Here is a 143,441-nt window from a genome sequence, read left to right as displayed (position 1 = left end):
CTATCCAAAAGCCTTTGCTGGGAGCCCTTTGGTTAATGGACTGTCTGCTGTCCCTGCTTCTCCCATGCCAGCCCCTCCGACCCCCTCCCTCCCAGAGGTGGAAGTCATCCTGTCTCTCCCAGCCACTCTCACCTACTTTCTTCTCATCATCCGTAATCTGGGCTCCACTCTCCTGGATAATAAATGCACAGGACTGGGAAGACATCCACTCTCCTGCTCCCGCATCCAGTCTGTGACCACGACTCGTGTAGGTTTCTTCTCCATCTCATGCAGAGACCAAGGTGGTGTGAATTACTGTGTCTCTCCACTTTGGTTGCACAGAGGAAACAAGAACCCAGACAGCAGAAGTGACTTGACCCAGATGACATCGGCCCCACCCCTCCTTCCCTCCCCGGCAGCTCTCAGGTGGAGACCCACTGCCTGCTGACTGGGCTCCCTCCTGTATCACCCCCTCCTCCCACCTGCCCCGCCACAGCCTCGACAGTCATGGTTCACCCTCCTGCCTGAACTCTTCAAACTCTGCCCAGGCCAGATCAAGTCCCTAGCCTTTCACTTGGCGTTCAGGGACCTGAGGATTCACACTCAATCTATCCTTCTCACTACTTGGATCACCAACTTCCAAATGGGTGACCACCCACTCTGCTCTTGGTTGCCCCGAGTCCCATCTCCTTGCAACTCTGACAACCAGTCAGCATCTTCCTGCCCTCTGTGGCCCCTCCCTGGCTGAGTTGCCCAGATATCTCAGTGCGGGCACCCCCCACCCCCAACACTTGTGGCTCCCTGACCTGGCAGGGCCCTCTGGGAATGGGCCTCCTCTCCCCTGGGCTGTGGGCTCTGCCAGGGTGGGAGCCATGTCCTATTTGGGGGCCCAAAGCTTAGCACAAATCAGATATTGAACAATCAGGCACTGTAGTGAATGAAGTGCCAGGCCTTTTTAAGAGGGATAGTTCTCCACATATTAAGTAATTTCCTCCAAATTGACACTAGAATTATTGTCTATATTGTGAAGGATTTCCAACTGAGTTGCTGAAATAAACTCTTTACCTTCTGGAGGCGTTGAGTAGGAAAATACTTGTACTTCGATTGTAGGTAAGACCCAAGCTGAGGGCCTTTTGCAGAGAGTCACCAAGGAGTCCCCCATGAAAAGGGGTGCACCTTGAGTCAAGAGAACCATCCTTGCCCCTCAGGACCCCCCACCACCTCTTCCTCCAAGTAGAGACTGGACTGAGGGGGACAGGGAGAGAGACACATGTCCAGGACTGGGGCTCACAGCCCAGCAGAACTGGAAGGGCACGTCTGAATAGAGCTCAGCTGCAGAGCAAGAGGCCATAGGCACAGTCAAAGGGGGCCCAGCCGATGCTATCAGATGGCAGGGGCCAGGCTCCTAGAAGAGGAGGCTTCTCATAGCTGGACCAAGGGCTTTCCACTCAGCCATCCCCAGCAAGCACCTCCTCATGGCTATCAAGTAGGCTCCAGCCCACGCAAAGGGATGCTAGGCATAGAGGAGGAACATTTCCTCTTGGTAATGTCTTTTCTTAGAAACATCATTTCCAGAAATAACCTGCTGACTTAGCCCACCACTGGCCGAGAGTGAGTCTCAGCCACATTTAAACAATCACTATCAAGGGAAACAGAATTATCATCACAACCAATCAACCTTAACTTCTTAGGAGATGCCAGGAAGCATGGAGCTCCCACAAGGGAACAAAACTGGGGTTCTGTTGATGAGGAAGAAGGAGGGTAGTGGTTGGACCAACTACGAAACTAGAATCTCAGCCCAGCACACTCAGAGCTTCCCAGCTGACTTGATCCCTCACACACCTATCCTGTAGGGTGACATGACCTCAGCTGGGAGAGGCAGTATCTGGATGGAGGACAAGTTCTCATCAGTGGCGTTAGAAAACCTGGATTTTCCAATCTGTTCTGATCCTTGAGAGTCATCTGGCATTGGACAAGTCACTAAACCTCTCCAAGCCTGTTTGGTCAGCTGAAAATGGGATTATAATTCTTCGCCCAGCTGAAGAATGGTGTGCGTGCTCTGTAAAACCTTATTCCATGTAATGTGGCCACCTTGTCTTCTCTTCAAAGCAGTGTAAAGATGATGGTGATATTAATATAAGATGCAGTTGGCTGGCTGGCACCAATGATGGCTATTTTAAGAGGAGTGGTTACCAAGAAACACGAGGCTCTGGTAACCTTGACAACCATAGGTAAGACAGAAAGATGGAGCATTGACTTTCTGGATTCCATTCTTATCTCCTCCTCGTGAAGCTTGGTATCATGATTTGTTTGTTAGATGAGGCATCTGCCGGGGCCAGGCAGGGCAGAGCATTGGCCTGGCTAGACTACTCTTAGAATGGTCCAGAGGAGCTCTGGAAGGACACAGACAATTCCCTGTTTCCGAGGTCCCTGGGGAAAGTGCCCGCTTTCTGCCTGGCTCCTTATGGTCCTTGGCACCCTAGAAGTCTAGACTACACTAAACACTGTGTGTGTGGGGGGGGGAGGAGCCGGATGGCACAGGGCAGATCCTGGTGAGCAGCTACAAACTCAGACAGCAGCTATATATAGGTGCAGGCAGGGCTGCCCAAGAGGCAACTTTGTAAACTCAAAGTGTTTGAGGGCTTCCCTGGTGCCTCCTGAACTCAGGAGACCCTGGTTCAATCCCTGGGTCAGGAAGATCCCCTGGAGGAGGAAATGGCAACCCACTCCAGTATTCTTGCCTGGAGAATCCCATAGACAGATGAGCCTGGCGGGCAACAATCCATGGGGTCGCAAAGAGTCGGACACGACTGAATGACTAACACATACGAAAGGCACATAACATAAAAAAAGTTACCGACTTGTAAACTCAAAGTGTTTGAACCATTTTTTTCATCAAGTAGGTATCGAAAATATTAGATATAGAAGTCTATTTATAACCAATGTGTAGGGTGTGAAGACTACCAAGGCTACAAATGCCCACATACCCACAATGTAGCTTAAGAACCAGAATGTGGCTGGCCACATGTACCCTTCCCCATCACATCCAGGTACCTCTGGCATGAACTGTCTGTTTACATTTCCTCCTGTGCCTCATAGTTATACAGTATTTGTAGCTCATGTTTCCACTTACAGTTGTACAATTTTTGAACTTTACATAAGTAGGATGACATCATTCTTCTCCTACTTCCTTTTTTAAATTTTTTTGGATCCACCGTAAATTCCTGAGATCCATCCCTCTTGATGCTCTTATTTGTAGGGTATTTGTTGTCATTGCTCTATGGTGTTCCATTGTCACTACACCAGGAACTCATTTCCTCCCTCTCCTGTCAATGAACACTTGGGTTGCTTCCAATTTTACGCCAAAAGGAACAGTGCTGTCATGAGGATTCTCAAGATTTCCTCAAGGACGTGCACCTGGGCCTGCAACTCCAGTATGTCCTAAGGTACGGGCATCTTTAGCTTTGCTGCTGCTGCTGCTGCGGCTAAGTCACTTCAGTCGTGTCCAACTCTGTGATGCCAAATTGTTTTCCAAAGGACTTGTCCCAGTTTACATTCCCATCAGAAATGGACAGATTCATAAATTCTCTTCAAATCTCTTTAATTTAAAATATCTTAATTTTAATGCATTCCGATTTATCCATCTTTACCTTTATGACCTATGTTTTTTGTATCTTGTAACATCATTTCAAGTCATAAAAATAAATATCATATTATCTTCTTAAAATATTATATTTTTTACTTTTATAGATAGGTCTTCAATCTGCCTGAAATTGATTTTTGTAAATACTATGAGGAATGATCTTTTTTTTTTTTTTTTCCTATATGGCTGTTAATATTTCTATCTCAGCACCATTAATGAAAAGTACATTTCTGGCGTTCCCTGGAGGCCCAGTGGTTAGGACATTGCACTTTCATTGCAGAGGACGTGAATTCCATTTCTGATCGGGAAACTAAGATCCCACAAGCAGCATGGTATGTGCCCTGCCCCCCTTCAAAAAAAGGAAAGAAAAAGAAAGGTACATTTCACCCACTAATCCACTCTGTTTTGCCATACATTAAGTTGCAATTTACTCCTCCTGGTCCATTTCCCAGTCTACATTTTGCTCCATTGGTTATTTCTATGCGCCTGTCACATCGTCTTAACCACTACACCTTTACCGAGTACTGTTATCTCATGAGGCTACTTCCCATTTTGGTTCTTCTGGAGTATTTTGGTTTTACTTGGCCAGTTGTTTTTCTGTGTATGTTTTGGGATCACACACACACACACGCACAAACACAAAACGTCTGGGGCTTTGAGGAGCATAGAACTGAATGTTTAGTTCAGAAAACAATAACATCTACATGATTTTGACTATTTTGTATCAAAAAACATGATATAGGTTTCCATTTTTTTTAGTGTTTCATAGTAAAAATTGTATCATTTTTCTCAACCTTGTACATACTTTGAAATTCATTTATATGCACTTATTATTATTTAGACTCCAAGTGCTATTTTTAACATTCTTTTTAATAGACAGAGTATTGAAGTGCATTTGATTGTCCTTTTCATACACAAACTGTATGTCTGGGTGACCCATGAATTGATGATGACAAGGTTATTTTTTTAAATTATTGATTTTAATTGGAGGCTAATTAATTTACAATATTGTAGTGTTTTTTTGCCAAACATCTACATGCATCAGCCACAGGCACACATGTAAGTTTATTTTTATATCTATATTCTAGCTGATAGTTGAGGGAATTTGTTGTTCCATCACTCAGTTGTGTCTGACTCTTTGCCACCCAATGGACTGCAGCACGCCAAGCTTCCCTGTCCTTTACTATCTCCTAGAGTTTGCTCAAACTCATTTCCATTGAGTCGGTGATGCCATCCAACCATCTCATCCTCTGAGGGAATTATAGAATTAGATTATCACCATTTCACAATGCCTGTTGGATTAATGGATACAAGTAATGATTGTCAATAGCTGCTAATATCTCTCCAAAATAAAGAACCGGTTATTATGCACTTCTTAACTGAAGAACACAAGCGTACCCTATGAACTAGCCTTGCCTAAAAAAATTCAATCTAAAATTGATCAGGTCTTTAGACCCAATTGGTAATTTATAGGAGAACAAGTATAGCAGAACCTGTTAAATGACACTGTGGGTATGCAATAAGCAAAATCCACAACAAACAACCCAGGTTCCTTCTCAAGTAAATTGCAAGGGAAAATAACAAACCACGGAGAAGTATCTATAGATGCCAAGAGATCCAAGAGACCTGTCAACAAACCACAACATAGGATTTGAACAAACTATGTATCTGAGCACTGGAGAAACTTGAACTCTGACCACGAAATAAAGAGTCACTGTTACCATTTGTTTTTAGGTATGATAGTGGTATTGTGATTTTATTTGTAGAATGTCAGTATGTATTTCAACAATATATACTGAAGTACTTAGGCATAAAATTGTAAGCTGTCTGGGACTTGCTTAAAAAATAACCCAAAATAGGGACTTCCCTAGCAGTCCCGAGGTTAAGACTCCACACTTTCAATGTAGGGGACATGGGTTCAATCCCTGATCAGGGAAACATCCCTCATGGCCAGTTCAGTTCAGTTCAGTTCAGTCACTCAGTTGTGTCCAACTCTTTGAGACCCCATGGACTGTAGTACACCAGGCTTCCCTGTCCATCACCAACTCCTGGAGCTTACTTAAACTCATGTCCATAGAGTCGGTGATGCCATCCAACCATCTCATCCTTTGTTGTCCCCTTCTCCTCCTGCCTTCAATCTTTCCCAGTATCAAAAGAAAAGAAAGAAAGTGAAGTCACTCAGTCATGTCTGACTCTTTGCAACCCCACGGACTGTAGCCCACCAGGCTTCTCCATCCATGGAATTTTCCAGGCAAGAGTACTGGAGTGGGCTGCCATTTCCTTCTCCAGGGGATCTTCCCAACCCAGGGATTGAACCTGGGTCTCCTACATTGCAGGCAGACACTTTACCATCTGAGCCACCAGGGAATCAGCTCTTTGAATCAGGTGGCCAAAAGATTGGAGTTTCAGCTTCAGCATCAGTCCTTCCAATGAATACTCAGGACTGATTTCCTTTAGGACGGACTGGTTGGATCTCCTTGCAGTCCAAGGGACTCTCAAGAGTCTTCTCCAACACCACAGTTCAAAAGCATCTCTTCAGCACTCAGCTTTCTTTATAGTTCAACTCTTACACCCGTACATGACTACTGGAAATACCATAGCTTTGACTAGATGGACCTTTGTTGGCAAGGTAATGTCTCTGCTTTTTAATATGCTGTGTAGGTTGGTTGTAACTTTTCTTCCAAGGAGCAAGCGTCTTTTAATTTCATGGTTGCAGTCACCATCTGCAGTGATTTGGGAGCCCCCCAAAATAAAGTCTGTCACTGTTTCCATTGGTTCCCCATCTATTCCAGAGATGTGGCCAAAAGATTTAAAAAGGTTTTTTAATAATCCAAAGTAGGGGAGTGGGTGGGGATGGATGCAACAGGCTTGGCCATGAGTAGGTAAGTTGCTGAAGCTGGTGATATGCGCGTGAGAGCTTGTTAAGGCATTCTTTCCAGTTCTGTACATTTTAGAAGCTTTCCATAGTATAAAGCTTTTTAAAGAGGCTAAAAGAATGTAATACCGTCTATTCATTGGGTGCAGCTTTCTATATCTTGATATATATGTTACTTCAAATTTTCTAAACGCACTTTTCAAACTTTCTACATTCAAACTGAATTTTTTATATGCTTTCCCTATTAATTATAGGGAAAGGATCAAGAAGTGGCGAAGTTAGGTCTGGGTGCTGCCAGAACTAGAACCAGAGACCCGAAATAACATTGGAAATCTCGCTGAGGGAGTCAGGCTGGTCAGGAGAGCCATGCATTTGTGTAGGAAAGTGGACCAGCTTTCACCTCCTCAGACTCAGAAGCTCCACCTCCTGATTGCCCAACTGCTGACACCCATGCCCTTGAAGGGCTGATTGGATGATAAGAAAGGATTTCTGAGAATTAATTTGCAACTCAAAATAGGATGACCAGAGGGATCAGACAGTCCAGAGCAATGATTGCCCATAATGTGTGGTCCATCAGTAAAATATTTAGAGTATGCATCCTCAATAAATGCACATTTATCTTTTATGGTAAGTAGTGAAGATTAAACTACAACATTATGTGGAGCTTCCCTGCCAGCATGAGTGGTAAAGAACCAGCCTGCCAATGCAGGAGACATAAAAGAGTCGGGTTTGATCCCTGGGCCACAAAGATTCCCAGGGTCGGGAGGATCCCTTGGAGGAGGACATGGCAACCCACTCCAATATTCTTGCCTGGAGAATCCCCGTGGACAGAGGAACCTGGGGGGCTACAGTAGATAGAGTCACAAAGAGTTGGGCACGACTGAAGAGACTTAGCATGCATGCACCACATTATGCACACTGTAACCAGTAAACTGAAAATAGAATGTTCGGAAAAGTAAATATAAATGGAAGTGCTAATATTTGTCCCCACTCTCCAGTGAATCATCTCATCTCCCAAAGCAGCAATAGCCAAACAATAATAGCAAAGTTCCTGCTGAAAACCCTATGAGATACAGATAATTTTATCACATTCGAGGAAACCAGGGATCAGGAAGGTCACACCCTTGATTTGCATCAAACCTACTGGGGGACACAGCCAGGACGTGAACTTGGGTGGGCCTGACTTCAGATACCGAGGGCGACCTTTTCATCTGCTGTCTTTTCTCCAGTGTCAGGGGCAAGTGAGCTAAGACTGAGCCTGAGCGGAGTGGACTTGCCGGGGCTGTCATGTGCTGGTGGGTTAGTCACTAAGCCAGGTCTGACTCTCGTGACCCCACAAACTGTAGCCAGCCAGGCTCCTCTGTCCATGGCATTCTCCAGGCAAGAATACTGGAGTGGGTTGCCATGCCTTCCTCCCGGAGATCTTCCTGACTCAGGAATTGAACCTGGGTCTCCTGCATTGCAGGCAGATTCTTTACCAACTGAGCTATGAGGGAAGCCCCAGTGCTATCATAGTCAGTAACTATAAGCTGAAACAGCCATGACTTCAATACCATATTTAATTTTTGTAAATACTTGCTTTCTAACTGCATAGGAATAAAAATGCCCATTACACTAACCAGATACCTAAAATTAGAAAATAAGGCACTTTTAAACCTCTGAAACATCTACTGATATATAATTATTCACTGCCTACAGACTTCATATTTTTAAAATAGTCACAAAGAGCAGGAATAATTAAGCTGGCATTAGTTCAGTTCAGTCGCTCAGTCGTGTCCGACTCTTTGCAACCCCATGGACTGCAGCACCCCAGGCCTCCCTGTCCATCTCCAATACCAGGAGTTTAGCCACACTCATGTCCATTGAGTCAGTGATGCCATCCAATCATCTCATCCTCTGTTGTCCCCTTGTCCTCCTGCCTTCAATCTTTCCCAGCATCAGGGTCTTTTCCAATGAGTCAGCTCTTTGAATCAGGTAGCCAAAGTATTGGAGTTTCAGCTTCAGCATCAGTCCTTCCAATGAATATTCAGGACTGATCTCCTTTAGGATGGACTGGTTGGATCTCCTTGCAGTCCAAGGGACTCTCAAGAGTCTTCTCCAACAACACAGTTCAAAAGCATCAATTCTTTGGCGCTCAGCTTTCTTTATGGTCCAGCTCTCACATCCATAAGCTGGCATTATCAACCCATTATTGGATCAGCATCATGTTTTAGTCACGTGATTCACAAATTTCTCTCCAGATTGAAACTGAAATTCAAATCAGGATCAGTTAGATTTGGGGGTCAGACAGAAGTGGGGGTTTTGATTTTAAAAACCCAGAAACTGTCAGGGTACAAGGTCAGACACTGGACACTGTCCTGGACGAATCTACCAGTAACAACATGAATTCCCTTTGACGCAAGCAATTTGATGCAGGAAGGAAAGTCATGTCAGGATGGCAAACTGTCACTGCCTGGCACTCCCTCCCCTAAAATTACCTGGAGAAACTACAGAGCTAGAGAAAGATCAGAGGAACAAGCAACAAGAAGAGTGAGATAAAAAAGATTTAGAGAATAAAAGATCAACTTAAGTGATGCCCAAAGTCAAAACTTCTTCTCAAACATCCTCCACACAAAACATGCTGAGATGATGCCCATGATTTTTCTGACCACTACAGCAAAGGGAACATCACCTTCCAATGGTCGGCAGTGTCTCAAGAGGCGGGAGCACATTATCAAACCTTACAGAGCATTGGAAGCTTATTTAAAGCAAGCCTTCCGAATGGGGAAAACTTGACTAGGATGAGGCAGGGACCATGACTCAACAGTCCAGAGGTGGTGGAAATGAGATGAAGATTCTGGGGCAAAGAATTCAAAGGATTTTAGGGCACAAGCTGGCTCCTGATGTTTTCCATTGAAAAGCTGATAGTCTTTCTGGAAATTTCTATAAGAACAATCAAGCAATTGTGTGGGCTGGAGACCCCTGGAAAAATAAAGTAAATGAAGACAGGGACTTCCCTGGTGGTCCAGTGGCTAAGACTCCACACTCCCAATGCAGGGGGCCCCCAGGTTGGGTCCCTGGTCAGGGAACTAGATCCCACATGCTGCTACTAAGAGTTTGCATGCTGTACCTAAAAGATCCCACATGCCAAAACTAAGACCTAGTGCAGCCAAATAAATATTAAAAGATAAAAAATAAAGTTAATGAAGGCAGAGAAGTAGCAGAGTCATACTAGGGTAGGCAGCAGATGTCCAGGCCTGGTATGGGGCAGATTTTCTATTCTTACTGATGGGAGAGGGGCTGGCACTGGGGTGCTGGAAGTCCCCAGAGCTGGCAATGAGAGGTACTTGGTTGCACTTGGTACAATAGCTGGGGCACTTTTACCTTCTGCTTTGGCTGCCGTTCTGTGACCCTTGGAATAATCACTGAGGGCCCATCAGGCCAGGCCCTGCTCCTGGTCTCTGAGAAAGAAGCAGAACGCTGCATGACATTTGTTGGGGTGAAGACGGGAGAAAATCAGGAGAGGACAGATCCCCAGCCTCAGGCATCACCCCCAAGCACTCCCAACTCAGGAATCTGGGGAGACAGGCTCTTCTCAAAGCTGCTGAGAGTCAGAGATACAACCCTGACCAGGGCATCAGGGAGAGAAGCTCATGGGACCCGGGCCTCAACACCCCAGGCTCTGTAGGAGAGGGAGAATTCCGTCTCCCTCTCTGCTCCTAGGTGCTCTGGCTGGGCCTTTGAACCGGGCAGATTGACAAAGAGGAAAATCAATGGAAGGGTATTACCTTGTGTGTTAATATCATGCATACACATGGGAGTACCCGGAAGTGAGTAATTCAAAGTTGAGTTAGACTTTTGAGGTCTATATATCTGACTTAGCTGGGGAAAGAGATGGGGCAAAAGGACATATTAGGAGAAGGAAATAACTTTTCAGAAAGATAAATGGGCCTGCAGGGGATTAGATGGATATACGATGGTTTGCGACAACGTCTGGCTGCGGGTAGTCTCTAAGAAAAAAAATTCCAGTTGCTCTCAGGAAGGGATTTATGACAATTAAGTTCTTTCAGGCAGATAAGGAACTTCAGGAACTCAAATGCTTTCAGCTCAAAATAATTCTTACGTCAACATGGCAACTTTGGGGTGGCAAACCCTGATCCCTCCAGTTCTAACCCTCCCCTGCCCTTAGACTATGTGATTGACACAGACTTGGCCTTGACATTGCTATGGGGTCTTGAACCCACAGGCCACAGAAGCCAGACTCCTGAGAAGGACTAAACAGTCCATGGAATTCTCCAGGCAAGAATACTGGAGTGGGTAGCCATTCCCTTCTCCAGGGGATCTTCCCAACCCAGGGATCGAGCCCAGGTCTCTGGCACTGCAGGCGGATCCTTTACCAACTGAGCTATTAGGGAAGCCCTGAGAAGGGCAACCATCCTGAAATAAAAAATGGTCAAATAAGCATCATGTACCCCCAAAGGAAAATGACTGAAAGAGGAGGACAAAAAGTTAAAGCACATAATAATAAAAAGACTTAAGATAAAGGAAGAACTGGTAAAAAGCACCTGTAAGAATAAGAAAACATTTTTTGAAGAAGAGGAAGGGAAAAGAACTTGGGCAAAGACATTTCTCCATAGAAGATACACAAATGGCCAATAAGCTCATGAGAAGAGGCTCAACACTATTAGTCATCAAGGAAATGTGAATTAAAACCACAAGGAGGGCCACTTCACACTTATTATGATGGCTATTATGAAGGGGGGAAAGCCAGAAAATAACAAAAGTTGAGGAGGTTGTGGATTAATTGAACCCTTGCCGACAGAAATATAAAATGGGGCAGCTGCTGTGAAAAGTGGTATAGCGATCCCTCAAAAAGTTAATCATAGAATCACCAACTGATTCAGCAAACGAGATTAAACTCCAAAGAACTGAAATCCAAGACTTGAACAGATATTTGTACATTCACATTCATAGCAACGTTGTTCACAGCAGCAGCCAAAAGGCAAAAGCAATCACAGTGTCCATTGACAGATGAATGGACAAACAAAACGTGGTATATACATTCCATGGAAAATTATTCAGACTTAAAAAGGAAGGAAAGGAGGGAAAATTAGGAATATGGAACTAACAAAGATGACTGAGCGACTTTCACTTTCTTTCAATGCTCCTTAGGGCTTCCCAAGTGGTGCTAGTGGCAAAGAACGCATTTGCCAATGAAGGAGATGTAAGAGACCAGGGTTCAATCCTTGGGTCAAGAAGATCCCCTGGAGAAGGAATGGCAACCCACTCCAGTATTCTTGTCTGGAGAACCCATGGACAGAGGAGCCTGGTGGGCTACAGTCCATGGAGGGGGTCACAAAGAGTTGTACACGACTAAAGTGACTTAGCATGCATGCAATGCTCCTGAACCATACATCTAAAATGATTATAATGGTGAGACGTCCCAGGTGGTCCAGTGCTTAAGAATCTGCCTTGCAATGTCAGGGGACGCAGGTTTGATATCTGGTCAGGAAGCTAAGATCCCACAAGACTCTCGGTCAAAAAAGCAAAACATAAAACCAATGCAATATTGTAACAAACTCAATAAAGTCCTTAAAAATGGTCCCTGTCAAAAAAGAATCTTTTTTAAAAAGTAAGGGCAATGACTCCTGACACTTACACGTTATTTACAAAATAAGCTGCACAAACTTTAACTCATGATTCTCATGAGAATCCAGGGCAGCCATTAATTGTCATCCCACTTCCACGTTGGAGCTCAGATGAACTGGTGGAGAGTGAATTTCCCCAGATCACACAGGTCAGACGTGGGGCTGGGACTGGTGCCCAGGGCTCCTGACCAGAGCAGTTGTTTCTCCCACTGTACTTGCTTACTGGCCAGGACCTGGGCACAGACTCTGTGCAATGACTTCCGCCTCGCTCAGGCTCTAATAGAAAAGTGCAAAAGGAGCTTCCAGCAGGGCAATTTTAACCCAGATCAGCAAGTGGGGCTGGAGTTAATTGCCTGTTAGTTTCCATGGTTATGTCTTACTCTGTTCCCCTAAAGTCCCAAACAAGAGACTAATACAGCGAGAGGAAATTCTCCCAGCGGGGTCAGAAACGCTCCCTGACTGCGTGCAGAACATGCCAATTGTCTCCACCTTCTGAGAAAGACTCTGCTTGGAAATAGTCACCGCTGTGCAAAAGGAACACCATTTCCTAGCATCCTGAGCCCCAGCCACGTGTGCGAAGGCATCGTTCTTTAAGGAAGGAACCCACAACACTCCGGTCCTCTCTCCACACCTGTCTCATAAAGTAATTTTGAGGATTAAATCAGTAAGGGCTATAATGTACCTAAAATGACAGCTGGCTCACAGTGATCCCCGATATTTTAATTAATCTTACAATTTTGAACATCTTCACAGAACTTAATAAAAGTAGCTTTTAGTTCCTTGCTTAAAGCGGAATTGCAGATCTCTTGTGTTGGTTCTCCAGATTTGGCTTCATCCAGAGCATGAATGATAACGAAGCTAAGGGAAAGGCCAGAGCATCCTAAGAAACGACCATGAAGTTGTTCTTGGCCTCTGGTGCTTATGCTTCCCTGGTCATCAGAAGCCTTAGCTCACGTCCAAGGTGCACACCGTTGATGGCGTGACCCCAGTTGAGCAAGGGGGTGAGCCCACTGAGGCCTCCATTTGCCCACTTGATGAGCTAGGCCCAGCAGCAGAGCACTGGGCTTGGACATGTCGTGGGTGGTGGGAGGGCATGGCGGTGCCCTAGATCAGGGCGCCTGGGCTTGCTCAGTTTAGCATGTATACGTGCGCCCTGGCAAAGGCAGGCTGCCTCGAGCCTCACGAGAGGTAATCAGAAGGATCCAGCCTGGCTTCACACCCCTAGAGCAGCTCTGGGGGACAAGGCTTGAAGACCAGGTAGAGGGGCTGGGGCAGCAGAGGCACCTGGCCAGACACAAGACCCCTCACCCGGGCCTGCACTGGGCAAGCCACTGCCCACTCACTGCCTCTCCATTCCTGGGCAACTTCCTGAGACCAGCATCAGGCTCCGAGGGCCCATCTCCAAGGGTCCATCTCCAACACTTCTGGCCACCAGCTCTGACCACCAGGCCTCTCTCATCCTCCTTCACTCCTCCACACCAGCCTTACCACACCACCACTGCCGCCCACCCCCTTTAAGAAAATCTTGCTTTTTCACTGTCTTTTAAGACCTCAGCAACTGAAATATTGGCTCCTCTTCCTTCCAAGACAGAGAGAGCTTAACTTCCTGATTATGTTATAAGGCATGGGATAATTACATACCACCCTTCTAGCACAGAAAAGATCATTTTGTTTTGTTTTCTACTAAAGCAGGCTGAATATTTCTATTCTGCCATAATTTCAATGCATCAGTTTCTCTTTTTTCTTTTTGTAGTTTTTTAAAATGTTTTGTTTTTCATTGGAGGATAACTGTTTTACAATGCTGTGTTGGTTTCCGCTGTACAAGGTGAACCAGCCTTAAGGGTCCAGGTATTGCGTCCCTCCTGAACCTCCCTCCTATCCCCCCATCCCACCCCTCTAGGTCATCACAGAGCAGCAGGCTGTGCTTCTTGTGCCATATAGCAACTTCCCACCAGCTCTCTGCTTCACATTGTAATACACATGCATCTACGCTACTCTCTTAATTCATCCCACCCTCTTCTTCCCCTTGCTGTGTCCACAGTCCATTCTCTGTGTCTGCATCTCAGTTCCTGCCCTGCACATTGGTTCATCGGTACCATTTTTCTAGATTAACGCATCAACTTCTAACGAGACAGCTATGGCCTCTGCCTTGAGATGCTGGTCAACTAGCATTGAGATGTCCAGGAGAGTGTCCTCTGGTGAGGGGATAAGTGAACAGTTAGGTGGCAGCAAGCAACGAAAAAGAATATCCGGATAGCAGCCTGGGGGGGTGTGGAACACGACTACGTCCTAGGATAGTCATTTCAGAATAACGCTTTGGGCAAAGAGAGAGATGGGACTCAAGCAAGAGTAGGGTGTTGGGAGAACAAGCTGCCGGGAGAGAAGACATCCGGGTGGCCTGGAACCAGCGGATGCTTCAAGGCTACTTTCTGGGAGCCCTTTGACTTGTCCCAGGGGGCTGACTTGCAGGGCTTGGAAAGCGGCACAGACAAAAGGGCTGGGATAGTCCTAGGGAGCAGAATTCCCCTCAACTGAAGGAGTCAGCCAGTGCCCTTGAGGCTTTGAGTTCAAGCAATGATATCCAAAATTGGGACAAACCCAGGGTGTCCTTACTAGGAACATGTAAGGCAAGGCACCCTCCTGGCCAGCAGGCTGCCGCCTGAGTCTGCTGATGGTATAAGTGGAGGCTGGGATTTGGAGGCTCAAAGCAGCTGAGGGATGATGGATGGAACACTCCTGTCTACAGAGGGTAACTCAGAGCATGCTTGCTTCTCTGTATCCTCAGGGCGCAGGTAGACACCCTAGGAGACCGCTCACGGGAGCCAGTTTCTGTCCGTGATGCACACTCACCTTCTCTTTAGTTCCCCTCTCTCGGCAGTCTGGCTGTCTGGGGAGGCCTTACGAATAGCTGTGAAAAGAAGAGAAGCAAAAAGCAAAGGAGAAAAGGAAAGATATAAGCATCTGAATGCAGAATTCCAAAGAATAGCAAGAAGAGATAAGAAAGCCTTCTTCAACAATCAATGCAAAGAAATAGAGGAAAACAACAGAATGGGAAAGACTAGAGATCTCTTCAAGAAAATCAGAGATATCAAGGGAATATTTCACGCAAAGATGGGCTCGATAAAGGACAGAAATGGTATGGACCTAACAGAAGCAGAAGATATTAAGAAAGGTAGCAAGTATACACAGAAGAACTGTACAAATAGGATCTTCACGACCCGGATAATCACGATGGTATGATCACTCATCTAGAATCAGATATCTTGGAATGTGAAGTCAAGTGGGCCTTAGGAAGCATCACTACGAACAAAGCTAGTGGAGGTGATGGAATTCCAGTAGAGCTATTTCAAATCCTAAAAGATGATGCTATGAAAGCTGCACTCAATATGCCAGCAAATTTGGAAAACTCAGCAGTGGCCACAGGACTGGAAAAGATCAGTTTTCATTCCAATCCCAAAGAAAGGCAATACCAAAGAATGCTCAAACTATCGCACAATTGCACTCATCTCACATGCTAGTAAAGTAATGCTCAAAATTCTCCAAGCTAGGCTTCAACAATATGTGAACCATGAACTTCCTGATATTCAAGCTGGTTTTAGAAAAGGCAGAGGAACCAGAGATCAAACTGCCAACATCTGCTGGATCATGGTAAAAGCAAGAGAGTTCCAGAAAAATATCTATTTCTGCTTTATTGACTATGCCAAAGCCTTTGACTGTGTGGATCACAAGAAACTGTGGAAAATTCTGAAAGAGATGGGAATACCAGACCACCTGACCTGCCTCTTGAGGAATCTGTATGCAGGCCAGGAAGCAACAGTTAGAACTGGACATGGAACAACAGACTGGTTCCAAATAGGAAAAGGAGTACGTCAAGGCTGTATATTGTCACCCTGCTTATTTACCTTCTATGCAGAGTACATCATGAGAAACGCTGGACTGGAAGAAACACAAGCTGGACTCAAGATTGCCAGGAGAAATATCAATCACCTCAGATATGCAGATGACACCACCCTTATGGCAGAAAGTGAAGAGGAACTAACAAGCCTCTTGATGAAAGTGAAAGAGGAGAGTGAAAAAGTTGTCTTAAAGCTCAACATTCAGAAAACGAAGATCATGGCATCCGGTCCCATCACTTCATGGGAAATAGCTGGGGAAACAGTGGAAACAGTGTCAGACTTTATTGTGGGGGGCTCCCAAATCACTGCAGATGGTGACTGCAGCCATGAAATTAAAAGACACTTACTCCTTGGAAGAAAAGTTATGATCCACCTAGACAGCATATTCAAAAGCAGAGACATTACTTTGCCAACTAAGGTCCGTCTAGTCAAGGCTATGGTTTTTCCTATGGTCATGTATGGATGTGAGAGTTGGACTGTGAAGAAGGCTGAGCGCCGAAGAATTGATGCTTTTGAACTGTGGTGTTGGAGAAGACTCTTGAGAGTCCCTTGCACTGCAAGGAGATCCAACCAGTCCATTCTGAAGGAGATCAACCCTGGGATTTCTTTGGAAGGAATGATGCTAAAGCTGAAACTCCAGTACTTTGGCCACCTCATGCGAAGAGTTGACTCATTGGAAAAGACCCTGATGCTGGGAGGGATTGGGGGCAGAAGAAAGGGACGACAGAGGATGAGATGGCTGGATGGCATCACTGACTCGATGGACGCGAGTCTGAGTGAACTCTGGGAGTTGGTGATGGAGATGGAGGCCTGGCGTGCTGCGATTCATGGGGTCGCAAAGAGTCGGACACAACTGAGCGACTGAACTGAACTGAACTCTCGGCAGTGTGACTGAGTCCCCACCTGTCAAGCCCAGACAGGAACTAGTCGTGTGTTTAGGTGCTTGCCTGCTTGTGTTTCTTCCTTGAAAGTGAAAGTGGAAATGAAGTTGCTCAGTAGTGTTCGACTCTTTGCGACCCCATAGGTTGTACCTGCCAGGCTCCTCCATCCATGGGATTTTCCAGGGAAGATTACTGGAGTGGGTTGCCATTTCCTTCTACAGCTTCTTCCTTGCCTCCTTCCAAAAACAATCTGAGATAACTTTCCACAATATAAACCACAGGAAAAGTGGATATGTTTAAAAATCAGAGCATTGGATGACAGTTTGGCAATTTCTTACAAACTAAATATATTCTTATCATATAATCCAGCCATCACGATCCTTGGTATTTATCCAAATGAGTTGGAAACATCTTCGCACTAAAACCTGCACACGGATGTTTATAGCAGCTTTACTCATCATCACCAAAAGTTGAAAGCAGCTGATACCCTTCAGTGAGTTAACGGTCAAGCTGGGCTACATCCAGGCGATGGAATACTATTCAGTACGAAAGAGAAAGAAGCTGTCAAGCCGTAAATAGACCCGGCAGAAAGTTAAACGTGTGTTACTAAGTGAGAGAAGCCACTCTGAAAAGGCCGTGTATTGTATGATTCCAGCTACATATAAGACATCCTGAAAAAGGCAAAACTATGGAGACAGTAAAAAGATAAGTGGTTGCCAGGGGTTGGGGGGAGGGAAGGATGAATAGGAGGAGCGCAGAGCATTTTAGGGTAGTAAAATCTATGCTGTGTGATGCTAACATGTTGGATACATGTCATTATACACTGTTGAAATTCATAGAACCCATAACAGCAAGAATAAAGTGTACGACTATGGACTGCGGGTGATGACGTATGTTAAAGTACGCTCGTCATCTGTAACACACGCACCTTCTGCCGTGGGTTGTGATAACGCGGGTAGACGTGCATGTGTGGGGGCAGGGAGTATAAAAGAGATCTGTGTGCCTTCCTCTCAGTTTTGCTTTGAACCTAAAACTGCTCTAGAAACAAAAATCTTTAAAAAAAAAAAAAAAAGAAACAGGGCAGTGAAAAAGAAAGATAACGCCTGAAGGAGAGTTAACAGGTACATATTCAGTGACATATCCCGGTATATAGTCTGCTTCGCTTCCTGTCCCCTTCTGGCACGAAATCAGGGCAAAGATTTCTAAAAGCAGAAATAGAGACACCCAATCAGTTAACATATTTACTCTACCAGGTAAAATAAAATACAACCAGGCCTACGTGCATCTGCATTTACAGATCTCAGAAGTACAGAAGGTTGAGCAGAAAAGCAAGTTCAAAACATTGTCAACAGTAGAATTGTAGGATTTCTGCACACATTCTGTGATGCTGCCTGTTGCTCAGGGAAGCACACAGGATACGTTATGAAGTCACGGCACCGATGCGTCTAAATCTGTGACAACAGTCACCTCTCAGGGGAGCTGAAAGGGACAGCACTGGGAAGGGAAACAAGGGGCTTCCAATTTTACCTGCAGGGTTTTATTGCCATAAAATAAGCAAATGAGAGACTTCCTTGGCGGTCTGGTGGTTAAGAATCTGCCTTGCATTGCCGCGGATGTGGGTTCCATCCCCAGTTGGGAAGCTAAGATCCCACATGCCTTGTAGCAACTAACCTCATGTGCTGCAACTTTTGGGCCACAACTAGAGAGTCTGTGAACCACAACGAAAGATCCTGCAGGACACAACTAGGACCCAACACAGCCAAATAAATAAATAAATGTTTTTTAAAAGAATAAAATTTAAAAAAGAAAAGAAAAGCAAATGAAAATGTCTGAAGTTAAATATCTGTTCCTTTGGGGTGTCAGGAAGGCAAGAGTTACTATCCTTTGCATTTTGTACTTTAAGAGTTCAAAATAACTATTTCTAACTTTATAAGCAAAAAAAAAATGACCATGGTCAAAATGGTAAAATCGAGCCGGTTGGTCAGAAGGTGGCTTTTCCTGGGGAAAAATGTGTCCCCAGGTGCTCACCACTGATGCGGGTGGATCCACGGGGGGGAGGGAAAGGAGGGCAGCACCAGTGTCTCAGGGGAGCTCATGAGCCCACAGTGAGGTCTTAAAGGCACTTTGTAATGTTTGACTCCCAAAGAGGTGGCCGAGGACAGCTCCAGCCCATCTCCTTGCTGGGATCCCCACTCTTATCCTGCCCTCACTCAGGTTCACTTTGCATTCAGGGAGCTGACCCTGAGCTTAACAGCGCTTAAGTCCTGTTAGCATAATAAATGCCTGTCATCTGCTACCCGGAAATTTAGAGGAAAGTTGGGGTAATTTTTACCCATCTCCTGAGCACCTCTAAGTAAGTAGGAAATTGGCTGCCAAACCCAGCCAGACACTCTAGAACACCGTGTTCTTGGGTAATTCGGTCTCACTTTCTAGAACATTTACCCCATTTAAGAACACACTGTTGCTAGGTTACAACCAATGAGTAAACACCCTGACTTTCTATTATTGTTCCATAGACTCCCAGCCTCTATCCTTTTATTGAAACGGCTCTGCTAAGGGCGCCCGTGATCTCCTAATCTTTCTCTCTAACGGGCACTTTCTAGTCCTTCCCTTGTCAGACCTGTCGCCCACAGACTTGGGCGTTGGTCTCAATGGCTTCCGGAAAATTCCTTGCACCTCTCTGCTCCTTTCCCCCTTCCCTGCCCCACAGCCTGCCTCTTAAAGATGGCTGGTCCCCAGGCTCCTCCACCAGGGCCGGGATGGGGTGAGGCGAGGGGACCCAGGCGTGCCACCCAGGCGGCACGTCTCACGGGTGCCTGTCCGGTGCCCGGGATGGAGGTCCTCCAGCAGTTTGCAACCCAGGCCCTCACCTAGCCTCTTCCTTCTGATGCTGATGCCTCCCCAGGGGCCCTGGTCCAGGCTGCCCCATGGAGCACAGGCCTCCCCTCCATGTCTACTGGGGCTTCATCCAGGGCTCCTTCCCTAGCCTCAGGCCCACGTGTCCACCTTCCTTCCGATGTCTCGACTTTCACCTCCCTCACCTTCTCAAGAGATGGTGTCCACCACCCCAGTAAACAAGCTCACCTTTCTCCCTCAGCCTCCCAAGATACAGAAGTGAAAGTCATCCCCTCGTCCACATACACACACACACACATAAAACCCCACTTCTCTGGGGCTTTCCCAGTGGTCCAGTGGTTAAGAAGCCGCCTTGCAATGCAAGGGACACCAGTTTGATCCCTGGTCTGGGAATATCCCACAAGCTGCAGAGCAACTAAAGCCCATGTGCCACAATTACTAAACCCCAGCTCTCGAGCCTGGGGCTGCAATTCCTGCAGCCCATGTGCCTAGACTCTGTGCTCCAACGCAAGTGGAGCCACTGTGGGGAGAAGCCCTCACACTGTGACAGAGTAGCCCCTGCTTCCTGCAACTAGAGAAAGCCCTCGTGCAGCAGTGCAGACCCAATGCAGTCAAAAAAAAAACAACAACAAAAACACATAGCTCTGTCACCTGTCACCTTGGCAGGCTGACTTCATGTATTTCTCCAAATCTTTGCTTCCTCAGCACTCCACCGGGACTGTCTTCTATCAGACCCTCACGTCTCTCTCCAGGACTGCTGCAAAATTCACCTCGTCACTGTCCTTACTCCAACTGGATAACCCACCTCGCCCAGTCCTCTGAGACTCAGTGTATTCCTGCTGTGATCAGTCTCCTCACACACAAGACTTTGTGTGGCGAATGATTCCCCTCTGACGGAGGACAATTTGGCAAAATATTTATCAAGAGCGTAAATGCAAATGGCCTTTGACTTCGCAATCCCACTTCAGGGAATTCATTCTCCGTGCACATCTCCTATGTATGAGCATATTAACTGCAGTCTGTTTGTAATAGCAGGACATTGGAAACAACTGCAGTGCCCTTCCATTCACAGGGGAAGTCTGGAATATAACGTGCCGGGTCCATAAAACACGTTAACAGCTGACAGAAAGACTCCAGCAGCGCCATATGTCCTAATGCAGGATAACTCACAAGGCATAGAAATAAAATGCAAGGAGTAAAACAGTGGTGCCTCATGTGTTACTGCAGAGCTAAAAGGGGAAATATAGTCAGGTACATACTCAGATTCTGTCTGGAATAAACACTGAAAAGGGCCAGTGATTGCTTTTGAGATGAGAACTCAGGGATAAAGGCCAGGGGAGAGTTGTCCCCATAAGCTTTTTGCACCGTTAAAAATTCTTCAAGCTGACCATGTTTCTACCTTTCCAAATAAAAATATGCTCAACCCGTCTTGCATGCTACAGCTAGCAACCTTTGCGAAGTACAAATCTAATGACGTCACACTCCCACTTCAAACTCTGCAGGGCTCCCTACGACACTGTGCCTGCGACAGCCACGGTCCACTCTTGTCTAGAGCAGTTCACACCTGTAAGGGATTTTTAGTGCCTGTTCACTCTCAAAGTGTCCTGGATGGGTGAAAAATTACACTCTGACTCCACCGGTGGCACTAAAAATGTTGTCCGGCCTCCGTCCGTAACCGGAACTGCACGCCTTCCTCACCTGGCCCATCTCCCCAGCCCCACCTGACCTGGCCCCTGGTGGCTTTTTAAGCTCCAGAAAATACTGAACTACCTATGGCTCCCTCCACCCACCCACATACAGGCTATTTTTAGCCCCCTTTGTTCAGGCTGCACCCTCCACTGGAAAAGCCTCTGATACCCCGAGCCCCAGGGACAGGCAGCCACTCGGCCCCAGATTGCCCTCCCATCACTGCACCGCCCTGAAAACCTCTCAGAGCCTGGAGCCTCAGCACCACAAAGCTTTTATGTTCCTGCTTTCTCTCCTATTCTTGACGGCGAGAGCTGCGTCCTATTTAAAATAAAAGGAAAAAGCAACGCACCAAATTCAAGCCCAGCTCCCTGGTTAGGGGAACTAAGATCCCATAGGCTGCATGGTGCAGCCAAAAATAAAAGCAGAAAGAATTCATGAAAGGCCTTACCACAGTGCCTGGCACTTAGTTGGGTCAATACAAGTTGGTAACACATGAACTGATACTGGATCTGGAGGGATTCTCAAAGCTCACCTAAAGAGATCCAGGCCCCTTGACTCAAGGTTCAGAGAGAAGTTCCTGGAGCTGGCCACCCATGCTAGCAGGCTTTCCCCCTGGAACTCTGATCCCCTCTGAGAATTCATCTTCCTGCCTAGAAGACAGCTCAGCTGACCCCCCAGCTGGCACATGGCTGGGTCCTATCCACGTCAGGCAAGCTTGTCTCTACTTGTGCCAGACATTCCCCCCAGCCTGCTTCTCCAGGGGCCAAAGGAGAAGGTTCTGGGCAGGAATAAGTACTCAGGGACGTCAGAGGTTTTCTCTTCCAAAGAGAAAACCCGCTGTCTTCAGAAGGCAGAAAGATTTTTAAGCGGTGGTTGAGTTTATTGAGAATGGGGTTGTAATCTCTTAGAGATGAGCTCTGCTCTTACGTAGCCCATGTGCACAGGGTCAAGGGCATTCCCAGACTTGATGAGAGCTGGGTTCTACTACTTGTGGCTGCAAGGGACATCGGAGGCCAGTGCATACACAGGGCCTGGGAGTACAGAAGGTAGGGTTTCCATGGCCAGGACCCACACGGTCAGAAGAGGGCCAAGTGGTCGAAAACCCAGGGCCTGGGAGTACAGAAGGCATGGTTTCCACGGCCCAGACCCATGTGGTCAACAGAGGGCCAAGCAGTCAAAGAAGGAAACAGTGAGGGCAGCACAGAGCTCTGGAAGCCCAACCGAGCAGGGACTCCGGATTCCATGCGGCAAACAGCAGGATACGTGGAAGAAAGGCAAGAGGCAAATGAATCCCTCTTATCTGCAGGGATGACTTCAACCTCTCTGAGACTCTGCTTACTTCCTTGTGCAGCAGGGGTGATGATAACTCTGTGGATTAAGAAGACGGATGACAGTGGGGTGGGGGTGGGGGCACAGATTACATCCCTACCATGATACTTATTAAATGTAGTCTTGCAACATCACAGAACTTAGAAGAACTGTGCGGGAGGCATACTCTTACCTGCCCCCCACCCCTGCCCCCGCCATCTTTCTGGCTCCTAACTGTACCCGTCATCAGTTTATTATCTCTCAGCTCCAAATCCACCCTGTCTGCCTCTGGGATGCCAGAGCTGGACCCTGGGAACTTTTGCCCTTGCCAGCAAGTGCGAGCTGAAGCGCTGCTCCTAGAAGAGGCTGGAGGGACACAGCAAAGCCACACAGAGCAAAGGGCTTCTCGTCCTGCTCCCAGGCATGGTTTTTCCCTTCCCAGGCGCAGCTTTTCCCTTCCCAGGCGCAGCCACCGACAGGACTGGTGTGCAGGAGTCCTGGTGGCACTGATATCTCCAGCAAACCTCACCGCTACCCAGCGCACCACTTTCCCTTCCGGGGACTAGCTCCAGCCTGCTCTCACAGCCCAACAGCCTGGCCCTGGAGACCACTCTGGCCCCCAGGCCAGCAGACTTTGTGTTTCTGCAGGGGCCACGGCCTCTCCTAAAGGTCTGAGTCCCATCTCAGGGACTCCAGGTCTGTAGTCCCTTCCTTGTTTACCGCCATCAGCCCCGGGATGGGGGTGGTGGGGCAGCTGCTCTCTGCACCTGCTAATGCTGTGTGTGTCTTAGAGGGAGCTTGTGCCCTACTAGTGTTTCAGTTCAGTTCAGTTGCTCAGTCATGTCTGACTCTTTGCAACCTCATGGACTGCAGCACGCCAGGCCTCGCTGTTCATCACCAGCTCCCTGGGCTTGCTCACACTCATGTCCATCACGTCGGTGATGCCATCCAACCATCTCATCCTCTGTTATCCCCTTCTCCTCCTGCCTTCAATCTTTCCCAGCATTAGGATCTTTTCAAATGAGTCGGTTCTGTGCATCAGGTGGCCAAACTATTGAAGCTTCAGCTTCAGCATCAGTCCTTCCAATGAATATTCAGGACTGATTTCCTTTAGAATGGACTGGTTGGATCTTCTTGCAGTCCAAGGGATTCTTAAGAGTCTTGTCCAACACCACAGTTCAAAAGCATCAATTCTTCAGCACTCAGCTTTCTTTATAGTACAGTTCTCACATCTATACATGACTTCTTGAAAAACCATAGCTCTGACTAGACAGACCTTTGTTGGTAAAGTAATGTCTCTGCTTTTTAATATGCTATCTAGGTTGGTCATAGCTTTTCTTCCAAGGAGTAAGCGTCTTAATTTCAGGGCTGCAATCATCATCTACAGTGATTTTGTAGCCCCCCAAGTTAAAGTCTGTCACTGTTTCCATTGTTTCCTCATCTATTTGCCATGAAGAGATAGGACTGGACGCCATGATCTTAGTTTTCTGAATGTTGAGTTTTAAGCCAACTTTTTCACTCTCCTCTTTCATCAAGAGGCTCTGTAGTTCTTCTTTGCTTTCTGCCATAAGGGTGGTGTCATCTGTGTATCTGAGGTTATTGATAGTTCTCCCAGCAATCGTGACTCAGCTTGTGCTTCATCCAGCCTAGCATTTCGCATGATGTACTCTGCATATAAGTTAAATAAGCAGGGTGACAATATACAGCCTTGACGTACTCCTTTCCTGATTTGGAACCAGTCTGTTGTTCCATGTCCAGTTTTAATTGTTGCTTCTTGACCTGAGTACAGATTTCTCAGGAGGCAGGTAAGGTGGTCTGGTATTCTCACCTCTTGAAGTATTTTCCACAGTTTGTTGTGATCCACACAGTCAAAGGTTTTGACATAGTCAATAAAGCAGAAGCAGATGTTTTTATGGAACTCTCTTGCTTTTTTGATGATCCAACAGATGTTGGCAATTTGATCTCTGGTTTCTCTGCCTTTTCTAAATCCAGCTTGAATATTTGGAAGTTCACGGTTCACATGCTGTTGAAGCCTGGCTTGGAGAATTTTAGCATTACTTTGCTAGTGTGTGAGATGAGTGCGTTTGTGCAGTAGTTTGAACATTCTTTGGTACTGCCTTTCTTTGGGATTGGAATTTCCAGTCCTGCGGCCACTGCTGAGTTTTCCAGATTTGCTGGCATATTGAGTGCAGCACTTTCACAGCACCATCTTTTATGATTTGAAATAGCTCAACTGGAATTCCATCACCTCCACTAGTTTTGTTCGTAATGAAACTTCCTAAGGCCCACTTGACTTTGCATTCCAGGATGCCTGGCTCTAAGTGAGTGATCACACCATTGTGGTTATCTGGGTCATGAAAATCTTTCTGGTCTAGTTCTTCTGTGTATTCTTGCCACCTCTTCTTAATATCTTCTGCTTCTGTTAAGACCATACCATTTCTGTCCTTTATTGTGCCTGTCTTTGCAGTCAGGCTTCCCTGTCCTTCACTATCTGCTGGAGTTCACTCACATTCATGCCCATTTAGTCAATGATGCTATCTAACCATCACATCCTCTGCCTCTTTCTTCTCCCTTTGCCTTCAATCTTCCCTAGCATCAGGCCCTTTTTTCAATGATACACAGTAGGTGCTCAGTAAATATCTGATGACTATTTCGACATTTTAGAGTTTATTAGAATCAGAGTCTGAAGGATATTGCTATTACTCTTCCAGTATTTTTTTTAAATCAGATTTTAATAAATAGCAAGAACCTGAAAGAAGCCTTGTATCTGGTGAGTTTTCTTCTTAAAATTCATCATCTTTGTTCTCCTTCACTTTTGTGCTGGAAAATGCCATATGGTCAGTCTTGAAGCTGACTGAGGTCATATTCTGGTTTAGTGAACTTCAGTGACCCTGTGTGACTTCCAGCATGGATAATCCCCATCCTGCCAAGCCAGACCTCCACACAGGCCTGTCCAGAAGCAGGACTGGAAACTGGAAGTTTCTCTGAGCGCTGAGGCTGGTTTCTGAGCAGCTGCAGAAGATGACACAGAAGACGGACAGTGGGTTGTGGCTATGGCTTTGTTTCCCAACTCATCACCTCTGTGTCCCTGGGCCACACCCTTCCCCTTGGTCAGTCAGAGGTGTCCTCCTGGAAATAGTCCATGTTCTCCATCTGGTTTGGGTCAGCAGACCCTGCTTAGAGGGGAATGCACCCTGTAAAGAGATCACCTACAATCTTGCAGGGTTCCAACTGGGATATGTTTACTGCTAATTAAGCTGTTTTCTAATACAAACCAACATAATCATTAAGAGAACAATCTTGATGGAATTAGCATTTGCTTAAACTCCTGGGAACCGTTGACAAGGTAAAAATCTACAAATGATTAAAGCAAATTGCTCAGAACCTGCTTCCTGCGGTGGGGTGGGGGTCCATCCAGATCAGACTGCTCTGCGAGGTTTCTCCAGGGAGCTTTCTTGTGGGAGCCCTGGCCTGTGTGTCAGATCCCAGCAGAGACGTATCCCAAGGGAAGTCCACTCCTGCCTTCTCCAAACTGGGAGCTCAAAAGAAGCACATCCAAGTGCGGGGAGAGTGGCCAGCTTCGGCCAAAAGAGCTTCCATGTGGACCTCAGTACTCACCTTCCTGTAATCTTTCTGGGCCTCTATTTTTCCTCTGTGAAATGGGTCTACTAATCCCTACCTTCCTCAAGCACAAGGGTGAGCAGTCCAGTATACAAAGTGCCTGGCCCGGAGTGGGCCTCCATCAGTGCTGCTCTCAGTTCATCATCCTTAGGGGCCTGCGAAGGGGAGGGCTCTTGGCCACAGCCCAGTGACCACCCAGCTGTCCGATCAGAAACCCCTCAGCCTTTTGCTTCTCCACAGCCCCGTACTGGAATGTAAGGTCATCAGGGCACTCTGTCTTGTTCTCAGCTGCCTTCCTGGCACCCAAAACTCAGATGCGCACCCAGGGACCTCCATAAACATTTGTGGAGTGAACCTGTGAGTGAAAGAGGTGCAGCTCTCAACACTAACCACCATCTTAGCTAACACGCCTTTCACCTTGAGAATTTTCTAGAGGGACTCAGACGACGGCCCTGGGCCCCTCCATTCCTGAAATCCATGCCAGCCTATCCACGTGGTCACCTTAACCTCTCCAGAGAAGCCCCTGTACAGCCTCTGCCGCTCCAGTGCCCTGGAGGTGATGACACCCATGCCAGCAGAGCAGGTCTGAGCTCCCTGCAGAGACCATCCCCGGACCTCTTGTCCTTCATTCAGTATCCTTCAGGGCCTCAGTGGAAACTCAGACAGAAGTCTAATTTTATACATCCCATCGCACAGACAGAGAAATGTAAAATAAAACAATGCACGTGATTTCTGAGACATTTTCAAAGATATCAAAGTTTTTTCCAGTAGTCATGTACAGATGTGAGAGTTGGACTATAAAGAAAGCTGAGCGAGGAAGAATTGATGCTTTTGAACTGTGGTGTTGGAGAAGACTTTTAAGAGACCTTGGACTGCAAGGAGATCCAACCAGTCCATCCTAAAGGAGATCAGTCCTGAATATTCATTGGAAGGACTGATGCTGAAGCTGAAGCTCCAAACCTTTGGCCACCTGATGCAAAGAGCTGACTCATTTGAAAGGACCCTGATTCTGGCAAAGATTGAAGGCAAGAGGAGAAGGGGACGACAGAGGATGAGATGGTTGGATGGCATCGCCAACTCAATGGACATGAGTTTGAGTAAGCTCCAGGAGTTGGTTACGGACAGGGAGGCCTGGCGTGCTGCAGTCCGTGGGGTCACAACGAGTCGGACATGACTGAGCAACTGAACTGAACTGAACTGAACTGAAAGATACTCCTTGTTTGTCCTGCTCCAGCTAGGGGAGGGGCTCTGCCCACATCTGTGTGTGCAGGGACTCAGGAAGCAGCAAGGACTGCAGGAACTTGCCCACCTGGGCCTCCCAGGCTTCAAATCCCCTGTCCGGTCCACAGTAGCTGGGAGTCCTTGGGCAAGTTACATAACCTCCCTGGGCCTGGGCTTCCTCGCTTGTAAAATGGGATAATAATAGAACCTCCTCACCAGGCTGCCGTGAGGATTACATGAATCTATATTTGAAAGCGTTCCTTAAATCATGTGGGCTTTCTGTCCCAACCTCCCCACGGCTTCATCTTATTTTTTCCTCCCCCCATTTTTATTTCTCTCTGATAACCCACTTTTTTTCTGATCTTGTCATATTGAATTATCTTTACACACTGCCTCAAACACTTTGGGGAGGTAAGCAGGTTGTAAATACAGAATATATGCTCTGTCCTCCTTTTCCTGTCTCTCTCCTTGGGTATTTAGTTAAGTCTTTATGAGAATGTCCCCCCGCCCAGAGGAAGGGGGTTATACCCACCACAGGGGGAGGGGGCAGCATGCTCGTGGCAGAGCTCATGAAAATGGGAGAAGGGTGACAGAAGGGAGGCAAAGGACAGAGCCAGGTCCTAAACCAGGCAGGCTGCCTCCAGAGGTTCTCCTTCTCAGCCCCAAACTCAGGTAGAGTCCTGTATCTACTGTTTAAGAGAGGCAGGATTTTCTTGTTGTAAGAGGGACATATCATTATTAACCATCAATCATGTTTAAAGATGGGGAAAGGGAGCCTCAGAGAGATGTTATCCTTTCTCTGTGCTCACAGCTTGCTAGTATGGGGGTGGAGGGGTGTGGCCTGCTGGATGAGTCTTGGGTGGGTTTGCTGGGCCCTACCTGCTACACTGAGGGCTTCCTTGTTATATGGAGTAAGCCATTTCTTTCTTTCTTTTCTAATCCCCATAGAACTATATGAGAATAAAAAAGGCACAATATTAAGAAAACATTCTGGAGTTAGAGAGTGGTGATGGTTATACAACCTTGTGAAGATAAGAAAAGCTACTGACTTGGACACTTTTAAAAGGTGGATGGTATGTCGTGTGAACTATATTTTCATTTTTTAAAAAACCTAAAAAATTTTTTTTCTAAAACCTTGGAACCCCAAAGCCCCAGTTCTAGTCTAGACAAGGAAGCTGCAGCCTGATGTAGAGACAGTGTCCACAGCTGCAGTCACAGGACAAAGAGAGCCTTAAAGCAGTGTGACCATCTGTGATTGAATTTCAGGAGCCTCCGCTTAGCTCTGCTCCCTGGGAGGTACCCTCAGAAAAAGAGGGCTGGCTCCCCACTTCCATTTCATTAGCGATCAAAGTAATTTTGGTTTAGCAAAGAGATGTATCAGTGAATGTAATGATTTGATGAGTTTTGGTGCTGGGGAAGAGCTCAGTATTTGGGTACCAAAAAAGATGCAGCTCTACCGCCCCGAAGGCAGGAGATGGAGGTGTGTCTTCAGCTGAGCTGGCAAATGTGCCTTCTTTTCAGGCTCTAATTTGGGTCCCTGGGATTTAGGATGACCAAACTCTGGTGAGAGTAGAGGCCCCACAGTGCCTGCCCCCGTCCCTCTGCAGGGATTCGGGTTTGTGGGACAGAAAGCTGACCCTTGGGCCAGAGTCTCCATTCCCCAGGGCAGAGCCACTCGCCCTGTTCAGAGTGATCCCTGAATTCAGTGTGGTTGATTTTGCTGACATAAACACCCAGCAGGGAGGGGAACTGGGGTTGGCCCCAGCTGATGCTGAGGTGTAGGTAAGCGGTAGGGGGAGGAGGGGAGGTGGATTCAGGGCTCACCCTGAACATCCTTTACTTGACTTCTAAGATGAGAGTTTGGGTTTTAGAGGGCTAAAGTTCCTTCTGGGGCTTCCTTGGTGGCTCAGCAGTAAAGAATCCACCTGCAATGCAGAAGACGCGGGTTTGATCCCTGGGTGGGGAAGATTCCCTGGAGGAGGGCGTGGCAACCCACTTCGGTATTCCTACCTAGAGAATCCCACGGACAGAGGAGGCTGGCGGGCTATAGGCCATAGGGTTGCAAAGAGTCAGACACAACTGAAGCAACTAAGTACGCATGCACACACAAGTTACTTCTACAGTAAAAGAAGACAATTTCTCCATCCTCTGACACAAGAAGGATTGGGGTCAAGAATCTGGGGAGACCCTTCTAGTCTAGGCTAAGTTCCCATCCAGGTGCCTCAGTCAGATTGGAAGTTTCTTTTTTTTTTTTTTTAATTTTTATTTTTACTTTATTTTACTTTACAATACTGTATTGGTTTTGCCATACATTGACATGAATCCACCACGGGTGTACATGCGTTCCCAAACATGAACCCCCCTCCCACTTCCCTCCCCACAACATCCCTCTGGGTCATCCCTGTGCACCAGCCCCAAGCATCCTATATCCTGCATCAGATATAGACTGGCGATTTGATTCTTACATGATAGTATACATGTTTCAATGCCATTCTCCCAAATCATCCCACCCTCTCCCTCTCCCTCTGAGTCCAAAAGTCTGCTATACACATCTGTGTCTTTTTTGCTGTCTTGCATACAGGGTCGTCATTGCCATCTTTCTAAATTCCGTATATATGTGTTAGTATACCGTATTGGTGTTTTTCTTTCTGGCTTACTTCACTCTGTATAATCGGCTCCAGTTTCATCCATCTCATCAGAACTGATTCAAACGTATTCTTTTTAACAGCTGAGTAATACTCCATTGTGTATATGTACCACAGCTTTCTTATCCATTCATCTGCTGATGGACATCTAGGTTGTTTCCATGTCCTGGCTATTATAAACAGTGCTGTGATGCACACTGGGGTACATGTGTCTCTTTCAATTCTGGTTTCCTCGGTGTGTATACCCAGCAGTGGGATTGCTGTGTCATAAGGCAGTTCTATTTGCAATTTTTTAAGGAACCTCCACACTGTTCTCCATAGTGGCTGTACTAGTTTGCATTCCCACCAACAGTGTAGGAGGGTTCCCTTTTCTCCACACCCTCTCCAGCATTTATTGCTTGCAGATTTTTGGATCGCAGCCATTCTGACTGGTGTGAAGTGGTACCTCATTGTGGTTTTGATTTGCATTTCTCTAATAATGAGTGATGTTGAGCATCTTTTCATGTGTTTGTTAGCCATGCGTATGTCTTCTTTGGAGAAATGTCTGTTTAGTTCTTTGGCCCATTTTTTGATTGGGTCATTTATTTTTCTGGAATTGAGCTGCATAAGTTGCTTGTATAATTTTGAGATTAGTTGTTTGTCAGTTGCTTCATTTGCTATTATTTTCTCCCATTCAGAAGGCTGTCTTTTCACCTTACTTATATTTTCCTTTGTTGTGTAGAAGCTTTTAATTTTAATTAGATCACATTTGTTTACTTTTGCTTTTATTTCCAGAATTCTGGGAGGTGGATCATAGAGGATCCTGCGGTGATTTATGTCGGAGAGTGTTTTCCTATGTTCTCCTCTAGGAGTTTTATAGTTTCTGGTCTTACATTTAGATTTTTAATCCATTTTGAGTTTATTTTTGTGTATGGTGTTAGAAAGTGATCTAGTTTCATTCTTTTACAAGTGGTTGACCAGTTTTCCCAGCACCACTTGTTAAAGAGATTGTCTTTACTCCATTGTATATTCTTGCCTCCTTTGTCAAAGATAAGGTGTCCATATGTGTGTGGATTTATCTCTGGGCTTTCTGTTTTGTTCCATTGATCTATATTTCTGTCTTTGTGCCAGTACCATACTGTCTTGATGACTGTGGCTTTGTAGTAGAGCCTGAAGTCAGGCAAGTTGATTCCTCCAGTTCCATTCTTCTTTCTCCAGATTGATTGGAAGTTTCTTAAACAGACAGGTCTTTCTCCTCCAGCCCTGCGGGCAAAATGAGGCCGACAGAAATGGGCGTCTCCTCGTGTCCAGGGTGGACACATCCCAGCAGATGGCTCTCCCAGGGTGCTAGTTCCTGAGGTCCCTGTAACAAAGTACCCCAGACCGAGGGGCTTAAACAGCGCATGGTGATGGTCTCACACTTCTGGAACTAGAAGTCCAAGGTCAAAGTGTTAGCAAGGTTGGTTCCTTCTGAGGGTCCCCCTTGCTAAGCACACCAGTCACACTGACTTAGGGGCTCACCTCCTCTTGTACAACCTCATCTTCAGTTCAGTTCAGTTCAGTCGCTCAGTCGTGTCCGACTCTTTGCGACCCCATGAATCGCAGCACGCCAGGCCTCCCTCTCCATCACCAACTCCCAGAGTTCACTCAGACTCGCGTCCATCGAGTCAGTGATGCCATCCAGCCATCTCATCCTCTGTCGTCCCCTTCTCCTCCTGCCCCCAATCCCTCCCAGCATCAAAGTCTTTTCCAATGAGTCAACACTTCGCATGAGGTGGCCAAAGTACTGGAGTTTCAGCTTTAGCATCATTCCTTCCAAAGAAATTCCAGGGTTGATCTCCTTCAGAATGGACTGGTTGGATCTCCTTGCAGTCCAAGGGACTCTCAAGAGTCTTCTCCAACACCACACTTCAAAAGCATCAATTCTTTGGCGCTCAGATTTCTTCACAGTCCAACTCTCACATCCATACATGACTACTGGAAAAACCATAGCCTTGACTAGACGGACCTTAGTTGGCAAAGTAATGTCTCTGCTTTTGAATATGCTATCTAGGTGGATCATAACTTTTCTTCCAAGGAGTAAGCGTCTTTTAATTTCATGGCTGCAGTCACCATCTGTAGTGATTTTGGAGCCCAAAAAAATAAAGTCTGACACTGTTTCCACTTTTCCCCGTCTATTTGCCATGAAGTGATGGGACCAGATGCCATGATCTTCATTTTCTGAATGTTGAGCTTTAAGCCAAATTTTTCACTCTCCTCTTTCACTTTCATCAAGAGGCTTTTTAGTTCCTCTTCACTTTCTGCCACAAGGATGGTGTCATCTGCATATCTGAGGTTATTGATATTTCTCCCGGCAATCTTGATTCCAGCTTGTGTTTCTTCCAGTCCAGCGTTTCTCATGATGTACTCTGCATAGAAGGTAAATAAGCAGGGTGACAACATACAGCCTTGACGTACTCCTTTCCTGATTTGGAACCAGTCTGTTGTTCCATGTCCAGTTCTAACTGTTGCTTCCTGACCTGCATATAGGTTTCTCAAGAGGCAGGTCAGGTGGTCTGGTATTCCCATCTCTTTCAGAATTTTCCACAGTTTCTTGTGATCCACACAGTCAAAGGCTTTGGCATAGTCAATAAAGCAGAAATAGATATTTTTCTGGAACTCTCTTGCTTTTTCCATGGTCCAGCAGATGTTGGCAATTTGATCTCTGGTTCCTCTGCCTTTTCTAAAACCAGCTTGAACATTTGCAAGTTCACGGTTCACATATTGCTGAAGCCTGGCTTGGAGAATTTTGAGCATTACTTTACTAGCATGTGCGATGAGTGCAATTGTGCGGTAGTTGGAGCATTCTTTGGCATTTCCTTTCTTTGGGATTGGAATGAAAACTGATCTTTTCCAGTCCTGTGGCCACTGCTGAGTTTTCCAAATTTGCTGGCATATTGAGTGCAGCACTTTCACAGCATCATCTTTCAGGATTTGAAATAGCTCTACTGGAATTCCATCACCTCCACTAGCTTTGTTGGTAGTGATGCTTTCTAAGGCCCACTTGACTTCACATTCCAAGATGTCCGGCTCTAGGTGAGTGATCACACCATCATCATTATCCGGGTAGTGAAGATCTTTTTTGTACAGTTCTTCTGTGTATTCTTGCCACCTCTTCTTAATATCTTCTGCTTCTGTTAGGTCCATACCATTTCTGTCCTTTATCGAGCCCATCTTTGCATGAAATGTTCCATTGGTATCTCTAATTTTCTTGAAGAGATCTCTAGTCTTTCCCATTCTGTTCTTTTCCTCTATTTCTTTGCATTGATCGCTGAAGAAGGCTTTCTTGTCTCTTCTTGCTATTCTTTAGAATTCTGCATTCAGATGTTTATATCTTTCCTTTTCTCCTTTGCTTTTCACTTCTCTTCTTTTCACAGCTATTTGTAAGGCCTCCCCAGACAGCCATATTGGTTTTTTGCATTTCTTTTCCATGGGGATGGTCTTGAGCCCTGTCTCCTGTACAATGTCACAAACCTCATTCCATAGTTCATCAGGCACTCTATCTACCAGATCTAGGCCCTTCAATCTATTTCTCACTTCCACTGTATAATCATAAGGGATTTGATTTAGGTGATAATTACATCTACGACAACTCTGTTTCTTAACAAAGTCACATTCTAAGGCGCTGGGGATTAGGACTTCAGTGTATTAATTGGGGGTGGGGGACACAGTTCAATTTGCTTGTCAGTTCCTGTTCTCAGGTCCCAAATGTGCGGGATGGCGGGGCTGGCCTCTGAACAAGTGTTGCTGGCTGATAAGCTGGAAAGCCGTCTGTGCAAAGACCAGATTTCAGATGCAGCTTCCTGATGTTGCCCTGGCTCATTGTGAGACCCAGGCCAGGTAATGCAGGAAGCCAGAGTTTGTTTCAGCTACTGTCGTCATGGTCCATACTGACAAGGCCACCGTCTCCTCGTGCAAAACTCCAATCAATTCTGTCTCACAGAAAACGGTGGGGGCGCGGGGGGTGGAGGGGGAGTGGGGGTGGAGGTGAGGGGGTTGGGGGGGATGGGGGGCAGGGAGCAGGCCAAGGATCAAGTAACACACTTCCCTCACCTGGGTTCACAGGATCATCTCCGGCTGGAACCACACTTCACAGTTTGCAGGCGTGGCTGAAGCCCTTACTGGACTTGAGGGCTGAGACTGCAGTCCCCACGAAAGGCGACACTCAGGCTCTGCACCAATGCCCTCGTGAAGTGAAGTGAAGTGTTAGTCGCTCAGTCGTGCCTGACTCTTTGTGACCCCACGAACTGTAGCCTCCCAGGCTTCTCTGTCCATGGGATTTCCCAGGCAAGAATACTGGAGTGGATTGCCATTCCCTTCTCCAGGGGATCTTCCCAACCCAGGGATGGAACCCCAGTCTCCTGCACTACAGGAAGATTCTTTACCATATGAGCTACAGGGAAGTCCATGTCCTCATGGATCTGAGTCAAATTTTGTTTAGTCCAAAGCAAAATGTTTGGTTCATGAAAACATTAGCTCGATTTCGCGTCACACAGAAAGGAATTCAAATGCACTGAGAGTCCTACCTTGGGCTCCCCCGCTGGCCTCCCGGCTTCTGAGGCCCCCAGTGCAGACTCCAGGGCGTCCGCAGTGCCACCTGCTGGACAATACCAGCCTCCGGCTCCCCTCCCGCTGCCGGCATCCGGCCTGAGGCTCAGGCATTCAGAGAGCCGAGGGCACAGGGCTGCAAGAAACGGCCCCAGGGATGGAGCCCAGACAGCGATGGTGGGCATTTGGAATCATGTGGATTCCCTGCAGTCCTGGGAGGTCAGGAACCCAGGCTCTGGAGACTGACGGGCTCGGGTGTGCCGCCCTCACCGTCCCGCCCTGTGACCCTGAACCTCTGCTGCCACCTCACGTCTAAAGGCAAGATGATGTTTGGTTCACAGACTGGTTGGGAGGCCTGCAGGACATAATCCAGGTACAGTGTGAGATGGCCACTGGCCCAGCACACGTGCTCAGTAAACACAAAAGTGACAGCAAAAGCGTGAGTCCCTAAGTCGTGTCTGAGTCTTTGGGACCTGACTGACTGTAGCCCACCAGGCTCCTCTGTCCACAGCATTCTCCAGGCAAGAATACTTGAGAGGGTTGCCATTTCCTTCTCCAGGGGATCTTCCCAACCCAGGCATGAAACATGGGTTTCATGGGTCTCCCACTTTGCAGGCAAATTCTATACTGTCTGAGCCACCAGGGAAGCCCCAGTAAACACAGAAGTATAACTAATTTCATAAAAATAAAATAAAGTTGCTCAGTTGTGTCTGACTCTTTGCGACTCCATAGACTATACAGTTCATGGAATTCCCCAGGCCAGAACACTGGCGTGAGAAGCCTTTCCCTTCTCCAGGGGATCTTCTTAACCTGGGGATCAAACCCAGGTGTCCTGCACTGCAGGCAGATTCTTTACCAGCTGAGCCACCAGAGAAGCCGTTTCATAAACACACACTCTAAAATTCATTCACTCAACAAACGTTTTCCAAGTGGCCACTGTGGCCCCGGGTGCTCAGTGTCCAAGGGAAAGGAAGTGCCCACCTCTCTGTGTTTATAACGGAAGGACCCAGCAGACTCCCTGAGGCCACAGAGCCCCAGTCCTTCATCCCATCAACACGTGGTCACTGAGCACCTGGGCGGTTCAGGCTCAATGAGACCCCACCCCTCAGAGCCCCATTCTGGAGGGGCCAGTGTGTGCCCAGGGCAGTACCCCAGGCTGTTACCTGCCAGGGGTGGAGAGCTGTGCCCAGGTCCCCCAGGAAACAGCAGAGACTTTGAGCAGGAAGAACACAAGTCTAGAAGGTTCCAGAATGTTCTGTTTCCACTGAGGGTCGTTTCCTCTCAAAGCACACTGCTGCAGGCAGCATCTGCGGCCCACGTAGAAACAGCTTCCCCTTGATCCAGCTCAAGATTTCTACGTTTTTAATCTCTGCTCAGAAGTGGAGCCCGAATGGAAATGGAATTGCTGCCTCCTTTTGAGATCTCGCAGCTGCTGCTGCCAGAAAAAAAGATAAAAATGCATTGCAGATTTTTCTTCAGACCTGCCTTTTGCTTACTGTACAAGCTCTTGGGCTTTCATAACAATATTGAGAAAATTCATAATACCGGGCTTAAATCTTCTTCAGAAGTTTGGGGGTTGGGAGAGGGAAGAGGAATTAATTTTAGAATTTCGTGTCTATACAGCATCATCAAAAGATAAGTGGAATACAGAGAAGCACTGGTGAGGGGTGGGAGAAAGGAGAATTCTCTACAAGTGCCCAAGGCTTCTGATAACCATTCTCCGCCCTACTCCAGGATTCTGGTACCCAGAGTTCCACTCCCAGACACTTTGTAGCTTCTAGCCCTGAAGATTCTCTGGTGGCTCAGATGGTAAAGAATCTGTTTGCAATGCAGGAGACCCAAGTTCGATCTCTGGGTTAGGAAGATCCCCTGGAGAAGGGAATGGCGACCCACTCCAGTATTCTGGCCTGGAGAACTCTATGGACAGAGGAGCCTGGTGGGTTACAGTCCGTGGGGTCCAAAGAGCTGGACACAACTAAGCAAATTTCACTACCCTGAGGACATGGTTTAACCTTTCCAGCCTCGATTTCTTTATCTACTTCTAATCGTGAAGAGCCGGCTATGCATGGGCACTTTGCCCAGGGGATGCTCGTGGCCCCGAGTCCCTGCCCTACTCTGCAGCAGCTCCAAACTCATGTACTGGGAGGAAGATGGGTCTGTGCCAAGGACATGAGCATTTGGGAAACATCTGAGAAGGGGCTCAGGAAAGTCCCCAGCAGACTGCAGTCACCGCTTACTTGGCAGAAGTCAGGAGGTGAATCTTCCAAGGGTTCGTTGAGTCCTGGGGCCACTGTCCTTTTCTGTGACATTTACTACCCAACTGTAGCACTGATTGCAAACCCCCAGTGTGGTGGGGCCTGTGCAAACTGAGAGAAATAACAGCAAAGCTGCCCTAAGAACCCACTGGACATCCCACTCCCAGGAATCACAAAGAAGGACAAGGTGGTGGCAGCTGTATGGAGCAGGGGAAAGGAGGGGGGAGACAGTAAGCGGCAGAAGGAAGGAGACCCCGAAACTCCTCAGGCAGGATCCAGCCTGGACCAGACTGGGTCTGATGTCCACCCCTCCAGCAAAGCTGGCCTGCCCACTGGGCTGGGCGAGGTGGGCTGCAGCCTTGGGTGTGATCTGAAGGCTGCCTACTGCACCTGGATCAGCACCGGTGACACATCCTATTTATGGGCTATGGGGCTATAGGGAGGGCTGACAGGGATTCATCTCCATCCTGGGTACAGAACTGTCACATAAAGCATCGTATTTGCAGCTGGAAGGTGAGAGGCTGTAGCCACACTGCCAGAAGAGGCTTTCAGCCAGAAAGGAAGTGTCACCTTCTCCCTGGGCAGCGAGGCTGGTTTCAGTGTATTCTCAGCACACCAAGTGATTTTGCAGAGGCGGGAGAGTCCTGGCAGAAAAGCCAGGCCAGGGGTTTCCACAGGTCGAGAGGGTGCCCTTCACATTGATGTTGTTATTGTTCAGTTGCTCAGTTATGTTTGACTCTTTGCGACTCCAGGGACTGCGGCAATCCAGGCTTCCCTGTCCTTCACCATCTCTTAGAATTTGCTTAAACTCATGTCCATTGAGTCGGTGATGCCATCCAACCATCTCATCCTCTGTCGCCCCATTCCCCTCCTCCCCTCAATCTTTCCCAGCATCAGGGTCTTTCCCAACAAGTCGGCTCTTCACATCAGGTGGCCAAAGGATTGGAGCTTCAGCATCAGTCCTTTCAATGACTATTCAGGGTTGATTTCCTTTAGGATTGATTGGTTTGATCTTGGTGTCCACCAAGGAACTCTCAAGAGTCTTCTCCAATACCAGTTTGAAAACGTCAATTTTTCAGTGCTTAGTCGCCTTTATGATCCAACTGTCACATCTGTGCATGACTACTGGAAAAAACCATAGTTTTGACTAGACAGACCTTTGTTGGCCAAGTAACGTCTCTGCTTTTTAATATGCTGTCTAGGTTGGTCATAGCTTTTCTTCCAAGGAGCAAACGTCTTCTAATTTTGTGGCTGCAGTCGCTGTCTGCAGTGATTTTGGTGCCTGAGAAAATAAAATCTGTCACTGCTTCCATTTTTCCCCATCTATTGGCCATGAAGTGATGGGACTGGATGCCATGATCTTAGTTTTTTAAATGTTAAATTTTAAGCCAGCTTTTTCACTCTTTTCTTTCACCTCATTAAGAGGCTCTTTAGTTCCTCTTTGCCTTCTGCCATAAGAGTGGTGTCATCTGCATATCTGAGGTTGTTGATATTTCTCCGGGGAATCTTGATTCCAGCTTGTGGGCCCTTTACATAGACTACAATATAAACAGGGCCCCTAGGATTGGGCAGGGCTGTGGCCCAGCCACACGGGTCAAGGGAAGGCTTGTGGGGGGTGAGGGAGAGTGGTCACAGGGGCAATCATCTCAAAGCCTCTCTGTCCAGCTCACCATACTCTTCCTATTGCAGTAAATTCATCTCTGGCTCCAAGTATTAAGCTGAAATTAACCCAAGTGAACTGGAAATGAAAGGAATCCAGAAAGAAAGAGGTTGGTGGCGTGGGATTGTTTCAGCAGGGACCTGAAGCAGAGCGGAGGTCCCCGCACTTCCCCAGGGGCCCTCGGAGTTAACAAGTGGGAAAGACCACGGCTCAGGGAAGGGCAGAGGCTGGTTGGCACCGATGTAGGACAGAGTCCTCAGTGACAAGAAGAGGCCGAGAGGTTCACTGGGGGAGGAATGAATATTCTCCTGAAGAGCTGCTCTGAGTGGCTCGTGTCTGGAGGAGGCCGCAGCAGCCGGTCCATTTGCCCCTTGAAGAGTCAGCCGACGGAGTCACCTTGGGGAGTGGACTCGAGCTCTCGTCTGTGCTGTGGAGTCTGTTGCTTCAGCTCAGCCTACATCCTGCATATTCACTTGGACTCTTTTCCTCCTTTTAACTGAATTTAGATATCTTTCACGACATTTCTTGGCCTCCATGGGCTGGATTTTGGATTTCAGAGTGAGCTCATGGATACTCCTTCCAGAAAGCAATCTGGAATGACCTACAGCCCCTTTGGAATATGCTCTCTGGGCCTGTTGTTGTTCAGTCACTCAGTCGTGTCCGACTTTGCAACCCCATGGACTGCAGCACGCCAGGCTTCCCTGTGCATCACCACCTCCCGGAGCTTGCTCAGACTCCTGTGCGTTGAGTCAGTGATGCCATCCTACCATCTCGTCCTGTGTTTCCCCTTCTCCTCCTGCCTTCAATCTTGCCCAGCATTAGGGTCTTTTGTGGGCCTGCGAAGGAGGAAATGAACTGCGCTCTCCAGCACGGGGGCCTAGCGCCACCTGGTGGTCTTTCTAATTATACCCAGGCCTTTGAACTTGACAGTGTAGCCACCCCGCCAATGACATTTGATTTGTGCCACCATTTCACCCGGCCACTAATTAAACAAATCCACAGTTAGACTTTCGAGGTTGTCTGCAAATGACATTCAATATTTAGCTCCAAGGACTTACCGGCAGGGTAGAAAAAAATGAGAAGTTCGTGAAACTTTCGACTTGTATCCTATTATTAATACCAGTTCACACCACTTGGGATGTGCTATATAGTATCAATTTTTTTTTTTTTAAATTCTACAACCATCTTGTGACTAACACAACCAGATAGCATTATATTTTAAGAATTTAAAGCATTAATTCTGTTAAAAGTAAACATGTAAAATTTTATCATAATCTTATAACCCTGCTTTAACATATCTCTGGGTTTAATGGCTCCAAAAATGAAATAAAGCAGGGTCCTGGGCCTCTCTCAACCTCTGGAACTCTCTGAAAAGCTCTGGAAAGTTCTGGGGAAGGATGGAATGGAAGAGAACCAGAAGAAGGTGAAGCAAGGAGGTACAGGTAATAATTCAGGCCTGAGAACCTGGGCTGAGCCTGGATCTGTGTGGATGGAAAGGAGAAATGCTGCTTAGTTTCCAAATTTGGCAGGATTTGGTGACTGATTCTGTGCTTTCCTGGTGGCTCAGATGGTAGAGAATCTATCTGCCTGCAAGGTAAGAGACCCAGGTTTGATCCCTGGGTGGGGAAGATCCCCCTGGAGGAGCAAATGACAAACCACTCCAGTATTCTTGCCTAGAGAATTCCATGGACAGAAGAACTTATCAGGCTACAGTCCATGGGGTTATAAAGAGTCGGACACATCTGAGGGATTAATGCTTTCTGTGAAAGAGGGGAAAAAAAGTGCAGTCCCCAGTGCCTGCTAATGAGGGCAGATCTTGGCAATCACAAGACCTTTTGTTTGGAAAGCAGAAAGTCAACATCCTTGGTGTTACAGCTCTTGGCAGAGTTATGAGTAGTATCAGGCAGGGGAGGTGCAGGGGTGAGAAAGTGAAGAAGCAGGACACTGCCAAACTGCTCAACCAGGAAAGGGAGTGGGGATGTGAAACGTGGACATTCCAGCGGTCCTAGGGGCTGCCCAGGGAGGGTCTCTGCAGGACAGTCCCTGGGTACCAGGGGACCCAGAAGTCACCTGTATAGTTAGCTACAGGGAATTCTGAGGCCTGCTGAGGTCAGTACAGCAATGGAAGTGGCCTGGGGACCCAGGCCCAGGAGAGGAGAGGAAGGCATCCAGGGTGAACCCTCAGTTTCTGCCTCCGATGACCTGAATTCTTGCAGAGGAGCCAGGTTGCTGGGAGGTGATACAATCAAATGTCCCCAGGCCACACCAACCTGTGAATCTGAACGCAGTTGTCCTGTTCACAAGCACAGAGGAGGGAGTCCCACTTCACTGATCTTGGGACCTGGGCTCAGCAGTGTGCAGGGAATTCTCCCTGCAAATTTCCCCCGGGAGCCGCCTATGCTGGGGGGACCACTGCCAGGCCCCACAGAGCCAGGGCAGAAGGTCATTTTGCCTTTGTGCTCCTCCCGGAAGGAGAGGTTTCCTAGGAGCATGCTTGGGCCCCCTAGTTCTCAGAGGTCCTCGTAGGAATCAGATTAGGGGGAGAAACAGAGCAAGTCTGGGTCAGGCTCAACATCAACCTCCCTGGCAGCGATCAAGTATAACCGTGGCTTTCTGCCAGCCCCCTTTCCTCCCAAGTGCCGTCTAGGTGCACAGGGAGCCTCCTATGTCCTGTGCACGTGAGAAGGTGACAGACAGCCTCAGTGATATCAGCCAGGAGTGGGGAGAGGGGACAGTGCCTGCTAGTTCCAGCCCAGATTAGCACAAGCTAACCTGAGACCCTGGAGTGTTCTTACATCAGCCCCAGACAAGCCCCAAGGGGACACAAAACATAAAAACAGTCCATGGCTGATACTCAAGTTCCAGCGAGAGACTACTCAGGGAGGAGATTCAGAAAGAGAAGCCCTTGTCTCTGTCCTCAGGAAGCTCTCCTGAGTCTTGCTAGAACAGCAAAATCTGTGACTAAGGCTCACCCTCTGAAGTAGCCTCCCTATTTTTTGGTTTCAGCTTTGCCTAGAAGCCAGGCCAGATCACGAACCAAATGCCACTGGGTCCATATCTGAGCCTCCTGTTTGACGTGTTATAGGCGTAGAGGGTGGAGCTATCTGCTGGTCTATGACAGGCCTCCTTAGCAAAGACACCCAGATAAGGGGCCTGTGCCCAGTTGCCTCTGTTTGCTGAACCACACTGAAAACCGTTCATTTTCACCCTTGGCTATGATCTTCAAAACCACAGAAACACCCACAGTGGTGCAGAGGGAATATGCTCGCTGATTCCTTGAGCCAGGCTTCCGCTTCCTGGATGTTTTCTTAAGGTCAGTTCAGATATGCTGAGCAGGAGGTAACACCCAAGTGCACAGCCAGAGCCCTCCCCGCAGGGGCACTGGGACCGGGCCTTCACTGACCTCTCTTTCTCTTCTCGCTGCCCCTTTGGCTTCCTGGTTATCATTCATTTATTCAACACTCATTTATTGGGGCTTGCCTTGCAGTGGGTACCCTGTCCAGCTCCATGACAAGTGACAGTTGATTGACTAAATCTTGCCCTCCACTTCTTACTTCTCAAGGGGTGATGAGAGAGATGGATGGAGGAAGCGAGATGAAGTGAGTTGGGGGTAGAAGAGGGGTGGGCACCGATTCTTCTAACTGAGAGAAAGCAGGGGAAAGTTGGCAGATTTCAGCAAGGCTGTAAAGGATGGACAGCATTATGTTAAGTGAAATAAGCCAGACACAAAAGATCAAACATTTTTACGATTCCACTTATCTGAGGTACCTAGACTAATCAGGGAGAAGGCAATGGCACCCCACTCCAGTACTCTTGCCTGGAAAACCCCATGGACGGAGGAACCTCGTGGGCTGCAGCCCATGGGGTTGCTAAGAGTCAGACATGACTGAAGTGGCTTAGCAGCAGCAGCAGCAGACTAATCAGATTCATAAGACAGAAAGTAGAAGGGTGTGTGCCAGGGGCTGGAGGAGAGCAGAATGGGGTTTATTATTTAATGAGTATAGAGTTTCAGTTTGGGAAGATGGAAGATGTTCCAGACATGATGGTGGGGATGGCACAACAATGTGAACGCCATTGAATTCTTAATGCCACTGAATCATGTATCTAAAACTGGTTAAAATGGTAAATTTATATTGTGTATATTTTACTACAATTAAAAAAAATCTTCTCCTCACTTATTCTAACTGAGAACAAGACCCTGCTCTGCTGTGTTCTGAGCCTCAGAATGAATGAGAAACTCAGAGGACCATCCCTAGGAAGACCTTTGTGCCCCCTGGAGCAGTCTGCCCCAGTCCTCTCATTCATACATCAGCCAAAATCTCCACCATGACAATGTTAAGCCCTGTGTTAGTCAAAGCAAAGCTAAGCTGTTGTGGCAACTCAATTTCAAAAAGTAACAGCTTAGAGCTATAGGATCTTTTTGGTCCCTGGTGGCTCAGAGGGTAAAGCGTCTGCTTGCAATGTGGGAGACCTGGGTTTGATCCCTGGGTCGGGAAGATCCCCTGGAGAAGAAAATGGCAACGCACTCTAATACTCTTGCCTGGAAAATCCCATGGAAGGAGAAGCCTGGTAGGCTACAGTCCATGGGGTCACAAAGGGTCAGACATGTCTGAGCAACCTCACTTTGTCACTTTCACAGTAGCATCAGCGGCACTGAGCCCCACGGTCATTCTGAACTCAGATTCCTTCCAATCACTGTCCCACACTCCCAAGGGTACTGAGGTGGTCCGCATGGTGGAAGTGGGGGTGCCCCACATCTAAGTAGCAGGTAAGAAGAGAGAAGGGAGTCCCAGGCTAAGTCACTGAGGCGTCACCTGCTCTCTCACTACATTGGCAAGGACTTGGTCAAGTACAAGGCAGCTGGGCAGGGCAGGGAGGCTGGGCAGCCACGTGTTAGTGTTAGTTGCTCAGTTGTGTCGGACTCTATGCAATCCCATGGACTGTAGCCCACCAGGTTCCTCTGTCCATGGAATTCTCCAGGCAAGAATACTGGAGTGGTTGCATTCTTCTCCAAGGGATCTTCTGGACTCAAGGATCAAACCCAGATCTCCTGCATTGCAGGCAGATTCTTTACCATCTGAGCTATGAGGGAAGCCCCGGTGCCCTCCTGGGCAGCCATGCACCTGGCTACAATTCTATGTGGATGAATGGAGAATGGTACAGATTTTGGCACTGTGCTCAATAGCAGTGTTTATCAAGAGTAACTCTAAAACAAGAGTCACTGCACTGGTACATTTTTTTTTTTTTTAAGATTTATTTCAGCTGTGATGGGTCTTTGTTGCTGTGCACAGGTTTTCTTTAGTTGCCGACAGCGGGGTCTATTCTCTGTGTAGTGAGTGGGCTTCTCATTGGTGTGGCTTCTCTTGTTGTGGTCTTCCCTGTTGCTCAAACGGCAAAGAATCTGCCTGTAATGCAGGAGACTTGGGTTTGATCCCTGGGTCGGGAAGATTCTCTGGAGAAGGGAGTGGCAATCCACTCCAGTATTCTTACCTGGAGAATCCCATGGACAGAGGAGCCAGGCAGGCTACAGTCTGTAGAGCCACAAAGAGTCAGGCACAACTGAACTACTAACACTACTATTGTTGCTGAGCACAGGCTCTGAGGCACTCAGGCTTCAGTAGTTTGGTTCATGGGCTTAGTTGCTCCATGGCATGTGCGATGTTCCTGGACCAGGGATCAAACCAGTGTCCCTTGCATTGCAAGGTGGATTCTTAACCCCTGGACCACCAGGGAAGCCCCACACTGGTACTTGAGGAGAGTTCTTTGCTCTGATCCAGAAGGACAACTAGGATGTCAGAATTAGTATCTGGAGACCCTTGGGCCTAGATGGACCCAGACGGAGGTATACAGCCATGACTCTATCCACTATGTCACGACAGTGTTACCATCAATGCTAAGGGTGCGGAAAGCAACTTGTTGCTAATAATACTCACATCTGCAAATCGTTTACTTTGCTGTAGAAAGTAAAAGGTTAGCCTTCCAACAGCATCACTATCACCCAAGAGAAAACCCATGGGCTTCCTGAGTGGGAGGGAAAGGCTAGATTCCATAAGTGAGGGTGGGGGAATTTTTTTTTTTCAAGAAACATTAATGGGCCAACAAAGGGCATGCCCTTCTTTGTCCCTCTGGGAGCACCTGCGGCCATCAGAGCTTCCACAGGGAGAGGATGATGGTGTTTGTCACCTTCCAGGTGCAGGCTGGCACCAGCCCCTCTTGGCCCAATGTGTCTTGGCAGAAGTTGTGCTGAGTCTGGCCCTTTTAAGAAAGATGGCCCTCCATGACCCACGTGCTCTCTGTTCCTGAAGCATATACATCAGGACTGCATGAGAATTCTGGGGGCTCTATGTAGAGTAGACAACTGGGGTGACCACGGATGAGGCTGGGGCCTCCACAGAGAAAGGCCTGGAGGGCCACGGGGGCCAGGCCTGAGCAATGAAACGCTCCTGAGAGCATCCAGAGCCCCAGGACAGCATGGAGCGGAGTGCGTGGCCTGGAGGCAGACCAGCTTGGCAGGATCTCCTGCTCCTCTCATCACCTGTGGGCCCTCAGGCACAGTACTCCACCTCCCAACTTCAGTCTGCTCCAAGGAACACAGGGACACAGCTGTGACTTCATCCCAGGATGACTGCCAGTCCAGCACGAGACAGTCCAAGTAAAGCGGTCACACAGCATCTGACGCAGGGCGTACGCTCCCTGAATGATAGCCCTATTATCAAGGAATGTGAATTATCTTAATAGTGAAATGAAAATGGTGCATACATTTGAGGAAGACACTGGGCATGATGTGCAGTCAGCCAGCAGCTGGGCCACATGAGGATCAGAGAGGACTAGGCAAATCTCCCTCCTCAGTGAGCTTGTGACCAGAGCAGAAGGCTCTGAGCCAGGGCTCCTTACTGGATGTTGGAACTGCAGAAGCTGGGTGAGAATCTATGTGGACTGCCCGGAGCCAGCGTGGAGAATCCCGCCCATGGCAAAGGTCATGAGGAAGAGGCCTGACGGGCAAAGGTGAGATCAGGCCTCGAGGGGCCCCCCTTCTCAGGCATCTACCCCAAAACCAGAATCTGTCTGTTTTTTCATGACTTTCACCAACTCCTCTGACATTAACAGGGGGCTATCCCCAACCACCTTTCTCTGGAGAAAATCAACTTAGGGCTGTAGCTAATAAATCTCATGGGCATGAAAAGAGTGCTTCAATTCAAACCCCCAGTTAGCATTCTAGCTTACTTGGCAGGTTTATCCAGACTCTTGCAACACTGTTGAGCCAATGCTTGTTGCCAAGTTCTCACATCCCTTATCCATTGTGTTCCTGGGAGTGCATATAGTCAGGATGTAGAAAAAACAAGCAGCAGCTTTAGCATTAGCAACATTAGACTTTGAGTTAATAAGTTCTTTCTTTGCTGTAAGCCGCTGAATCTTTGCTCCATAAAAATGTAACTCTATACTTTAAGGGTGATGCAGGCTAGGAATTTAAGAAGAAACATTTTAAGGGAAAATTATCATTCTGGCTGACCAACCCTTATCAAAAAGGGGTCATAAAATATCAACAGGCCTCTGGGCCAGAAGATAATGTACAAAAAATAAGAATCTTGCAGGAAAGAACCTGGTATCAATAAAAGTTAATACTGGTGGAATGTTGAGTTGAGTCTACATTTTTCACCTTGCAGTATGTACAACTCAGGGTATAAAAGCCCTCTCTGAAAATAAAGTGATGGGCCTAGCTCACCGAAGAAGCTTGGTCTCCCTGTATCTTTCTTCCTTTCTCTTTCTTACTCTTCTTTCAGGCTAGTTCCCATCTGGAACACAGAGGTCTGCCATGTCTACTTATTTGCCTGGGCTTCTAAGACCTGAACGGGAAGGCGCCCTGCATCTTCACTCCCTCGGGAGACCGGGAGGGCGCCTGCGGCCTACATAGACAGTGCAAGTCTCTTGTCTCGAGACGTTATTGATTTTCTGTGTAAACCAAGGAACATCAGCCTCTTTTCTCCTGTATTTTCTCCACCACACTATTCATTCCTATTCTTTCCTCTCTCATTCATTCCTTTCTTTCTTCACTCACCAACGTCACCCATCCTGAGGATATCCCTGGACTCTGCCGAGGCTGGACCCTGGCAGTGGACTTTATATAAATTTTCTGCCACAAGTTTCCTTACCCTCCCCGGGATGTTCTTCCCTATGGGAAAATGACCCATCACTGTTACCAACTGAATTGTGTCCCCTCAAATTCATAGGTGGAAGCCCTGTGCTCCAATGGGACTGTATTTGGAGACGGAGCCTTTAAGGAGGTAATTAAGATTAAATGAAGTCATAAGGGTGAGGTCCTAAGCCAATAGGACTGGTTGCCTAATGAGAGGGAGAGACACACAGAGGAAAGGCTCCTGGAGGACATGGAGAGGAGGTGGCTGTCTACAAGCCAAGGAGAGAAACCAATCCTACCGCACCTTGATCTTGACCTTCCAGCCTCCAGAAATGTAAGAAAATCAATTCCTGTTATTTAAACCACTCAGCCTATGGTACTTTGTTAGCAGGGCCCTAGAAAACTAATTCAGGCCCCACTAGTTAAACTCCTGGGTCCTGCTTTGGTTCTACAAATGTGAGGACTTACAGACAGAAGATTTAGGAGCCTGTGTGTGGCTGAGCCAGAGATCAAATTGCCAGCATCTGTTGGATTATAGAAAAAGCAGAGAATTCCAGAACATCTACTTCTGCTTTATTGATTATGCTAAAGCCTTTGACTGTGTGGATCACAACAAACTGTGGAAAATTCTTAAAGCAATGGGAATACTAAACCACGTTACCTGCTCCTGAGAAATCTGTATGCAGGTCAAGAAGCAACAGTTAGAACCAGACATGGAACAACACTTGCTCCTTTGAAGAAAAGCTATGACAAACCTAGACAGCATATTAAAAAACAGAGACTCTACTTTGCTGACAAAGTTCTGTCTAGTCAAAGCTATGGTTTTTCCAGTAGTTATGTACATATGTGAGAGTTGGACCATAAAGATGGATGAGCACCAAAGAATTGATGCTTTCGAACTGTGGTCTTGGAGAAGACTCTTGAGAGTCCCTTGGACTGCAAGGTGATCAAACCAGTCAGTCCTAAAAGAAATCAGTCCTGAATATTCATTGGAAGGGCTGACACTGAAGCTGAAGCTCCAATCCTTTGCCCACCTGATGTGAAGAACCAACACATTAGAAAAGACCCTGATGCTGGGAACGATTGTAGGTAGGAGGTGAAGGGGACAGAAGAGAATGAGATGATTGGATGGCGTTACCGACTCAGTGGACATGAGTCTGAGCAAACTCTGGGAGATGGTGAAGGAGGGAAGCCTGGCATGCTGTAATCCATGGGGTCACAAAGAGTCAGACACAACTGAGCAACTGAACAACAAGTAGGGTCACAAAGAGTCAGACATGACTGAGCAACTGAACAATAACATCAGAGGCCCCTGGAGAAGGGCATGGCAACCCACTCCAGTATTCTTGCCTGGAGAATCCCATGGACAGAAGAGCCTGGTGGACTACAGTCCATTGGGTCTCAAAGAGTTAAACATGACTGAGGGACTAACACACAGACGAGTGTCAAACAAGGAGAGGTGAGATGATATTCCAGTTTCTTCCTCGGGGCTTTCATATCACTTACTTCTGAGCAAATGTAACCCACGTGAGAGGTACATAGTCTCATCTAGCCCCACAGCCTTCCTCTCTTTTCTTTCCAGGGTAGAAAGATTGCTGCAGAAACTTGGGGTTGATGGAAAAGGGCAGACAAGCTGCAATCACGGTAGCTAAGCATCAGGGGCTGGAAATCATAGAAAATGAAATGAAAAAAAAGTGTCCAGTTTGTTCATCAATATCACCACACCCACTTTAAAAAGTTCTGAAGCAAGAACATACAAAGTTATCATCTATTATTTATTATTATAGTTATTATTAACCATATGAAGCATGATGGGAATTTGAGTCACTAACATTGCTCATTGTTCTATTAAAAAATATGAGGATTTCTGGATAGTCCTCTCTTGCTGCTTAAATCATCTGTTTTATTCTTTTCTGGTTGGAGATGAAGCCTTTGAGGACAGAACAAGAAGAGGAACCTGCGGTACTTCAGAAGATATGATGGCTGCCTTTTTTGTCTTTTCTGGGAACAATGGCCCAGAGCTGGTGTTTGATCAGCTTGGCTTCCAGCCAAGGTCAGCAAGAGTTTTTGAAACTGTCTCCAGTCTCAGCCACCCAATGCTGGAAAGCTCCATCCTTAACTGCTGAGCACCTAAAGGGCCCTACAGAATGTCGGCCCAAAGTTCTAGAATTCAAGAAATTTAGTTATGTAAAATGGTTTAATCTTTTGTTCTTAAAACTCATAGTTTTGATAAAAGTGTCGACCTGCTATGGAGGGCTGGTCAGGTTTCTCTATGGACCACGTATTTCTCCACTTCTGTGTCGTGAATCTGCCCGTGCCTGGAACATCTCCTTGCCATGCCAGGAACCCTCTTCCAATCAGACTCTTTCAAGCAGAGCAGATTAATGGCTCATTTCATGACCCCAGAGAACTCTCTGTATGTACGTACCTTCACTGTAACTTTTTATTGACCTGCCTTCCACTTTGGACTGTGAGCTCCTTTGGGCAAGGAACAGCTCTTCATTACATTGGTACCCCCAGGACCTACCAATGTGCTGAAAATAAGGGGATATTCAGGAAATATCTGTTGAGTGAATGAGTGAGTGAACTTTTCCTTTGTTTGCACCTGTAACCAAAGCCTTCTTCGCACCTGTAACCAAAGCCTTCTTCCAGTGTCCACCCATCAGAATGATTCCACCCATTTCAGAACGTCCACCCATTTCAAAATGGCCCTAAGCCAGGGACCTCTGTGTATCTCCTACCACTTTCCTTTCTGAAAGGGACCATTTATTATGATTCTCCTGTCCTGTCCTGTCCCAACATTGTACACTGGGAGTTTGGGGGTAGAGAGGATAGTTCTAATTCCCGAGCTCTACACCATGAGGACTCACCTCCTGACATGGGATTAAGACATCATCCAGACACCCTAACTTTAGACTTGCTTTAAGCATAAAATACAGGGTTCCCAGGTTGCTCGGGGGGTAAAGAATCTACCTGCAATGCAGGAGACACAGGAAATGCCAGTTCAGTCCCTGAGTGGGGAAGATCCCCTGGAGGAGGACATGGTAACCCACTCCAATATTCTTCCCTGGAGAATCCCATGGATGAAGGAGCTTGGTGGACTACAGTCCATGGGATTGCAAAGAGTCGGACACAACTGAAGCGAATGAGCACGCACACACAAGCATAAAATATACACTGGGTTTCAAATATTTAGTATGAAAACAAATGTCAATAGCTTATCAACCATTTTTTCTTGATTACATGTTAAAATGATAAAATTTGGAATATTTAGAGTCAAACTGTATTATTAAAATTATCTCTTCTTTTTACCTTAACATGGCTCCTAAATTTTTTAAAATTTCATGTATGATCGTGGTTGACATTATATTTCTGTTGGACAGCCCTGTTCTAAAGCACTGTTTCTCTACTTGGTTTTTCATCATCACCCCTTCTGGCATGCTGCAGTTCATGGGGTCACAAAGAGTCGCACACGACTTAGCAAGGAACAACAATAACCCCTAAGGAGAACTTTTAAATGTCTCTTCTCCTAATTTCTTCTCTCCCATGAAATTTCTGTTTCTGTACTGTGGCCCTGGTAATATCTAAGATTTTCTTATTATTCTGTGCGAAAATCCAATTTTGTCCCCTTGGGGCAGTATTTCCCATGTTGAAAGCACTTGTTTTAGAGGATGGTGTCTTTGTAGGGTGTGAGGACCCAGAGTCCCTGAATCACCACAGGAAAAGCTGCTCTCCAATGAGAGTAAGAAACAAACCATTATGGTAGAAGCCACTGGGATTTCAGAGTTTTCCCTAAAACTTACCCCAACACACCAAATCCTAGATTTTACAAAAGTATCAATAAACTCAAAGAGATCTTACAGAATCAAAATTCAGGAATCTACATGGCTCTACATGATCTTAAAGTCTCTCAAACAGCCCCTAGCACCACCCCTTCATCTGGCTTTTGCTGCCAGCTTCCTCTTCCTGGTGTCAGTTCACCCCTCTGTGCCCTCATCACTCCCTTTCCTTTCTGTGCTTTGACAGACTTTCTCCTTCTTCCAGACTCAGCTCCAGTGCCACTTCCTCCAAGGAGCCCTACCAGCCTCCACTACTCCCAGATCTCATAAATGCTTTGGCCAAAATCAGAGCTGTTTCATGCAGTAAGCATTACGAAGAAATAAACCATGGTGATAATACACTAGTAATACAAAACCAAAATGCTCGAGTCTGCTCTAAACGTAAGAAAGGGAATCAGAGTGGAAAGATGCAGAGATCTTAGCCCGTAATGCTGAAAATATTTCACTTTTGCAAGTGCTACAAAACACATGACCATGTAAACTCATTGCTAGGGTCCCTCCCGGGAGGAGGAAGTAAACCCTGCAAATGAGGAGTCGTGAAGCTTCATCCCCGCAGGGTTTCCACAGAGAACGGAGGGCCTGTCTGTGAAAAACTTCGCAGTCTTGTGCCCTGGTCGTGAGAACTTTAATTCAACAAAATGAATACTTGTTGAATTGTGTTCTGTACAGTGTGTGCTTAGCAAGTGTTTTTTATAACTGAGTACTTGTTCAGGCACAACAAGTGAAACAAATTAATATGTCATTTTTAATAAGGTCGTAGATACGCTGACGGCCCAAAAAAACTTTTCCTCCCTGGGGACAAAGAGGGTGATGGGTGGAGGATTAGGAGGGTAGAGGGAAGCAAGGGATGAAGGAAGGAAAGAGACTGGTTAGAAGCGAGTAGGGAAAAGACAGAACCGTAAGGATCCGAGAGAAAAACAACACTAACTACTTTACTCCCAGAAAGAACAAGTACGGAAAACCAGGGCTGTGGGTACGTGAGGCACAACGGTGGGGGGCGGGGCGGACAACTGTTCTGCCCCGCCCCCCATCTAGTCCCTCCTTCCGCCCATCACCCCGCCCCCGCAAAAACCCAAACCGGTAACCTCTACCCGGCCGCCTGTCATTGGCTATGCAAATGAGCGAAGTCTGCCGGGACCAATAAGCCGCGGCCACGGCTTGGCGAACGTCTTCCGGCCCGCCCCTGCCGCCCCGCCCCGAGCTCACCTCGCGAGCCGAGGGCGGTACGAGGGGCGGCGGGGGTGCGGCGTGTCGCGGCGCGGCGGTGAGGCGGCGGCTGGAACGTGTGGCGGCGCGGGCGCTCAGCATGGCTCGCCTGGTGCTTGGTAGGCTTGGGCCTCCTCGTCCGGGAGGCCGGGGGGTGAGGTGAAGGGAACAGCCTGAGAGGTCCGGGGAGCAAGCGGGCGCCTGGCCTTGCCCGGGCCCCGCGCTGGCGAGGAGGGTCGCGGGCCGGGTCCTCGCGGAGGATGCCGCGGAGGCAGCCGCGGCGGCGGTAGGGGAGCTCTGCGAGCTGAGACTGTCCTTGACCGGAGCTTCCCCCTCCTCCCCCAACCCTGCGCTGGCCCTCCAGCAGACGTGTGGGGCGCGCGGGAAGGTGAGGGAGCCCTTGGCGGGGGGCGACCGCATCCCGCCTGGGCTGGGGTGGTGGGTGGAGCGTGTGCGCGCAGGAGCCCCGAGGCCGGGCTCGAACCCGGGGCGCTGGGGACAGCCCCGAGCCGGGGGCCGAGTGCCGGACGCCGGGCTCTTGTGAAGGGGCGGGCGGGGTGTGAGCGAAGGCCGGGAGCTGCAATCGAACCCCCCGAGACCGACTATGGCTCGTCCCTGACCGTGGCTGGGTATTGGGGTGGGGGTGGGGCACCTGGAAGGGGGACCTTGTTCTGGGCCTCGAGTGTTCGGGGGGAGTCACGGGCTTCTCATACTGCAGCTTGCCCTTACCAACTGTTTCATGGAGTTCCCACTTGTGAAAAACCTGAAATATCAAAACCCAGTCCTGAAATCGATCAGAAGTTTCCTTCAAAGGCAGCAGTACCTTCTTAAAGCGGGTTTCACGATGCAAGAGCGCTTTAGATGTGATTGAACTTTTAAGAACTAAATCGAACCCAGACGAAGGTAAATGTCTTAGCGAGTTCAGTAGTGAGATGGAGGATCCCCTTCCTTCCCTGGGCCGTCTTGATCCCAATCAAGGTGCTGTAACAGTGGGTACCTGAGCACGCTGGTCCAGAGAGCAAGATTCGGTCCCCCGAATCTACTAGCTGGGTGACTGGGAGCTAGTTACTTAACCACTCTGGGCTTGTACTCCCTAGCGTTGTTCTCGGGATTAAGGAGTTTGTGTGTATGTATATATACCTAAAGAGAGAAAGCAAGAGAAATATTTGCCATATTACTGTAGAGATAATAGATGAGGAGCGAAGAACTTAGTTTCTGTTTAGTTGCTTGCAAGTGAATTCAGACAGGGCTCTGAAAGCGTCTATGATTCTTTCAGTTGACTCATTATTTTAAGGTAGTCAGCCTTTTGGGGCGCCCTCTCGGTTTCTAGATGACTTTTTTGGGACCATGTACTCTTGCTAGTAGGTGAGGTACAGAGAGGTTACTGATGTAGATTTATAGCATCTTTAACTACTGTTGGGGAATAATAGGAGGCCACAGATGGCAAAACCATCTGCTCACAAAGCTTCTAGACATTTGGATGTTCCAATTTCCCATTGGTGCACGTTATCAGTGAGTGGAATGACCATGTGAATATTAGAAACAGATCATTATCCATCAACATTGACCTACTCTTATCATTTTAAGTGGGCTGAATGTTTTTGTTGGGGGTAGTTACTGACTGCTGTTATTGCTGTTGGATTTTGTACACCTTTTAATACTTTTGGAGTAGCATGTTTGATTTCCTTCTAACCCTATAGGTCTTACTGCCTCTTAAAGAATTTAGCTCTTGAACCTTTATCAAGACATTTCCATTGATAGCCATTATAGTGGGAGGGTGCTCTTGTGAAATCCAGGCTACTTTATAGAAAGTTACAAAAGTCCAGCACCATTACTAGAGGGAAAAAAAGCTGAAGTTTATGTTATATTGAGTGTCATTAGGCATGCCCATCTTCATACCACTTTCCTGATGTGAACAATTAAACAAAAATCACTGTTTAATGAGTGAAACAGTCATTAAAACCTCTTATAATGACTCCAACCTACTTGGAACAGCATGAAGAGGAGAGTGCCTTCTTCATTGTTCTTCCCAATTGACAGAAGAGAAAGAATGTGATTCCCCTGCACAGTCTGTAGAACGCCCCTTCTGGGGTTTACTCCCACAGGGTCCAGTCCTTTGGTTAAAATTTGGGGGTGGGTACCTAGTTACTCTTTAGTTATGTGGCCTTAAGCAAGTTACCTTTTCTGTGTTTCCATTACCTGGGCTAAAAATGGTCATGATGACACATACCACTTAGAGTAAATGAGTTAACTGTATGTAGTGTCTTATAAGTGTTATTCTTAGTTGAGATGTCAATTTTTGGAGGCTAGTTGAGTAGATACATATATCAAAATGGTAGCCATACCCCATCTCCCTTTTAAGATTTTTTCTTAGGGAAATAATCAAATTTATTTGAGAATAAATAGAATTTTTAGCATTGGCCTCTTAATAGGAAAAAAAAAATGTGGAAACCATCAAATTATGTCAGTAGTGGATTAGGAACATGATACAGCCATTAAAAATGGTTACATGGGGGCTACTTAGTAGAAAATGTAACTTATTTTGAGTGAAAAAGGTTACAAAAGGGAATGTATAATAAGATGACATTTATATAAAATTTTAAACCTCTGTATGATGTAGAGAGATGTCAGCTACAATATCTACCTAAATATTAATAATTCATTCTAAGCGGAACTGTTTATAGTTTGTTTGTTTGTTTGCTTTGCTTATTTTTAAAAATTTGCAAGGAGCTCAATATATTGAATAAATAACAAGTCATACAGATTTTTTTCTTTAAAGAAGATAAATGTATTTTAAAAATCCATAGAAGATTTTCCAAAACCAGTTTTATTCTCAAGCTTACTGACAATTAGGATGGTCTCTACTTAGGTTCTTGATTTACTTGCTTTAGTGAATGTGTCCAACTCTGATCTTTTCCACAGCAAAGATTATTAAGCGGCACCACCCAATAGAAATATAATGCTAAATTTATATGGTAACTTAAAGTTTTCTGGTAGTCACATTTAAAAGACAAAAGGAAGTCGGTGAGATTAATTTTAATATATATTTATTTATCCGTTATATCTAAAATATCTTGAGGAAATCAATATCAGAAATACTAATGAGATAATTTGCTCTTTTCCCCTATCAAGTCTTTGAGATTCAGTGTGCTTTTTACACCTCCAGCACGCCTCCCTTCGGGGTAGCCCCATGGGTCTGCTGTATTGACCTGCAATTATAAAAGGAGCCTCTCTTTGGTTGGCTTGACCTCCATCCGCACTCAACCCTTCTCCACCTCTTGAAATGGAAGAGGAGTTCATCCTGTGGCAAGATACCCCTCTCTTTGACTCTGGGTTTACTCCCCTCCTCGTAATTCAGGCATTTTGTTCCATTATTCCCTGTAGTAGTCTCTGCTGCTCCACATATTTCTTCCCTTCATGCTCAAATCACTCCCATCCTTGAAAAGAAAACTTCCTTTTATCCCACATTGACTTGGCATCTCCTGCTCTTTATAAGAAACCTGTTTTAAAAGATACTGTATTATTTTCACCAGCTTGTTCCCTCCTGCTTTCTCTAACCTTGTGCAGCCTGACTGCTGCTTACTTTCGCTTCTCTACCACGACCGCCCAGGGCCCCGGGGACCTCTCTGTCATCATATATCCAGTAGGCAGTTTTCAGTCTTGGCTACTTGACCTCCTGTTAGCCTTTGTTACTGTAGTTCATTTCATGTTGCCCTCGGTTTATGTGAAACCACTCTCCTGATAATTCTCCATCCCCTGTTCACATTGCAGCCAGAAGACTCTATAGAAAGCAAATCTGATCATACCCATTGCATGATAACCTTTAGTGGCATCGCATCACTGTTAGTAGAGTTTGCAGTGAAGTTCCTACAGTGTGATAGAGTTCACGGTGAAGTTCCTACAGTGCTAGTCATGTTGTAATTCAGATGCAGTGTTCTCAAGCAGTGTAATTATTATTCATGCCCATGGCCTACTGAATCTTTCTATCTTGAGTACTGAAAAGACAACATGGTTTAATTGATAGAGCTTGGAAATAGGAGTCAGAGCTGCTCCACCAGTTTTAGGTGTGACCGTAGATGGGCCATTTGATCTCTATCTGCCCATGTTTCCGAAATCAGGATGATTCTCATGTTCTAAGTAGTAGTGCTCTGAAAAATCAAGTGGATCCAATGTATTTCAAAGTGATTTGAAAATTCAGAATGCCTTAGTAGTAGGTGTAAGGTGGAGGACTGAGCAATAGAACAATTGACATCAATATGTACTCCTTCTCAAAGTTTACCATTGGGTTATTTAAAAAGTTCCACATGAAATCTAAATCCTGTCTACAAAGTAAGCATATGAAATTGTGACTAAGGTGGCATATGAGTAGCCAGAGAAATATATTTGTTCCACAGGGTAGCTAAACTGTTAATAATTTAATAGACTGTCTGCCTCCCTTTGTCAGTTGTTCACGTGAACATTCAGAGCTCATCCAGCAGCGCTGAGTGCCTCATGATATGCCATGAATAATGTTAGTAGCAAGAAAGATACCTAAAAAAAAAATCATTGTCCTTAAGAGAGTCACAGTCTAGTCGAAGAGTCAAGTAATTATTTTTCCCATCAAAAAGCTTTAATAAAAATAGCGTGCTAATAATGCATTTGAATAACACAAGAAATAGTGGGTGGATTATCCAGGGTTTCAGAGTTGGATGGAATGTCCCAGTTTTTCAGCACCCTTGCCCAGAAGATGGCAGTAATAGTCCTGCCTCATAGAGTGTGATTGTACAGAATGAAGGTGTTAGCATAGGGAAAGCACTAAGAATAGTATTTAAATCTGTTCCCAACACAGCTCAAGAGATGAGGGTGTGGGCCGTCTGTTCCCTTCTTGTTCACCACTGCCCCAGAGAGAGTAAAATCCCAGGAGCTCCAACAGTAGCCAGGCTGAAAGTGGGGGAGTAGAGGAATGAGAGGGCTAGGAGAGAGCTGACCCAAGCTGCCCTCTGTGTGAACGGCCTAGGTTAGTTGAAAAGAACTTTTCCAGTCAGAGCGTGAACCCTGCTGTTGATGGTATGTTTCTTGTCATTCCAGGTCTGATGAGCTGTACCCTCTTTATAACAGTTAATGGTCTGTATTCGTCTAGTGATGATGTAATTGAATTAACCCCCTCAAACTTCAACCGAGAAGTTATTCAGAGTGACAGTTTGTGGCTTGTAGAATTCTATGCTCCATGGTAAGTAAGTATAAAGTAGTTGTCGATTGAGCCATCTTGTTTACCTAATTTACTGATTGTTTAAAAGAGGTAGAGGACACATCCAGGTAATGCTAATGAAAAGAGATCTCATAATGGTAAAAAGTAAAAGACAAGAAGGAAAGGGTTGATTGACTATTAAAGGGTGCAGAGTTTGAGTCAGTTAGGAAAAAATGCTGGAAGTAGCTAATAGTTGCAAGAAAGAAGGAATTTTAGGAAGATGCACTTACCTGGTCTTTAGGACAATGTAAGTGGGCTGAAGATAAATTCTTCTCTTGCTTTGCGTCTACTTCTGGGGGGAAAAAAGAAACCTGGAGTGAAGATACAACTGTGCAGGTCACTTAAATGTGGGCTTTTTTTTTTTCCCCCCAACAAATTTGTACTCCATTGTTACACAATTCACTGTGGTTGAATCTGTGGATACAGGGGGCTGGCTATAAAGTTAAATGTGGATTTTCGACTGCAGCAGGTCAGCAGCACTTGTAACTCTCCTTATTCAAGGGTCATCTACACAGTCAAAATACACAGTATTGCACTGATCGTTTATGTAGTTAAAATACTTAATGAAAACAAAACCAAAGCCCCAACAAATAAACGTGTAGAAACAGATCAATGGAATTGGTGCAGAATAGGCATGAGACTGTCACTGCTGCAGACTGCAGGTGACAGGTGCCTGAGAGGAGATGGAGTACCACCAGCTGTATCTGCAGGTGAGCTGTGCGCTGACTTGAGGTCCAGAGTGGTCCTCTGAGGGGCAGGGCGGGTAGTGAATGGAATTTCTTACAGACAGTCCTTGAGCAGGCGCTTTTTAGGCAATGCCTAAATAATAAAGATTTTCCTTTATTGCTTTTCAGTTTTTTCTTTGGAAAAAGGAAACAGTTTTAGAAACTCAGTACCAGTTCAGTGTAGCAAATCATGGTAAAATCCTTTACTTTAAAAGTTTATGTTACTACATTATGAAAATACTGTTCATCTTTATACTTTTTTTTAAATTCCTTTTGTTTTTTTCTTTGTTATCCAAATAAGAATTCTGTATAGGTTTGTTCATTCATTTTAGTAAAGGTACAAATGGCAGTTGTACAGGCTTAATATTGTTGAATGCCTTTGTATGCAGCTTTTACAAGTTTGATATTTTTTGTCATTTATGGCATTGGTAATTTACCTTGTTTGGGGGGAGCTACAGTATATGAAAATATACCTCATTTCAAAACAAAACCAGTCAGCATGCTTGAGAAGGTTCTGGATCAAGTAGTTAATTATTATTGTTAACTGGCAAAGTTTTGCTTCATAGTGTCCTGGATGAGAGAATGTCTCATTAGAGAGTGTGCTTTTAACCTCTCAGTGTGTTTAAACTTTGGCAGCTTGGCGAAGACTATGAGTTCCTCCTTAGAATAAAGGTTTTACATGCATAGAATAAAAGCTATGGGATCACAAGGGAAACCTGAAATATTGGAATAAGATTATTAAACTATCAAAGTAAATCTTGATATGGTTTTGCAGTCCTCATTTACAGAGACTGTAAATAGCAAGGTCCAGCAGCAGATTTTCACAGCTAGCTACCATAATTCTGAAATGGTGATGAACGTAAATGATGTTGAAAGAAACTTGCACCAGCTATAGTGGTGGTGAGAAAATAGCTGTGATTTTTATTTTTGACAGAGTCACAAGTACAAACCCACTATGATATGTTATTACTGTTTATAATTGAAAGAAATCCTAAATTTTAATTATAGGTTAGTGAAAATAGAGGATTTCCCCCCAATCAAAGGTTACAGAGCTCTTAAATTCTTGTCCACTATCCCTTTGGGGATCTGTGGACCCCAGTGAAAAACCCCTGAGTTATAGGGTGTGCTGCTATATTTATATTTGTGGCATTTTGATCTGTCTTTACATTGCTTAACATTGAAATTACAGGGTGTATGTACTCTGACAAGCTCTGGTTTAAGTCCTTCCTTCATTAGAATAAGTTGAAATTAAAGAGGCACAAAGTCCTGTAAAATTTTGACTCCTAGATTTCCAAGTAGCTTACCTGAATAGGAAAATATGCTGTGTAGGTAGTGGGTAGAATCAGCATTTCAGGGCACTTTGCTGAAAGATCTTGACTTCTAAACTGTTGGATTATGCTTAGGCCCCCGGAAGGTGATGTTACATACTGACTAAGAGCATGGGATCTGGAGCCAGGAAAACCTGTCAGGCAGCTCTGTGACATTGGAAGGGTTTCTTACCTTCCTAGGCTCTGTTTCATCATCTGTTGAATGAAAATGACCACGAAGCCTGCCTGCAGGGTGGCTGTGCTGATGAGATGAAATCCTGTGTGAAGAATGCGCTTCATGGTCCTGGCACGTGGCATTGGTTCATTAGGTGCTTAGAGACCTAATTAAAAGAAAATTGACTTTGTTTAAAAAAGGAAATAGTCACCTGTAGTTAAATTAGCTACGCTGTCTTCATACATGGGTATTACACGGTGATGAAAGTAATACAGCTGCCTATAACCTATGGCTAATACACACATAATAGACTTCTGTATATATAATTTTTTTTTAAAGCACTTGTCTGTGTGTTACATTTCACAGTAATTTTTCCCAAGTACTAGTACCTAAAAGATGAAGAATATTTTTCCTTGTCTTGTGTGTCTCTGTCTCACTCCCCTTGTTCTTTTATCACCACCTTGTGATGTCAAGGCTTTTCACTCCTTAGCCTTAGTGACTTGAGACTCCATGTGCATTTCAACTCCACAAGCTGCCATGGGAGCTATAGCGCATTAAGACACAGGCCCCACAGATCCAGACTCTAAAACAGTCGTCTCATCTATAAGATGAAAATTCTGGATTATGTCGGGGCTATCAAACCTTAATAGATTGAAGAATCACTAGTGGGACTTACTAAAGACAGGTTCCTGAACCTCTTCTTTAGGAACTCTGATTCCTTGGGGGTCTCAGAATCTTCATTTTGCTTAGCATAGAACTCAGACCACACTTGAGGCACACTCAGCAAGGTAAATACTGATGTTCCCCCTCAGGGATGGAGTTACAAATGATAATATTTGTTTAAACTGTTTAAATATAATTTAACTTGGCAGTAGTTTGGAAGGTTTTTTATTATGATTTTTTTAAAAAAAGGATCGTAGTGAAATCTCAACAGTGAGCTCCTTCTGGTCGCCGATCATGTCTTTTTAGTGCTGTTCTCCCTGCAAACCCCCACCCCCAGTCCATGGCACTCAGGAGACCATTGGGGAGTGTTTCTCGAATTGGAATCAAAGACTGACTGTTTCCTCGTGTTTTTATCCCCTGCAAGGTGTGGCCACTGCCAGAGGTTAACACCAGAATGGAAGAAAGCAGCAACTGCCTTGAAAGTGAGTTTATGGGATGTTCATGTTCACCTGTGTATGTTGAAATAAGTTTAAGCAAATGGGCTTAATGTACAGTAGGAGGTCAGTTTGCATGTTGAAGCCCAGTACTCTTGTTCTGCTTCCAGGATTATGTAGGGAACAAGGGGATACTGTACATTCTAAATTATGTCTTGTCTGTTTTCGTTAATTCTGTTTCCCAGTGAAGTGGCATAATTGTGCTTAGTCGGGCTATTTCTGGGAGCTGCTGAGTTTCCTCACAGGCTGACTTGCCTGTTGTCCAGCCCTCCATTTAGGATTGGTTTCCCAGGCTACAGCTGTCATAATTCTGTTGGCAAATAGGACCCTGCCCTTTATTATCTTGTCTCTGAGTTTACATCATCAGATGATGGGTTCTTGTGGAGTCTGCTCTGGTTGAAAGAAAAACGGATATTCCTTCTGTGTTTCCACAGGATGTTGTCAAAGTTGGTGCAGTTGACGCAGACAAACATCAGTCCCTAGGGGGTCAGTATGGTGTTCAGGGATTTCCTACCATTAAGATTTTTGGATCCAACAAAAACAAACCAGAAGATTATCAAGGTAAGAACTTTTCCTAATTACTTCATGCCCTTGGTTGGAATTCTAATGTGAGTGGGTAGGACCAGATAGAGAACCTGGGGTTCTGTAACCTGTTGGCCCTGCTGCCTACAAGTTTCTCACCTGCCTTGTGCCTGAAATTCCTGATCTGTGATTTCCTACATCTTCGAGTTGCTCAGAGATTAAACGTGTCAAACAGGTGAAAGGTTTTTTTTGTTATTATTGTTTATGCTAGCTTAGACCACACGCCCTTAGCAATGATAGAGTAGTGATGTTTTGTGCTTTCCTTTTTCTTGTTAGTTTAAAAAAAAAAATACTATTTACTCAATATTTTACCTGGAGAAGGAAATGACAACCCACCCCAGTATTCTTGCCTGGGGAATCCCATGGACAGAGGAACCTCACAGACTATAGTCCATGGGTTCGCAAAGAGTTGAACACAACTTAGCAACTAAACAACAACAAGATATTTTACTCATTACTTACTATTTAATAAGTTTCTATAATTATATAGTATTTTTAAAGATCTGCAAGTGTTTTCTTGCTCCGAGTGCTCATCCCTTCACTGTTAGGAATTCGAGCATAAGAGTGGGAAAGGAAAGTCCTATAACTGGAAAGTCAGTTTGAACTGTTGATATTACCGTGGAGTGTTTTGCCCATGAATCTTTAAGTCTTGTAAACATATATAGTATTTGAATTATTAAAGCTATTATTTAGTCTTTTAAACTATTGATAATGAAGAAGTCCTGCACGTTCTCCTTTTTATAGGTGAGGTAATTGTATATGCTGTAAGTTACTGAAGCAGCTGGAGAGAACTCTGGCTCCAGACTCAAGACTTAAATGTTACTTTAGTCAGCTGTTCTTTTATAGAGTTCCCTGTTATTTAAGATGTCGCAAATAGGTATCATATTGAAGATAGCTCTAAAACTCCATAAAACAAAGTTGCATTTTTCTTAGTAAACACCTGCTTTTCTGCTTTGGAATACAATTTTTTAATTTTGCTAATTTGTGAAAATTGAATGTTTAGAGCAGGGGTTAGCATTTGGTCTGCTGCTTGGTTTTGTGAATAAGTTTTCAAAACGCTGTCATGCTTTTTCACTGGTGTTGTCTGTGGCTACTTCTACAGTAAGACAGCAGAGTCAAGTGGCTACAATGAGCAGTGTGGCCTGCAGAGCCAAAAATAATGACTGTTTGATCTTCTGCAGGAAGAATTTGCTCGCCTTTGGTCTAGAATGAGAAAACTCTCTCTGTCTTTTTCCCTAGTGTATTTCTTGATTTGGTGTACTTCTAGGTAGAGATTGTTGGGAGGGGCACTGACTCAGAAAGTGGGGTGTCTGCAGTAGATAAGGAACAGAAGGCTGTTTTTATGTTGAGGTCTGCCTGCCTGCCTGTCTTAGGAAGTGACATGCTTGGTCACTACATCTCAGCCAGGATGTAGTAGACGATTATCTGAACACACTCTGAGTACTGCTGTGCTGTATTTTCTTTCTAATGTCAGGTCTGAAGTGTTCTTAGACGTTTTTATCTCTCCCTGGGCAGTTTGATTAGAAAACTCTAATAAAGAAAAAACTTTCTGAGGAGATTTTGTTAGTTTTGCCTTTGAACTCCGATAATCTCAAGGCATGTATTGTCCATTTTCTTCTGAGTAAATCAAGAGTCTCCTGACTTGTTCTTGAGCACATAGCTTTTGGTAAACTTCCCAAGGTTAGTGCCACTGTTGTAAATACAAGGATTGAAATTAAGAGCAAGTTCAGCTACAGAACCTCAAAGCCCAGAATAACTGTGTTTTAAACAAGGTAGAGAAGGAAGTAGGTTGCTTTACAGTTTCTTAGCTTCGGATGCCTCATATCCTCCTTTGTCCAGTCCTTTCTATCCATTAATCTCATTTAAATAGTTTTTTCCATTCCCTTCATTTGGTACTTTGTGTTTAGAAATTTATCCTGCTCTGTTAACAAGATAACCTTTTTCATCTGTGTACGTGTTACACATTCAGTAGACATTGCAGTGAACTATTCTCAGTAGTAGATGGTATTTATGGGTGAATAGAATGTCCTTGTTCTCACTAATAACCTAAAACTGAAGAAGAGGAATTAGTTTTCCCAGTGTAAAGTTTAAGCAGGAAATACATCCTAGAAGAAACTGGTCCTGTCTTAAAGACACTCGAGTAGGTCTGTTTGAACACCAGATGAAGCTGACAGACATGTCTGTTCCAGTCTTTAGCTAGCATCAGATATAGACACCCAGCCTGCCCACTGCTGTTCACCTGATGCCCCTGTCTCCCTGCAGGTGGCAGAACTGGTGAAGCCATTGTGGACGCTGCCCTCAGTGCTCTGCGCCAGCTTGTGAAAGACCGCCTTGGCGGCCGGGGCAGTGGCTACAGCTCTGGAAAACAAGTAAGGCTCTGTATAATGTCAGTTTTTAACCTGTGTCATGATCTTGAAGCCTGATTGTAAACTGGGCATGAAAGTGAAAGTCGCTCAGTTGTGTCCAACTCTTTGCAATCCCATGCACTAGTCCATAGAATTCCCCAGGCCAGAATACTGGAGTGGGTAGCTGTTCCCTTCTACAGGGGATCTTCTCAACCCAGAGATAGAACCCAGGTCTCCCACATTGCAGGTGGATTCTTTACCAGCTGAGCCACCAGGGAAACTCTGCAAAGATGATAATCATCTTTAAAAGCGGTTTAAATTGGTGGACTTTGAGTTTAAAAAATAGTAATAATAAGAGGACGTTGAGTCAAGTGACTGCAGAGGGAGTCAGAGCTGCTCGTGTGGCCCCCTGTGGTCTCTGCTCCTAGCCAGTCGCCCCGGGGTGTCCACCACAGCTGAGCTGCTGGCCAAAAACCAGGCCCCAAAATGGCTTCCTTGGCCCTGGGCCTAAGTAGAAGAGTTTGGAAGACAGCAAGAGAGAAAGAGCTTCAGGCCCTGGAAGCTGAACTCTGGCCTCCATGGTGTTTGTAGTTCCAAAGTGGTGAGAGGGAGATATGCTCTCCTCCAGGTCAACTTTGGGCAAACACGGATGAAATTTGGATGGCCTCTTGGCCTGTGTCTGTGGCAGTCAGGCTGAAATCCCTGGACGTTTTTATTCACACATAATTGGATAGAGAGCCCAGGTGGTGCTAGTGGTAAAGAATGCCTGCCAGTGCAGGAGACACAAGAGATGTTGGTTCAATGCCTAAGTCAGGAAGATATCCTGGAGTAGGAAATGGCAACCCCCTCCAGTATTCTTCCCTGGAAAATCCAATGGATGGAGAAGCAAGCCTGCCAGGCTACAGTCCATGGGGCCAGAAAGAGTCAGACACAGCTGAGCATGCGTGCACATACACACACACACAGCTGGATAGGGAAGAAGATTCCTGTTCTGTAGATGGATGTATTAGATCTCCTTGTATGAAATGTGGATTTTAACCATGATGTGCTTATGTTTTTGTGAAAAGGCATGGAATTCTTCCTGATACATGCAGGCACACTTCACTGTATTGCACTTCTCAAATCATTGCATTTTTTACAAAGTGAAGATTTGTGGCAACCGTGCATCAAGCAAGTCTGTCAGTGCCATTTTTTCAAAAGCATTTGCTCACCCTGTCACATTGTGTTAATTCTTGGAGTATTTCAAAAGTTTTTGTTATAATTATGGTGATTTAATTGTGATCTGTGATCTTTGATGTTGCTATTACAGAGAAGTAAAACTCTCTAGAGGCTCAAATGAGGGTTAGCATTTTTTAGCATTAACATATTTTTGAATTAAAATATTTATTGTCTTTTAGACATAATGCTATTGCACACTGAATAAACTACGGTATGAAAATTATAGGCTACAGTATAGTGTGAACATAACTTTTATGCACACCAGGAAAGCCAAGAAATTCATATGAATTGCTTTATTGCGATGCTCGCTTTACTGCAGTGGTCTGGAACCAAACCAACAGGATCTCCAAGGTCTGCCTGCGCACGTAACAAAACAGCCCTTCACTTCTAGGAGACCAGTAGGAGTAGCTTCTTTATACAGACTTAGCTTACCAGAGATTTCATGCCTTTTATCTCAAACTTAAGACATTTAATGAGCACAGGTTGTCTTTTCAACGCTGATGGCTTTTGGCCCAGGCAACAGAAAGCATTATATCAATTCTGACTGTTTTGTAGGTTTAGTATTAAAGAAAATGCTTCTAAAAGATAAAAGGGTTAAGTGTTGTTTTTAGCTTTCTCAAGTAGTAGAGGCTTTATCTGAACTGTAGGTATCCAGGGTGAACCAGTGTGGTTCTGAATGAGAACAGTGTTACTGAGGTGGTTCTGTGAGCCACACTGGGGTTTCTCTTAATGAAGGTAGCAAAAGTAGAGTTCAGGTTCATGTTACGTGTGATACTGAGTGTACTGGTAATTCTTTGAAAGTAAATACTGTTTGCCAGGTAAAAAGAATAATACTAAGGAATGTTCCCTATCTGAGTAAAATAGTTTTCACTTGAAAGAAGAATTCAAAACTTTGTTAAGATGTAGAATTGATTATTGCTATATGTATATTTAGAATGGTGATAGTGTTCTTTTTGGCCAAGTTGTAATCTAAGGTTTAATGTCACAAATGACAGGGCAGAGGTGACAGTTCAAGTAAGAAGGACGTGATTGAGCTGACGGATGACAACTTTGACAAGAATGTCCTTGACAGTGAAGATGTTTGGATGGTTGAGTTTTATGCTCCCTGGTGTGGACACTGCAAAAAGTAAGTGCTTTGTACCAGGTACTTTTTTAAGTCACAGTGCTTTTAGTCTGTTCACCTGGCTCACTTCTGAAGAGCTGAAGCAGGTCCTAGGTGATCCCCAAGATGTTCTCCCCCAAAGTTTCGGCTCTACATGAATGTTAAACCTCAGCATTTGCACCGAGTGTTTCCTCTGTCATGTTTTCAGAGATGAGCAGGGAGCTGGCATCCAGGGTTGGGAGGGGCATGATGGATGAAGGATGGGGAAGTGAATGTGGGAGGGTGGGGCATCATAGCTTTCATAAAGCTGCATGCGGAGTGTTTCCCAAGTGTGATTTCACTGGACTGGATGGAAATGTGTGCAGCAGTTAAAGGATGTGTGCCTAGAGTTGGCATACCCTTTTAAAATGCAGGGTGTTTTCTGTAGCCTAGAGCCAGAATGGGCCGCGGCCGCTACAGAGGTGAAAGAGCAAACGAAAGGCAAAGTGAAACTCGCAGCTGTGGATGCCACCGTGAACCAGGTTCTCGCCAGCCGATACGGGGTGAGTGTGCTTGGGAGGCTGGTTTCTCTGTGAAACACGCTGCTTTCAACTGTCGCTCCATCGTGTATTCCTGGTCTCCCTAGGAGGTGGGAGAGGAATTTAGCCATTTTGTAATGAAGAAATGAAATCATTCGCTATCTTAACTAGTAAATACGGGACTCAAGACTGTTGAGGGTTCTTGGTTTTGCTTTCAGCATTGCACTGCCTACGGGCTTAATGTGAGCCCAGGCTTTCACAGGTTACTCATACAGCTTCTGAAGTTTGTCCCTTTGTTCTCGAGCACATATATTACTGTATTGATGTATGTCCAGCGTTTGAATAAGATTTGGCTAAGCCTGGCAGTGAGACTGTTAATATCCCCTGACTTGATAGACCTCTGCATGCTGCCCCTTAGACACTGATGCAGGCCAAGGAGTGTTTTTGTTATGTTAAATTACCTATAAAGTAGTTTTAGCCATAAAGATCATCTTATTTATTATTAAATATTAATTTGGTATCTACTCTGATATTTTATTTTGGGGGCTTCCCTGGTAGCTCAGTGGTAAAGAATTCACCTGCCAATGTAGGAGATGCGGGTTTGATCCCTGGGTTGGGAAGATCTCCTGGAGGAGGAAATGACAACCTACTCTAGTATTTTTGCCTGGGAAATACCACATAGGAGCCCAGTGGGATACAGTCCATGGGGGTCACAAAGAGTCAGACACGACTTAGCAACAAACAGCAACAAAATTTTAATTTTTAATAGATTAGGGGATTCCCTACAATCAAGATATTCCAGAAAGGTGAGTCTCCTGTGGATTACGACGGGGGACGCACGAGATCCGACATTGTTTCCCGGGCCCTCGATCTGTTTTCTGATAACGCCCCACCTCCCGAGCTGCTTGAGGTAAACTTCTTCATCACCTATAGTAAGGAGTGCTTTTCCAGTCTGATGAAAGACCACATTGAAGCAGTAAAGACATTTTCTGTCTTTGCCAGTTAGCTCTTTATCTTTTTAAAATTGTTCTCTTTAGAGTGTTTTTGTACTTTCAGATGGGGAGAACTTGTCTTATAAATTGCAGCTTTTCATAACTTTCAGTACTAAAGTAATTGCACTGTAAGCAAAAGGTACCTTAGCTTCATTAAAATTAAATCCAGTCTTTCATTTATCATTCTCAAAATAATAGCTAACATTTATTGAGCACCTAATTCTCATATGAACACTTACAGGTGGATACTGTTTTTATCTCCATTTTGCATATGGGGAAGAGGCAAAGAAAGCCTCAAATCCATGAGAATATATAATACATGTTAATGGCTTTCTTACCTGTATAAAAGACTAAATATCAGAGCAAGGCTGTGCGCAGGCATCCTGATTTCAGAGACCATGTGTGCATACAGATGGCTCGTCCCCACCGCAGATAGATGGCTAAGAGATAAAGATGGAATTCTCGTTCGTATTTCTGTAGTGCACACAGGAAGTATTATTTGGGAAGAGCCTAATCTCGCTCTTGAATTAGTTTGCTCTTCAGTAAGCATGACAGTGCCCAGTCTGTTCAAGCAGACCTGTGGGTTCTGTGTCACATGGTCTTCCAACACCCGTTGTGTTCTGGACCCCGCAGATCATCAATGAGGACGTCGCCAAGAAGACGTGTGAGGAGCATCAGCTCTGCGTCGTGGCCGTGCTGCCCCACATTCTTGACACGGGTATGGCCAGTGGGGGCTCTCTGTCCAGTAGTTCTGTGCTGCCTGCTCTGAGGACACTTAACAGATGGAATTACTTTACCAACTCCTTTCTTTTTACCTGTAAAATCTTTGTTTAAATCAGGAGCTGCAGGCAGAAATTCTTACTTGGAAGTTCTTCTGAAGTTAGCGGACAAATACAAGAAGAAGATGTGGGGGTGAGTTATCAAACTGTCCCAGGATCATTTGGGAAGGAGAGTATAGTGCTGTTTGAAAGTGGTTTCCTCAGCGTTTCCTGTAGTCTGTGTTCCTCTGCTCACGTTGGTGTGTTGTTTGTTGTTGTTCGTTGCTAAGTCTCATCCAGCTCTGATCCCACGGACTGCAGTACGCCAGTCTTCTCTGTCCTTTGCCATCTCTCAGGGTTTGCTCCAACTCATGGCCATTGAGTCAGTGATGCCATCCAACCATCTCATCCTCTGTCATCCCCTTCTCCGCCTGCCTGCAGTCTTTCCCAGCAACAGGTTCTTTTCAGTGAGTCAGCTCCTCACATTACAGGGTATTGGAGATTCAGCTTCAGCATCAGTCCTTCCGGAGAGTATTCAGGGTTGATTTCCTTTAGGATTGGCTGGTTTGATGTCCTTGCTGTCCAAGGAACTCTGAAGAGTCTTCTCCAGCACCACAGTTCGAAAGCATCAGTTCTTTGGCACTCAGCATTCTTTTGGTCCAACTCTCACATCCACATGACTACTGGAAAAAAGCATAGCTTTGACAATATGGACCTTTGTCAGCGAAGTGGTATCTCTCTTTTTTAATATACTGTCTAAGTTTGTCCTAGTTTTCCTTCCAAGGAGCAAGCGTCCTTTAATTTCATGGCTGAAGTCACGTTTCACAGTGATTTTGGAGCCTAAGAAGATAAGATCTGTCACTGTTTCCACTTTGAAGTGATGGGACCAGATGCCATGATCTTAGTTTCTAGAATATTGAGTTTCAAGGTAGCATTTTCATTCTTCTCTTTTACCCTCATGAAGAGGCTTTTTGGTTCCTCTTCACTTACTGCCATTAAGAGTGATATCTTAGATATCTGCCTATCTAATGTTGTTGATACTTCTCCTTGCAATCTTGATTCCATCTTGGGATTCATCTAGCCGGCATTTCACATGATACACTTTGTATTTAAGTTAAAGAAGCAGGGTGACAATACATAGCCTTGATGTACTCCTTCCCCAATTTTGAACCAGTTCTTTGTTCCATGTCTGGTCCTCACTGTTGCTTCTTACCTGCATACAAGTTTCTCAAGAGGCAGGTAAGGTGATCTGGTATTCCCATCTCTTTAAGAATTTTCCACAATTTGTTGTGATCCACACAGTCAAAGGCTTTAGCGTAGTCAGTGAAGCAGAAGTAGATGGTTTTCCAGAAGTCCCTTGCTTTTTCTGTGATCCAGCAGATGTTGGCAGTTTGATCTCTGGTTCTTCTGCCTTTTCTAAATCCAGCTGGTACATCTGGAAGTTCTTGGTTCACGTACTGCCGAAGTCTGCCTTTGAAGGATTTTGAACATGATGTTGCTGGCATGTGAAATAAGCACAGTTGTATGATGATTTGAACATTCTTTGTCATTGCCTTTTTGGGGGATTGGGATGAAAACTGATCTTTTCCAGTCCTGTGGCCACTGCTGAGTTTTCCAAATTTTCTGGCATATTAAGTGCATCACTTTCACAGCATCATCTTTTAGGATTTGAAATAGCTGGAATTTCATCATCTCCATTAGCTTTTTCATAGTAATGCTTCCTAAGGCCCACTTGACTTCACACTCGAGGATGTCTGGCTCTAGGTGAGTGACCACACATTTGTGATTATCCAGGTCATTAAGGTTGTGTATAGTTCTGTGTATTTGTGCCACATAGTCTTCATTCTGTTAGGTCCTTGCTGTTTCTGTCCTTTATTGTGCCCATCATTGTATGAAATATTCCCTTGGTATCTCCAGTTTTCTTCAAGAGATCTCTAGTCTTTCCCATTCTATTTTCCTCTCTTTCTTTGGAGGCTTCACTTAAGAAGGCTTTTTATCTCCCCTTTGCTATTCTCTGGAACTCTGCATTCAGTTGGGTTGTCTTTCCCTTTCTTCCTTGATTTTCACTTTGCTTCTTTTCTCAGCTATTTGTAAAAGTCTCCTGAGACAATCACTTTGCCTTCCTGCATTTCTTTTTCTTAGGATTGGTCTTGGTCATCGCCTTTTGTATAGTATTATACAGTACCTCCATCCATAATTCTTCAGGCAGTCTGTCTACCAGATCTAATCTCTTGAATCTGTTCATCCCCTCCGTTGTATAATCATAAGTGATTTGATATAGATCATAGCCAAATGGCCTGGTGGTTTTCCCTACTTTCTTCAGTTTAAGTCTGAATTTTGTAATAAGGAGCTCATAATCTGAGCCAATCCCCTCCGGTCTTGTTTTTGCTTACTGTATAGAGCTTCTCCATCTTCGGCTGCAAAGAAAATGATCAGTCTAATTTCGGTATTGCCTATCTGGTGATGTCCATGTATAGAGTTGTCTCTTGTGTTGTTGTAATGGGGTGTTTGCCATGACCAGTGTGTTCTCCTGACAAAACTCTGTTAGCCTTTGCCCTGCTTCAGTTTGTACTTCAAGGCCAAACTTGCCTGTTACTCCAGGTATCTCTTGACTTCCTACTTTTGCATTCCAATCCCCTGTGATGAAAAGGACATCTTTTTGGGGTGTTAGTTCTAGAAGGTTTTGTAGGTCTTTGTAGACTGGTCCACTTCAGCTTCTTTGGCATAGTGGTTAGGGCATAGACTTGGATTACTGTGATGTTGAATGATTTGCCTTGGAAATGAACCAGCTTCCTTCTGTTGTTTTTGAGATTGCATCCAAATACTGCATTTTGAACTCTCTTGTTGCCTATGATGGCTACTCCATTTCTTCTAAGGCATCCTTGCCCATAGTAGAAGATATAATGGTCATCTGAATTAAATTCACCCATTCCAGTCCATTTTAGTTCACTGATTCCTGAGATGGTCGATGTTCACTCTTGCCGTCTCCTGCTTGACCGCATCCAGTTTACCTTGATTCATGGACCTAACACTCCAAGTGCTTATGCAGTATCGTTCTTTATAGGATCAGACTTTACTTTCACCACCAGACACATCCACAACTGAGCGTTGTTTCCACTTTGGCCCAGCCTCTTCGTTCCTTCTGGAGCTATCTCTCCTCTCATCCCTGGTAGCATATTGGACACCTACTGACCTGAGGGGCTCATCTTCTGGTGTTTTTTTAGTAAATAAAAATAATTACCACCTAGGAAGAAACAAATCAATGCAAGTATCTTCTTTGTACCATGTACACTTTTTCTTATAGGAATCATGTTCTAATGGTGGTTGGAGTCCTCGGCTAGCAAGCAAAAACAATTAGTAACAGAGCTGAATTCTAGCACAGCCTTGAAGGCTAGATAAAGACAGAAATAGAGGCATGTTTCTTTACCCTCTTCTGAGCGAGGGCCGGACGTTGGCAATTGTTCAGAACAAAGCTTGTCTCATTTCCACTGTATAATCTTTCTGCCCTATGTACTCCATCTCCACTGCTGTCCCAGGTTCCACGTGGGTGCAGGTCTCACACAGAGGCCTTGCACAGCCTCTGTTAGTTTAGCGTGTGCATGCAGGAGGCTGTGTGCCCAGGTTCCTTGTCCTTCATCTTTGTATGAGTAGAGGGAGCTGACATTGGGCAGCCTTCTCATTGCACTGGGTTTTCTTGTTGGGGAGCACGAGCCCTAGGGACATGGGCTTCAGTGGTTGCAGCGTGTAGACTCAGTAGTTGTGACAATGGGTTTAGTTGCTCCGCAGCATGTGATATCTTCCCGTACCAGGGATTGAACCTGTGTCCCCTGCATTGGCAGGCAGATTCTTACCTACTGTGCTACCCAGGAAGTCTGGTTGAGCATTTTTTACATGTGTGAATTATGACATATCCTTAACTTAAAAAAAAAAAAAGTTGTTACATGCCCGAAGAACATTAATAACCCCAAATGATACTGATAGGATTTCAAGTAACAGAGAAAATTCATCAGGTTTATTGGACAGTATTTTGGGCACTGGGAGGAGAAACGGTCCTGTTGGTAGACCAGTCCATTTAGGGTTAGGGTGTAGGAAACAGGAGAGGAACCAAGGATACTTAAGAGCACATCTGGAACATGTTATTTAAAAAACTCAAATTAGTTTTTGATTTTTTTTCAAACTTATCTCATTCTGTAAATTACTTGATGTGTAATCTTTTGTCCTTTAATTAATGTCTACTAATTGGGTTCTAATTAAGTCAAAAGGGATATTTACCCTAAAAATCAATCCACTTTTCTAGGTGGCTGTGGACAGAAGCTGGAGCCCAATCTGAACTAGAAAATGCGCTGGGGATTGGAGGGTTTGGATACCCTGCTATGGCAGCTATTAACGCACGCAAGATGAAATTTGCTCTCCTAAAGGGATCATTCAGTGAGCAAGGCATTAATGAATTTCTCAGGTAACTTCTTCCTTCTTTGAGTTGTTTTTGTTTTGTCAAACTGTTTACTTGGTTCTTTTGTAGTAATGGTTCCAGACTATTCTAGAGTACGCAATAAGTGGAGTAATTTCCTCTTCCACATTTCGGAGATCACATGTTCATAAATTAGAGCTTTGGAATCATCTTCCTGTGCAGTTGAAGTCTTTTACTTAGCAAGTGATCCTACCACTTTTCTCCTCTCGGGCCCCTTTGCCACCCTGTGCACTTGGCATTGAGCCATCCTGGTGTAATAGCCTGCACGAGTCTGGTACACGCAGGGTCTGACTGACTATGCTGAAGCCCTCTGTTCTGCCCATACAGCAGTTCAGGGAATGGTGGGAAAGTGACTCCCTGGGCCAGAACGTGGAGAGTGGCCGCACTGAGAAACCTTCTTGGGCTCTAAAGTTAGTGTGGAATTTTGTTAATCCAGTTACTGGTCTAGTCCATGTCCAGATCCACTTTGATCATTTTTTACTTACTTGTATTTTGGCAAGGTATGTTTGCGCTATTTTTCAAATTACTGGTAGTAACTGGCTTTATCTGCTGCCAAATCCTTCCTCAGGAATGCCATTATATTGTCATACAGTGACATTGTTGTCCCTGATGGAAAAGATAGTTTGTGAAGTACTTCTCAGGAGCAAAGAGTTGTTTCTTCACTGGTGCCAACCGTCCATTGTTAACACACGTGTTCTCCTCATCTTTCCCTCAGGGAGCTGTCTTTTGGGCGTGGATCCACGGCGCCTGTAGGCGGTGGGGCTTTCCCCACCATCAGCACCAGGGAGCCCTGGGATGGCAAGGACGGCGAGGTGAGTCCTGAGGGCAACTGAGCCATGAGCAGGACTCGGGGCTTCCGTCCTGCCTCTGACTTTCTCGACCCATCTTTGCTGCTTGTGACCCAAGACCTCTCCCTCAGACCTGAACTTTGATGTGAGCCTAGCCCTGAAGTGTGTTCCTCAGGCCTGTAGGCCCTTCATCCCATCCTCCCTGTTTGTCGGGTGCATCACTGGATGTTCATGACTGAGACAGCCAGAGAAATTCACTGAGGTTGCTTTCCTACTGGCCCTCAAGTGAACATTTAACCTGGAATTCAGTAACTTTGAGAGAAGTGCAAAATTCAGGCTTTGAAATTAAATATATTCCAGTACATTTCTGCCCATCCTCCTCAAAGGACAAGTTAAATCACTGTTAGTTTTCTCCCTGTATTGATAGGCAGGGTTAAAAGCAGGAGCTGGGTGAGCAGAAGCTGTTGTGCTCAGAGCACCACTAGAAATGTACTGGTCTGTGAAGTGAGACGTCAGGCTTCAGGGTCATCCTCCCTGTGGTTCTGCATAGACCCTGCAGGGCCTGACCGTGTGAAGTGAGACGTCAGGCTTCAGGGTCGCCTGCCTGTGGCTCTGTGTAGACCCTGCAGGGCCTGACCGTGGTTTTCTGTCCCACAGCTTCCCGTGGAAGACGACATTGACCTGAGTGACGTGGAGCTGGACGACCTGGAGAAAGATGAGTTGTGAGAGGCTCCGCAAAGACTTCAGCTTTCTTTTCTTGGGAGCAGATTTTCCTGCGGTGAAGGAACGTCCTTTCCAGTCCAAGGAACCTACCAGTGGCCTTTTTAACCGAGAAGTAACCCTTGACTGGTCATTTGAAAACACTGCAACAGTGAACTTTTGTGTCTCAAGAAAACAATGAAAAATTCTATGAATTGTCGTAGCCAGTGAAATGAGTTGTATCCTGTCAAGTAATATTTTGAAGAAAACTGATGGGCTGTTGAAGCGCTTTTCCCTCCCTCTGACTTGCTGCTTGGATGTTCTTGGAGGCTGTTTCTTACAAGTTTTTTAATGTGACCCTTTTCATTTGAATATTAATAGCTTTTTTCCATTAAAGAATAAAACAATATTTTGGACAATGCCAATAAACGTATGAAATCAGTGTCCACATGGTAAATTCAGAGTGCGGTATTCAGCCCGTACATTAATATTGTGAAGGGACGACCTTGACATCTGTCCTCCCTATAACCTGCAGCTCACGTGACACTGTCTGGATGCCTGCTGCCACACAGGTCTTACCTGTGACCCACAAGGCCAGGTTCCAGCTGTAAATGTGAATCGTAAAGCGAGTTTATATAGAAGGATGAAAAACAGTGTGGATCATCAAGTGGGAACTGCCCTCCGTGCCCAATCTTTTGTCTTTGGGCCATCACCAGCAACTACTAGGGAAAAGAGCTGGTTATACACTTAGCCCAAGGTTTTTGACGTTGTTATTAAACCCTCACAGCATGTCCCGTTAAGACATGAAATACAGCAGCAGGTTGCCAATTGATAGGAAGTCCCCATTCATGTAAGACATTCAGAAAACTGAACTTTTGAATTACATTAGAATATAAGTGAAGAGACAATTCAAAGAACTGAGAACATTTCTTTACTGTAACTTACAAAAAATAAATACAACTGTCACTAATCTTTGTGAGCAATTTCTCTAAAAATCTAAATTCTGTAGGATACTTAAATTGTTCTTGGGCTAGAGGAAAGCAGCGTCTGTAGTGGTTCACAGGAATACTCAAGTTTAGCGGTACCAGCCCATCTTTCTAGTCGAGAAGACTAAGGTCGATGTGGAAGTAGACGTAAGGAAAGTAGTCTTGGTTGCTGAGTTGGAGTCCAGGGATCTCCACGGATGCCTGCAAAAGATGTCACGTTAATGCATAAGCTCGTCTCGTCTTATGTTTCTGCCTGCCACAGTCCACCCCAACTCATGCACACAATCTCTTGTTAACCTTTCACATTTGTGAAGTGTCGATTTTTCTAATAGTCTGGCAGGTACCGTGTTGGGGGAATAGCTCCATGTGGAGAGGCTGACCTTACTGTAAAAGGCTGCTCCCTCTGGGTGATATACCTACATCCAATATACTTGCAGCTGCAACTTCATCCAGATGCCTAAAGACGGAGTTCAGAACCTCTCTTAAACGTTTGGTGCATGACTTCTTATGAGGCCTCAGGAGAACCGCCTGGAAGTTCACTGGCAGTCCATACCTGTTGAGGCAGACCAGCGTGTAACGGAGTTACTGCCAATATGGGTAAAATGAACCTAACAGTAAATTTAGTAAGAGTGAGAAATCAGCCAACACAGCTTAGGAGAAGAAAACTCCGTTGAGCAGAATGTCAAGGGTCAGGAGTGAGGCTAATTTTTAGATTTTTCTGCACAGAAAAATCTCTAGAACATGCTCAACAGCTTCTGATGGTGACAGTCTTTGACTTAGAGGCAAGGGGTCCCTTTGGTATGTGTGATTGTCAGGTGGTAAGAGCTCAAGTCGAAAGGAGGCCATCCGAAAAATATTTTGACTCCAAAGCCTATGTCTAAAATTCAGCTTAGTGGCTTTACTTTTCTCCACTGAAAGACCAGCACACACAGATCTGGTTTATCAAGACTGTTCATTCCTTTTGCTGAGTTTTGGGTGGACAGAAAGGATTTTAAATGGACTTTGGATGCCGGAGTACATGTAAAAACCACTTGCTGGCAGCTTTTCCTATTGTGTTATCTCAACAAAGTATTTACACTGGGACTTCCCTGGTGGTCCAGTGGATAAGAATCCGCCTGTCAATGCAGGGTACACGGATTCCATCCCTGGTCAAGGAACATCCCACATGCCACAGAGCACCCAAGGGGCTGTGCATCATAACTACTGAAGCCTGTGGGTCTAGATCCCATGCTCGGCAACTAGAGAGTAGCCCCTGCTCTCCACCATTACAGCAATGAAGACCAGTACAACCAAAAATAAAATGCTTACACCGAGTACTATATTAAGTGTGCATTTTGTAATGGGTCAGTGTTTTAAATATATATATACTACCAGTGAGCAAATGCTTGGATATTCAATACTTACCCATGCTTCATGCCCGAGTCAGGCATGTGAAAGCTGGCCTTGAGGTGCCCTTTTACTGCCTGACCTGTTAGTATTCGTTTTTATTTCACAATCAAGGCCCATAAATTAGCCCCTGACTTTCCCGGTCCTCATTTCTGGCTGTTAATGGTGCAAAGCATTCACTTAAGTCCTGAGGTCTCCTAGTGGGTCTATAGAAAAGTAAAATGAAAGGGCCATTTGTAATTGCCTCACTGTAACCAAGCAGAAGACCTACCTGGTCCCATGGCCTTAAGACACTGAGCGAGCGGGGCCCCACCAGAGCCAAGAGGAGGAGGGCCACAGGGGCCTCAGATGCTGCCGCGGACTAGCAGGAGCCCCTGGGCTCGATGGTGGGTGAGAGGATGGCCCAGCAGACACCCTCATTCCTTCTTTGCTCTCGTCTCTTGTCATCAAAGCTCTGGCTACCCAGAGGACAATGAGCAGAAGGTCACAGTGCTTCCTGGAGAGCCCCTGTCGCTTGAATGAGCAATGGCTCTCACCCTGCCTTCCCTCCTGAACGTCCCACCCCACTCCCAGTGCCCTGGATGGAGACCCCACCGCACACCCACGACCTCACCAGCACAGCTGACCCTGCCCACCCTGCAGGGAAGTCCAAGCACCAGCCTTTAGACTTCTCAAAGGGCGACAGTCACTGATGCAGAGCCCAGGGCACACGTGTGTCTGGAGGCAGCATTCCAGCTCACAGTCTCAGTAGCCAGACCATCACTCTGCCACCCTCTGACCGGGCACCCCACCATGTTCATCGCCAGGTTGCTCTGGGAGGCTGTTTACCCTTCCCCTGAACTAAGAGGCCATCTGCTGAGCTCTGCTCCCCTGAGCAGCCCGTGAGCTCCTTGTTCACTGTGCTACCCCTGTGTCTGATGAGTAACAGACACCTCTAGCTAGACACGGGGCACAGAAATGCTCCTTGCCCCTCGCCCGGCCTCCATGCTCTGGACCCCTTCCTCATCCCATCCCCCTTTTGGTTTCAGGGCTTCCACATTCTTCCCAGACCCTTCCAGTCTTCTCCCTGCTAGTTGTCCCTCCTGGTCAGTTCGGACACCTACTCCATCCCGCTCAGAGCAGGCCTTCCAGGAACAGGGGGTCAGCTCTCCCACTCCTTTCTCCTCCAGCCGCCCCCAGGCTCCCCACTTCTGGACCACTCAGTACAGGAGCCTCCGTCCCCTCGAGGCCCTCTAGTGGGGACCCTCCCCCTCCACCTGTGCCCTCTGTACTAAGAAGGTTGCAGTCACCACCCCTGCCTGCTCACATGCCACCATCGTGCCCTTTTTAAAAATTCCCCCAGCTCTCATCCCACCTATGAGAGCATCCAGGGTCCTATGTCACCAGAGCATCCTTCAGTCACTAGTTGCTCACGCCCAGTGGTCTCATTCCAGAAACACGTCAAGCCTCAACTGTCTGCTTCCTGACTCACCCATCTCTTCCCTCCTCCAGCCTCTGACATCCCCATGGGCTTCTCTGCCCCGATGCCTTAGAGGCTGGGCTCCCCTTTGGTGTACCCTCTAAATGACCCTCCGTAGGTGAGCTCATCCAAACACATCAACTGTCACTGGTGATTCCCTAACATCCATCCTCCACCAAGTCCTCTCCCAAGATCCAGACTAATTAATTACCCAGCTACCTTGCTGGCTTCTCCAGTCTCATCATGGTCCCACCACTTAGCCAGGGCCCATTTCCATTTTCATCTTGGGTGATTTAAGCGCCTGACAATGAACCAGCACTTCCTCCACTGAGGGCTGGTCCACTTCTCTTTGACGTGATTCAGCCCACCAACATAGAGCACCTCCTCTCTATCCGACTCCGGGCTGGGTGACAGGCAGAGAGGCAAGTCACCCCGGCCCTCCCCTCGAGCTCCTAGAGTAGGGGAAAAGGACAGAACCAACGTTGAGGAAAGACAAAGCAGCAAGGGCCAATTGAGGGCAAAGGCCGAGGGGTCGGAGGAACAAGATAACAAGTGAACTCCAGTTGCTTTAACACCTGTTTTCTTGGCTTATGTGCGCTCCATACGATGGAATGTGAAAAAGTCATGAAAAAAGATCGAGTATCTCTATGCATAGTCATGAAACTATTAGTAGATGAAAAAAAAAAAATTGCAGAACATCAAGTATAAATGACCCAACTTGGGAAAGAGAGTCTTAAAACCATTAACTGGGATAATCCATGGGTGGTGGAACTGACAGGAACTTACTTTCCATAGTACCTATTTCTGAACTTGAATTTTTTTTTTTTAACAGTAGTGATGTATTAACAACTATTCAGGAGAAATCAAAGTATAGGTTTTAAAAATGTCATACATTGATAGTTTTGAATAGAACTGTTTTTGCATATACTCTGTTTTATTGAGCTTAAACATGATATTTGGGACCTCTGTGGAGCATCTGGACCTTGCTCTTGAGCAAAATGGGCCTCCTGTAAGGATGGCAGGCTTTGCCGTACTGAGCCTGAGGACCAATGATTTTCAAGGTGAGCAGGGACAGACTGGGGCCTGTTGATATCTGGAACACTCTGGGTTATCTTGAGTCTGCCCTTCAGCCCGTTTTCACAATGCTTGGCATGGCAGAGGTCTGAGATGTCTGAGAGAGGACGAGGAGCCATGTCAGACCCAGCTTGTGTTTGGACAAAACCACGTTGGCAGCCACATGAAGGATGAGCTGGAGGCAGGGGACCAAGGAAGAGCCTTTGGCAACAGCTGGGAAGGAGATGGTGAAAGAGAGAGACAGAGAGAGAGCGAGCAAGGGTCAAGACAGGATGGAGGCTTGTCAGGGGTGCCGTGATGTGGAGGGAGGGGGAAGGATGTAAGGACGAGGGGAGGGAGCCGTCCAAGGGGGCCCTTAAGTTTGGGGAGGAACCTGAGGCCATTGGCAGATACGAGGATCAGGAGGAAAGGACTGGGAGGGAAGAAGAGCCAGAAGTCCAGGGAAGGCTCTGGGGAAATGAATAGCAGGGGGCACCAAGGAAGCCTGGGCAAGGAAAAGAGAGCAGGGCACTCCACCAGGCAGGTGCAGGATGGGGTCCTGAGGACACCTTTGGGGTACACAGGGAAGGAGCCCAGCAAGACCACCCAGAGGGGCCAAGGGGCGACTGGACCTGCAGGCCTGAGCAGGTCAAGCTTTGGGAATGGGGGTGCAGTCAGCTACATGCAGTGCTGCCAAGACCCACCCCCCTCAATAGTTCAGGGCACAGGAGATGTTCAAACGGGCTTCAGTAAAAATTTCCTGCTTGACTCCATTTTTGTAAACATTTTATAAAAATCATGCGTATCTGCAAATTTAAAAAAACAAACTCAAAAAGCCTGAAGGATGCTAGGAACACCAGCGAGTTAGCAGTGTTTCCTCTTGGTGTTAAAGTTACAGGTGATTTTTCTTCATTCTTTGTGCTTACCTGTAGTTGCCAAGTTTTCCACAAAATAGTGTACCTATTTTGCATTTGTTTAAAAAGAGGTAAAGTAAGTTTTGTTGCTGTTGGTTCGTTTGGGTTTTATATTTTGTGCTGCCTTGAGGGCTAGGCCTCAAAACTTAAGGACGGAGACAGTGCTGGTGTTTTTTGCAGGAGCCACTGGACCTTGGAGGGCTGCACAAAGTGGGTGGGGGGAGCAAGACGCCAGCCTGGCAGGAGACACACAGCACCGGACAGCAGGGGCCTCAGGACTGAGGGAAGGTTTGTTGGAGTCAGGAATCCCTACGCCTGTTGCCAAGAGCCAAGAATTGCAGAAAAGGGTAGGAGGGCCAGGGTATGTCCCAGAGGCTGGCGGGTGGGGGGGGGAGTCCCAGTTGGAAGGAGGGTGGCAGAGGCCAGGTGGCCCCAGAGCATCACGTCTACGCACCTGAGCACAGATTCCACAAACACTCTCAGCGCCTTGATGTGGATCCAGGCAATAAAGGCTTCGCTGAAGTTGACCTTGAGCCATCGCAGCAGCGGGCCCTGCAGAGGACAGGAGAGCGGTGACCCCTCCCGGCCATTCCACTTGATGCCCGGCCAACAGAGGGACATGGGTTTTGACAGAACGAGCCCCAAGCCGAGAAGAAATGCCCAGTGGCCCACAGAAGCAGCAGGTCGGTCAGACAAGGCCCAGGGCCAGGCCTGGGTGCGTGTTCTCCAGGGGCTGCCTGGTGCCAGGGTGGCTCGGTGGGCCAGCCCACCCAGCACACGCATGGGGCCACCGCCGACCAAGCTTCAGGGGGCTGGGTAGCCCCTGACCCAGGGCTCTCTGCAGGCAGCTAGCAGACTTCTCCATCTGACACTGCGCTGCCAAGGAGTCCCCCTTCTGCCAGGTCTTGGCATCATCCACCAGCCACCGCTTCCAGGGGTCTCCTCACGGCCCCACTTCACGTGGCCACAGCCCCTCAGCCACAGCAGCTATCACTACTGCTGGTGAGGCTGTCCTCCGCGGATGCCCGCAGAGGTCAGGGGTGGGTCCAGCTGGAGCACCCAGGGAAGACAGCTGAGATGCCCGACCATCACCACCCCCCCGCCCCCAGCCAGTCTGTGCCCCATCACCAGCTCTAGCCACCTCCAGCCAGAACCAAGGCAGCCTGGCCAGCAAGCACCCATCACTGCTGGGGGAGGGGAGGGCAGCTCCCAAGAGGCCCTGCAGGTCAGGAGGAAGCATGATTCTGGGGGTCCTTGAATTTAAGACCTCAAAAGCCACAGTAGGTAACAGGAAAGGCGAAGATTTGTTTTCTCCCAAAGGTGCCTGCGCGGGCGGGCGAGGACGTGCGAGCCAGGGAACCCCAGGGCTCCCGGGGGGGTTGCTTACCTCACCCTCGCCCTCACTCTCTCTCTCTCTGTCGCTCTGCCCCGCAGCAGGCCTATCGGGGTTCCCTAGCGGGGTTACCTTAACCTTGTGGTCCGGGAAGGTGGATGATCCCTTTTTAAGAGCAACACAGGAAGTTTGCTAAGGGCACAGAAATGATTTATTAATCTTTCAGCAAACCGGCATCACAAAACAGAAATCATTCTCACGGCTTGAAAAGCACGTGCTTGGCAACTCAAGAATGCCAGCCCACCCCCCGGGGGCTTGCGTGCTGGTTGGACTGGAGGGCGTGATGATGCCCTTGGCCCCCTGGGGGTGGGATGGTGGGGGTGGCAGAGGTCATTAAAGACCCGGGATTCCGTATTCCAGGGGCAGAGTCCACAGCTCCTCCCTCGGCCCGGCCAGGAGCTTTCCCACACTGGCACCGACCAGCTCCTCCTGCCGGGCTGTGTGGGCTCCGTCAGGGTGTCTCCCCCAAGGCCAGCCCACAATCGCCTCCTTGGCCATCGGAGTGCACTTTGGCATGTTGCAGGCAGGAAATGGGTCAAGCACCCTTTAACATCTTTCTGTGCAAACAGAGGCAACGCCCAGGAAAATCCCAGCCTGTACTCTCAAAGGGGGCTGAAACCCGGGACCCAGCCCGGCCCCTCCGGTTAACAAGTTAACGACAGGGACGCAGGACGCTGGTCCCACCTCAAAGAAGGCTAAAGGCGGGAAGAGATTCTTAAGCTGGGGTAGGGCTGACCCCAGCTGACCCTGCTCGCGGGCGCACCGCAAGAACCTCACAAGGAGCTAAATGTTTCAGTGTGTCTCCTTTGGGGCTCCGGTTCCCCCTCCAGGGAGACTGGGCAGGGCCCCCCAGGGCAGCCAGGGGTGCAGAAGTCTACACCACGTGAAAAAGCGCCAGTGGGCAACCTGAGACGGAGGTGCAGGCGTCAGGTTCAGGTGTATCACTATGATCCCCAGGGGGGGTCTGTGCCAGCTTGGAGATGGGTGCCAAAGGCCCCGGACACCCATGAAAGGTGCCACTATCGAGCCCCCTCCAGCGACGCCGTGGGGGGCTGGGGCCAGGACTGAGGCAAGCGGGGAAAGGCCTCAGCTAAAGAGTGGGCTTGAACGTCCTTGGGTTATTTTGGTTTTGGGTGAGCTGGGGTGAAGGAAGACACCCTTTGGACCTCAGCTCCGGCTGGTGATCATCCTTTCTGCTGGTGAGTGTGGTCTGAGACAAGGGGCTTAGGGCTCCAGCTCAGTCCTTAGCCTCAGGAAGGGGCGCCAAGCCCTGGCACCTCGGCCAGAGCCCAACAGATTATAGATCTAAGAAGTGTGTGTTCCCTTGTTGTGTGTGCTCGTGCGTTTCTCCTCGAGGGGCGTGTATGCTAAGTCGCTCCAGTCGTGTCCGACTCTGTGTGACCCTGTGTACGGTAGCCCACCAGGCTCCTCCGTCCACGGGATTCTCCAGGCAAGAATACTGGAGCAAGTAGCTATGCCCGCCTCCAGGGGAGAGGGGCTGAAATTCCCCACAGGTACTTCTATGTCATCAGTTTCTGTTTCCGCCTCAAAGGATGAGTCGATCAGGTGGGGATCGGGGGACCCCATTGTGGGGGGCTCGGAGCCTGGTTCTCACTCGGAGGCCATGTGTCTGCAGTCCCTCTGCAAAGGTCACTGACCAAAGAGGTCAGGTGGGACATGCAGAATGCCCAGCCCAAGGCCGGAGGAGGCCCTAGGCAAACACACAGCCCATGGGAGGCACTCGCACATCACCCAAACACACACATAGCCTCATGTTTACACACTGGACCTCCCACTCCTCCCTCCTCTCGACACTAGAGGCTGAACTGGAAGCTTCTCTGAGAACCCTCCCTGGTGGGGCCAGTAGGGAATAAGGACCTGAAAACATCCCATAGGGCTCAGGCTCATTCCAAGCTGGGGATGGCCGTGTCCTGAATGTGCCCATTTTGCAGAGTCACAGCCGCACCACTCACATGTCAACAATGAAAACCTGTTTTTCTCCCCCCTTGAGCTCAGCTGCCCTCACACAGGAGAAGTGGCAGCGGTCGGAAGTTTCTGGGAGAAGCATCCACTCTTTGCTAAAAGCCTGGGGGAGGTAAATACAGGTGCTGGTGACTGGTCACGTCCCTCCTGGAGGTCACGCAGGCCAGGGCTTCGGGTGACCGCTGGCTGCACTCTGCAAGGTGGTGGCCGCTCTTGGCACAAGTGCTGCTGCCTGAAGTGCCAACAGCCTCGCCCAACCTCTGGGGGCTGGCAAGGTCCTCTCCCTGGGCCCGTGCTCCCCCGCCTCTTAGAGCCTCACTTTCTCATCCTCAGGACGGATCCCGGAGTCCCTTCCTGGAGGGCAGGGCCTGGCTCGGTGAGATCTGCTGCAGGGCTCAAGTGCCACCTCCGGGTTACCAGGCTTGTCACTGTCCCCCAGACCTGCTCCAGCAGCCCCAGGAGGACATGTCCCTGGGGGTGTGCACCAGGGGGAGGGGGATGAAGGGCACTGGGGGGTAGGGGCTGGGCGGGGCCCTTCTGCTCCAGGCCTGTGGTGCAGGGGTGGGAGGTAGGGTGGGGTTGTGGTGGGGTGGGGGCCACCCAGAACCTTTCTGAGAACCCTCCCGGCCGCTATCATACACTCACATATTGTTGCTTCTTATCCGACAGCAATCGGGTCATCTCTTCCCTTTCCCTTTTGATTTCTTTTTCATCATAGTAAAATTCTCGTACCGTGAACCTTAAAACAAGCAAACGAGTGGCTGAGGCTAAGAAGCTTCCAGTCGGAGCAGAAATCACCCCCTCCAAGGGCAGATGGACCAACCTCGGGGGAAACCCACCAAGGCCGGCCCTTACTTATTCTCTTTGGCTTTGGTTTTGAAATCATCGATCACTTTTCGAAACAGAGTCACGGTGAAGAGGCCGCCTTCCTTGTCCTCAGCGATCAACCTATTGGAGAAAAGGTCTCGTTCACTGGCTGCACCGCCAGGCCCCTGAGCTGGGCCAGAAAGAGTCCATCGTCTCCCCGGGGGCGGTGGGTCGCCGCCAGTGGGAGCCCGGTGGTCCAGGTGCAGCGGCCCTGGAAGGAGCAAGGGCACCGGACAAAGGACGACGCTTCCTGTGTCCTAAGTCCAGGCGGTGTGTTGTCAGCAGCCTAACTCCGGGTCCTTTCACTCACCCTCCAGGCTAGGGCTGCAGGGGCCCGCGGGTGATCTGAACACAGGCCCTGGAGGAAAATGCTGGAGACTCGCGCAGATCTGGGCTGGTGGTCCAGGCATGAACTAGCCAGGAGCCAGCTGATCACGGATCTCAATCACCTGGCGTGCATAGCAAGCACCCAGCTCTCGAATGCCACAGTGCAATGAAGCAGGGCAGAGTTCCCATTGGTAAAAACCATCCCACAATGGGCATTTCATGTCCAGGGTCACACTGTTCTGATTAGACACGCCCTGGCATAGGAGTGCTGCAGTCACTGGGACCCATGTTCTGAGGGCCTTGGCATCCTGCTGACTGCATGGCCTGACCATGGGCCTGGGCAGGGTCTCGGGTCACCTTTCCTGCTTCGCCAAGCCACCCACTGGGGCTGACTCAGGCTCCAGGAACCTGTCGACAGTCATCTCAGGAGGCTCGCAGGTACCCGCGACAATGAAGGGCCTGGGGGTTCTAATCTGAGAAGCCAAGCTGCCTCCGGTGGCAGGCTCTCCCGGTATGTGGCCGTGGACAGCCAGCCCTGGAGAAAAGTGAATGTTCCGGCCAAACAGGCCAGCTTTGAGGGCAGCTCCTCTGCCAGCCTGCACCCCTCCTCCACCTCCTGCGGGTACGCTGTCCCCGGCTCACTCCAGCCTCCCCTTCCGACCTCAGGCTGTGACTGTCCTGGTCCCTGCACCCTTCAGTTTAGTTCCTGATTGCTATCGGTTGCGAGCCTGTGACCCAGGGAGAGCCTGTGACCCTGCAGCAGGTGCCAGGCCAGAGGCCTCTGGGTTGGGCTGGTAGTGGACAGGGCTGCCCCGATGCTGAACTCTGTGTGCGCCCAAGTGTGTGTGTGTGTGTGTGTGTGTGTGTGTGTGTGTGTTAATCGTTCAGTCTTATCCGACTCTTTGCAACTGCAAGAACTGCAGCCCGCCAGGCTCCTCTGGCCATGGGATTCTCCAGGCAACAATACTGGAGTGGGTTGCCATTCCCTTCTCCAGGGGATCTTCCCAATGCAGGGATCGAACCTGGGTCTCCCGCACTGCCATTGGATTCTTTACCGTCTGAGCCACAAGACTCACTGTCAAATCATTTCAAATGACAAGCTATTTCAGACACAGGGAAAGGTATAGAGGATGACAAACATCCATGTATCCCCCCTTCCCCCATCAAGCTTAAGACACAGAACGATTTTCATACAATTGAAGACCCACGTTCTCTCCCAACCACATCCTGCGGCCCACCCCCAGGTCATCACTGTGCAGTTCAGCATTTCTCATCCTCCGGTACCCCGTGATCCATGCACCTGCATCTCTGAAGTCATATACCGTCTGGTTCTGTCCATTTGGAGATCTTAAATAATAAATGTCTTCGTGCTGTGTGTCCCCTTCTACAATTTTCTCTCCCCTTCACATTGTACAGTGAGATCTATGCCTGCTCCTGCCTACAGCGCTAAATCCTTGGTTTTCCCCACTGGGTGGCACTCATGGGTTGAATATGTTCCTCCATCCCTTCTAAGTCACTTCTCCAGCCCTCACTGGCCGCTCCTGCTCTGACCCCAGCAGGCCACACGCCAAGACTCTTCCTTCCCTGCTCGTGCTCTGCGGTCATCACAGCCAGGCCCTTGCTTGACCCCCAGGTGGGGAAGAATCCAGGCCAAGATGAGCATGCGGCAGAGAGTGCTGCTCAGGCCTTGCAAGCGCTGAGGGCCAGAGGTAGTCAGGGTGGGCTTCCTGGAGGAGACAGCAAGGAAGCAGACTTCTGAAAGATGGAGGGAGTCTGGCCTGTGGCTGAGTGTGTGGCTGTGAACGAACATGTGTGGAGGGCTGAGGGCCCTTGCACCTCTGGGATATGTTTGGTGGCTGGGAGTCTCAGAGTGCCCATACATGGCCCCCCAAACCCAGGACCTAAGGCCTCACTTACTTGGTTGACCGTGGGACCACCATGTCTGAGAGGGATTCATAGGTTTTTTGCCATTGTACGTAACTTGGCCTGCAAGAGTACAGAATCGTTTAATGATTTTTGAAGAAAAGGTTGTGAGGAAATTGCGTGTCTAGGCAATTGAGTGCCCTTTTCCCTAAGGGATTGGGGGGAGCAGGGCTGGGGGCCAGACAGTGCCCCAAACATCCCCCAAGCCCCTGCCATGGGCATTGGAATGCTCACCTCCCTAGGAGGCCCCAGGCAGCAGGGAGGGGCCCATGGGAAGGACTCAGTGGAGACTCCAGCTGGGAGCGCTAATCCCAGGCCTGTGTGACCTTGGGCAGGCCAGCAGAGCTCTCTGGTTTTAGGACAAGGAAACAATAACAGCCCCCAGACTTGTGTGAGATGCCTCCTGCGTACGGCATCTGACAACAGTGGATGGATGTCTGAGAAATGGCCGCTCCTGTCACTATGACCAGCACAAGCTCTTTCAGCTGCTCCTGAAACCAACTCCACAGCTGCCATTTAGGTCCCCGGCATCTGGCCATAGTGGGCTCTCCCTTCCTCTCCACTGAGCAGGACAATTTCCTCTGTGATCGCCAACCCAGCCCCAAACCCCCACCACCCGCCCCTCACCCTGGCCCGCTTACTTGGGGACAATGACCAGCAGTGTGATCAGGTACTCGGAATCCAGCACAAAGTCTTCCTTGCTCACAATGTCGCTCAGGGTCCGAGTGAAGAGGTTTCCCCTGGATTCACGGGGGACAAAGAGGTGGGGTCAGCAGAAAGGCACGTGGAGCCACCCCTGGGCACACCCATAACACCCAGGGCAGCGGGGGACAGGAAGGCTTGGGACATTCGCCAGGGAGGGGCGGGGACCCTGGGCCAAGTGTCCCCCGGCTCTGTGTCTGGGTGACCAGAACTACAGTAACTGGCAGGACCCCAGGTGCCATCACCAGTCACCCGAGCTGAATTCAACACTTTGGCTGCCGGCGCTGCCCTGGCACAAAGCCACTGGCTGTTGGGAGGGGATTGCTGGGGGCAGGCAGCTTAAGTTACACAAGTGGCAACACAGTGGCTGGCTCAAGATGCCACCTGGGCTGTGCTGGGCAAACACAGCCCTGATGAGGGCTCCGTTTCACATTACACGCCTTGTCGGTCCAGCAGCCAGGAGACATTCACCTGAAATAGCTTTGCATGTGTGTCCAGTGGAGCCTAGTCTCATTGAGGTCATGGTATTTTCTAGAACAGGGACCAAGGGTGTTGTACCAGCAATTGGGCCAAAGCTATAGTTCCTGAGATGCTCTGTATCAGTGCATGGTTGTTCAGTTGCTCAGTCGTGTCCGACTGTTTGTGACCCCACAAACTGAATCACTCCAGGCTTCCCTGTCCTTCACTATCTCTCGGAATTTGCTCAAACTCATGTCCATCAAGTTGGTGATGTCATCCAACCATCTCATCCTCTGTTGTCCCCTTCTCCTGCCTCCAATCTTTCCAACAAAGTCTCTTCCAATCAGCCAGCGCTTCGAATCAGGTGGCCAAAGGATTAGAGCTGCAGCTTCAGCTTCAGTCCTTCCAATGAGTATTCAGGACTGATCTCCTTTAGGATGGACTGGATGGATCTCCTTGCAGTCCAAGGGACTCTTAAGAGTCTTCTCCAGCACCACAATTCAAAAGCATCAGTTCTTCGGTGCTCAGCATTCTTTAGGTCCATCTCTCACATCCATACATGATTACTTGAAAAACCATAGCTTTGACTATAGGGACCTTTGTTGGCAAAGTGATGTCTCTCCTTTTTAATGTGATGTCTAGGTTGGTCATAGCTTTTCTTCCTAGGAGCAAGCGTCTTTTAATTTCATGGCTAAAGTCAGCATCCACAGTGATTTTGGAGCCCAAGAAAATAAACTCTGTCACTATGTTGCCTCAGTGCACAGGCTGTGGTGTTAACTAATACCTAGGCGCAGATGCTTCCTAAAGAAAGAGTTCTCAAGCCCTCAGTCAAGGCTGAAGAGCCGTCCTGCAGAGGCTCTGTAGCCTACCCCGCCCCAGAGCCTACACCTCTCTCCTCCCCCTGCCAACCAGCCATCACTGAAAAGGCCTTTAGGGACCCTCTCCAAAGGCACCCTGCACATGCCTTCCTGTCCCAGACTCCTTGTACTATTAGACCTTATCTGTCTGGTTTATACCCGTACTCCTTGTGCAAAGCATACTTTTCGTAAATGTTTATTGAATGAATAATTGTGAGTTTTCCAAGTGCAGAAATGATACTTAATTCTGCTTTGTACCTTCAGGGCCTAATATTAGGCCTGAGTGGGCTTTCCCAGTGGTAAAGAATCCGCCTGCCAATGCAGGGCATGCAAGAGACACAGGTTTGATCCCTGGGTCAGGAAGATCTCCTGGAATACCAAATGGCAACCCACTCCAATATTCTTTTTTTTTTTTTTAATATTTTTTTGATGTGGACCATTTTTAAAGTCTTTATTGAATTTGTTAGAATATTGCTTCTGTTTTTATGTTTTGGTTTTCCAGCCGCAAGGCATATGGGATCCTAGCTCCCTGGCCAGAGATTGAACTTGCACCCCTTGCATTGGAAGGTGAAGTCTTAACCACTGGACCACCAGGGAAGTCCCTCCAATATTCTTGCCTGGGAAATCTCATGGACAGAGGAGCCTGGTAGGCTACAGTCCATGGGGTCACAAAGAGTCGGACACAACTGAGCCACTGATGGCACACATATAAGGCCTGAGTGTAGTAGGTACTTAATAATAATTGAGCCTGGAATTCCCTGGTGGTTCCAATGCTTAGGACTCTGCACTTTCGCTGCAGTGGCCTGGGTTTAGTCCCTGGTCAGGGAACTAAGATCCCACAAGACACAAGCTGTGGCAAAACAAAAAAACAAAAAACCCATTGCTTGAAAGAATTAACAGAAGAGGGAGGTAGACCCCAACCCACTTCACCCTCATCTCCTTCACTCAGCGTATATGTTCAAAGGATCAACCACTGCGACTGCTGACCTCCCCACCCAGCACATAGCACCCAGCGGGAGAGCCTCTGGCCTTCCTGCTCAGACACAGACAGAGACAGACCTTGGCTCGGCCAAGGATCTCAACCGCGTGTGTATAAGCCCAGCCTGGACCCCAACTCAGCCAGGCCCTGAGGCCACCAGGAGCTCAGAGCCCGAATACTCACATGGATTTCTTCTCCAGATTCTCTAGGTTTGTCTTCAGAGTGTTGTAGGCAGCTGTTCGGGACTTTAGGTCTGTCTCGATCTGTGCCAGTTGCTAGTTAGAAAAGCAAAAGAGAGTTTAAAAAGTTGGTTGAACTTCTCAAAATCGCCACAAATTGCTCCTGGTGCAGTTAAGGAAAAACACTGCACCCTGCCCATTTGCTGGAATGGCTTACATTTTTCTCCCTTCTGCTCTCGCAGACTGCCAACATCCCAGCCCTACAGAGTGCCCCACATTGCAGACAGGAGGCTTGAGATATCAATGGCTTTTCTAGCATTACTCAGTGAAAGGAGTCTTGTCCTTATGTTGAGCCCATCTCGTACTCTCACAAGCCCCAGCCCCCACTCCACACGCCCTCAGGCTCTCAGTTCAGTTGCTCAGTTGTGGCCGACTCTCTGCGATCCCATGGATTGCAGCAAGCCAGGCTTCCCTGTCCATCATCAACTCCTGGAGCTTACTCAAACTCATGTCCATCAGGTTGGTGATGCCATCCAACCATCTCATCCTCTGTCGTCCCCTTCTCCTCCTGCCTTCAATCTTTCCCAGCATCACAGTCTTTTCAAATGAGTCAGCTCTTTGCATCACGTAGCCAAAGTATTGGAGTTTCAGCTTCAGCATCAGTCTTTCCAATGAATATTCAGGACTGATTTCCTTTAGGATGGACAGCTTGGATCTCCTTGCAGTCCAAGGGACTCTCAAGAGTCTTCTCCAACACCATAGTTCAAAAGCATCAATTCTTCAGCACTCAGCTTTCTTTATAGTCCAACTCTCACATCCATACACGTCTACTAGAAAAACCACAGCGTTGATGAGACAGACCTTTGTTGGAAAAGTAATGTCTCTGCTTTTTATTATGCTGTCTAGGTTGGTCATAGCTTTTCTTCCAAGGAGTAAGCGTCTTTTAATTCCATGGCTGCAGTCACCATCTGCGGTGATTTTGGAGCCCAAGAAAATAAAGTCCGTCACTGTTTCCATTACTTCCCCATCTATTTGCCACGAAGTGACGGGACCGGATGCCATGATCTCAGTTTTCTGAATGTTGAGTTTTAAGCTAGCTTTTTCACTCTCCTCTTTCACTTTCATCAAGGGATTCTTTACTTCTTCTTTGCTTTCTGCCATAAGGGTGGTGTCATCTGCACATCTGAGGTGATTGACATCTCTCCCGACAATCTTGATTCCAGCTTGTGCTTCACATGACGTACTCTGCATATAAGTTAAATAAGCAGGGTGACAATATACAGCCTTGATGTACTCCCAATTTGGGAAAGGAGTACATCATATACAAACATCCAGCAGTACATCTAGCATATATTTTTATTCCTTCCCTTTTCAAACACAATGGAAAAGGAAACAGCAACCCACTTCAGTATTCTTGCCTGGAGAATCCCACGGACAGAGGAGCCTGGTGGGCCTCTGGGGTCCATGGGGTCACACAGAGTCGGACATAACTGAGTGACTAATACACACACACACTGCATATAAGTTAAATAAGCAGGGTGACAACATACAGCCTTGATGTACTCCTTTCCCAATATGGAACCAGTCCATTGTTTCACGTCCAGTACCAACTGTTGCTTCTTGTCAGGTTTCTCAGGAGGCAGGTAAGGTGGTCTGGTATTCCAATCTCTTTCAGAAGTTTCCACAGTTTGTTGTGATCCACAGAGTCATAGGCTTTGATGTAGTTAATGAAGCAGAGGTATATGTTTTTCTGGAACTCTCTTGCTTTTTTGATGATCCAACGGATATTGGCAATTTGATCTCTGGTTCCTTTGCCTTTTCTAAATCCAGCTTGAACATCTGAAGGTTCTCAGTTCACAGACTGTTGAAGCCTAGCTTGGAGAATTTTGAGCTTTACTTAGCCAGCGTGTGAGATGAGTGCAATTGTGTGGTAGTTTGAGCATTCTTTGGCATTGCCTTTCTTAGGGATTGGAATGAAAACTGACCTTTTCCTGTCCTGTGGCCACTGCTGAGTTTTCCAAATTTGCTGGCATATTGAGTACAGCACTTTCACAGCATTATCTTTTAGGATTTGAAATAGCTCAGCTGGAATTCTAACACCTCCACTAGCTTTGCTCATAATGATACTTCCTAAGGCCCACTTGACTTCACATTCCAGGATGTCTGGCTCTGGGTGAGTGATCACAACTTCATGGTTATCTGGGTCATGAAGATCTTTTTTGTACAGTTCTTCTGAGTATTCCTGCCACCTCTTCTTAATATCTTCTGCTTCTGTTAGGTCCATACCGTTTCTGTCCTTTATTGTGCGCATCTTTGTATGAAATGTTCCCTTGGTATCTCTAATTTTCTTGAAGAGATCTCTAGTCTTTCCCATCCTATTGTTTTCCTCTATTTCTTTGCATTGATCACTTAGGAAGGCTTTCTTATCTCTCCTTGCTATTCTTTGGACCTCTGAATTCAGATCTTTCCTTTTCTCCTTTGCCTTTAGCTTCTCTTCTTTTCTCAGCTATTTGTAAGGCCTCCTCAGACAACCATGTTGTCTTTTTGCATTTCTCTATTGATCTCCAGTAGCTACTGGGCACCTACTGACCTGGGGAGTTCATCTTTCAGTGTCCTACCTTTTTGCTTTTTCATACTATTCATGGGGTTCTCCAGCCAAGAATACCGAAGTGGTTTGCCATTCCCTTCTCCAGTAGACCACATTTTGTCAGAATCCTCCACCATAACCCATCCGTCTTGGGTGGCCCTACACGGCATGGCTCATAGTTTCATTGAGTTAGACACAGCTGTGATCTACATGATCAGTTTGGTTAGTTTTCTGTGATTGTGGTTTTCATTCTTTCCGCCCTCTGATGGAGAAGGGTAAGAGGCTTGTGTCCCTCAGGCTCTGTTGGAGATCAATTCTGTCTGACCCTCGTCCTGGCCCCTCTAAGAACCCACTGTGGCCAAGCCCCGACCAGTGCCCAGGTCTCCAGGCTCAGCTGTGCCCCAGGTAGCCCCTTCATGCTCTGCACAGGGAAGAAGGCTCTTTTCAGTTTGGAGAGAGGTCACCAGTCTGACCATAGGGAGATATCCCTTGTTCTGGAAGTTTGAGGAACACATCCGAGTTCCCCTCCTTGATGGGCAGGGAAATGAGACCACTGTGGCCAAGACCCAGTTCCCCAGGTGCCTAGCCTCAGGTGCCCACCTGCTCTGGCTGTACGACATGGTGTCAGCTGAACCTCTCTGAGCTCAGTGCCACGGAGCAGGTTACCCAGGAAGGCGAGTCCTTTCTCCAGCAGACCAAGCCCCTTGAGGGTGGGTCTGCACCTGGGTCAACTCTGCAGTTCTGGACAGAGTGGCTGGCACTTGGCCATGCTTCAAGAATGTGTCCAGGACCAAACACTCCCAGCCTTGCTCCTTCTGGCCTCTGGCTGGCATGCACTCCCCACCACCAAAGGCATGTGTGCCAGGCAGAGCCTTGAGACACCATGTACCTCCCTGCATAGGGATGCTTCAGGTGGTGGAGGTACCGAGAGCCAGTGCCCTGAGTGAGCAGACAAGAAGCAGGCCCCCACTAAACCACTGTGGACACTCATACGGCGAAGAAAGAAACTTTGCTATTTACTGTAGGCTGGTGAGATCTAGAGACCTTTTAACAACTTCAGTGTGGCCCAGCCCACAGAGATCGCCGCAGGCATGGGCTGGGTCCCCATCCTTGCTCTTTTTCATTAATGGAGGCAGGTGGGCTCAGCTTCCAGCTGTCGGGAGGGTCGGGGGCCCAGCCCTGCCCGTGTCAGCATGGGGCACCTCCGGGTGGGGAGACCTGCTTGGACACCCAAAAGACACTGGTCACTTTAGAAGGGAGTTTCTCTGACCGGGATATCTCTAGTTAACTAATTTTCATTTCCCACTGGGGGAACAGGCCCGAGCCAGTGCCAAGGGCATGACTCCAGTGCTCCTGGGGCAGACACAGGGTGAGGAAGCCGATACCCAGACCCTCTCCCCGGCCTGCCTCAAGGAGCTGACCCCATCTGTGGAGCCATCTCAGGGCTGCCTCGGGAAGCGGAGCCAGGCACACACCTGAGACCTTCATCCCCCTCCCAGGGCACTACTTCAGCCCCTGAAGGGCCCAGGAGATGCCATGCCACCTCTCAGCCAACCTCCCCACCTGAAACCAGGGAAGGTGATACCTGCCCACGAGGGTGTATCAGAAGTAAATGTTCTAGGCATACAGCGAGTGCTTTCAAACCAGGGTTTGCTTCCCCACCCTGCTTTCCTCTGGCCCCCAGGGGAGAGAGAGGCCAGGCTCTGTCCTCTACAATGGCTCCCTAACCAGCTGATGCCCCAGTGTGCTCCGGGAGCTCCCATCACTGCCTATGTCCCCGGGACAGCCACGCCAGCGAGCGTCATCCCCAGCAGATGCCGAGCACAGCTCTGGCCACGCTGCCTGGCTCAGCCTGGCCTCAGCAGTGGCAGGGCAGGGAGCGGCCAGCCCCGAACACCACCGCATGCTTCCAGCTTGGGGGTGGAGGTGTGCAACGTCCCCCAGGATGCCATACCTGACACGGGTGCTCTCAGAGCTCCTCCTCGAAGGGCCTTTTAGAATCACTCCCGAACCGTCCCAGGAGGGGCTGGGGCCTCTGTGATGTAAGGGGTGCCCAGTGAGCCGCACCCAGATTCCTCAGACTGCAGGCCCGCCCTTGTTCCCAGAGACACCGGCTGGGGCACCAGCCCGCCAGCAGGAGACCCACAGAGCGGTGGATCCCGAGCCCCATCTCCTCCACCTGACCCGCCCAGCCACACCTGGTGGGCCTCAGGAGACATATGAGGGGCTCCATGTGTCACGGAGGGAGATGGGGACAGAGGTCATAAACCATGAGGCTAAATCTCAGAATGCTCATCAGTGCCCACCCTCAGGGAGGCGACAGGAGTCAACACGCCAGAAGACACCCTTGACGTCCCCAGAGGGCTTCACTTTGACACTTTCATTCATGGAGCAGAAGTTGGAGGCCACGGCTCACCAAGAAGGCTGAATCGTGGGGCCAGGGCTTACTGGCTCCCCAGTGTCATCAGGGGTGGCACGCTGGGCAATGCCTTGCAGGAGTTAGGGCTCCTAAGCCCAACGTTCCACTGAAGCTGATAGTTTTTGTTAAGTCAACAACCACCCTGGGGGTAGGGGTGTCAGGGAGGGGCTGACTTCTCCATCAGCATCTTTCAAAGGGGGACGCAGTGAACCGACTCCAGAATCTGGGCTCAGAACACCAAGGGGCTCAGAGTGCCCCTGGAGGGGAGTATCCTGTAAGATGAAGCCACCCTTGAGTGGTAGGTTTGGAAGGGGTATTCTGGCCTGGAGAATTCCATGGACTGTATAGTCCATGGGGTTCAAAGAGTCGGACACGACTGAGGGACTTTCACTTTTCACTTTGGAAGTGGTATATATGGTTTCCCTGGTGGTTGAGATGGTGAAGAATCTGCCTGCAATGCAGGAGACCCAGGTTCGATCCCTGGGTTGGGAAGATCCCTGGAGAAGGGAATGGCAACCCACTCCAGTATTCTTGCCTGGAGAATCCCATGGACAGAGGAGCCTGGCGGGCAATAGTCCATGGGGTCATCAGACGTGACTGAGCAAGTAACTTTGAAAGAGGCATAGAGGGGCAGGTGGTCATCAACCTGTTTCCAGGGTGCCCTAAACCCCACCCCACCTCCCGCCTCTGCCATCCTGGGACGTGCCTCCCTGCTTCACCAGGGTCCAAAGGCCATGTAGATTCACCCCAATGTCCCCAGATGGTCAGGGTCACAGAAGTGTGACCACCCTGGAGAGAAGATCCTCCTAGTACCTTTGCCAGAGTGTCCACCACGCTCACCAGCGGCTGCTTCGCAGGATACTTGGCCATGTCCCATTCGAAGTGGGTCACAAAGGACGTTAGGTCAACTGCAAGAGACAGACACATCTCAGCAGACAGTGGGCTTCCCGTCTCTCCTGAGACCCAGGTGTCATGCCCGGGCCAGTGTCCCCACTTAAACCAAGGAATTAGAGAAACTGAAGGACAGACTCAGGGCTCCCTCCTCTCTGGGAGAGCAAAAGCTGGGCCAGCCACCAGCCAGGCCCGCAGGCAGCTTCTAAGCCCCTCAGAAAAGCTCACCACAGTCCCTGGGATGCTGTAAGGGTGAGCTCCTGTGCCCAAGCTCGAACCCAGACAGCTGCCCCAGAGCTCTGCATGAGAGGCCCTGCCTTCGCAGGAGGTGGACCCTGAGTCAGGAGAAACTCAGACACTGGGAGAATTCCCTGCGCTTTCCAATAGGTTCGGCCATGCCCCCTGCTGAGTTATTGGCTTGAAGTACCCCAAAAGCATGCCAGAGAGCCCTGAGCCACCCCCCGCAAACCACACAGCCTGTCACGGGTGCTAGCTGCCCAGCAGATGAGCAATCTTCCTGCCTCCCATGCCCAGCACTGGACAGGCCAGCGCCACACACATCTGCTTTAACGAAGGCATTTTCAACATTAGCAAAATGCTAGTGTTCGTGTATGTGGTCTTCACCACTTGGCACTGACGTGCTTTTGTCAGAGTATCTCCTTTGTATAAAGTCTATAGTCAGAAGAACAAATCAGTGTCTTTTCAACGTTTCCTTTTTTCCCTTATTTTCTTCAAAAGCAAACTAAACCTTGCATGCCCAGGGTGTTTGCGATTGTTTCTAACGAGCTGAGGGCAGAGAAGGGGCTTGGAGGTCAGTGCTGGGGGCGGAGGGGCAGGGAAACATGTTAGTAACCACCCTGTTTGCACCTCAGTCTCCCTACCTGAGCGGTCGGGGCACAGGGGGAAGTCTCTCGAGGGCCCACTCTCCTCAGGGGAGGGCCCGCACTCCTCTAAGGTGCTACCTGGGGGCCAGCTGCAGGTTACACCCCAGTCGGTCACCCCTTCAGTGTATGACGTGCTAAGGGGGCCCCCGAATTCCTCAAAGCCAGCAAGAAGGGCCTGGATTCTCACCCCAGGTTATGTGGACGCGAGCCTTTCCCAGCCTACCCTCACACAGATGGAAAGGGACTGGCCGCCGTCCCTCGACATTCAGGCACTGTGACCGAAGGCCAGCCCGCTACCATGCTGGGGTCGGCAGGCCACAGCCCGCTCTCCCTCGGTCTCCTGGGAAAGCGGGTCTAAGCTGATACCCCAGTGAGATGTGTGACGTGAGGAGGGCAGGACTGCAGGAGAAGGGGAGAGCCAGCACCTGCCTCCTGCCCTGGGGGCTGGGGGGCTCGGAGAGCTTTGAGGAGACCCTGTATTCACATGGGTCCTGAGGGGGCCAGAGGGTTTGCCACGTGGCCAGTGAAGGAGGGGCCTGGGTGTTGACCAGACGGACTGGCCAACGTCACTTTCTGGGCACAGGGAATCCCTGGGTCAAGCTGATGGGCCGGGGGTTGGAAGGAGCGGGGTCAGGTCACATCTGCACCTTCTCCTGCGGCAATCAAGACTCCGGGCCCATTTACTGAGCCCCTCGTGTGTGCCAGGAGTTGGGCACGCATCCCTCCAACCCCAACAGCAGAGCTGAAAGCTCAGCAAAGCAGGTCCAGACGCAAGCCTCCAGGGGCCGCATAGCCAGGCGAGCACACTCGTGTCCCGAGCGGTCATCTAAGGTTGGCAAGAGAGAAGGAAAAGCTTGGGGGCCCAAGCCCTGCAGGTGGAGGCAGGAGCTCAGCTTAATAGGACACAGGGACAGTGACCCCAGGGCAAAATGGAGCCTGGGGGGACACTTGGGTTTCCAGGTTGCATGGGGGCATGAAAGACAGGGACATTCACTCAGCCAGGCAGCCAGGAGGTGGCAGCCTGGGCCAGAGCAGAGGCGAGAGGAGACGGGCTCAGCTTGAGAAGAGCCTGAGTTGGACACTTGGGGCTGACAAGTCCCCACGGAGCAGATGGAAATGAAGTGGGGCTTGGGGGAGGGAAGAGGTCTGCAAGCAGAGCTGTTAGATGGGCCTTAACATAAGGATGGCCTCCCCGGTGGCTCAGATGGTAAAAACGTCTGCCTACAATGTGGGAGACCTACAATTCGGTCCCTGGGTCAGGAAGATCCCCTGGAGAAGGAATGGCAACCCACTCAGGTACTCTTGCCTTGAAAATCCCATGGACGGAGGAGCCTGTTAGGCTACAGTCCTTGGGGGTCACAAAGAGTCGGACACGACAAAGCAACTTCACTAACTCACTCAACATAAGGATGACGATGGTGGTGACAACTTTCACAGCCAGCTGACCCTGGTTGGTGTTTCACCCTGGCCTGGATTCATGAACTATTGGATTGGCCAGAAAGGCCATTTGAGTTTTTCCATAAGAGGATACCAAAACGCTTGAACGAACTTTTTGGCCAACCCGCTATTTCAGTTAATTTACTTTTCAACCCTATTGGGTCTTATCATTATTTCCAGCTTAGAGATAAGGAAACTCTGGCACACAGTAAGTCATGTAACCTCCACCAGAAAAGGAGACGAGGAACGTGGAGCTGGGGGTGGGGGGTGCTCCTTCTCTGCCCCACCCTTGGGCAGGTGAGGCAGTGGCGGAGGCAGCGGGGGGGTGGGGGGGGGGGACACAGGGAAATTGTCATGGGTTGGCGCCTTCCTGAGAACCACACGCCAATATATCTGGTCTCGGGACTTAGAGAGGTCCTTCAGATTCCAAGAGCTCCCCTTGCGGCTCAGCTGGTAAAGAATCCGCCTGCAATGCAGGAAACCTGGGTTCAATTTCTGGGTTGGGAAGATCTTCTGGAGAAGGGAAAGGCTACCCACTCCAGTACTGTGGCCTGGAGAATTCCAGGGACTGTATAGTCAGTGGGGTCGCAGAGAGTCGGACACGACTGAGCGACTTTCACTTTCAGATTCCAATGGTGTTGAGATTGCCGAGACCACCCCGGAGGCACCAAAGGTGAGGTACTGACCCAATGAACTAAGTGCCCTTAGAAGGAGACACCAGTGAGCCACCCCCACCCCCGCCCCATTCTGTGTGTGTTCTCCCACCAAGGAAGGGATGGGTCAACACACAGCAAAGGAGGCAGGGTCTCATCAGGAACCAAACCTGCCATCACCCTGACCCTGAATTTCCAGCCCCCAGAGATAAATGTCCGCGGTTTAAGCTCCAGTCTGGGTATTTTGATATGGTAGCCTGGGCTGACTCATATGGGATTTTGGCGCTAATTTGGTATTAATATGGATTGGGGGACTGCCACACTAGGGCAGGGAGGTGACTTTGCAGGGAGGATCCAGGCCTGTGAGGAGCTGAATTAAGGTCTGGATGATGGCAGGGGCACGGTCAGTGGCAGAACCGAAGGTCACAAAGGACTTGTCCTGTGTCAGCGGTCACCCTTGATGCTGCTACTGAACCCTACTGTGGGGCAGGCACTGGACAGGCATGACGGTCACACAGCTCCCATGCTGGTCGCTTGCTGCCTGGTGGGAGCCACCAACACCTCCCCGCCACAACAGACCAGGAAACATCCCCCTAGGCCGATGCCAGGCAGATGTGTGCTCTGGCGATCCCCACCACTGGCCCCTCCAGACCCCGTGGGCACACCACACCACCCAAGCCAAGCCACCCCCAGCCCCTCACTCTCCCTCTCACGGCTGCCCTTGTCCTAAACATCAGGATGGAGACCAAGTCCTGAAAGCCTGCCCAACCCTCCCTCCCCTTGTCAGCCAGAGCCTGTGGACGCTGGCCAACTCCTTCACACTAACAACGCCACACAACCATGGTTGATTCCCCTGCCCTTTCAGGCCCCTTGAGGGCAGTTGACTATCTCTGTGTCCCCAGAGCTCTGTGACAGTGTCCAGCAAGGGGCAAGTGCTTCATATGAGATTCTTCCTAATAACCCTGATTACTAGCCAGGTTGCTTAGAAGAGGTACCTTTCAGACAAGCTCTTGTCTCCATGTATTTTTACTGACTCCGGGCTTTCCAGCATTCAGCCCAAAGAGAATGAATGCATCCTCCTGTCCACTAGAACGCCTATAATTCCTCTACGACTCAGCCCCTCTCCTCGTGAAGGCTCCCAAGCCCTTGGTTTCCATGACAGCACATGAGGCAGTGTGGATCTGATCCCCAGACCACGGGCTCCTGGAGGGCGATCATCTCCGGATGCCCAGAACCCAGCACAGTGCCTGGAGCTCAATGGCCAAGCATGAGTATCTGATGAAGGAGGAGGGAAGATAAGGAGACGGTGACAAGCTCCCTGCTTCAGGGACCTCGGGGTTGTGACTGACTTCCTCCTCCGACATCGCTTCTTCCCATTCGGGAGCACCAGTTCCAGACACTGCGCCTTGTCCGGATCACGTAGACGAGGACCTTGCCCCTCACACACTGCCTTTGGTGAGAGTGTGGTCCGAGGACGGTTCTCAGCCTTAGAAAGCGGCAGCCCCGGACCCTCTGGGTGCTCCCAAACCACACCCTCCTCTCTGCCTGCTTGTAATGACAGGCTCCCCTCCCCTCCCGTCCCCTGGCTGAAATCCCAGAAGCCTGGCCTCCAGGAAGCAGTGCGTGCTTGGATCGAAGGCCTGTGAGGTCAAACCATGACGCAGGCGAGCTCACTTCGAATCAAAACACTCAAAACACCCAGACAGCTGCCCTTGAGCAACAGTGATGTCATCCAAGAACCCAAACAAAGCCTTCCCGGCAGCAGAGGAACAAAGGACCAGTGACCACACCAACGGAGGCCAGACAGCCAGACGGACCATCAGGTGGTTCTGACCCTGAGGCTTCCAGGGCATGTTTGCTCAGCTCTGCTGCAATCACACACACCTGTGTCCTTCCCACTTCAAGCACAGCAAGAAGCAAAGAACAGACGGAAACAAAAGGTGCCCAGGCCGAGAACTATAAAGGGATTAAGTCCATAGAGGCAAGAAAACTAAGACCCAGGGAGGGGACTTGCCGAGGTCGCAAAGAGCCAAGGCTGACTGCTCCAAGGCCGGGGCTCCTGGCCCTCCAGGAGACATAGCCCAGAAGACCTGGGGGTAACCTCAGAGAGATCAGGTTAAAATCCCACCTGCTAGGAAAACCCTGAGTTCCTGCAGTTAATTCTATCACTAGCTTCCTGGGTGCTCTGTAGAAGAAAAATAGTTCCTCATAGAAAAATAGTTCCTCGTCCATCCGAATAATATCAAGAAAGTTGAAAGTGTTAGTCGCTCAGTCGTGTCTGATTCTTTGCCACTCCATGGACTATAGCCCACCAGGCTCCGCTATCCACGGGATTCTCCAGGCAAGTGGGTGGCCATTCCCTTTTCCAGGCGATCTTTCTGACCCAGGGCTCCACCCTGGGTCTCCTACACTGCAGCGAGACTATCAGGAAAGCCTGAGACAAACTGACTCAAAGGTGTCTTGACTGCAGCAGTTTTCAGAGACTTTACTATGCTGCTGTGCATCACAAATGTTCAAGAGGGGCCATGAACACTGCCCGAGGGTCCTTGACTTTTGTTTGCACAGGGCTGGGTACCGGACCAGCTTTGGAAAGTCATGGGGACCTGACTCCCAGGAGGCCTAGAGATAATGAAACAGATGGAAACAAATAGCGCTGAATTCTCTCCTCCTGAGAGGACACTGAGGATGGATACAATGTAATAATGACACCTAATTTTAACTGAGGTGAATTTTGAATAGAATGTAAGCATTTTGATCATTATTGTCAAGTGAGCTCAAATTCTCAAATCCTCAGTTCAGTTCAGTCGCTTAGTTGTGTCCTACTCTTTGCCACCCCATGGACTGCAGCACACCAGGCCTCCCTGTTCATCACCAACTCCCAGAGTTTACTCAAACTCATGTCCATTGAGTTGGTGATGCCATCCAACCATCTCATCCTCTGCCGTCCCCTTCTCCTCCCGCCTTCAATCTTTCCCAGCATCAGGGTCTTTTCAAATGAGTCAGTTCTTGAATCCTCAAGACCAGGTTTTTCAGCTAGAAAAGTAGTCCTAAGCCAGCATTTCCATCTAGGGCCCTATGAGTTACCTGCTGGGAAATAAGATCAGTTCATCAACTCAACAAAACATTTTTTTTTGATTAGCACACAGGCAAGGAATCTCAGTGTAATTAACAGATTGCATTTGGGAAGGCATTTTGGCGACTTCTGGTCTGCCAAGATTTGTATATGTCCTACCTAATGGGATTTGCTGGTTTTAATTCCACCAGTCTGAGCAGGCTGGAGAAGAACCAATGCAAACGACACCTTCTAATGGGGAAACCAGAAATGGCCTGTTTGAGCACAGAGGCTCTCCCAGGAGAGGCTCAAAGAGTGTATGAGAGTCCCCCATTGAGGCCACACAAAGCTAAGCCTGGCATTTAAGGATGTCAGGGTCCACCCAACAGCCAGCCCTTGCAGGCAGGAGGATGCTGGGGACGGCCATCAAGGCAAGAAGGAAACCACAAGCAAAAAGATGCCAAAGACAATACTGAACTCCAGGAGGCATGCGGTGCTGCTGGGGAGGCAGGGGAGATGCACGGAAGAGGGGGAAGGGAAAAAAGAGTTGCTGTCTGTGCTATATGGACACTGTGCCCAAGCCACGAGGCTGTCACTTGAGAAATCCGTCGTCACCTGGTCACTGTATCCCTACAACCAGACTGAGGTTCCACCTTCTCAGGGGCATGCGGGCGTCACACTGAACACACACACACACAGCAAACAACACACAACCTACTCTTTAAATACTTCATTTTTTCTTTCAAACCTGCAACGTTAGAGGGTGGAGTCATTAGACTGCAATAACATACAAAACTAAGTTCTGATTTAGGAATACGAACATTTCCCTTTATCAATTTAATCAAGCAAATGTAATGGTTTCCAAGGTTCCCAGATGGGAGCTCCCTAATGGTCCAGTGGATGGAACTCTGCCCTTCCACTGCAGAGGGCTCGGATTCAATTCCTGGTTGGGGAACTAAGATCCTGCATACCATGTGACAACCAAAAAAAAAAGGTTCCAAGGGGGAAAAAACATGAATATATATGTAATAAATTTATAATATTTATATATTTAAAATATTATATATGTGTGATTATGTATAATATTGTATTATTGTAATATTGTACAATATTATATATGTATAATGTATGATATTAATAATATGTACTAAATGACATATTAAAAATAGAATATATGCTTTCATTTTCAGTATACTGATGCATAGAGCCATGGGTTTAATTATCTCTACAGATATTGAAACATCTAATTCTAAGGTTCCCAAAGCCTCAGAGTTTTTGTCTTGCACATTTTAAGGGCACTCAAATTGTCTGTGCCCTAATACATGGACCAAAACATCCTTGGAATCTACAGGCTTATCCTATCAGTGTAGGAGACAGAAATTCCAAATGCAAAAGCGCTACACAAAGTGTTTTTGGTCTAACCCTCATCTAATTACTGGGCACAGCAAAAGAATTCCGTTTGAGGCATTCCAGCCTCCTTTGGGGATAGGATTAAATCGGTTAGGGTGTGGGGATAGAAGGGAAGCTGACAGAGAAGGTGGGTGGGCCAACTAACCCCTAAACCCCATTGAATCCATTTTCATCTCAAATTTCACTGAGGAGTTCAGCTACAGGTAAGAAATGCCAGGTGCTTTAGAAATGAGACAGAAGGATTATAAGGGAGATTGGAGTCTTCCGAACAGCGGTGCCACTGGACAGTCTCTGCCCGGCGTGGACAGTCTCTGCCCGGCGTGCCAGTTTGGAGCCTCCGTGGTGCCGCGTCATTTCAGCCCTCCTGTGTGGCCACAGCTGGGACCACGAATGGACTAGAATAAGCTGGGAAAGGACCATCGTAAGCACACTTCAGGGACCTACCTCCGTTGGCCAGAAGGTTCTCCTGGACCTTTCCCTTGGCGTCTTCCATCACTTCCACCACGCTCTGGGCCATTCTCCTTATGAGACTTTTGGGAAGGAATACAAAGGCAGTTAAGAGCGGAAAACTACCCGCAGAATGCTCTCCCCGCTGCTGGGGCCACCCTTTGGGGAACAACTTGGCAATACGTACGAAGAGACATAAAACACGAACTGGTAATTGAACCAGTATTTCCACTTCTGAGAAACCATCTTAAGGAAATAGGACAAACAGAAAAAGCTTTCTGAATAAAAAGATGCTCTTTGCAGCAATGTTGCTGACAGCAAGGAACTGGAAACCACCGGATGGTCTGACAATAGACGACTGTTTAAGCAAATGATAGTGTACCCAGCTGAGGGATTATTAGCAGCCACTGAAAATAAGGTTTACAAAGAATTTCTAGGACTGTGGACCAAGAAATGTATTATAATGTTACATGAAAAACACCCGCAAACTTATACAGACAGTATGGCTGCAGCTACGTGAAAATGTCCTTCCTACTTTACATATTTTCTATTATAATCCAGTATTGCTTTTATAAGGCTTCCCTGGCGGCTCAGTAGTAAAGAAACTGCCGGCCAATGCAGGTAGGTTCGATCCTTGGGTCAGGAAGATCCCCTTGAGAAGAAAATGGCAACCCACTCCAGTATTCTTGCCTGGAAAAATCCGTGGACAGAGGAGCATGGTGGGCTGTAATCCATAGGGTCAGAAAAGAGTCAAACACGACTTAGTGACTAAACAACCACAAATTGCTTTTATAATTAGAAAAGTAAAGCTCTTTAAGTCTTCAGAAAACATACTGAAGGCTCCAGAAAGTTTAAGGAAGGATAAGGAAGTAGGAGATTCAGCGGCATTCACATTTTCTGTGGCTCTGCCACCTGTATGATTTTTGGCCAAATGTATTTAATCTCTGTGATCCATAGTTCCCCTCTTTGTAAAATGGGATGATATCCATTTTGAGGAATTGTTATAAATATTAATAGAATAAGTGGCAAAGAGTGTTCGCTCCTGGAAGCCCATCAGTTAGAATTGCAGGAGGAAGCAGGCCAGTTGCATCAAAGTCTCCGACGACCCACATCTTTGCCTTGGGCCCTCTCTCCTGGTTCTCCTGGCTCCCAGGAGGGAGCGGCTGTTGGCAGGGAGGAGGAAGAGGTCCCTGAATTCCGAGTGGAGGATGACTCCCCAGCTGTGGCAGGCACTGGCCATGTGGCCACTCAGAGGATGGCCCAGGGGCCTAGGGTCCAAGACACAAAACTGAGGCAGAGGACACCGAAAGGCCCCAGGTTAAAGGAAGAGAGAGGAGGGAGGGGAAAAAAAGAACAGAGTAGTGCGGAAAGCAACTTGCTTTGGTATCTAACCATTATCTGTTTGGGGCCAAAAAACTGATGAATACAAGGATAAAGTAATTAACCAAAAATGAACAACCACACTCTCCCTCCCAAAACCATGTTTCACACACTTCGCAGGTCAACATTTTCCTTTTGTTGACCACATGCCAATTTCTGTATCACTGTTATTGAATCATCACAAGAATTCCTGAAGATGGGGAGACTGAGGCCCAGAGTAGTATTAATAATTAATAATTTCCCTCCCAACTATACAGTCTGTCTGTGGGCCCCACAGCTCTGGGCCACCTGGGTTTAAAATCTCCACAGATGTTGGCATTTCTTAGGATAGTAGTTCCGCCTCTTCCTAAAGATAGCTGGGGCAAGGGACGGAGCTAATCTCATCCTGTTTCCTCGGCAACATGAGGATGACACCCCGCCTCTCACAGAGTTTGGAGCAGTGCATTAAAGAACCAGGCCCCCCCGGGCGTGTGTGATAAATACCTTCAGGTGTGCAGCCTGACGGAGACATTCAGGCTCCCTGCCCTCTGGCTCCCCAGGCGATTCAATAGGAGATGGGGGGACGTGAATCCGGTTCCCTCCCAGTTCCGTAACCCAATTCCTCTGGCCTCCTACGGCCTACAGGTGTGACAACATCCGTCCTTCTACCTGGGTTTCTGAACCATTCCGTGTGCTTCTCCAACAGTCCTCACGCACTCACATGCCCCTTCCTGAAGAGTCTTTCCTCAAATTATCCTAATTGGAGTGTGTTTTCTGTTATTTTTTTTAAATATATTTATTTCTGGTTGCAGTGGCTCTTGGTGGCTGTGTGCGGGCTTTCTCCAGTTGCGGCGAGAGGGGCCGGCTCCTCGTGGCAGGGTGCAGACTTCTCATTGCGGTCGCTTCTCTTATCGTGGAGCCCGGGCTCTAGGCACACAGGTTCAGAAGTCCTGGTGCACAGGCTTAGTTGCTCTGCGGCACGTGGACTCTTCCCAGACCAGGGATCGAACCTGTGTCCTTTGTATAAGCAGGTGGATTCTTATCCACCGTACCACCAGGGAAGTACCTCTTCTGTTATTTGTTAGAACCCTGATTCTGTCAATTCATTTGTTCATTCACTCATTCATTTAGCAAATTCCAGACATTAACCAGCTATGTGCCAAGCACGCACTAGAGTGCTATGAATGCAGCTGCTGTGAACGATACAGCCCCTGCTCTCAGAGAACTTCTTTCTGATGCTGTCAAGGGTTCCTGTTTATCGTTATTATAGTGACAAGGCAGGTTGCTGTCTTTTATTATCATATCCTCGGTCATACTTTGAGTATTGTCCTTACGTGAGGGTTCTAACTCCAGCCCCAAGGGCAACATTTTGGTGCATAATAGCTGTTCAGGAAATGTTTGTTGAATGAATAAATGAATGTCAGAGCACCTAAATAACACACGGGGCTCCTTCTCAGTAGACCTAAAAGGAGAACCCACTTGCCATTCTGTTAATGACTATTTGCTGTTTCCAGTTCTAGCCTCTATGAAGTTTTTAACCATAACAAGTATGGTGGCACACCTGCCCCCAAGCATGTACACCACCACGGAACATCTCAAAATAGCATGGTCCAACGAAGCTTAACTGCTGGAAAAATTGCTTGTTGCACCTAACAAAAATGTCCCTGACTTAGCTGTGATCATTAACCACAGGCATCAGTGAACTACAGTATTGCTAAATCAGAACACTTTTCTCACGGAAAGGAATATGAGAGTCTAGATGTTGTTTTAAAATTTTTTTTTCATTATACAGTTTATTGTAAAAACTTAACATGCCATATTAGAGCTTCCTCATTCCTTTCATTAACTGTATAGCATTTAATTGCAAACATGAGTCATAACTAATTTGCTCTATTGAACATTTGGGTTGCTTATGCTTTGATGGATTTTGCAACAAAACACATACTTTGCCATTTGTACAGGCACATAAGCAGAGACATCTCTGCTCACAAAGGTCTGTATAGACAAAGCTATGGTTTTTCCAGTAGTCATGTATGGATGTGAGAGCTGGACCATAAATAAGGCTGAGCACCAACATACTGATACTTTTGCACTGTGGTGCTGGAGAAGACTCTTGAGAGTCCCTTGGACATCAAAGAGATCAAACCAGTCAATCCTAAAGGAAATCAGTTCTGAAGATTCATTGCAAGGACTGCTGTGGAAGCTAAAGCTCCAATCCTTTGGCTACCTGATGTGAAGAGTCAACTCACTGGAAAAGACCCTGATGCTGGGAAAGATGGAGGGCAGGAGGAGAAGGGGACAACAGAGAATGAGATAGTTGGATGGCCTCATCTACACAATGGACATGAGTTTGGGCAAATTCCAGGAGATAGTGATGGACAGGAAAGCCCCCTGGAAGTCCATGGGGTTGCAAAGAGTCAGAAGTGACTTAGCAACTGAACATATGTAGAATAAATGACAAAAGAATAACTACTGGGATAAAGGGGGTGAGCAGTTAACAATGTTAACAGATGAGGCCAAATTATCCTTCAAGTATACAGAGCCAATGTACTGTCAAGTGCCTACCTCTGAAACCCTTGCCAACATGACAGATTATGTACCTTTTTAATCCCTGACAATCTGACAGCTGAAAAATTCTATGTCACTGTTGCTCTGACTTGCATCTGTTTGATCATCGGTGAGGCTGGACAGCTTTTGATAGGTTTATTGACTCTACAAATGACTATTTTCTTCTGTTAATAGAGTGTTCACATCTTTTGTTGGTTTTTCTACTGGCTTCTACATTAAAAAAAAATTATTTATAAGGGCTCTTAGGTGTTTCAGGGACTCAATTCTTGAGACACTGTTTTGAGCTAGGTAACATCCCCATTTTAAAGATGAAAAAATTAATACTTAGAGAGCTGAAAGTCACCTTATATGAGCTATAAGTGTCAGGGCAGAAATTGATCCTAAATCTACATGACTCTAAAGCCATGCTCTTCAGTGGTAGTCTGGCTAAACTAAACTAAAGCTAAACTCTGGCTCCTTCCTCTAAAATACTGGGGAAAAACTTATTCTAACCTATGAGGGAAGATGTATGCTGCAGCCGCTGCTGCTAAGTTGCTTCAGTCGTGTCCAACTCTGTGCAACCCCATAGACGGCAGCCCACCAGGCTCCCCCGTCCCTGGGATTCTCCAGGCAAGAACACTGGGGTGGGTTGCCATTTCCTTCTCCAATGCATGAAAGTGAAAAGTGAACATGAAGTTGCTCAGTCATGTCTGACTCTTAGTGACCCCATGGACTGCAGCCTGCCAGGCTCCTCCGTCCATGGGATTTTCCAGGCAAGAGTACTCCTGGAAAATCCCATGGAGCAGGGTGCCATTGCCTTCTCCAAAGATGTATGAATCATATTTTAATTAAAAAAAACAAACTGCAAATGGTATATAACTTGATTGGGGTGTTGGTTAAATTGACATACCCAACAAAATTCATCAACCAGTTAATTTTTTTAAGATGTGCACATTTCACTCTATGTACATTTTGCCTGATTAAAAAATTGTTTTGATCACCAACAGGTACATGAGAAGCATGTGAGCATGAAAAGATACCCAATATCACGAATTATTAGAAAGATGCAAACCAAAACTACAATGAAGTATCATCACACACCAGTCAGCATGGCCATCATTATAAAGTCTACAAAAGACTTCCCTGGTGGTCCAGTGACAAGGACTCCCTGCTTCCAATGTGGTGGGCCCTGGTTTGATCCCTGGTCAGGGAACTAAATTCTGCAAGAGTTTTCATGCCACAACTAAAGACCCTACATGCTGCAGCTAAGACCCATTGTTGCTGCTGCTAAGTCGCTTCAGTCGTGTCCAACTCTGTGCAACCCCATAGACGGCAGCCCTCCAGGACCCCCGTCCCTGGGATTCTCCAGGCAAGAACACTGGAGTGGGTTGCCATTTCCTACTCCAATGCATGAAAGTGAAAAATGAAAGTGAAGTCGCTCAGTCGTGTCCAACTCTTAGCGACCCCATGGACTGCAGCCCACCAGGCTCCTCCGTCCATGGTATTTTCCAGGCAAGAGTGCTGGAGTGGGGTGCCATTGCCTTCTCCAAAGACCCACTGTAGCCAACAAATAAAGAAAGACTGTGAACCAAAACTACTGAAGTCCATACACTCTATAGCCCATATTCTACAACAGGAGAAGCCACCACAATGAGAAGCTTGTGCACTGCAACTAGAGGGTAGCCTCACTTGGTGCAATTAGAGAAAGCTGCACACAGCAATGAAGACCCCAGGACAGGCAAAAAATAAAATAAAATAAAATTATAGTTACCATATGATCCTACAATCCCACTCCTGGGCATATATCTAGAGAAAACTCTAACTCAACATAGAAACAACCCAATGTTTGCACTATTTACAATAGCCAAGACATGGAAGCAACCTAAATGTCCATCGAAAGATGAATAGATAAAGGTGTGGTCCATAAATATACTGGAATGTTACTCAGCCATAAAAAAGAATGAAATAATGCCGTTTGCAGCAACATGGATGGACCTAGAGAATATCATATTAAGTGAAGACAGAGAAAGACAAATATGATATAATATCACGTATATGTGGAACGCTTTTAAAAAAGTGATAGAAATGAACTTCTTCACAAAACAGAAACCAACTCACAGACATAGAAAACAAGCTTATGCTTACCACAAGGGAGGAGGGAGCTGGGGAGGGATAAATTAGGAGTTTGCGATTAAGATATATACCCCTCTGTATATAAAATAGATAAATGACAAGGACCTAATATATAGCACAGGGAACTATATTAAATACCTTGTAATAACATATAATGGAAAGTAAACCAAATCACTTTTCTGTACACCTGAAATGAACATAGTATTTTAAATTAAACTTCAACCTTAACAAAAAAAAAAAGAAAGAAAATTTACAACAGATACTATCTGTTCAAGTCACCAGTAATGAGAATATGAATAGCATGTGTCTCTTGATATGATGTACTGAGAAGAACACAACTCCACTTCCAGGGTATTCCTACAAAAAGCGCATAATCTGTATCTCATCATGAGGAAACATCAGACGAGTTTAAATTAAGAAGCATTTTACAAAATAACTGACTTGTACTTGTCAAAGCAACTCAACATAAAAGTCAGAGTCTGAATAACCATTCCAGTTTAAACAAGGTGAACAAGACATGATAATTAATTGTGAAAAACAGGGAGACAACTTAATGTTTACCATTATCTAAGAAAAATATGAGATTTTGTTATTAAGGATACCATTGGCTAATTGGTGATATCCAACTAAATCAGTAAATTACAATATTATTGTATTCCTGATTTTGATCATTGTATTAAGGGACAATATTAGTGGCAGTCCTTGTTTTTAGAAAATATACATTAAAGTATTTAGAAGTAAAGGGGCATTGTATCTGCCAGGAGACTTCAGAAAAAGCAAGTGAGAGAAGATAAAGTAAATGTGGAAAAGAGAAATTCTTTGAATAGTCTTGCAGTTTTTCTGGAACTTGGAAATTAGCTCAGAATAAAACATTAAACAATATTTAAGCATGTACAGTACCTAATTCCACTTTTAAAAATTGTATGTCAGTATATACCTAAATGAGAATCCTGACACGATTCTGGTAATACGAAACTGTTAATACATGTTCCCTTCAAGACGGTAAAGTGTCCTGCCTACAATGTGGGAGACCCAGGTTTGATCCCTACAGGTGGGGAAGATCCTCTGGAGAAGGAAATGGCAACCCACTCCAGTACTCTTGCCTGGAAAATCCCATGGACGGAGGAGCCTGGCAGGCTACAGTCCATGGGGTCGCAAACAGTCGGACATGACTGAGCAACTAAACTTTCTTTCTTTCTTTTCTTTTTCAGGTGTACTAGAACAGGGACTTTCCCTTTAAATGTATTTCTGTAATGCCATGCTTGAAGTGATTAAGGTGTATATTACTTTTTTAAGTAGAAAACAAAAGAAAAATAAAGAAAAATAAATAAACATAGCAGCATTATTTACAATTACAAAAAAGAAAAAAAAACAATCCAAGTGCTCATCAATGGATGCATAGACAAATAAAATATAGTATTACTCATGTAATGAAATATTGCTGTTGTGGTTTAGTCACTCAGTCATGTCCGACTCTTTGCAACCCCATGGACTGTAGCCCACCAGGCTCCTCTTCCATGGGATTTCCCAGGCAAGGATACTGGAGTGGGTAATCATTTCCTAATCCAGGGGATCTTCCCCACCCAGGGATAGACCCTGCATAGCAGGTGAGTTTTTTACTGCTGAGCCACCAGGGAAGCCTAATAGTGGAATATTATGCAGGCTTTAAAATGAAAGAAAGCCTGCCACATGGTACAGCAAGGCTGAACTTTGAAGTCATTATGCTAAGTGAAATAAAAAGATAAACACTGTATGATTCCATTTATATGAAGTACCCAGCATCAAATTCATAGAAGCAGTAAGTAAAATGATGGTTTCCAGGAGCTTGGAGGAGGAGGGAATAAGGAGTTAGTATATAATGGATTAGCAGAGTTTCAGTTTTGCAAGACTTCTGAAGTGGCGATGATGGTTGTACAACGATGTGAATGTACTTCATGCCACTGAACTATTTAAAAAATGATTAATATAGCTGTAAATAGGAGAGAATTCTAGGCATACAGAGGTGTCGCAAGCACCAGGAAACTGTCTCCCCACCTAGACAACAAGGACACTAGCCGAGTCTGTCCGATGTAGCCATTTCGGAACTCTGGAATCTACGAAGGCCAGCAACTTCCAGGGCGAAGCTTGAATCATAAAACTGCAGTTAATCTTGGTCACTTCCAGCTTTTAGCACAGTGGCAGCAAGTCCTCAGAACCCCCAGCCACAGGCAGGCAGCTGTGTGTTCCTGGAGCAATTTGCACACAGTTTGGGGGAGCCAGGGTGGGCAAAGGACACTGTCCTCCAAATAGTGAAGAATCTGTGCTCTGACTGCAGCTTCTGATCCCAGAGGTGCAGACAAAGAGATGGGCACCCCTATCGTAATCTCCCCACGCTGTGTTGTTGCAAGCCCCTCTCCTTCCAGGTGTGAGGCAGGGCAGGGAGGGAACAGAGAAGGGAGGGGGTCTTCAGGAGCTGAGCAGGCAGAATCCAGGCACCTGCAACAGCAGGGATAAGAGTCGGGAGAGACAGAGTTGCCTGTGGCCAGGTGTGTGACGGACACGTCCTGTCCTCCCTTTCTGCAAACACTCTGGGGCACCCCTAACACTGCTGATTTCTGGGCTCCAAGGAAACCCAGAGTTCCTGCTGCCCCTTAAGGTGGATGGTGGCTCAAGAGCTGGGAGCACCGCCAGACAGGTGTTCTGAGATTTTTGTGTCCACCAACTAGCCCTTCTGCAATCTGGAACTCATCTGACTGACTGGCATGCAGGGTCCCAGGGCTCTTCCAGGCATGGGGCTGTGAGTGGGAGAAGGCTGGCCCCACTAGACAGAAGTGGAGGAGGCTGCTGATCCCCATGCACCCGAGCCTACCCCCCTCCCCCGGGGCTCAAGCCCAGATGAGATACTTCCTAAATGGTGTCTCCAGTACAGACCGTGCACAGCAGAGCATCCCTGCGGGCCACACTTCCATCCAGGTGCTCGGCTGGGCCATCTGTACCTACCTGCCTCACCCCTGCTCTGAAGGAGGGACTGGGTCTCCTATACCTGGTTCCCTTGTAGGGAGAGCGTGGCTATCAGGTTCTGAGCTAAGGAGCACAGGTCTACAGGGACATGAAAGAGAGGGTATCCACCTGACTCCAGGGTTTTCTGGATAATTCGGAAAGTGCAGGCTAGGGTTGGTCTAGTTTTCAGAAATGACACCATGCCCGGAAGGAGAGGGCCAATGAGGTGACAGGGAGGGCTGAGGCCATTTCCATAGCCTCTGACACAGAGGAAAACAGTGGCTCCATCTAGCGAGCTGTACTGGGTCCTCATGTAACAGGAGGGAAGGGGACATGGCACAACTTTCTGAAAGAATGACCTAGCCCAAGGACACAACATAAACCGATTAGAACTGAATGGGTCCAAGATGGCAGACACGTCGATTTTAATTAGACCTTGATCCTCAATCAAGGTTTTTCCAGTAATCACATATGGATGCGAGAGTTGGACTATAAAGAAAGCTAGCACCAAAGAATTGATGCTTTTGAACTGTGGTGTTGGAGAAGACACTTGAGAGTACCTTGGACAGCAAGGAGATCCAGCCAGTCCATCCTAAAGGAAACCAGTCCTGAATATTCATTGGAAGGAGAGATGCTGAAGCTGAAACTCCAATACTTTGGCCACCTGATGCGAAGAACTGACTCATTTGAAAAGACCCTGATGCTGGGAAAGATTGAAGGCAGGAGGAGAAGGGGACGACAGAGGATGAGATTGTCAGATGGCATGACCAACTCGATGGACATGAGTTTGAGCAAGCTCCAGGGGTTGGTGATGGGTAGGGAAGCCTGACAGGCTGCAGTCCATGGGGTCGCAGAGAGATGGACGTGACTGAGTGACTGAACTGACTCGCCCTCTGCGATGGCCCACACTGTGTCTGTGGAGTGTGCTTCTCTCCAAATCTGAATTAAATCCACTTCATACCTGTCACTTTATCTCTCACTGAATTCTTTCTGCAATGAGACATCAAGGATCTGAGCTTGATTAGGTCCTGAAACCAGGTACCGTGGGTTTTTGCTGGGTTTGAGTCCCAGCCACATGGGTTGAAGTCCCAAACTAAAGCCCACTCAGAGGACACATGGCAGATTCACCTGGCTCCACAGGACAAAGGAGGGAAAGCCCCCAGGAGCTGAGCAAACAGGCTCAGGGAGGCTAAAAACTGCCCTGCCCCTGCCTGCTTCCAGCCTCCCCACCCTGGTCCCTTCACCGGTGGCCGTACCAACCCTGCACCCTGCCTCTAAAGCAAGTCTCCCTCCTCCACACCAGCTGCTGTCAGCACATCAGGGGCTGTCGGGACCCTCCGTGGAAGACCCATACCCCAAAACTCCCCACACACAGAGCTACTGCCTGCCGCCAGACTGAGGCCCTGGGGAGAAAGGCCTAGAAGCTCCCACTCAAGCGGCCTGCTGCTGACTCAGGGCCCCCCCCCCCCCCCCCCCGGGGCACCTCACCCCCGCCCCTCCTTTGTCTCTCCACTTCCTCCACAGTCAAGGGACATGCCCTGCAGCAAAGTCATCAGGAAAATGTGAGCAGAGCAATTCAGTGACTTTGTTTTTAGAAACAAAAGATCCCCAGTGAGGCCTCTGGGAGGTCCCTGCTCTGGGGACTCTGGCCCCATTTATGGCTTACTGTGGATCCTGTCCTTGCTTCAAAGAAACTCTGAGTTTCAATAATGGATGGGTATTCCCATCTTTAGAGCAATTCCATTCAGCAGAGTCACCCATCTCCTCCCCCATCACTCAAACCAGAATCAGCCCTAGCTTTGGGCACCTTGATTCTCCCACATCACAGCATAGACATTCTGTGTGTGTGTGTGTGTGTGTGTGTGTGTATGTGTGTCTGTGTGTCTGTGTGTCTGTGTGTGTGTGTGTGTGTGTTAGTCACTCAGCTGTGTCGGACTCTGTGACCCCATGGACTGTAGCCCACCAGGCTCCTCTGTCCGTGGAATTCTCCAGGCAGGAATACTGGAATGGGTAGCCATTCTCTTCTCCAGAAGCTCTTCCTGACCCAGGGGTCGAACCCAGGTCTCCTGCATTACAGGCAGATTCTTTACCATCTGAGCCATCAAGAAATTATTGGTCCTCTTCAAAAAGCCAACATACCCTCGGAGAAAATTTGCCCTCTAGTCGAACATGGAGGGGGAAGGCTCCTTGTTCTGAATTGGTGCTAAAATGCTCTGAGGTCTTATAGGAGTAACTGGGCAGTTCTGCTAATACTTAGCTGAAACGTAGCTGATGATGTCTACGTTCTGGAGAGTTTGCTACAAGTCAACCCACCAAGGGCTTCCCTAGTGGCTCAGTGCTAAAGACTCTGCCGGCCAACGCAAGAGACTGTTAGGTAGTTAGAATAGGAAACAGGAGTCCAGGATGGCTGTGGCTAAAAGACAAGGAAGTAAAAAGCCTGGGAAATAGAACAAAGGAAGGGCCGAAGACAGGAGTGAGGACCTCAGGTAGAACAGACAGCACTCCTGGTTAGCCCAATTTACATAGGGCAGGCCCAGGGGGGAGGAAAAAACATACAAAAAGAGGAGCCAAAGGGCTGGGGGCCCCCCTCTTGGGGGACCCCTCTCTTCTCTCCGAGCGTCTTTGGGTCGGCATGCCCTCATGCCTCAAGGATGGATTTTCCTGCTATTTTCTAAATAAAATTGAGCTGTAACACGGACCTGTAACACTGATCTAAGAGCTATAACACGGTCTGTCCGAGACCTGAGAGCTATAACACAGTCTGTCTGAGGGCTACGACACGCTGTGAGCTCTAACACTCAGGCTTCAAATTTTTGCTAAGACAAGACAGAACCGAGGAGAATACACTCGCCTGACATCCATAGGCAGAGGGGCCTGACGATGTCTAAGTTCTGGAGAGTTTGCTACAAGTCAGCCCACTAAGGGCTTCCCTAGTGGCTCAGTGCTAAACAGTCTGCCGGCCAACTCAAGAGATGAGGGAGACTCGAGTTCGGTCTCTGGTCTGGGAAGATCCCACATGTTGTGGAGCAACTAAGCCAGAGTGCCACAGCTACTGAACCTGTGTCCTAGAGCCCGGGAGTCACAACTACTGAGCCCAAGCACTCCAGAGCTTGTGCTGGATCCACAAGAGAAGCCACTTCCATGAGAAGCCTGCACTGCAACAAACAGCCCCCACTCGCAGCAGCTAGAGGAAAGCCCACGCAGCAACGAAGACCCAGCACAGGCCAAAACAGATACATTCAAACTATTTTCAAAAGTCACCCATCGAGCAGCCCAGTCACTGTACCCAACCTCAGGGATCCCAGGACTCACAAGTGAAGAGTGTCACCAGAGCGGTGCAACCCACAGCCCTCTCAGAAGACGCCAGGGCGACAGCCGGAACTGGCAGATCACAAATGGGGGGATAGAAGGCTCAGAACCGCCTGTAAGTGTGCTTACTCAAGCTGGTGATCCAATAAATCCATATTCAAACAATCCCACATCATTTGCATTTTGCCAAGGAAATGAACAATGTTTTCTAAAGGCACTCAGTTGACAAGGGTCTGATGAAACAACCTGTTCTTGTGACCTCTCTGGAAACAATTTAGCAATATATACAAACAACTTTAAATACGTCTCCATCCCCTGAATCAGTAATTCCACTTTCAGAAGTGCAACTTTAGGAGGTACCCAAAAATGAAGACAGAGATTTATGCCAAGATGCTAATTAAGGTGGTAATTATAGTAGAATCATCTGTGCTTGATTACCATAAAAAATAAAATGAAACAAGCCCTTCTCCCCCATTAAAAATCCTTAACGTTAGTGTCATGGAAGTATGATCATAACATAGTCTGCCCACCCAGAATCACTGCATGGAGTCACAGCTGGAAGGGCCTTTAGGGGCCAAGGTGAGGTGGGGACTTGACTAAGATCGAACAGCTCCTTGGGAACTGACCAGGACAGGACAGCCTGATCCTCCCTGGGAGGGGACTGCAATGGGTACTGGGCGTCCTTTGAGACAACATTCTGGAATGTGATGGTGGCAGTGGCTGGACTGGGCTTCTCAGGTGACTCAGTGGGTGAAGAATGCACCTGCAGTCCAGGAGACACCTGGCTCAATCCCTGGGTCAGGAAGGTTCCCTGGAGGAGGGCATGGCAACCCACTCCGGGATGCTCGTCTGGGGAATTCCCATGGACAGAGGAGTCTGGTGGGCTAGAGTCCATGGGGTCCCTGAGTAGGACCTGACTGAGGAGACTGAGCATGTGTGCAATGGCTGGACTTCCTTGTAAACACACTAGGGACAAATGAATTTTATACCTTAAGGGAGTGAATGTAACAGTGTGTGAATTATACCGCAATTTTTTAGAAAAAAGTCAGCCTTCTTCTTGGCTTCCAGGGTAGAGACCCAGCCTGGAAAATGTCAAGGACTGGTTTGGCCCCTTACGCTGGATATCGTCACCTTCCCCAGAGTTCCTTGGCTCCACCCTCTTCTCTCCCATCACCACTATATTTTAGCTACCAGAGATCAGCCCAGGCCTGGCCCTGGGTCACTGTCCTAGGCAGGTCATGCCGTCTTTGTTCAGATTTCCTCCAGCACCCCACTCTGGGCTTTCCTCGCCTCTCCCAACCCAGCTTCCAGCTGCCCATCCCTCCCACGGCAGCCAGGGGGATCTCCAAAAATACACATTTTTGCATGCCACTGTATTGCTTAAACTCTTCCAGTGCTTTCCCAAGAAGTTCAAATATTGACATTCAAACTCCTTAGCAGAGTTTACAAGAATACCCCACCCGGTCTGGCCTCCTTTTCCTCCATCCTCCTCCTCTCCCTTGCCCTTCCCGGGCCAGCCTTCTGGAGCCACTTGGATGCTACTCACTCTTTCTAACAGCCCAAGTGCCCCCTCCTCAAGGCAAGGCACCCCTAACAAGTACAATCAGCACTGGCGAACACCCCCACCCAAAACTGGTTGCTTTCTGCACTCAGCAAAAAAACGTACTGCGTCCACTATGCACCAGGCACTGTTATGGGAAACAGTAGTGAACGAACAGACCACAGCTGCTGCCCTCATGGAGTTGACACCAGGAAGCCCCCTCCTCCATATAAATGATCGCAATGCAAAAGTGCTCTGGTCGCCACTATGCAAAGAGATCTCTGAAAGTTTATTACTCCCGCTATTGTCAGCTGCTGCAAAATACAGGGGCTCCAAGCAAACACACAGATGACCAGCAGATCCTGGCTGCCCGGCTGGACAAGTGCCCGGGGATATGAAGTAGGACATCAGTCCAGCGCTCCTCAGAGCCAAAGGGCTCCCTGTCTTTCTGGCTTCACTCATGTCCCACCTAGGATCCAGATGGCCTCTTTACTCCTTCACCTCATCTCCCAGAATGTGACCTTTGCAAAGAATGAGCATTTCTGTAAAAAAAAAAAAATCAGTATTCTTGAGAATTCCCTGGTGGTCCAGTGATGAGGACTCCCTGCATACTTCCACATAAGGGGGAAAGGGTTTGATCCCTGGTTGGGGAACTAAGATTCTGCAAGCTGTGGCATGGTAAAAAAATAAAATAAAATAAAAATCAGTACTCCTTATTTCTACAAAATAGTATTCAATGCAGCTGTTATTTCAAGCTTAGTCCAAGCAAGGGGGCCACACCCTGGGACTCCATGATCTGATCTGGCCTCCATGATCTGATCTGGCCCTCCTCCAAGCCATACCCATCCCCCAGGGTCTGAACTGAGGTTTAAGGGTCACAGTTTGGGTACCAGGATCCTAGCTGCCTCAAGGGGTAAGTATTTACTCAAAAGAAATGAAAATTTGTCAATACAAAAATAGTACATAATACATGGGTATTCACAACTTAGTCCAAAACTGGAAATCTTCCAATGGGTAAATAAATAAACTATGGTTTACCTATGAAATGGAATACTACTCAGCAGTTAAAAAAAAAAAAAAGGAAACATTAATATACTTACCGCAGCATAGAAAAATCTCAAATAATGAGGCAGAGTGGAAAAACCAAAAAAAGAATACTCACCATATTATTCCACAAGTTCTAAAATATGCGTGCACTCTTACAGTGATAGAAAGCAGATTAGTGTTGAAGGAGGTGATGAAAGGGTAACAGATATGTTCATTACCTTGACTGTGGTGATGGCTTCACTGGTGTATAAATGTCAAAACTCATCATTCAAACTGTACAGCTTAAAACCTGCCATTTACTGCACATCATTTATGTCTAAATAAAGCCACTTAAAAAAAAAAAAAGCCCACACTACACTGAGGCAGCATTTCTTACCTACCAGGTTCATAACGATCCCCAAAATTTGACAGCACCCTTGATTAGAAAGATTGTAGGAAAATGGGGGACTCTTAATTCCACTGCTAATGGAAATTCAAAATGGTCAGAGAAATCTGATAACATCCATTAAAATTACGGAGCCACCTGACCCAGGACCCAGCAATTTACTTCCGAGAATTCATCCTGGAGATACACATGCAAAATTGTATGTGCAAAGGAATGATGTAGGAGCAAGATTATACCCTGCAGCACTGTTGGTAACAGGCCCCCTTCTCCATAAACGTGAATAAGCCAAGGGTCCACCTCTAGGGCTGACTAATAAACCTCCCCCACGTGGAATGCATGGTAGTTTAAAACCAAGAAGGTTCTCTATACACTGATGGAGAAATCTCTCCCAGGATATACTGTTAAGTGAAAAAGAACCAAGATGCTAAACATGTGGATTATGACTTTGTATTTGAAAGTGTGTTACTTTCAAAATACAATACTGTCACTCAGTCTTGTCTGACTCGGTGCGACCCCATGGACCCCACAGGCCCATCAGGCTCCTCTGTCCATGGCATTCTCTAGGCAAGAATACTGGAGTGGGTCGCCATTTCCTTCTCCATTGTATTTGAAAAGGGAAAAAATAAAAATATATGCTGGAATTTGCCTCTACTTGCATAAAGAAGCATCAGAAATGTATCCAAGCAATTCATACACGTGGCTTCCTAAGCAGAGGCTGGGGAGGAGTTGGATGGGCAGGATGTAAGGGAGACTTCTCATGTAAAACCTTTTATATTGTTTTGCCTTTGATACATGTAAATGTATTAGCTGTTCAGAAAACAAAAACAACTTCATTCTAAAGGTTGTTTTAAATATAAATATCTTTTAAATATAAATTCAGAATCCCTGGCCTTAATACTTCCTAGAAGTACGTTAGGATCCAATGGGCTAATAGCCATATAAATGCTACTGATAACACAGGTCCTCAAAGTCAGAAGCCCACCTGACTCACGATTACACGGAGTACCTCCTTAAAATGCAGATTCCTAGGTCCTACCTCAAATGAACCTAATCAGCATCCCTGGAGGTGGTGCCCCAGGACCCATAAATTTTTTAGGTTCCCCAGCGGATAGAACTGGTGCTAGAAGAGATGGCCCACTACTGTGAGATGGATGTGTACCCAGTAAATATTGATTCAGCACCGGCTCTGTGCTAGGCTCTGCTCTAGGAGATGCACACAGAAGTACCACCCCTGTTTCCTTAGGGCAGATATTCCATTAGACACACAAACAAGGAGAGTATTAAATAGTGAGGCTTTCCAGGTGGTGCTTGTGGCAAAGAACCTGTTTACCAATGCAGGAAGTTCGTTCCCCAGATCAGGAAGATCCCCTGGAGAAGGAAACAGCAACCTGCTCCAGTATTCTTGCCTGCAGAATCCCACAGACAGAGGAGCCTAGTGGGCTACAGTCCATGGGATCGCACAGAGTCAGGCATGACGGAAGCGACAGCATCCATGCACACATGGAAGACAGATAATTAAAATAAAGGACCTAGAGGGACTCGGCCTCTGGAGGAGGTAACATTCTAACTGAGATGGGATGAGGACAGGGTTCCCCCACTCCCCCGTCTTCAATGTGGAGTGGCAGGTGGGGGCCTTGTAGGCTGGGGGAATGGGCTGTGCAAGACCAGATGGAGCTAGCATCATGGGAGGTGATTGGGCCAGTGAACCTTGAAGGGGACACCTAGGATCTGATAGTTAGGAGTCTGGCAGCCAGTCAAATGTATGTTTTCTACTGTGGGCACTGGAAAACCATGAGGGGGTCTTCCAGCAAAAAAAAAAAAAAAAATTCACATATTGTTTTTTAAAAAAGATAACTGGGGCTGCTGTGTGGGCAGTGATGAAAAGCGAGCAGGACACAACATCAAGGGGTTGCTGCAAAAACACAGAAGGCGTTGAAGGTGAACTGGAGGAAGGCAGAGGAGTGGATGGATACAGGACAGGTTTGGGAGGCGTAGGCCATGAGGCTCAGTCCTCACTGGGGTCTCAAGGGGATGGTCAGAAAGGAGATGCCCAGACTGTTTGTTTGAACACAGGTGCCTGGACCCCAGGAGCCTTTGACTGAGGTGGGAGAGACCACAAAAGAGGAGAAAGGATATATATAAGCTGTCCGTAGAGAATGACATGAAGCCAGTGCCCAAAAAAAGAACCATTTAAAGCTGCCCCTGAAGCCCCTGAAAACAAGTCTCGTGAAGAGTGTGATGTGGACAGGGCTGCTGAGGTCTGGAGAACAGTTGCGTCTTGGCTCCCAGGAGCTGGCCCGGGTCTAAAATGAAAGGGCCTGATCCTAAATTTCCCCTCCAGAGAGTCAACCTGTGAGTTTCACAGTGTTGCTTGAGGCTGGCGCTCGCCTCCTACACAGAAATCAACAACCCTCCTTCCCTGTGGGTGACTTCTGGTTTGGTGAGAGCTGCTGGGAGCTGGCTGGGGGACTGTCAAAGCAGCGACTGTCCCAGCAGGGCCTGAAGGAGGAGACAGAGCCAGGGCAGGAAGGCAAGAAGTTAACCTCCATCTGCCTGGAAGAGAGAGAAGCAGACTGACCAGGTGAAGGCCTGATGCGCATCAGCTAAGTGGCTTAACTCTGAGAACATCAGGGTTCTCATCTAGAGCATGGTGCGGATCTATGAGGAAACACACAAATGGTGGTGGCGGTTTAGTGGCTAAGTCATGTCCGACTCTCACGACCCAGTGGACCGTTGCACACCAGGCTCCTCCGTCCAAGGGATTCTCCAGGCGGGAACACTGGAGGGGGTTGTCATTTCCTTCTTCAAGGCATCTCCTCAACCCAGCGAGGGAACCTGCATCTCCTGCATTGGCAGGCAGATCCTTTACCACTGAGCCACAAGGGAAATGGAAGGCACCTAACACAGTGCCTGGCACATGGCAAACAATAGGCAACCAAAGCATTCAGTTCAGCTCAGTCACTCAGTTGAGTCTGACTCTTTGCGACCCCATGAACCGCAGCACGCCAGGCCTCCCTGTCCATCACCAACTCCCGGAGTCCACCCAAACCCATGTCCATTGAGCTGGTGATGCCATCCAGCCATCTCATCCTCTGTCATCCCCTTCTCCTCCTGCCCTCAGTCTTTTCCAGCATCAGGGTCTTTTCAAACGAGTCAGCTCTTCACATCGGGTGGCCAAAGTACTGGAGTTTCAGCTTTAGCATCAGTTCTTCCAATGTACACCCAGGACTGATCTCCTTTAGGATGGACTGGTTGGATCTTCTTGCAGTCCAAGGGACTCTCAAGAGTCTTCTTCAAAACCACAGTTCAAAAGCATCAATTCTTTGGCACTCAGCTTTCTTTATAGTCCAACTCTCTCATCATACATGACCACTGGAAAAACCATAGCCTTGACTAGACAGACCTTTGTTGGCAAAGTAATGTCTCTGCCATGTGCAGTCTAGGTTGGTCATAACTTTCCTTCCAGGGAGTAAGCATCTTTTAATTTCATGGCTGCAATCACCATCTGCAGTGATTCTGGAGCCCCAATTCTGACACTGTTTCCACTGTTTCCCCATCTATTTCTCATGAAGTGATGGGACCAGATGCCATGATCTTAGTTTTCTGAATGTTGAGCTTTAAGCCAACTGTTTCACTCTCCTCTTTCACTTTCATCAAGAGGCTCTTTAGTTCCTCTTCACTTTCTGCCATAAGGGTGGTGTCATCTGCATATCTGAGGTTATTGAGATTTCTCCCGGCAATCTTGATTCCAGCTTGTGCTTCATCCAGTCCAGCGTTTTTCATGATGGACTCTGCATAGAGGTTAAATAAGCAGGGTGACAATATACAGCCCTAACATACTCCTTTTCCTATTTGGAACCAGTCTGTTGTTCCATGTCCAGTTCTAACTGTTGCTTCCTGACCTGCATATAGGTCTCTCAAGAGGCAGGTCAGGTGGTCTGGTATTTCCATCTCTTTCAGAAGTTTCCACAGTTTATTGTGATCCACACAGTCAAAGGCTTTGGCATAGTCAATAAAGCAGATAAAGATGTTTTTCTGGAACTCTCTTGCTTTTTCCATGATCCAGCAGATGTTGGCAATTTGATCTCTGGTTCCTCTGCCTTTTCTAAAACCAGCTTGAACATCTGGAAGTTCATGGTTCATGTATTGCTGAAGCCTGGCTTGGAGAATTTTAAGCATTACTTTACTAGCATGTGAGATGAGTGCAATTGTGAGGTAGTTTGAGCATTCTTTTGCATTGTCTTTCTTTGGGATTGGAATGAAAACTGACCTTTTCCAGTCCTGTGGCCACTGCTGAGTTTTCCAAATTTGCTGGCATATTGAGTAAAGCACTTTCACCACATCATCTTTCAGGATTTGAAACAGCTCAACTAGAATTCCATCACCTCCACTAGCTTTGTTCATAGTGATACTTCCTAAGGCCCACTCGACTTCACATTCCAGGATGTCTGGCTCTAGGTGAGTGATTACACCATCGTGATTATCTGGGTCATGAAGATCTTTTTTGTATAGTTCTTCTGTGTATTCTTGCCACCTCTTCTTAATATCTTCTGCTTCTGTTAGGTCCCTACTATTTCTGTCCTTTACTGAGCCCATCTTTGCATGAAATGTTCCCTTAGTATCTCTAATTTTCTGGAAGAGAGCTCTAGTCTTTCCCATTCTATTGTTTTCCTCTATCTCTTTGCATTGATAGCTGAGGAAGGCTTTCTTATCTCTCCTTGCTGTTCTTTGGAACTCTGCACTCAAATGGATATATCTTTCCTTTTCTCCCTTGCTTTTTGCTTCCTTTCTTTTCACAGCTATTTGTAAGGCCTTCTCAGACAGCAATTTGGTTTTTTGCATTTCTTTTTCCTGGGGATGGTCTTGATCCCTGTCTCCTGTACAATGTCACATACCTCCATCCATATTTCATCAGGCACTCTATCTATCAGATCTAGTCCCTAAATCTATTTCTCACTTCCACTGTATAGTCATAAGGGATTTGATTTAGGTCATACCTGAATGGTCTAGTGGTTTTCCCTACTTTCTTCAATTTCAGTCTGAGTTTGGCAATAAGGAGTTCATGATCTGAGCCACCGTCAGCTCCCGGTCTTGTTTTTGCTGACTGTATAGCGCTTCTCCATCTTTGGCTGCAAAGAATATAATCAGTCCAATTTCGGTGTTGACCATCTGGCGATGTCCATGTGTAGAGTCTTCTCTTATGTTGTTGGAAGAGGGTGTTTGCTATGACCAGTACGTTCTCTTGGCAGAACTCTATTAGCCTTTGCCTTGCTTCATTCTGTATTCCAAGGCCAAATTTGCCTGTTACTCCAGGTGTTTCTTGACATCCTACTTTTGCATTCCAGTCCCCTATAATGAAAAGGACACCTTTTTGGGGTGTTAGTTCTAGAAGGTCTTGTAGGTCTTCATAGAACTGTTCAACTTCAGCTTCTTCAGCGTTACTGGTCATGGCATAGACATGGATTACCGTGATATTGAATGGTTTGCCTTGGAAACGAACAGAGATCATTCTGTCGTTTTTGAGATTGCATCCAAGTATTGCATTTCGGACTCTTTTGTTGACTATGATGGATACTCTATTTCTTCTAAGGGATTCCTGCCCACAGTAGTAGATATAATGGTCATCTGAGTTAAATTCACCCAATCCAGTCCATCTTAGTTCACTGATTCCTAGAATGTCGATGTTCACTCTTTCCATCTCCTGTTTGACCACTTCCAATTTGCCTTGATTCATGGACCTAACATTCCAGGTTCCTATGTAATATTGCTCAAAGTGTGATGCCTAGCAAAACAGGGAAGTGACAACCAGCAGCATCCCTAGACACTTCTCTGGGGACTCAGGACCAGAACAATATAACAGAAGCACCAGAGAACATCCCAGGGAGCCATAACCATCACAGACCTTGGTGATTCAGCAATAAGAGCAGCAAAGTGCACCAAGATTAGACACATGGACAGCGGATATGGAAATCATTGATACTGTTGCACCAACAGATATATGTCAACTCTATACAAGGAAAACTAGAGACTACATCCGTATAAGGCATCCACATAGGTACCCGTATAACACGTAGAAAAAGCAGCAAAGGGAACTTCAAATTTCCAAAGATAGAAATAGCACTTATCTCTTTTTTTTATTCTCTAACAACAAAGCAACCAAAGTACAAAACAAAAACAGAAACAAAACAAACAAAAAAACTCAACAGTCTAGAAATTTTATAAAGGTTAAAAAACTTGCAGAACACATAGAAAAAAAATTGATAATGAAAATTCCACACGCCAACAATTATGCAATATGCCGAGAAAAATCCATTGCCTTAAACATCACAGAATGAACCAAAAAAACATAAATGAATGCTGCACATAAACCAGTTACGTTTGCAGAAAAGAGCAAGGAAACAAACCCAAACAAAGCAAGAGGAAGGAATGAAGATGAACGCAGAAATGTGACAATTAGAAATCGTAAGAGTGTAAGATTGATTTTTAAAAATTGAGGAAAAAAAGCTGCTTCTCTTAAAGAGTGAGATAGGTAAACTGTCGGATGGCCTATCAAAGAAAACACCAAAAGAAAAAAAGAGAGAGAGAGAAAAATTAGCAGAGACTATCACAAAACACAAAAATAGCTGATTCTATGCAAATAACTTGGAAAAGTTAACAATGTGGATTATTTTTGAGGAAAATGAAATTTACCAAAATTGATAAATTTTGATAAATTGGGGATTCCTCTCCCAAAGAGGAAACTGGAGAATCCTTGAAATTTGGAGGAACAGAACTACTCCTAAAAGTGCAGCAAGCCCCAATACCTCAGAGTGACGTATTTTAAACTTTCCAGAAATGTATCATCCCGTCACCATTTAAAGCAGCAGTTCTCAGTCTCAGCACCGAGAACAGCAGCATCAGCCTCACCTGAGAACTTGCAGAAATGCAGACTCTGGGGTCCCACATCACAGCTACTGAATCAGAAATTGTGGAAGGGGAGCCCAGAAATCCATGTTTTAACAAATCTTCCATATGACCCACATGACACTCTGAGAGCCCCTGTTCAAATGTGCTGCACCCAGGGTAGTCCCCAGCAGCACCAGTATCACTGGGGAGCTGGGAAAAAATGCAGAATCCTAGGCTCAGCCCAGACATGCTAAGTCGGACTCTGCATTTTGTCAAGATCCCCAGGGGACTCACATGTCTGAGAAGCACTGCCTTCAGCTCTGGGCTTCCCAGGTGGCACTAGTGGTAAAGAACCTACCTATCAATGGAGGAGACCTAAGAGATGGGGGTTCAATCCCTGGATTGGGAAGATTCCCTGAAGGAGGGCATAGCAACCCACTCCAGTATTCTTGCCTGGAGAATGCCATGGACTGAGGAGCCTGGTAGGCTCCGCCCATCTGGTTGCAAACAGCTGGACACAATTGAAGCGACTTAGCACATCTACAACTCCAGGCCAGGGCTGTGCAATAGAAACAGAAGTGAACCAGATGTATATAAAATTTCTAGTAGCCACATTTTAAAAAATAAAAGAAACTAAATTGATTTTTAAAATATATTTTATGGACTTCCCTGGTGGCTCAGTGGTAAAGCATCTGCCTGCCAATGCAGAAGACACAGGTTTGATCCCTGGGTTGGGAAGATCCCCTGGAGAAGGAAATGGCAACCCACTCCAGTATTCTGGCCTGAAAAATGCCATGGACAGAGCAGCCTGGCAGGCTACAGTCCATGGGGTCGCAAAGAGTCGGATGTGACTTGGTGACTTAACAACCACAAAGCACAGATCAACAGACTGACCATTAATGGGCAAATTGTTGAATTTGGATCAAAGGTCTATTCCCCTCTACTCCCCCAGCCCACCCAGTTCTTTCCAGAAGCTTCTGTCTGGGCATGTTTCCTCACCTGGAACATGAAAGAGTTAGATTAGATCTCTAAAGAACTTGTCAGCTCTAATATTCCAGGATTCTGTCTTCTGTTCATTCATTCAGCTGGGTTTCAGGAGCTTACAGTCTAGCTGGGAAGACAGTCTTCTAATGATGCCACAAGGAAATATACAAGGGCACCACAGAGGGTGTTATGACGGAGGGGACAGGTGTGCTCAGTGGTATTGGGTTGGCCAAGAAGCTCATTCGGGTTTTTCTGTACCATCTTACAGAAAAACCCAAATGAAATTTTTGGCCAGCCCAATACTAGTAGAGTCTGAAGGTAGGGGCTGAGGTTGGGAGAAGAGTCTGGGGGAGCTGAATGGGGGGAAACAGGCAATAACAGGGAGAGTAGGATGTGGGGAAGACTAGTCATTTCAGGGAGCAGGAAGTCAGCTCACATGCAGCAGGACGACCAAGCCCTGAGGAAAGCATAAACAGGCATTCAGCTGGTATTTGTCCAGTCAATCTAAGCTGCGTCAATGCAGATAATTTTGACTTGATATTCTTGCAGGGGGAGAGAAGAGAAGTTTGGGTAATATATTTTGTTTGTCTCTAGAATGCCCTTTGAAGAGCTGACTCTCTAAGACCCGCATCACTAAACAGACATCCACACTTGGATATGGAATCTTTCATCAGCCAGCCCGCAGGCAGCTTCACAGAACCACGTGGTTAAAGAAAATCCACCAGTGACTCTGCAGACCAGGTAATGCTCTCAGGGGCAGGTGACAGTCACCAAAGCACCAAAGAAACTCATGAGGTGCCTCTGACAGCCCTAGCGCCAGTGAAATGTAATATTTTAACCAACACCACAAAACAGGCTAAGATACTGAGAAGAACTCAAACATAAAAGGAAAAAAAAGGGGGGGGAGGGCTCTTTTCAAGGGAAAATCATTCAGTTTCTCAAAAGTTCATGAATCAAAATGTAAACACAGGGTAAATTACCAAAGATGGTATGGGGCAATCAATCAAAAATAAAAGGAAGGCTCCAGTAAGCAAGCAAAAGCTGCCTTCCAGCTACACGGAAAAACACTCTAGTGCCCCAGGTAAATAAATAATAAAAGGATGTGGAAACAATACACCTTGAAAACTCCTGATCCTTCTCTGCTCTCCTAACCAGAAGCAGTGCTCACGGGTTCATGCTGCCTGGGCTACATTCCCGGCTAGCCTTTATTTATCTAATAACACTTGTGTCCTTCTAACTGAGGCTGATCTTTGTATTTTATCAGTGTTTCCCATTGTTTTACCCTAAGCCCCAGCATTAACCCCCAAACAAAAGTTATCTGACCTCCAGACTGGATGAATGCTAGAAATAAGAATTTCAGGGTGTTCAGTCCACACCACGTTTCTTCTCCTGATAGGAAGGCTCTTGGGAATATGTACCCACAAGGAAAAAAATACAACAAGGCACAGTGATTTTCATTCTGCCATACCTCACTCTGTTTATATATTAAAAAAAAAAACCTCTTTAATTCATTCAGGTGTTGTTTCACAATTACAGAGTTAATCTGCCTTGCTCATTATTTTCTTAAACACGTCATTTGTGTAACCAATAGGCACAGAATAAAACTCTAATGCTTACTGAAAAAAAACAAACCAAAAAACAAACAAAAAAGGAAAGTGAAGTGATAATAATCTAAGGTCACAAAATTTTATGAGAGGTAGAAGGGGCTCTGGTCAACAAGGAAGAACTTAAGGACATGCACCTTTTTAAGGAAGAAAACTGGTAGCAAAGAAAGGCTAGAGAAATTAAACTGTTGACTAGCTGTCATTTCTACAGCAGGCCTAGGAACAATTCACACTTTTCCTTTCTTTTTTTTTTTTTTAAATTTACTCTCCTTAGGCCAATGCTGCTGCCCCTTCACTGTATAGCATCCTGCTGTTTATCAGGGCTGCCAATAAAAGGCATTGCCAGCCCAGGATAGTGGGCTAGGATCCCCGGTATCTGTTAGACCCACCTCCCCATGGGGTGGAGCAGCTGTTGAAAGGAGCTGATATTAAGGGACCAACCCACTTGTTTCTTGGATGTTAGTGATTCTTAGAACATGTCCTGGGATTTGATCACTCTTGATTCAACATGATTTGACTCCCCTTCACTCTTCCCTGAAAGCACAGAGATGATCACTACCATTCCATTTTACAGATGAGGAAGGTGAAGGTTTTCTTTCTCGAGGACTGTGAGCTACAAGCTGCCTGATAATTAGGATTGTCTTTTTGTGGTTAGTCCAACATCCCACGCAGAGCAAGATGTTACCAACAAAGGGCTTCTTTTTATTCTTAGGTGATGGGTGGCTGAACAGGAAGTAGAACACAGAAAATGTAATTTCTAGCCCATGGCACCAAGCTACAGATCAGAAACCTCTAGTGTGATCACTAGAAATCCTAGTTATACAATTTTCATTAAAATGAATCAGAAAAGGCCATAGCATCCAAATCACCATTCCCCTGAGAAGGTAATAAAAGCACATGTCCACAGTCCCTGAAAATAGGCAACCGTGGGTGGCTCAGTGGTAAAGAATCCACCTGCCAATGCTGGAGGCATGGGTTCGATCCCTGGGTTGGGAAGATCCCACATGCCTGGGAGCAACTAAGCCCCTGTGCCACAAGTACCGAGCCTGCTGCTGCTGCTGCTGCTAAGTCACTTCAGTCGTGTCCGACTCTGTGCGACCCCATAGATGGCAGCCCACCAGGCTCCCCCATCCCTGGGATTCTCCAGGCAAGAACATTGGAGTGGGTTGCCATTTCCTTCTCCAAGCACCGAGCCTACCCGCTGCAAATGCTGAAGAAGGCTGTGCTCCAAAGCAAGAGAAGCCACTGCAATGCAAAGGCCTTGCACTGCAACTGGAGAATAGACCCCACTGGCTGCAAGTAGAGAAAAGCCCGCGCAGCAGTGAAGACCCAGCACAAGCAAAAATAAATAAATAAAATTTAAAAAAAAGAAAAGGAAACCCCCTAAAGAGGATCAAGCGGCCAAAACCTGGTCTCCCCTGGACAGGCAGAGTGGCAGGTGTATGCCCTGGCCCCTGAAGACTCTTTCGTCACCTATTTCATCTGTGTTTTTCTTAGAACCAAGTGCAAACAGTTGTTAAACCACAGAGTTTCATCTACACCAAGACAAGGTAGTATTATTATTTAAAACCTACCTGAAAGATAAATTATGGCAAATCCATATGGTGTAACATTACAGTGGACTAGTTAATGGTGAGATCCAAAGTATGAATCCCATGGACAGAGAAGCCTGGTGGGCTACAGTCCATGGTGGGCTACAGTCCATGGATGTCACTTAGTGAATTAACAACAATAATGATCTATAAATATTTCCCAATGATTATGTACCAGATTTGTAATAATTTTTTAAAATAAATGATTTTAAGGTTCTAAAATAATTATCTCACTCCTACATGGGCACAAAGAAGTACAAAAAAGGAGAGTCATTACAGCGTTGTTTGTAATAGCAAAACACTAGAAAACTTAAATGTCCATCAATAGGAAAATTCAAATAAATTAGGTTACATTTAGTCAAGGTAATACAGTCATTTTTTTTTTATAATTATGGGCTGACATGAAATTATCTCTAAGAAATGGGATTCAGAGCGGGGAAACAAGATGCAGGATATATGCTATCATTTGTATAAAATTATTTTTAAGAATATGCTCATATTTATTGGTACAGCTACAGACTGTCTCTGGAAGGCTTTCCTAAAAATTATAATAACATTGCCTTAAAAGAGGGAAAACAAGGGGACAGGAAAATGGAAAACAGGTGAGAAGAAATCAGATTTTACTGGACAGCTTTTCTTTGTAATTTGAATTTTTAATGGTGTGCACGTGCATATGTTCTTACAAAAACAAACCCAAACCAAAAAAAAAAAACCGAAAAGCTTTTGGCGGGGTTAAGCGGCATTATATTTTTCTAAGTGTTTCAGCACCTTATTTCATAGTCCTCTGAATGGCAGCCCCCTAAAAAACCATGCTGCCTGAGCAAGCAAATCTCCTCAAGGTCTCCTGCACCCTCACGAAGACCCACCCGGCTCTTCCTGTGACGTCCAGGGCCAGCCAAAGCAAAAGCACTGTGTCTTATGACAACATTGGCACATTCTCACTTGTATGTAGTAAATAAGAAATATTTTACCTTTCAGCAAAGATATCAAGCTTCGCCAGCTCATCAGAGAGGCCGACAAGGGAATCCAAGGTCCCCACCTAGAAAGATGGGCGAGAAGTCAGGGGCTCAGACTATGTAGCAGAGGGGTGGGGGAGTGCCCTTTCAACTCCAGGGCAGGGAATTCTCTAACTTCCATCTTGACTTAGTTTCCCTTGGGTGAATGGTCACACTGGAAACCGAGAAGGGCTCTCAAGAGAAACCAGTGGATTGGGGAATATTATTGTTATTACTATTATTTTATTTTTTGGCCAAGAGGATAAACTAGCATTTCAGCCAGAGGAAGGAGTGACTTTATGTGTCCTGGTCTGCCCTCAGCTCACTTTCCTCTAAGAATGGCAGTCTGGGGGACTCCCCTAGCAGTCCAGTGCTTGACTCCATACTTCCAATGTTGGGGGTGCAGGTTTGAACCCTGGTTGAGGAACTAAGATCCCACATAACCAAGTGGGATAAAATTTTTTTAAAAAGACAGAAAAAGAGAAAGACAGTCTGCTCTCCAGGGGATTAATCCTCAGAGCCGAGGAAAAGCTGTGACAAAAGCCAGTCGAGGAAGTCACCATTTCTGAAAGCCCTTCTCCTCCACGTTAGTACAGCCAAGCCTTCTGTCTGGCCCTCTCTGCTGTTATTAACAATGACCTTTCTGGGGCAAGCCCAGCTTTTCCTCTCGCTCTCATTTAGGAAAGTCCTTTTCTTTTCAGGATAGCTTACTTATGACGACCTGTTTCTTCCTGTGGAAATTGCTACCGTGTCCAAAATCGTATTTAAAGGCCTACTCACAGAATCAGAACGAAAAAGTTCATTCTCAATTCATCAACCACTCATCAGACATTGAGAAGTAATTAGGAAACCAAGAAGCCTGGATATTCCTAGAAGTGTTATTCCTTTTCAAAGGACTTGATTTTAAGTAACTTTAGGCAGAAGTCATGTCTTTTTTAAATCTTTGTACCCTTGGGCTAATACAATGCCTCACATGTAGTAAGTAAGCAATGAGTGGATGCTTCGTTTACTAAGCTTCACATATGTGATCATGGACAAACAACAGCAGGCTGGAAAAATCAGCAAGAAATGGGCTCAGAAGCCAATGTTGCTGCTTCCCAGTTCCACAGCCCCAGTCTCCTTCCTCAGCCCGTCCTGATCTATAATGTGGGAGTGGTGACGATGCACTTAAAGATGTTGTGTACAGGCCTCCAGTGTACCGGTCCATAAACTCTAGCAAACGCAGTAGCCTCATTAACAACTATGCGGGTCTTTTGCCAGAGAGGCAAACTGAGGTTTAAAAGAGGATTATATAGCAATTCATTAGAACAACTGCCTCTGGGCGTTTAGCAACATCCCTCCAGAACCTGGGGCTTCCTAGGTGGGGCTAGTGGTAAAGAACCCGCCTGCCAATGCAGGAGACATAAGCGATGCAGGTGCGATCCCTGGGTTGGGAAGATCCCCTGGAGGAGGACGTGGCAGCCCAGTCCAGTATTCTTGCCGGGCAGGCTACAGTTCATGGGGTTGCAAAGAGCTGGACAGGACTGACTGTCAGCACACACGCACTCCAGGCCCCAAGAGATATTTGTAGGGCAGAAAGACTGCCTTACGCTTCTTCTCTTGGAGGAAGTATGGCAAACAGTCTACTCTTTTGGAAGTTAAGAAGACTACACAGGGACTTCCCTGGTAGTCCAGTGACTCAGACTCCATGCTCCCAATGCAGGGGGCCTGGATTCAGTCCTTGGTCACGGAACTAAGATCCCATTTGCCACAACAAAGAGTTTGCTCATTTGAAAAAGACCCTGATGCTGGGAAAGATTGAAGGCGGGAGGAGAAGGGGACAACAGAGGATGAGATGGTTGGACGGCATCCCTGACTCGATGGACATGAGTCTGAGTAAACTCCAGGAGTTGGTGATGGACAGGGAGGCCTGGCGTGCTACAGTCCATGGGGGTTGCAAAGAGTCAGACATAACTGAGCGACTGAACTGAATAGTTTGCTAAAGATCCCATAGCGTAGCCAAATAAATAAATTTTTAAAGGATTATCAATTTTTTTTTAAGATTTCACATATCTTGATCCTGTCATGTCTGTTTCATTTTAAAATCTCTTTCTGCCATCTACACAGTTATCACTGAACCTCCTTCTTTCTCTCTCCATCAGAACCAGAGGGATGTTAGATTACCCATCTTGCTCCCAGCCCAAGAACGCAATCAAGGATGAACATCTCCAAGCCTGCACATTTAAACCATGTTGAAATGTTTTCTTAGATGTTGAAGACAGAAAGGATCTGAGAACAACTCCTGAGGACCCAACTGTGTAAGACACCCTTTCCATCTTTTGAAGTCACTGCTAGCCACACCCTTGTCTCCTCCTCATTCCGTCCGTGGCTCTGGGTCCACAGTCACCACAGTTAATTTGGGACTATTCGTGAAGCCCCCACCCAGGCCAGTCGCATCTGGACCCCCAGTCCAGCATCACACCCAGGCTGAACCTCAGCATTGGTGCCTTTGACATAGTTTTTCTCCTTGGCTTTCCAGAAGACACCCACCCCAGCCCATGACCTCTTTCCTCCTGCCCAGGAAATTGTACCTTGAAGTCAGGAATTGTGAATTTGGTGTTATAAGACAGGTTAGACTTGGAAGTTACTGTGTTCATCCTCTCCAGGGCTTGTAAATTTTCCTTATCTCCAGGGGCAGAAATTAACCAAAACTCCGACATGTTTCCAGTCTTCTTTGATCCAGCTACTAACCAGAACCACAGCAACACACACAAACAGAAACAGGAGGAAACAAGTGTCAAATATCTCTACCTGTTCATCACTCCCTTCCCTCAAAATTAATCCTCTCGCTTTTCCCACTTCCCATTTGTTCCTTCTCTGACCTTCCAGTTCAGATTCTATAGCTCCAAGGACAGCCATGTGCCGGAGGCTTATCTCCACCTGGAAAGCCCTCCGGTCTTCACAAAGACTCCCAAAAATCCTCCTTCCCTCAGGTTATTCGGACTGGTTTTGAGGGGAGGAGGAGGAGGACTGCGGTTTCTGTCTCTCCTATTTCAGAGAAAGGCCCACACTGGATATTGCAAAGCGGGGGACAGTAGCCTGGGTTTGGGCACCTCCTGGACTATTTTTCTCCCTCTCCTGGGATGCAGGATAGTGGGTGGGGGGTGGGGGTTGTGTGTGTGTGCAGGGATGCAGGAACCAGACTGGAGGCACTTCCACAAAGGGCAGCCTGGGCAAACCCAGATCTTAACTGATCAACCCTGAGATTGATGCTAGTTTTAAAAGACTTCAAGGGACTTCTCTGGCGGTCCAGGTCCTGGCTAAGGTCCTGGTGAACTATGCTGCATCTAAGACCCAGTACAGCCAAATAAATATGAAAAAAAAAAAACCACTCCAGAAAAACCTCTCTTTTGGTAAACTAAGGTTGGGGGGGAGGGAAAGAGAGGGGACTATTAAAGTCATTTTTCCGCAAGACTAGGTGTCTATTCTGCAGAGGTGGGTAACACGCTGAATCTGGTTGGAAGTTTCTGTCCAGCGTCTAAAGTCGATTCGTTCCGTTCATTCAAACGTGTACACACCCACACCTTTCTCCCCTCGGCTTGTTCTTCCCTTCCATCGCCTCCCAAAGCAGCTCCCGGGATGGCCACGAAAAACCCCAGGATAATAATAGCCAGAGTCTCATCGTGCAAGCTCTTCTGGTCGACCCCCGTCTCCCTCCACTTAAAGACAATCTTCACCCCTCCTAACCTCGAGCACACAGAACGCAGTTCCTTTCGCTTTCGATCGCTGATGGCCTGGGGACAAACTGGCCCCGAGGAGATGCCACCTGCCCCGGCCCCTGGGAGGGCACAGCAGAGGCGCCGGCGCCCGAGTTCCCACGGAGAAAGCTCGTGGAGGGCGCGCGTGGGCCGAGGAGGAGCGCGGACCAAGGGGACGAGGGCAATTCACTCTGGTCCCCCGGGTCGCGACGCGAGCCCTCTCCCCGAGCCGCCTCGGGTCCCCGAGCCGCCGCGCGTTCTTACCGGGAGCCCGCGGGCTGCTCGAGCAGGCAGCGGGCGGGCGCGGGGCCGGAGCGCACGGCCGGCTCCCGGGAGGCAGCGGCTTCTGTGCGGCCCCCCGCCCTGAGCTTTTATCCGAGCGGGAGGCGGCTCCCGCCCCGCCGATAATTTGCATAGCCGGCAGCCCGCCTCCAGCCGCCGCCGGGGCCCGGGGCGCGGGGCCCCTGGGGCCACCGTGCCGCGCGAGGGGGCGTAGGATCCGTTCCCTTCGCGTCTTGGCCAGATCCCCGAACCCCGATCAGCTTGGGCTGGGGACCGGCGGGATTCTGGAGAGCATCAGACGGGGGTCCCAACCCCGCGACGGAGCAGAGCGGACGACCGAGAGAAACAAGAGAGGCGCCGGGGACCCGGACACCTGCCCTCCCCGCGTCCCTCCACCCTCTACCCCATCCCTTGACAGCAACTGGGGACCGGGTCTCAAGGGGGATCACCAAGAGACAGAACTGACCTGTCTGTTGGTGTCTGGAAAGCGCCACGACAGGTTCGTATATGTTTTGGAACACCTGGGCAGAGGAACAGTCTTCCTCTGGACGTGGGCGTGAGCTTGCCCTAGGTTGCCAAGGAAACTGTCCACCGCCGGGCGCGCCCACTCGACTTGACCGCCTTTGTAATTGCAGTGACTATAGTAGGAATTTATCAATAAAACTACCGCGTAGTACCGCGGCATGAGCTCATAATCCGTGCTGTTTGAAAACAACAGATGGAACCCCCCAGAACTTAACGCGTGAGTGTTTAAAGAAAAACAAAAACACCTCTAAGAATTCATTTTCTCTGGAGGCTAGGAGGAAACTTTAGTGTATCCTTCTTCGTGGATGGTATTTTCAGTGGTTTCTGGGAAAGATTAAAATCTCTAAATTATTTTTTAGGGGGGAGAGGATGTTGAAGAAGTTTCAGTTGCGTCCCTGAGTGTGTGCTCCCCCTTGCCACCTGAGGCTAGCCAGACTGGCCACCTGCTACAGGGAATGCTTTCAGACCTCTGAAAAGAAGCCTAATGCGTAAGAGCCCCAGATGCAGAATGGAAATGTGAGTTTTAAGGTCACAGCAGATGGCCCTGCAATCCTATTGTGGAGCCGGGAATGGCAGGTCGGAACTCCCTGCAGCTGTCCACTGTATCATCGTGATTGGGACATGCGGGCGCATTAGTCAGTCCTTGCGACATTCCCTCCTGAGGGAGGACACCTGAAACCAAGGATGAGGAAACCCAGTGTGTACAGGAAGGTTAAGTGGCAATTTCAGGGAAGGAGTGGCCTGGTTGGACATTGACCTGGGATCTTGTATTTTGGACTTTATCTGGAATGCCATTCTTTCCAACCAGGGAAGACAGATGCCTTAGAGTCAGGCTTCCCTGGTGGCTCAGCCAGTAAAGAATCTGCCTGCAATGCAAAAGACTCGGGTTCGGGTCTCGCTGGGTCAGAAAAATCCCCTGGAGAAGGGAATGGCAATCCACTCCAGTATTCTTGCCTGGAGAATCCCGTGGACAGAGGAGCCTGGTGGGCTTCAGTCCATGAGGTTGCAAAGAGTTGGACATGACTGAGCAACTAACACACAGAGTTGGGAGCAGACCTCTTTTATGAACAACAGCATCAATGCCCACAGATGTTGCTGGAATTGCTGGTGTCACATGACTGATAAGTGGCAATGCTGTGAGTGGAACTCAGACTTCTGATCCAAATCCCATGTCCTTCCGACTGCTCCCAGAAAGCCTGCAGGCCCGGTCCTCACTGTGAGAACCTGTGCTTTCCATCTAAGTCCAGGTTTTCCCATCCTTCCTTGTTCAGAGACCTGGCTTCTCAGAGATTGGGCAACGTGTTTAGAAGCATCCCCAACTTTGCTTATGAATCCTTTTCTTTTTATAAATCTGATTTCCTCTTTTTTGGTGAAATAAAAGTCTGACATGAATTAACTCCAGGATATCTGATTAAGAAAAGAATAAGGACTGTAGTCTTGCTCATCTTACTCAGAATCTACAATCTTTCTGGTCTTTTGCTTTTTTTTTTTTTTTTTTAAAACACTTAATTATTTAGTTATTGTTGGCTGTGCTGGGTCTTCGTTGCTGCGAAGGTTTTCTCTAGTTACAGAGAGCGGGGGCTGTCCTTGGTTGTGGTGCTTGGGCTTTTCATTGCCATGGCTTCTCTTGTTGCAGAGTACAGGCTCTAGAGCTCGAAGGCTATATTTCCACAATTTAAAAATAACCACTGTTAACATTCAAATTGCCTCTGTTATTTTTTAAATGTATATTCATATATACAAATATGGGCTTTAGGACATGACTGAGATTATATGTTATACATAAAGTTTGGCATCCTGCTACGGATTGCTTTTTAGAGATAAAAATAAATTTATCAGTCTATGTTATCACTAATTTACCACACCAGAACTTGAGTCAGATACATTTGATTTCAAAGGCAAATAAAGAGATCTTGCTGAACAACTTACATCTTAAACTAAAATAGAGAGAGAGAGAGAGAGAGAGAGAGAAACAACTCTGTCTTGTCCCAGGGCTTTTTGATTTGCAGTTTTCAAGACAGTATATGTACTTATCCATTTTGAATCAAGGTGTTACTCTCCTGTTTCCCTATAAAGTGAGATCATTCTTTAACAGAAAGAGAGAGGCATCAACCAAAAGTTGTAGAGCCTGATCCTTTAGGATACTGTGAAGTGAAAGTCGCTCAGTCATGTCCGACTCTTCTTGACCCCATGGACTATACAGTCCATGGAATTCTCCAGGCCAGAATACTGGAGTGGGTAGCCTTTCCCTTTTCCAGGGGATCTTCCCAACCCAGGGATCAAACCCAGGTCTCCCGCATTGCAGGCAGATTCTTTACCAGCTGAGCCACAAGGGAAGCCCCTTTTAGAATATTGGAAGAATACAAAACAGCATTCCCATCCCATACATCAATAGAACGAAAGTGGTTTCCTTCCATATATTAGCCTGAAGCAGCATTTAGTACCCTTGTACAAATTCTCCACCCCAACTCCCAAAGTCTCTGAAAGCTGCACTAAGTTGAAGTGCCTTGACCAACATTTATAAAATACCCCCAGGTTACGAAAATAAAAACAGGTTTATAGACACAGTTCTGGAAGAACCCAGGTTACAACCCAGGTTAAAGAATGCTATCTCTTCCTGGGAAAAAAAAGGCTGGGGAGGAAATGCCATCAGCCTTGAATCATCTCTAGCGTACTATGAATTTGGCTTTGGCTAAATATTCCAGAAATATTTCTGCAGTTGTCACTGGCTGTGCACTGAGCCAGCTAAATCATACAGAAGGGAACAGTCCCATCAGGTTTGGGAACTAGAAGGACAAGGGTGGTCTTAACTCCCACACGGTGCCCTCTTCCTTACTGCATGGAGACAACCCTTCTCAATGATGCGTGATTTCACCTGCAATCGGCTTGGGTGAATTTGTTTAGACTTTGCTGAGAAGGACCCAGGGAAGTTTTTCTGAAGGGACAGTTCTCTAGAAGAGAAAAATGCAAGCCAAATTGTCCCTGGAGTGTCAGCATGGTGTTGTAGGAAGAGATTAGGCTTTGGAATCAGATAATCTGATAAACTGCTTAACCTCGCTGAGCTACAGGGTTCCTATGTTTAAAAAGGAGGGCAATTATGCTCTCCTTTCAGGCCTGCTCTGAGGATGAGAGAAAATAGTGTTCGAAGCACCAAAGTCATAGCCTGAGAACCCGCTGTGCTCAGTAAACCTTCCCTTCACCTCTCACTCCCTCTGCTTTCTTAGAAGGTCTCTAGGGGTTTATGTTTGGCATATTATTTGCCATTACGTTTGGCATATTATAATAATCCCTTGTTATTGCCCAACATCTTTCTCTAGGGACTCAGAGTACTTCGATGTATATTTTGTTATCCAGCCAAAACCCTTGTGATTTTAAGGACAGCATCCTGATGGTGTTCATTTTTTTTTTCTTGAAGAAAATAAAGCCGAGGAATTCTCATGATTCCTTTACTCAAGTACACAGAGATAAGTGTTCATTTCATTTAACAAGTTTTTTTTTTTCTCCAGTATCTTCCAGCCTCCGTGGAGTTTGCAAAAATAAATCAGTTTTCAGACCTGTGGTAGAGCAAAACAAGCATGGTAAACAGAATTTCGAGCTGTCCCAACTCATGAAGCTATGAATACAAAACACGGAGCAGGATATAGCACGTGCATAAAAATGAGATATAAACATTCAAGAAGTGCCATGATCTTCATTTTACAGATGAGGAAACAAGCCCAGGGAGATTAAGTGAGTCGAATGAGAGCACAGTCAGTGGTAGGCCTGGGATCTGAACTCCATTCTTCTGAGTGTTATACAATATCTAAACGACTCCTCCAGTCCAGAGAAGCAGCTTCTAACACACTATGTAGAGTTCAATTCCTGGCTCTTCCACTCATCAGCCAAGTGAACTTGCACAGTTAGGGCTCAGGGGGCTGTAAAGTGGGGATAATAATCATTCCTGTTTTATAACTTTTTTCTGAAGATTAAACAATAGGGTTCAGCAACCGGTCCCTACCAGTCTTCAGTCAAGGTGTGCTCTGAGTATCAGCCACCTTAAAAAGCACCTCTCTCTCCTTGGCCTCTTTTTCTCCTTTTGTTTCTCATTTCCAAGTTCCTTTTCCCCCCTCCTGGGTTCTTTTGGAAGATACTGATTCTGCCCAGTTGTAAACACGTGACCCATCTGTCACTCGTGCGTTCAGTCACTTCTAACATGTCTTTGATGCAGTTAACCCAGGAGGGAGGAAGGAGTGGCCAGTGCTTGAGGAGGAGTCTCCCGGCTCCAGCAAAGAGAACCCACCAGCGTTTCAAGCTCTGCCTTGGACTTGAGAGGCTCTGACCTCGTCTCCAGTTCTGTCATGGATCAGCTGGCTCCAGCAAAGAGAACCCACCAGCGTTTCAAGCTCTGCCTTGGACTTGAGAGGCTCTGACCTCGTCTCCAGTTCTGTCTTGGATCAGCTGTGCCCTTTCCAAGTACAAGCTCCTGCAGTCAGGTTTCCTCGCCTATAAAATGGGGACACCAAGGTCCTGTTGTTGTTTTCATTGTGTCTGTGCTTCGTCGCTCAGTCACGTCCTAGTCTTTGCAACCCCCTGCTCTGTAGCCCACCAGGCTCCTCTGTTCATGGAATTTTCCAAGCAAGACTACTGGAGTGGCTTGCCTTTCTCCTCTCCAGGGGATCTTCCCAATCCAGGGATGGAACCCACGTCTCTTTCATCTCCTGCACTGGCAGGTGGATTCTTTACCATTGCGCCACCAGAAGTTCAATAAAAATGGAAATAAAAATGGCCTCGTGTGTATGTGTGTGTGTGTGTGTTAGTCACTCAGTCATGTCTGACTCTTTGTGACCCCGTGGACTGTAGCCCGCCAGGCTCCTCTGTCCATGGGATTCTCCAGGAAAGAATACTGGAGTGGGCTGCCATTCCCTTCACCAGGGGATCTTCCCGACCCAGGGATCGAACCTGGGTCTCAGGCATTGCAGGCAGGTTCTTTACCATTTGAGCCATGAGGAAAGTCCAAAAATGGCCTGGCATATAGCAAACATTCAAATGTTTAGATGTGGAAATAAGCAAATATCTGTTGCAACCCGAAAGAACTTTCCTAGCTTTATGACAACCTTTCAAAAACATGAAGTGAATGTTTTCTTGTGTTCCATTCTGTTCTCCAGTTCTTCATTTCAGTAGCTTCCTAATGGCCAATCCAAAGCATACCTTACATGTTCCATGCTATAGCACAGGGAACTCTATTCAGTCCTCAGTCCTCTGTAATGGCCTATATGGGAAAAGAATCTAAAAAACAGAGTGGGTATATGTATTAATATAACTGATTCAATTTGCTGTACACCTGAAACTAATGCAACATTGTAAATCAACTATACTCAAATAAAAATTTTAAAAATAAATAAATTCAAATATATCTTATATCTGCCTACTTGTCTTCTTTCTTTTGATTCTTCTACGTCATTATCATCTTTACTCTCATCTCCTGTAGCAGATGGAATAGTATTCTTCCCAACAGAAATTCACATCCACCCTGAATCTCAGGTGCAGAAGCTTCCTGCTTGCTCAGGCATGTCCAACTCTTAGTGACCCCACGGACTGTAGCTGTCAACTCCTCTGTCAATGGGATGGACATTATTTAGGAAAAGGGTCTTTGCAGATATAATTAGTTAAGGATATTGGGATGACATCATACTGGATTTACCATAAAAGAAGACACAGAGACACATGGGGAAGAAGACATGCAGATAGAGGCAGAGACTGGAACATTTCACCCCCAAACAGGCCACTTTGGCATGTTGATTACTTTGAATGAAAGGCACTTAAGACACATCAGAGCAAGAAGGACACTGATCTTGCTCTTTTTCCTGAAAGCAGGAGATAAAACTCCCATATGAAAGTGTCCTCATTGATCCAGGGGGAAGAAAGACTTTCTTATCACTAGAGATGGGCAGGGTGGGGGGTTGGGTGGGGGGGAGCCGGGGACTAAGATCTGTACCAACATCCTTGTTAAACTAACCCTTATCTTCCAAGGTTACTTCTTCAGCACTTATTACCCCTCAATATAAGCCCCTTTGTCTTGTCCATTTGTCACAGATTCATTGTGTGCTTGTCTGAAAGATGGAAAAGCTTCCTGCTCTGGTTTTTAAAAATTGTATGCTTTTCTCCTGTTAATTTGTTCTGTGTCAGTTTAATTTTAGGCCTAGCCTGAGACCCAAATAGGATTGAGGAGAGTTTTCCCCCCTTACAATTCCACTTTAAGTTTATGACCAGGAGCCCAAGTTGAGCCCACTATGTGATGCCACTTCACACTCACCAAGAGAACTATAATTTAAAAAAGGAAAACAAGTGCTGATGAGGATATGAGATGAGTTGGGGCCCTCATACACGATTGGTGGCAATAAAAAATGGCTCAGCCACTTTGGAAAACAGTTTGGTAGTTTCTTAAATGTTAAACACAGTTACCAGATGACCCAGCAACCTCATTCCCAGGTATACAGTGAAGAAATTCAAACTACATGCACACAAAAACTTGGACACAAATGTGAACAACAGCATTAGTCATAATACCCCAAAACAATTCAAATGTCTATCGACTGATGAACAGGTAAATAAAATGTGGCATACCAACACAATGGAATATTATTTGGCAATGACAATGAGCAGAGGTGGGGAGTTCCCTGGTGGACTAGGGGTTAGGATTCTGGGCTTTCATTGTTGTGGCCAGGGTTCAGTCTGAGGTCGGGCAACTGATAGCCAGGCAAAAAACAAACAAAAAGGAAGAAGTAGGGGGCTGACACTCGCTTCAATATGGATGAACCTTGATAACACTGAAGCCAGTCACTGAAGACCATAAATTGTCATGATTCGCTTTAGGTGAAATATCCAAAATAGGCCAGTTCATTGAGGCAGAAAGCAGATGAGTAGTTGTCTAGGGTTTGGGGGAAAGCAAAGGGGTGGGGGAGAAGGCAATGACACCCCACTCCAGTACTCTTGCCTGGAAAATCCCATGGACGGAGGAGCCTGGTAGGCTGCGGTCCATGGGGTCGCTGAGAGTCGGACAGGACTGAGCAACTTCACTTTTACTTTTCACTTTCATGCACTGGAGAAGGAAATGGCAACCCACTCCAGTGTTCTTGCCTGGAGAATCCCAGGGATGGGGGAGCCTGATGGGCTGCCATCTATGGGGTCGCACAGAGTCGGACACGACTGAAGCGACTTAGCAGCAGCAGCAGCAGCAAGGGGGTGGGGAAGAGTTAGAGGAAAATGGAAAGCGGCTGCTAAGAGTTTCTCTGAGAAGGTGAGATTGAGTGTGGCGATGATTGCACAACTGTGTAAAAACAGAACTGTAATTTAATGAGTGAATTGTATGGTATGTGAAATATTTCTCAATAAAGCTGTTAAAATATAGAAAGCAACCACAAATACCATTTACCAAAAAAATAACCGAAAACAAACAAGGCCACCCAAGCGTGACCCGCTGGTGAAACCTTTCTAAATCCTTGTTTGGATCCCCACCCGTTCCTCTTTCAGGGTTTTCAGAGCCATGGCCCGAGAGCCTGCTGTCCGTCTGTCTGTCCTCATCGCTGGAGTGGATCAGCAGGCTTCACTCTTGTCCTCATCTCCACCTTCACAAGGACGGCTGCCAGTAAAGGTCTGTGTAATGAGTGAATTCTCATAATCACCTTGATACATCCTGTGACACAGCAAACATATCATCAGATAGCTAATAGTTTGATCAATAAATATTCATAGCCATGAACCTTGGCTTCATCAGCATCTGATAAATATTGCTGAACCTGAGGTTCTGAGAAGCATGCTTTGCTTAATAATCTCAGAGGTCAAGTATGTCAGATTTCTGGAGTGCTTCAACTCTGCTTTGATCTCAGCACTGTGCAGCCAACATTTTGCTGGGTTGCTGGAGCAAGTTGCTGGGTTCGTGGCTGGAGTGGGAATGCCCCGGCCCAGGTGCCCCCACCCCCTCTCCTGCCTTCAGTCTGCAGCCAGCTCTGGAGATGACCTAGTGCGTCCAGACTCTATATCTGGGTCACCAAGACTAGCACTGTGAGCTCTTCTTCCTTAACTGACCCTGGAGACCTGCGCCTGGCCAGCAGGCCAGAGCACAGGTGACAGTGATGGAGGAAGTGGCCGGTCCTGTCCTCCTCGTCCTGGCATTCCACTGAGAGCCTGCAGCCAGTCCCTTGGCTGGGCTTGTGGGGAGGACAGCGTAGGCGGTTCCCTGGCTCTACAAAGGAGGCTCCTGCCTGGCAGTTTTTAAAAGGAGGTTGTCAAGGTCCCTTTGACCATCTTCTCTCTCCACAGGTTGATCTGGTGACAGTGACACCAGGATGGT

The 143,441-nt window shown here is 47.1% G+C and overlaps 2 protein-coding genes across 7 annotated transcripts; one reads left to right on the top strand and one right to left on the bottom strand.

Annotated features, from left to right (window-relative positions):
• Positions 1 to 51,926: 51,926 nt before the first annotated feature.
• On the top strand, positions 51,927 to 74,915 carry PDIA6 (protein disulfide isomerase family A member 6). Its single transcript, XM_068980216.1, has 13 exons — positions 51,927 to 52,020; positions 56,969 to 57,110; positions 60,423 to 60,480; positions 60,927 to 61,053; positions 63,337 to 63,443; positions 65,633 to 65,763; positions 66,167 to 66,281; positions 67,027 to 67,167; positions 67,883 to 67,967; positions 68,089 to 68,161; positions 72,305 to 72,463; positions 73,191 to 73,287; positions 73,921 to 74,915. Exons 1-13 carry the CDS (start codon positions 52,002 to 52,004, stop codon positions 73,987 to 73,989), a joined length of 1,323 nt encoding a protein of 440 aa, XP_068836317.1. The 5' UTR covers positions 51,927 to 52,001; the 3' UTR covers positions 73,990 to 74,915.
• ATP6V1C2 (ATPase H+ transporting V1 subunit C2) lies at positions 74,860 to 134,625 on the bottom strand. Of its 6 annotated transcripts, XM_068980194.1 has the most exons (15): positions 134,295 to 134,614; positions 133,139 to 133,290; positions 130,545 to 130,612; positions 103,207 to 103,292; positions 102,071 to 102,100; positions 95,249 to 95,343; positions 89,434 to 89,525; positions 86,895 to 86,993; positions 86,248 to 86,316; positions 83,992 to 84,084; positions 83,782 to 83,875; positions 81,148 to 81,285; positions 80,215 to 80,312; positions 75,369 to 75,501; positions 74,860 to 75,149 (listed from the first exon to the last, which is right to left on the bottom strand). In XM_068980194.1, the coding sequence occupies exons 2-15, from the start codon at positions 133,265 to 133,267 to the stop codon at positions 75,060 to 75,062; spliced, it is 1,314 nt and encodes a 437-aa protein (XP_068836295.1). In that variant the 5' UTR covers positions 133,268 to 133,290; positions 134,295 to 134,614; the 3' UTR covers positions 74,860 to 75,059. The 6 variants fall into 6 exon arrangements, with proteins under 6 accessions (XP_068836295.1, XP_068836291.1, XP_068836305.1 ...); XM_068980190.1 differs by lacking the exon at positions 102,071 to 102,100; XM_068980204.1 differs by lacking the exons at positions 81,148 to 81,285; positions 102,071 to 102,100.
• Positions 134,626 to 143,441: the final 8,816 nt, after the last annotated feature.

Source organism: Capricornis sumatraensis, chromosome 1, assembly GCF_032405125.1.
Source record: "Capricornis sumatraensis isolate serow.1 chromosome 1, serow.2, whole genome shotgun sequence".
Classification (NCBI taxonomy): Eukaryota; Metazoa; Chordata; class Mammalia; order Artiodactyla; family Bovidae; genus Capricornis; species Capricornis sumatraensis.
Note: the sequence above shows the minus strand (reverse complement) of the source record. Positions and strands in the feature narration are given on the sequence as shown.

What these genes read in the sequence shown, in the direction of transcription:
- ATP6V1C2 (XM_068980182.1), bottom strand. Translation starts at nt 133,267, where the DNA reads ATGTCGGAGTTTTGGTTAATTTCTGCCCCTGGAGATAAGGAAAATTTA. An exon ending in AATCTGGAGAAGAAATCCAT is followed by an intron (nt 86,994 to 89,433) that starts GTGAGTATTCGG and finishes CCGTGAATCCAG; the next exon opens with GGGAAACCTCTTCACTCGGA. An exon ending in GTGGTCCCACGGTCAACCAA is followed by an intron (nt 84,085 to 86,247) that starts GTAAGTGAGGCC and finishes TTTCTCCAATAG; the next exon opens with GTTGATCGCTGAGGACAAGG.
- PDIA6 (XM_068980216.1), top strand. An exon ending in CACCTCCCGAGCTGCTTGAG is followed by an intron (nt 67,168 to 67,882) that starts GTAAACTTCTTC and finishes TGGACCCCGCAG; the next exon opens with ATCATCAATGAGGACGTCGC. An exon ending in TACAAGAAGAAGATGTGGGG is followed by an intron (nt 68,162 to 72,304) that starts GTGAGTTATCAA and finishes CCACTTTTCTAG; the next exon opens with GTGGCTGTGGACAGAAGCTG.